The sequence below is a fragment of the Aedes aegypti genome, chromosome 2 (assembly GCF_002204515.2).
Source record: "Aedes aegypti strain LVP_AGWG chromosome 2, AaegL5.0 Primary Assembly, whole genome shotgun sequence".
In the NCBI taxonomy this organism is placed as follows: Eukaryota; Metazoa; Arthropoda; class Insecta; order Diptera; family Culicidae; genus Aedes; species Aedes aegypti.
The window spans coordinates 277,153,817-277,297,995 of NC_035108.1; the positions used below are offsets into that span (position 1 = coordinate 277,153,817).

Here is a 144,179-nt window from a genome sequence, read left to right on the forward strand (position 1 = left end):
AGCCATAATTGTTGCAACAAAGTCCACAGCTTATGCTTTATATCCGTGTGATGTAAATACTTCTCCATTGCCCAACTTGCTCGCGGCGTTTTCCATCTAGTGCAAATTTCGAACGGCATGGTTCAACAGTTTCCCCATATTGTTGCTACTCCGCTGAGTCAAGCTCTTAGCTGATTCTGCCTCAAAATGTAACAGACAGTGCCGTAGCGTGCGGTTGGCCAGGTTGGCCCCTGCCAAGGGCGCCAGCTGAGTGCCGCACTTTGAAAAAAAAAAAAAAAAAAAATGAAATAGACATAGCTTGTGAGGGCGCCTTATCACAGATCCATAGGTATTCGTAGATATAATTGTATATATTTGAAATAGTTCCTGAACCGCTTTCAACAATTTATGCTGAAAGTGTTTCTGCAGATCGCTGTGATAATAATTTGAGGATTCCTAAGAGAAATTCTTGGAGTTATCATTAAAAAAATATTTAACATTTTCTTATATAATTGTTTATAGCATTGATAAGAAAATCAGTTTACAGTAGCAGCGGTAATTTTTTTCAAACTTTCTTCTTCTTTGTTTTCTCTGCCAAAACGTCTGAAACTTTCCACAAAGAAGCACTTTAGTACGACGCATATTGTGGCCAAATATGAGCCCGACAGCTTTGAAAAAAAAAAAACTGCTGAAGTGAATCAAAAGTACTATGAATTGGTTCCGGCTCCCAAATTGAATACCAGATTAAATTCTAACAAAATCCTGATAAATATTTTCATACATTCCTGAGTGATAATTACTAAGTTAGCAGTACTCTAACATAATCCTTACCAAGAATAGGATTCTCAAAAAATCTTGGGCATTATTATTGCAGGAATTTTGACAGAATTACACAGAACTACAAATAGCATTCTCATAAAATATGGGCACTGAATATCTGGAACAGGATTTTTCCATGTTCATTAATTTCATTGTGACAGAAAGCTAGAAATAACGTTGAGTAGGATTCTTTGAAAATTCGGTTGGCATGCTCATATACTCTGATACAGAATTTTCAAACTATTTTAACCAAGATTCTGGTTGAATCCTATATACAGTTCTCAAGAAATATCGATCAGGGTTCTTAAATAATTTTGTAAATATAATTTTCTTAAACTTTGTTTAAAGAATGTTTTACAGTAACAAACCCTTCTTTCTTCATCTCTGAAAATTTTAATACATTTATATACCTCCAGTTAGCTACTTTGATAAATTACCTTGTGTTGTATTAATATGTTTTTTTTTAATAAAAAAATTATTTTGGAAAAAAAATGAAACTTTTAAGGCGTCTGTCTATTTTATGAACTTTTCTTTGTGTTTGGTTTGTATTGGTATTATTTTCCAATATTAGATGTATAATATTATAAAATTTCGCAAAAATAAACAATTAAGGTACCGCAGGGTAAGTGGGTAAATGGGGTAAGTGAAAACAATTGATATATTTTACTGAATATGTGAATTAACGTTTTAAACTCATGCGTAAACCTTTGAGGCCATTCAGAACATTACGATAGGTAAGAGATTTCTGAGATTTTTCAGCCATTTTTGCATAATAGAGCGAAAAATTGTTAACCTGTCAACTGTTACTACGTAACAAGTTGGCGGCGTACAATCTTATTTTAATATTTTCAGTGGAAAAAAGTTGCGGAAAACAATTTCCTGTACCATTTCTTAGTTGTCCTCTGTGACAGTTTCAAACCGCAATAAAAAAAGTTTTAGAATTAATTCGACGTAGACCTAAAAATAACTAAATTTAAACACCGTCAATTTTCTTATCAGGTGGGGCAAGTGAAAAGTTTATCATTAAAGATTGAATTTGAGTTTTCGTACTTGAGTAGCCATAAGTAAACATGGTTCGCAATTATCATAGAAAAACATAACGTGCTGATAATTCAAGAAACACTATACTCAAGCATTAAAAGCTATTAGAAATCATGGAAGTTCTCTAAAAGATATTGCCAAACATTACAATATTAATATGTCTACTTCGGGCAGCCAATTAAAAGGAAGCCAGATCGTTCCGCTTGGAAAATTTTTTGGATACAATCAACAGCGTACACAAGGATATCAAGTTCACCCACGAGGAGGAGAAGGATGGAAAACTACCATTTTTGGATTTACTTGTCACCAAGGAAGAAAGTTCAACTTACAACTTCGAAATCTACAGGAAGCCTACAAACACCCAGCGAGTTATCCCTTACACATCGAATCATTCATTCCAGCATAAGATGGCAGCGTTTCACCACATGATCCACAGGATGCAGACTCTACCCCTCAGCGAAGACGGAAAGACCAAGGAACTGGAATATATCTACGAGACGGCAAGGATCAACGGATACAAGGAAAGGACGATAAAAGCCATCATCGACAAAAAGGAAAGACAGCAAATTCGGAATGCTTTGACGACACTAACCCCTATCACCGAACCCATGAAGAGATACACATCAGCAAACAGCTCCGCCCAAAGCTAAGGAATTTCGGAATCGATTTGGTATTTTCCAGCAGAGACAACCAACTTAGAACATCGTTAGGCTCTACCAAGGATCCGGTAAACACACTAAACAAGGCTGGTGTTTACAAAATCAGCTGTTCCCACTGCAGCAAGGTCTACGTTGGTCAAACAAAACGGTCTCTCGAGGTTAGATTCAAGGAACACTTAGCGGAAATAGGAAAAGCTCAGAAGACGATAGACAAGGGGATGACATACGATTTCAAATCTAAGGTGGCAGAACATATCTTTTCAGAAGGACATACAATTACGACGGCCGATATCAAAATTTTGAAAAATGTTTCTTTTTTTTTAATAGAATACTTATAGGTATTCTATTAAACAGCTCGAAGATTTATTATCATGTTACTTGTGTTATTGTTCATTGGGAAGCCTTAACAAATGTTGAAGCTAATAGAAATCGTGAATATAACTGTTCGTTTTTTGAAATTATTGTTCAAAACGGTAAACTTTTCACTTGCCCCACTTTTGGGGGGGATAATTCATCTGCTTTAAATTGTTGTTTTAATGAGAGTGCTTGAATCGAATCCAGTAGATTGTCAATGGATTTTTTAGGATTTTTAACCGGACGGCTTGCAGCGTCAAAAATAAAAGCATGAAACGAGCTCACCATTTGATCCTCCATCCTTGACTTAACAGCCACAAACCACGTTTAGCTTCACTTGACGCATACAGACTAATCGAGAAAAAAATCACTCTGGAAACGGATAACGGATGGAGAAACATATTATGAGATTTTATGAACAAGTTCTTAGAAGAATTTTAAGGAAAGTATCTAAAGAATTGCTTGGAAGTATTAGTGGAAGAATTTCTGTGGAGCTTAGCTTCTTGGAAGAATACCAATACCACCATTCATGTATCAACGAAAATCTTACGTGAAAGCCTAAAACTGGAAAACAAGGACTTGTTGTTTTCAAAACTCATGTCTCCAAATTGAGGAGCGCCAGATTTGCTATATGTTAGGACACAACATCGAGAACAGGGCAGCTTCCGGCGAAATTAATTACTTTCAAATGTTTATCAAACCGGTCACACCTCGTCAAACAACGACATTTTGGTCTGAAACCGCAGGGAGCTTGCTCCTCTCGTAAGCAAAAAGGAAAAACCATAGAGAATTAATTCCTCATTAAGCACTGGAAGCTTCAGAAACCATTATTGCCTGTGCTTTTTTGCATGCCTTCCAACTGCTCAATTTTCGCACTCGTATGGAACAATGTAAATTTCACACATGGGTGGTATTGCTAAATGGGCTAGGCCGTTCCTTCCCAGATGGGTTTACTAATATGTGTACACAGAAACCGCCTATCTAGAGAGCAGCTATCAATCATATTCAAAATAAAATGGAACGTGATGTCATATTGTCCCGTCGACAAAGAATTACAAAAGTTACCCGGAACGATGAACTTTTCAAGATAGATACCGGTTTAATTCTATGAATTAGTTAGAAGATCTTATCGTACATCAATTTCCAACCACGAGACTATAGAGGAGAAGATAAATTGATTAGCTGAAATTTTAAACGGAGTGCTCTCTGCCATGACGCGAATCCCAAGTCGTAGACTTTTAACCCGATACTATTCAATTAAGAAAATGGAAGGATTACCTACATTTTCAATAGAAAACCTAAGCGGAAGCAATCTAAACCGGGACAACCATCGTCGTCATCCTCGGCTTCGTCGCTATTATCGTTCGCAGCCGGGGAGTTACCGGAAGCCAGTGAGCGCAAAATACAGTAAACGCCAAAATAAAGTGCCCAATAGCTTGTTAAGCTAAGTATGCTGTTCAGCTCAAGAAAAGTAAAAATTTCTGTGCAAGAAATGGTCAAGAAATCTTCTACAGTGAGCTCCATTTGAATTGACATTTCTTTTCAACTGCGTACTGCGATCAAAGAAAAATGCTTTTCTTGAGGATTTCTTGCAAGAAATTTCCCACGCATCGAGATAGGCGATTACTTTTCTGTTGAAGTGCATACTTCCCATTACAGTCAACTCAATATTCCGCATCTCGATATCAAGTTAGAGAACCATAGTAAAAGTTGATTTTCATGGCTAACTCGATGGTCCTTTGGATCGCAGTTGCACTGGTTTTGTGTTCTGTTACTCAATACTTCCCCAACTCGATAGTCCCTTCAATTTCGAGTTACAGAGAGTTGGCTGTATTATGCAAAATGTCGAAAATCGTATGTCTCATACATCGATGGGCAAATGCAAACATTTCAAACATTTCAAGCTGCATTAATAGGGTAACGACTGTTTACATCGGTCCTCAATACTAACAGTTGGCTCCAGCAGCAAAAAGTACAGACAACAACCGTTTCTCTGACTGGCAGCCGAGCGGCGACACTGGTGTTAGCATTCCACTCACTGATCGCGCTACGCTCGTTTCTAAATCCAACACAAACGCATGGAAGAATAGGCCTATTCACATGACGTCTCAAATCAGCTGATCGGGAAGCACTTTGACAGTTCTTCTATGAAAATGACAGGCCCGCGTTAGCACCGGTCCTCCACCGATGTAAACAAATGCATAGACGGATCTGTCACATGAAAAGGCCTATGGTAGTCAAGAACTGTCAAAACGTAATGAAAATAATAAAAAAAACGTAAATTACTTGCAATTAAGAAGTAGTGATTAAAAATTAAGCGTAATGTGAATAGATAACTATATGTTTAGTTCATCTTCCGTAGTGCTTTCTTTGCTTCAGGATTTCGTTTTTACTACCACTGAAAAATAGCCATCTATTGCCTTTTCAGTTTTGAATATCGCCCTATTGACTAAAGCCTTAAATATTAGTGTTTGAAAGTTTTACATTATTTTGTAGTTTATTCACTTTATGTTGTCGACTGCACCGCAGTCGGTAGGATGAAAATCAAGGTGAAGATGTATCGAAGCCAAACCTCGAATTTTGCAGAGCACAAATCTACACACTTAGATTATTTTACGGATTTAAATTTTAAAATTTCACCGTAATTTCAACAGCTGAAAAATTATATATAAAAAATCATAAAAAAATCATGAAAACAGTCCGTCTGGAAATCGAACTCCCGATAAACCGACCGGGAAGCAGTCTTGCTACCACTACGTCAGCGACTGACTATGTGGGCTTCGTGGCCTTGCGGTTAACGGCGTCAGTCGTCTAGGCGTATTGTGCCACGGGGTGTGGGTTCGATTCCCACTCCAGTAGGTGAAAATTTTTGTCAAATGAAAAATTCATCGCTGGGCTACTGGGTGTTTCGTGTTGTCCGTTGCCTAATGTTAGTGATCGTTCAGTCTGTGCAGCCTATGTGCTGAAGACGGTGTAAATTGTCTTAATTACTGCATGTTAAGTGTAAGCAAAAACTGAAACAAAAGGAGTCCACGCCTACCAGAGCGGTTGTCAAACGATTTCACAGAAGTTATGTGGAAATAATGTCGTTAGAATATTGCGATTTTTCTAAGTGTGTAGACAGTAGAAAACCAGACAATCGTGCTGAAAATTTGATCGATTATTCGAATAGTGTCCAATCGATCAAATTTTCAGCCCGAACAATTGTCTGGTTCTCTTGATTTATGCTCTGGAAAATTTGAGGTTTGGCTGTGATGTATCTCCACCGCAATGAATCTTTATGTAATCCATGCAGAAAATATATTCATTGCAGTTTTATACATTTGTGATTGCAAAAAAATCAAGCAAACGTAGATATTTATTCACCTAAACAATGCAAAAATCTCCAAAAACTTATATTGGCCGTATTTAGATTTATTCTATATGTCAAGACTGATTCAAACAGTTTTATTTACTCATCAAGCCAGTATAATCGGTTGAAATACATTTACGTCATAAAACAGCACAACTGGTACCGGTATTCACCAATAACTTGAGCTTGATTGGTCATTACACAACCAGAAGACTGCTTGCAACTAACAGGTATCCTTAGTGTGAGTTAATGGTGAGCTTATATTTTCAGACAACAATTGCGCCTTACATAGAATATCCAATGTTGAAACATTGGAACAAATGTCAAATAAAATAATTAATAATTTCAGGCAAAAATCGTTACAATCTTCTATTGCCACGATTAATGCGTTATTTAGGTTAAGTTATGTTAAGTAAATTGAAAACGTGTTTTTTTGTCTTATAAGCAGGTGAAATCAAATAACCTGTAAAAAATCTGAACTGCTACGGCAAATGAAATGTAATATGTTGTTAACAAAATGTTATTAAAATGTTAAATTTACCAAATTAGTATGATAGTGTTGTCTAATAACACAGAACACCTAGATATAAGAAATTAATGTAATTGTGGAGTTCTGTATCGAAGTGAGCAAACGGGAGCCCACGAAGAACTTGACATTTCACTCTGATGTTACTATAGGAGTGAGTCGTCGAAGTTGTTCCATGCCTACTAGATCGTTTGATGTGCGATTCAATGCTACATTATTCTTATAGGCTTTTGATTGTCGCCCATCAAGCCAAGATCCATAACAATGTTTATTCAGTGCCACACATCCTCCCTCTTCTCCGGAATGAAAATGTTTGAAGTGATTGAAGATTCAACATTTTGTTTAATCCCACATGTTTAATGAAACTTGGTCTGGGATCTTAAAACATCTCTATTCTATAATTCATGACATCTCTATTGAATAATTGCATGAAAATCGTCATTACTTTAAAAAAGGTATTCAAGAATCAAATGTCCTACGTCATCGCGAATGCTTCTAAGAGTTTAGGATATATCTTCCACATAGCTAAGAACTTCACCTTCATATATTGTCTCAAGTCTTTCAATTGTTTACTTGTGCATGCGACTTCGGAATATTTTTCCGCTGTATGGTACACATTCAATCAGAAAGGCGTTCAAAATATTGATTGGCTGAATGTCTTTTCCATTCATTAGATCCGGCAAGCTAATTCTACGCTACAACAGTATGTAAGACGAACTAATTTTGGACAAAATATTGCTATTAATGGACTGCAATGCATCTCAATAGCATCTGCGTTTGACTTTCATCTTGCTAAACATACAATCCGCAGGGTGGCCAGTGAAAAGTCAATTTCGAATTCCCGGTTTTCTCCCGGTTTTTTCCCGGAATTTCAAAAACATTCCCGGTTTCATTATAAGCAAAAAAAAAGTTAATTTCGAGAATTTGTACCATTCCAAACGACTTCAAGTACGAGTTTATTTGGCCATACACCAAAGCATTACTATTAGAGTAAATAAAAAAACGGAAATCAGATTTGTTGCCGCGATTTTTAAATTTCTTTTCAGAAATGCCCAAAACATTTTTTTATTCATTGCAGGTGAAATTTTATTTAGAACTGAGCTTGCAGTAGAAAATTTCTTGGTCAATTCTGTCGCAGATTTTTTTACTTTTCTTGATGGGAACGGCAAATTTAACTTAAGCGTGGAATTTATTATTTTTATGTAAATGTTTAGTTTCACTAAAAGTTTGACCACTGCTTACATGATATCTAGCCATTTGAAGAATAAACCATAGTTTTAATTCAAAACAGCCACACAGCCTTGGTAGACTTCAAAAAGAGTTTATAAATTGTCGAAAATTTTGTTCATCATCATGGGAATTCGGTCAGAAATAAAGCATTCGAAACTAATTCATATATTATATGCCCCAAAAACATAGAAAGTTTTTCTCAATGCAATTATTTCTGACAAAATAACACAGATAGTTATAAATCTGGAATGGATTAAAGTTTGAAAACATTTTGTTTTATATTATAAAGCAAGAAGCGAATATCAAATCTTTCATTTAATTTTCACTTATTGGCTAATTAATTACTAAATTAACACAAGCCTTCGTTTAGACTATTATGCGGAGAATTAAGTATACCGCCGAGACAGACGAACGGTCGGCGGATTTTTTTCTGAAGATGACCGACATAAAGTAGGTCACCGAAAAATACCAATAAAGTGGAAACGATAAGTACTAGTATGCAACATTTTCCCGGCGTTAATTGATATTCCCGTATATTTCCCGGTTTTCTCCCGGTGATTTGTGATTCCCGGCTTTTTCCCGGTTTTCCCGATTTCCCGGTGCGCTGGTCACCCTGAATCCGCAATACTCACTCAAAAATGTGTTTGACTTTACTTGTTTAGTATATACCTTGTTCTATTTTATTCTATACTAGTGGTCCCGGCAAACTTTTGTCTTGCCATCAAGTAGGCTGTAGTAAAACACCATGCCATCCCCTATACAAAATGACACATTAGTCTTATCCCGATTTCCTGATTTTTCCGGAGACTTTCTCTAACTTTCTCTTCGCATGAACATGTCGCATCCCTTGTCGAATTCAACAGTAAAAAAGCACGTCAATTCGTGATCTGTTCTCAAGTTATTTCATGACATATAAAAACCACTCTATTTTTATTCATATAGATGTAAGATACCATACATCATTGGGCTTACATTTTTTTTTATCCTTACATTAACGACCGCCAGTCGCGCACGCATGTGAGTATCGCTTTTGCTAGGAACAAATATGCGACCACCAGTCGCACTAGCAACATCAATAACACTTGCTAGAAACAAATTTGCGACCACCAGTCGTGATAGCAAGTGAATACCACCATTGCTTATAACACATATGCGACCACCAGTCGTGTTAGCAACACCAATAACATTTGCTAGAAACAAATTTGCGACCGCCAGTCGTGATAGCAAGTAAACACCACCATTGCTTAGACAAATATGTGACCACCAGTCACGCTAGCAGCATCAATAAAACTTGCTAAGAACAAATTTGCGGCCACCAGCCACTTATTTTTGTTGCAACCACCAGTCGGGTTAAGGGCATATTTTTTTTTATTGCAACCACCAGTCACATTAAGGAAATTTTTTTTATCGCAACCATCAGTCGCGTTAAGAACATTTTTTTCATAGCAACCTCCAAACTTAATTTATTTTTTAATAAAATTACTATTTTTTTTGTTTGTGGATTATTACATTTCAACAGCCACTGTTAAGTAGTATTATTAGTAGGAAAGTCTTTTATTTGTCTCAAAACAATAGTCATGTGATACATGGTGCAAATGAAAAAAGGACATTAGGTAATAATCAGCTCGATCTTACCAATTATCGATGAAACTTTTTTTTTCACCGAATCAGTCAGCTTTATATTCAAGCTGTTAGGTGAGACATTACTGTATACGCAATGTACTGAAGCAAGGGTTAAAGACAACAATCTTTCAGACTCACCAACATTCAATTTTCATTCGATTTATTTCAATTCTATAGAAATATAACCACAAAAAGTAAACAAATAATTTCTTTCGAAATACTAAATACGAAGGGATTTGTAATTGTACGGACCTTTTGGACATATTCCGTCCTGCGGTAGCCGCATTGATCTATCGCAGGCTTGAGAATCTTTCCATAATTAAATCATTCAATCACAACAAAGTAGAATAACAAGATGCGCATAAAACAGCAAAAAACAACAGTCATCGGTGTGGTTTCCAAAGTATTCTTGCATTCGATTGATGATGCTACGTGAAATCAATAATATGACAGCTGCGGTAGCTTTCTGTTCAACCATAAAACGGAAAGTTATCTCTAAAATAGCCATTAAAATGAATATACTACGACAAAATCGACGATAAAAACAGCACACATGCTAGAAAAGAATTTCAAAATGCTACGAAACATATCAAATTCATTTTACAAATTTTGCTCTAGAATTCTCTTTCCATTAAGCTTACATTTTTTTTTCAATAAACTAATGCTATAAAATAAGTTCCCGTTTTTGGCAGAATGTTTACTTTGTATCTGAGGTGAATTTGCCCTAGGGTTTTTAAAATGAATATTATTTTTAATTGATTAAATTGTACTGAAATAGTTTATGTACTTTTGTCAAACATGTATATTCGACTATTTCTATCAAATCAATCTGTTTGATTTTTTTTCAAGCACAACAAAAGAAAACCCTTCAAAAGCACTCTTGCGCAACTGAAACTGTTGAGAAGATGCTGGTTTAGAGCAAGAAATACTGGCTCAACGTGTAGTGCAGCGGTTAAATAATTTTCTCACCTTGTCTCCTCAGTCAGCCGTAGTATTTTTTAACTGTTCTCAGAAAACAATATTTTTCCCTACTTACAGAAATCCTTCTTTTTTCAAATTTTTCTCAGGCTGAAAATTCACTCCACAATCACTCCACAACCACTGACTTTCACTAACGGTGTCTGAACAAACACATTTTCCTGTGGACACTCCCGTTTGCTAACAAATCCAGGCTCTCGAGGAACACGAAAATTAGTTTTAAACTCCTGGCAGGATCGCCAAATGTGGAGTTCTGTATCGAAGTGAGCAAACGGGAGCCCCACGAAGAATTTGACATTTCACTCTGATGTTACTATAGGAGTGAGTCGTCGAAGTTGTTCTATGCCTACTAGATCGTTTGATGTGCGATTCAATGCTACATTATTCTTATAGGCTTTTGATTGTCGCCCATCAAGCCAAGATCCATAACAATGTTTATTCAGTGCCACACAGTAATGTTTGGGACGATACTAATGAAGAAATTAAAAAAAAAGAAAAGAAAAAGACAACAATTCTGGACAAACATTTGAAAAGGGCCCAAGAGGTCTTGAGCCTTTTCTCAGAAACGTTGCTGTTGAGCCCTTTTTAGCCCGCCCATGCAAACTAACACCACTATCAGAAAGATTGGTGTTAGCTGATTCCTGATAGTGGTATTGGTGAGCGTGATCGAGTTGAATTGGGCACATCAGCGGCATGCAAAGTCAATGTTTACCAATGTCGATGTGCCCTTTTGAAATGTTTGTCCAAAATTGCGCCTGCCACATCAGAACGCAGACCAATGAGCGAAAGGGGAAGGAATTCATGTTGCATTTAAAACTGGCCCACAGTAGACCGAATATACCACTGCATCTGCGCATCACCATAAAAGTATCATGAATGGCTACCAAACGACTCCCAAAGGTCTTAAACAATATGTTTCTGACAAAAAAACTTTAGCCAAATGAAAGTAAAATGTTGCTAAGTGAAAGAACTACCAGCAGGGTTAAAATTAATATTATTTTGTATACACATGTTTTGTTTTTGTGAAAATCAAAAATTAGTTCTAAAACAAAAACTTTCTTTGCTATGAATCAATAAGACAACGTTGAAGTACCATCAGTGCACCAGTATCCGCTCATGCCCCTATTTCCGCTCACTAGTGTAAAAATTGATTTTTCGTTTCAAAAACCAACATTTTTCGCACGGATATATTCTAGCAATATTAAAAACTTTCAAATGAAGTCCGCTTACATTATTTTCGTTTGATAAAATAATTCTTTGTATTGAAAACACAAGGCCTCGTGAGCGGTTATTGGGTCACTAGGTATTTTTGTGTGTTCCAATAACCGCTCATGCAAAAAATTAAACAAAATTTTAAAGAAATGTCGATTTTAGTATACAGCCTTCTTTATTGCAGTAGTAGCTATGGTTTGACCACAAAAAATATCAGGATAAATAACGAAATTCGAAATAATGCATTTTTTAGTAAGTTCGTCACGAAATCTGTTTACCGTGAGCGGAAATAGGAACACTCAGTTGCAGTAACAAATGCAATTAAATATTTTTTTATGAAAGTTTTTCAAATTGTGACATAAAAATAGTATTGATCGACACAATAGTTATTTTATAATAAACATTTAACCACATAACTTCCCTTAAATGACGGAATCTGGTGCACTGATGGTACATAAATTTTATCTAAAGAATTTTTCGTTTTGCATACGATTTCCACCCATTTGCGTGGTAACACACAAGTGGGCCCTTTATTGCGATGGTGACTGTATATCTAATTGCAACGAAGAAGCGGAAGACCGTGGTGCGGGGTTAGTGTTTCCCCGTGCAAACACACACACTTAGTGGCTGCATTTTATCGTTCCAATAGGCATATTGCGTTCCTTTCCGTACCCTGTTAGATTAGTAGCAGGCCCCAGTGGGGTTGAGTTTTCAGCAGCGCTCGGCGAGATTAATTTATCGTTCGATGTGCTGAATTGTGCCAATAGCCTCCAACGTCGGCAATCTGGTCGTAGAGTATTGAACCTATTTCAATCAAAGGATTGGTTCTTTTTTATTAATGTGGATGTACGAAAGATGAAATTTAGTGCTTCTGACTTCCATTCATGTCCCTTCGAATGTAGTTTTCTAGCAGACGCTAAAAAATCTTAAGGGTCCATCAAGTAAGTAAGGCAATTTACGAGATTTTTCAAACCCCGTACAGTAAATTTTACATTCAATATAAATTACCAAAAACTGAAGCCGTAAATTACCCTACATCCGAATTTTACGGCACGATCCCGTTTTAGTAATGTAATCACCAAATCTACTCACCTCATTAATATGTGGGTCGTCCAGAAGCAAATCGATGCGTGTGTCATTGGTGTGCTGCAAGCGTGGTCGATTATCGTTCCGATCCAGCACGTTGATGTCGACGGTTTTGTCAAACTGCACAGGAACATCGTTTCCGCTGAATCGGACCGTGCAGCGAACGTTGGCTTTCAATAGAGCACCCGGATGAGCGGAATCGTAATCCAGCTTGATGAGACTGGACAGGGATCCGTTGGATGCCAGCAGATAATTGGTTGCGTTGTTGAGCTGATAGCTGACGGAATGTGTCCGACACAGCTTCTGATACAGGTCGGTTCCGAGGGGCCCAATCGCGAAGCCAGGTGATTCGTTTTCCTGAATTTTGTAAATAGCCCGGTCCCAGAAGCAAATTTTGTCAGTGTGCTCCTCACAAAAGCGCGAAAGAGAAATGTTTCCCGCCGGAATGGGAGTGATGGTCAAGCTGAGTCGTCGTAGAGCTGCACCTCCTTGTTTGGTGTGGGCCGTGATGATAAATTCCGTCGGGGACCGCAGGTCGAGAAAATGTGAAGCTAGCCAAATATCGCCAGAGGTGTCATTCACTTTCAGGTACGGCTCAGTGGGACTTTCGATACTGTAGCAAAATTGTTCTGTGGAGTTTTCTCTCCTGGGCAACGTCACACTTAGGAGGGGGTGATCTCTCAGTATGATGTACGCTTCTTTGGAGGTAGGAATGCTCAGATGAAGTCGCGCGATGGAGTAATATGTGTCCAGGGCTGCAAAACGACAAAACAGAAATAAAATTATTGATTTTATTTAGTGATTCATATTTGGATATTATTTGATTTTAATATCTCCAGTTGTAATCGTTGTACAAAATCCAGAAATAGTCTCTTGCGGAATTTTTGGGTTAATTTTGGAAGAATCCAGAGAAATCCAGGCACGAATATTAATAACAAGTTCTCCAGGGAATAAAAATTATCAAAGAAATAGCTGAATGGTTTTTTTTTTGATAAATATTACAAAAGGAAGGAGGAATTTCTGGAAGAATGCATAGGGGGAGATCCCCCAGTACCGGACACTTAAGTCACTAAATTTATAATTCGAAAAATATTGGTTGCATGTGCTCGTGTTACCCATTTATGATAAATATTATCATTTTTATAGTGTACAAAAATAGATTTGATAATATAAATATGAATTTTGACATTGCATTTTGATGATGTATTTTAGAACCAAACTGATCGATCTTGAAAGGTAGCACCCAATGCAGGACACGATCCGGAAATCAATTTTAGTACAAAATACATTCATACTATCAAATAAGGATAAGGTTCGAACATGCTTGCGTGATTCAAATTATTTTTTCATATCTTAAATAATTACTAAATAGGCTCAACATTAAGGCAAAACGTCAAATTTTTCAAAATTTTCAAACTTTTTAACTTTTTTAAAAAGGCATGCATATTTCAAGTATGTGTTATTCTACGCAAACATTAATCTTCATAATAGCTTCCTTTTCTACTAATACACCATCTTAATTGTACCATGATTTCTCAATTTTTCGACTTTGTCCGGTATTGGGTGCTGTCCGGCACTGGGGGACCTCCCCCTACTTGAAACATTTGATGAAATTTGTGATGGAAACTATGAAGAAATTTAGGAAGAACAAAGATAAATTCTAGTAGGAATACATGGAGAAATCATCTTAATGCTCTCTGGAAAATCCTTGAAAGAGTCCCTGGAGTAATTCCAGGAAAAAAACCTATGGAATACTCTTGTGAGCATTACTGAAGGATTTTGGTGATGAATCCTAAGAGCATATAAAAGACAAAAAGCTGATACCTAGCGACTGAGGTCTGAGTGTATTAAAAACAGTAACTTTAGAGACTTCATGCCTAAAAAAAGAGACTATCAAGAATCAAGAAATAACCACAAAATAGAAAACTTAAAATGAGGTTTCAAAGAATCCTTTTACATATTTCGCGACGTACATTACTAAACTTTTTTTTTAAGTTACGGCATGTACTACCGTTTATATGTAAGCTAATTCCAAGCCCCATTCACTAAATCTCTGTGCAACTTCAATTGCTCTGGTCAATCACGGAGTAGCTACTACGAATTGTACGGTCATCTATGCTCATGCTCATGTATTACCGTTCGTATGTATGCATTTCTCCAGAAATTCCATCAGAAACATATTAAGATATTTGCCCAATGTTTCCTTCAGGCATTACATAAAAGATTTCTTCAGAACTTCATTTAGTGATATAGCAATTTCTTCAAGAATTTAATTCATGACTTCAACTAGTAATGAAAAAATGCAGCGATTCGTTAGTAGTGTTTGATCCTTTGAACTTGTCACTTGCTCCCGTGGGAGAGAAGAAAAGAAAAAGAAAAAGAAACTAAAAGTAAGAGGTTGTTTCCGAGATACGACCGCCAAGTTGACGTTGGATAACGTTAGCTTAAAGTGACCAGACGTCCCGGATTATCCGGGACAGAGCAATTTTTACCTTGACAGTACAGTGTAAATACTTTTTATTTCAATTAATTATATGGTGTAATTAAATATATGTATATGTATAAATATGTAGTACATGTCTTAGATTGAATATGAATGTAAATTATACGTCAAACATAGGCTGCGCTTAATTGGGGATGGGATCTGACAAGCGTCCCGGATTTTTTCCGAGACACATCTGGTCACATTACGTTAGCTTCTTCTATTTCCTGATTTAGGACCGTCACGAACTTATGAAAGATTTCTAGGTGCTGACAAAAAATCTAATCAATTTTCAAATTATTTGTTGCATGTCAATTCATGATCCACTAAGATTGGTTGCTTTAGTGGATTCCGAAGCCAGTTTGAGGTTGACGCTCTTGTCCATGAAGTCCGCTAACTCTGTGTTCTCCTCTTTGCTCAAATCGATGTTGAAATTACCTGTCACGATGATTGGCATGGTCTCCTTTTGATACTCGAAGAAGTTCCGCGCCATAAAGAACTTCTTCTGCTTCATTGTGGTATCCGGAGAAATGTAGAAGCAAACCAGTAGAGCCCGACAATTCATTATAGTGATCTCGGCAGCGCAAATATCACCATAATCATCTGACAAGCCCAGCTCCACATCATAACAGGTGCAGAGTTTGCGAATCTTGTGCGCCACAGCAATCGTTGTTGCTGGCGGTGAAATCGATCAGGACTTCTTGATTAAGGCCACGGGACGGTGTTTTAATCACCCTCTCCATTTGAAAAGTTAATCTCAAGTACCACTCAATATATCGATGCGAAAAATGTATCACTAGCATTATATATATGTAGTGCACAACCCATTAAATTTTCAGTTTAATCGGTTCACTAAAACTAGAGATTTGCTTCTGCAAAGTTTTGATGATAATTGTTAGAGTGAGACAAAAGATAGGGAAAATAACATGGTCTCCCGTGTCACCTTAAGACCGATCTGCGATTCCAGAGGTTTGTTTGAGGATACCAACCTGTACGCGATCCACGCCAAGCGTGTCACCATTATGCCGAAGTACATCCAGCTGGCTCGTCGTATCCGTGGCGAAGGCGCTTAGATTGCATTGAAGCACAATTTCAAACAACAACCCTTTACAGGGCCACTATTGAATAATTAATATTTAGTTATCAATTGTAATTTCGAATGATAAGTTTTCAACGGAGATAAATGGCAAACAAAGTTTTATCTAGGTTCCCGTTGCTCGGGTCGGGCGGCTATAGCATTTTTGCTGTCTTCTCTGTGTGTGTATTTCGATTCGATCGACAATTTCTTACCAAATCAAAACGTCAACAAAGCTGTTGCTGATAAGTTTTGGCTCTCTGTTCGCCAAGTTGATACTGATCGCTCTAGCATGCGACGACGACAACGGCATCATTAAATCATCACTAATTGCGAGGCAAACCGTGATGGATTCTTAATTCAAGTGCCGTTCGCGATTTACCTGACCGCGCGCACAATGGGAATTTTATTTCTTGACACTGTGATTCTCGAGAAGCATTATTTAGCCGTGATAAATGATTGCATGCAAATTACTGACCAAAATCCGAATCAATCACATCCAATCACCAGTAATGTCACTCTTCACGGTAGAAAATTCTCACCACTCTTTCAAAATGAAATGATCGTCCTGAAAAGGACGGTTGGGGCTAGTCACCGTCGATCGAACTGGGTTGTCAATCCATTGTTAGACAGAAACACAGCAAAAGATTACCGAAGACGATTAAATCGAAATGCGGTCGGTAATTTTGTGCTTCGTTGTTTTCGTTGGTTTGCTCACTCCTCCGACGACAATTTTCAAGGTTTCTAGACGAGTTCTCCACGAATTTGATGGTCTAGCTGGATGCCCATGGCCATGATGAGCGATTTCGCGGAACCCGCAGCATTTAGCTTGGGTTGGGAATAAACAAGAGCAGAAGCAGCGGCAGCGACGAATGTGTCAAATTTATTACGATAGGAGTCCTCCTCCGGTTGCTGGTCGACGATTGACTGATGTGCGCGGGGCTCATTGAAGCTTGGTTGGCTTCGACTGAACACGATAGAATAAAGAGGAGTAAGAAGAAGGCCGAAAGGGGCGTTTCCCTTTGCATGACGAAAGTGGCTAAGATATCGAGCAATGATGTCTGTGCTAGGAATACACAAGAAAAATGTGCTTTTCTATGGAAAATAAGACATGCCTTGATATTTATCGATTTTTCAATAGTTTATTCATGAAAATCAATAGTTTTAATTATTGGAGTCGATTCGTAGAAAAAAATTCTAATATTCAATGGTTAGCTATTGATAATCAATAGTTTTCTTTTGTATGAAGGAAAATTTCTGATCCAAGGGTGCCAAAATGATGAAAATTGTTCAATGAGAATTTCTTTTCAGAAGCATTCTAAATATGTCGCAATTTTGTTACATATGTTCTCATAAAATATGGCAAGACTAAGAAGTTGTTGGAAATGCCACTCTATTTTACAATCGTTGTGAAATGTTGTGACGGCACTGCAGCAGCGTCCACGAATACAGTATCAAATTGTCGTGCCATCAATTATTCCTGACAAATTAAATTTTGTATGAATCTGTGAGATTGATTGAGAAATATAAGATGTAATAAGGTCGAAAATATTATTCTTTCAACTCTTTTCAACACATTTGATGGCCCTGAAAAGCGCCGATTTGCTTATACGACGAACCAGCTAAATGACGTGACGTGGATGGCGCACAAGAGCAACGGATTGTTGATTACCGGGCATAAGTCGAAATCTGCTCACTTTTAAAATCTTGAACGATTTCACAAGTCCGACGCTCGATTAGAAGCAGCTCCTCGGATCACCCAGCAAACCGATGATCATATAAGGATCTTAATTTAAAATTGTATAAATATTCAATTAACGTTGTAATCGGATACGATGCAAAACTGAGTTGATTGAAATTGTTTATGGAGCCAGTAATTTAATCTGATTTGAAAATGCATCTTATAAAATTCAAATTTCAATTGACAAAATATATAACTTCAAGTTGTCATTCCCTTACGATTTCTACTTTGCTTGACTTGACCATATTATAATCTTCAATAAGAGATTGAATATAAGTTCATCTGATGTATGTGTAAAATCATACAGGGGAAGATTACATTTCGCCGGATGATTCGCTAAACCAGGCAAAAATCGAAACAAGAGTCATTCATGAACAAATTAAAAAATTGGATAAGTTCACTTCAAAGATTCGCCGAAACACAATGAAATCACTTTGCATACGAATTTCAATTCAATTTGTTTACTAACTTTACTAAATGATAATCACTTCACTTTGAACTGGACGTGCTGGGGGAGCGACTCAGGTCACATATCGGACCGTATTTGTTCCTCAGTCTTACAATGTTCTGTTACAGCTGCATAAATTTATTCGATTAATATGTTAAACTACACAGAAAGTTCCATCAGCGTTTCACTTGCTTCTTATAGCCAGCTATTCTAGTTGTAATAACTCAATAACTGATAATCAGAAATTTGCGACTTGTCTAACTTTATTTTCTTCATTTGTACACGTTGGTTGCAGTAAACGCCAAATCAACTTGTCTGGAGTTGTATTGACCATGATGAATTATTTATAATGTATGTATGTGTTCCAAACAATTTTATTCTACCGAGTGAGCGTTCACTTTATTAAGTTTTAATATCAATTTGTAAACATAATTTTAGGCTGAGCAATAATTATAATTGCTATCATTGTCAAATGAGGAACAAACAGATAATGATGTGTTAATGAAATGAGCCAACGACAAATTCTCTTGAAGGTGGGTGGCACTGCCACCGTTGCAGTATGGATGGGTAGAAGTACATGCAGATGTTGGATTTATATTTGCCAAATTTCCGTGTCATTCAAGAGCGACCGAACAGCACAGTGGTAGCCTATATGATTAGCGATCTGAAGATCATTGCATGGAGGCTAATTCCTTCTTGTTTTACATTTATTATTTTACGTTTGTTTGTTTAAACGAAGTCATATAAAATGCAAAACATCATTATACACGAAATCATAGAAAGCACCAAACGAACTCCTCTGAAGTTGTATTTACCACACTGATTTTTCTGGAATATACGTATATGGCCTCCACTTTTGTGCACATAGAGGGAATCTATGCATTTTAAACAATCTTCTATTTCCGAATATGCGTTCACTTTACTGCATTGAATCTCAGTTATGTGAACAAATTTGTTGGCTGGGCAGCAACTCAGAGGGCCTGTGGTATTTCGTTCCTAGCGGGCTTGCTTCTTGACCACCGATGCTGAATTCAAAGTCGAAATCTGCAAGCGCGGATAAATTTGCGGCGGCGATGACGACGGCTTGGACGTTTTTCCGAGCGGCAGTAGTTCGCTGCTCGGAGAAGCGCCCAAGCCATCGTCATCGCCGCCGCAAATCAACCTTGCGTCTTCCTCTTCCGACGACACAAATTGAACTGTGACGGCGGGAGCAAACACAAAGCGAAAATGACTCGCCCGACCGTGTGAACAGTCCGACCGCAAAAAGAAGACTGAGGGAAGAAGCAGGACCGGTGCGCTTTTATAGTGGGAAGCGGAACCCAAAAATGTGCTTGAACGTGATTGGTTAGATAAGAAAGGGGTCAACATTTTACGATTTTTCAATAGTTTGTTGCCAATAATCAATAGTGTCCTCGATTTGAATCGACGCGTAGATAAATTTCCGATCGATTGATGTATAAATATTGAAAATCTATCGACAAATGGCTGAGTTATTAGCGGTCAAAACCTGACCATTTTTCGTTACATGCTCAATTTTTCGTTTTTTTGAAATTGTACCCCCATATGTTGCCGAAGGACGTTATCCAACGTCAAAAAGAATCCTGCTCATGATTTTGAAAAGAATCCTGCTCATGATTTTGAAAAGAATCCTGCTCAGGATTCTGAAGAAAATCTTGCTCAGGATTCTGAAGAGAATCCTTCTCAGCATTCTGAAGAGAATCCTACTCAGGATTCTGAATATAATCCTACTCAGGATTCTGAAGAGAATCCCACTCAGGATTCTGAAGAGAATTCTGCTCAGTACTCTGAACATATTCCTTCTCAAGATTCTGAACAGAATCCTTCTCTGTATTCTGAACAGAATCCTTCTCAGGATTCTGAACAGATCAGGATTCTGTGGAGAATTCAGCTCCGGTTTCTGATGAGAATGCTGCTCCGGATTCTGAAGAGAATTCTGTTCAGGATTCTGAAGATAATACTTTTTAGAATTCTGAAGATCTGCTAATCTGCTAATATCAACGCACCCCCTAGCCATGGCCAATCTGCGTTGTTTACACAAACATCCCTATAAACCCCACGCTGGGAAATACGTTTACCGAAAAAGGCGTTATGAGGTTCTGCACTGCATTAATGGCATTGTTGTTAGCAATTCACAAAAAGTGAAAGAAAACATGATTTGTGCAGGCAGAGCCCCATAGGCTATGCTATACCAGTTAGCACGCCCGACGCACACCGATGACAGAGTGGGTAGGCTCGCACCATCGTCCCGCCCTTCTACCTATTTTTGAGATAGGCAGTTCTGTCAGGGTGTAAATAGTTATTATTATCCATGTAATCAAAATGTAATCAAAAAACAAAATGTTCTCCACAATGGTTTGGAGGTTTCCTTCTTCATTTCGGTTGTTCTGGAAAGATAAGAAAACAAGGAAAGGGAGGGGCCACACCACTCCACAGAATGGCGGCCCATCTGATATTAGTTTTGTGTTAAATAATTATTGTTGTGAGTAGAGATCCTGAAAGGGAGAAATGCGAGTAGGCGGTAAGCCGCCAATCGAACCGTCAAAATCCCCATTAGCTTTCGCCATCGCTGTGTAGATGTTGTATTTGAAAGCGGTGTTAGCGACGGGGTCTACCGCTCTGAATTCACGTTCTCTAGATCTTAGCCAACGCACTTCCTGAATAGCAGCCACGCACACGCCAACTTTTCGCAATTCACGAGCCAAAAGGCTCACTCGTCCAGGTTTATTTAAGGTCCTGACGTTCCAGGTACCGAGTTTCCAATCATAGTCCTTATTTCGTTGCCAGGTCGGTTGCCGAAAATAACGTTCGTTTCTTCTTCTTTCTCCATTTTTCGTGGTGGATAATGAATTCGGTATGTTACCTTACCGGGGTCGCGCTACCTACATCACGTTGATGGGACTGCCATCTTAGGTGTAGCTGACGTGATACAGCGTTTCGTACTCAGCCGCTGGATACCAGAACAGACGCTATTTGAGCCGCACCTCCTGGTGTACAGACGCTCAGAACGCACCTCCTCACTCTAGCTGATGTCAGAAGGACAACAGTGTCCAGGCTGCACTACCAGCTAAGTACGCAACCCTTAGCTGGCGGTCTTTGTCATCATTTGACCCGTGGAAGCGCGAGGTAGGAACTTGTGAGGACCAGAGCTGTGTTGGACGCTCCTTCCTGATTGTCGACTCACCATTTTGCGGCCCAATACTTTTTAGAATTCTGAAGATAATACTTTTTAGAATTCTGAAGACATTCCGTTTCACGAGCCTGTTCAGGATTCTTAAACGAATCCTGCTTAGGATTCTGAAGATAATCCGGCTCCCCTGACCGTTATTATCAGAAAAAAATCTCCATCAAATCTGTGCTCACCAGTCGATTTCTATAGCTAAGCTGCATGTCTGGGTGAAATTTTAAAAAAATCGTAGGGCCTGTTTTGAAGTAACGCCTTTTCGAATGTGTAAGTCCACTAATTCTAAGGAAATCTGAGATATTTGAACGAGTTTCCATTGGCCGTGATTATCAGAATAGATATTATAATATATCTTCGAGCCGTTTAATAGAATACCTATAAGTAGATGAAAAAACCGAATTTAGTACTATACCATTTAATTCCACTAGAGTTTGTATCCTTTGACAGATACGCGTATCTGTCAAAGGATACAAACTCTAGTGGAATTAAATGGTAGAATAGATATAATATTAAAAATTGAATCAAAGTTGGTTTAGATAGTTATTTGTAACTTCTAGGAGGAGTTTTGAATGAAAAGATAGACAAAATTTGGAGTTACGTCCTTTTGGAAGTGTAACCATTGAAAACACTAATTTCCAATAGATTAATTAGGCATTCTTACACTGAAAACATCTCTTCGTATTTTATCCAAAATGCATTTCGTAAAACAAAATTTCGTACATATAACGCTATTTTCATTCATTGTACGAATTATTTGTACTTGACAGAATTTCGCGATTCAGTGACTTTACGAAATAATCGTAAGATGTACGATATACAATTCGTAGATGTGCGTTATCGTGTTGTTCGTATTACGAATTGTTTAGTATTACGAAACTGATGGTTTAATCTACGAAATCATTCGTTGTTTTCTGCAACGAAAGGTTTCGTAGACACATTTCGTAAAATACAAAATGACACGACCGCAGCCGAGGAAGGTAAGCAGAAGCGTGTAAAAATGTTCGTTCTGAATACGAAACAAACGAATTTCGATTACGAAATGTTTAGTACATTATAACAATCATTGTTTGTTTTGATTTCGAGCTTGATTCATATTACAAAACTGGTTGCATACATTTTACGAAATTGTTTCGTTGCAGAAAACAACGAATAATTTCGTAGTTCAAACGAACGATTTCGTAATATAAAAAAATATATATTTTCAGTGTATACCTTTGAGCTTATTCAAATGTTTTCAATGGCACATTGCACTTATATGCCGCCAAAGTATTTCACAATTAACTGATTTTTCATAGGCTCAAGTGTTTTAAGGCATTACGGAGCTAATTTCATCATGTAACCAAATTAGTTATTGTAGCACAATATTCAGGCTAGCTTGGTGAACCCATGTACTCACGATTCAGTTTATTTAACATGCAATTGATTGTTACCTGTTGTACATCGAAGCGAAGTATATGCCAAGGAATACTTTACGAGTTAAGTTTTCGGTTATGGATAGCAGTGTATGGAATAAAATAAAATTAACAACGTAGAAAGCAGCGATACAGAATGGAAGAAAACAATGCAAAGTTTAGAACATTCGTTGTTATTTTGTTTAATGGAGTTCAAAATTGTAGCATTTACAGAGCTTAATTTTAAATGTTTGTCTTTGTCAATTTGGAAAACTTTGTGAGGCTCCCAAATTATGATTTTTTTTTCGTTTGTGATGAGTCATAGCAGCTGGTGAGTCTTTACTTCAAAAGCACAGTCTGCGATCGAAAACAAATAAAAGTTTACATGGAAATCTTCCGATTGTGTAGGATTAAAACCATATTTTGGTATGCAAACCAGCAGGTTATCAACAGGGCCACAGAACAATTTATGATTTTCCTGTAACCAAAACTAGAATTTACGTAGAATCCATGAACAACTCTGTTTTAACCATATTTTATATATATTTTCAAAATTATACCCCTTGACTTTGAATTCCATTACCCCGAATACCCGAAGACCATCTCCGCAAGTTCCAGTTTCTAGCATGGCATTACTCGAATTCCATTATCACGGGACAATGTTATACAAGGTAATTATATATTCGGGACAATAGCATTCAGTGTAATAGTGCGTTCAGGGTGATGACACTCGGATTAATGAAATTCGGAGTTAAGGTATAGAATCTTCTCAAGAGAGTTTGATTTTCAAGGGAGACATGTAACATAAAGCTATGGAAGTGTTAAATTGAATGAAACCAAATAATAACGAATGTTTCTTCCAAAATGTCCTCTAAATCGAGGTATCGATTTTGTCAGCCCCCGATTTTGTCAGTCTATTTAGAATATAAAATTGTTCATCATGGTTTACCCTCATGTTACACGGATAAAAATCTGATCCCCAAACCATGATTTACAAATCATGAAATTCATAAATTGGTTAAGTCATAATATCAGGATCACAAATCATGGTTCCTGGAGTCATAATTATGATTCCTCATATGCGTAACATCCAGTATGAAAACACTGGACGAAGCGGATGAGTGGTAGAGTGCGTGGTTTACAATCGGAAGCTTCTTGGCTCGAATCTCAATGTATGCTATTTTTACCTTTTTTTTATTTTGTCGATTATAAACGGATGCGCGACTCAGCATTTTTGGCATTTGAATCATGATTCCGAGCAATCAGCAACATAAACCTAACGCGTGTGTTGCGTTACGGCAATCCTACTCATGATATCATTAGTCCAAATCATGGTGTATTTTCATAAGATGAAAACACACTAGAATCATGATATCATGAGTCATAATCTTGTTTTTGGATTCTGATTTCTACCCGTGTAGAACATAGAAACATTACGTTTTGATCAAGGTTAATACTATTGAGGCGCCGTCCACAAATTACGTAACGCTTGAAGGGGAGAGGAGGTAATCTCAAGCATTACGATTCATGCAAGATTTTTCAAAATTTTCTTACATAAAGCGTTACGAAGGCGGGAGGAGGGGTAGAAACATTCCAATTCCAACATAATAAATGGATGCTGGGTGATATGAATTTGAATACCAAAATGAGGTATCAGTTGTGGCTCAATTTTGTTGTCTAGTTTAGACACTGTAGTAACAATTTCTTAGCTCGAAACCAGTGAAACTAACTCAGATGCCTTCGTTGGGAAATCATACATTTGACTACTAATTATTCTTCTTCTTCTTTCTGGTTCTACGTTCCAAGGGTTACAAAGCCTGTTTCTCAGCTTTTTGTACTTTTGAGGACTCTCACAGCCGGAATGTCAAAAAAATGAGCGATGTTTGATGTTTAAAGCGAAAACTTTTTTCAATCTCATGGAAAAAAACATTGAAAATGTCAACCCTCTAATACCCAACCTCTTTGGACTAGGTACACTTTGGAATTTTGGGTATCTTTTCGTAGCTCGGAAATCAAAATGATTCAATTTTTGGCTTGAACCTTGACTCATAACACGCATATAAGAAAAGTTTTTTATGACTTCTGAAACTTTTTTGTATTTTTGAAAATTGTTTGAAAAATTGTATTCTTATATAACCTACAAATGCCTGGGGTTTACTTAACGTGTAATATAAATATCGTAAATTTTATATTTTTCTACTATTAACCTATAACAGAAGAAGAGCTTGGTGGTATTAAAATAATTTCAAACCTGTTTTTCCGTTAGTTACACGGAAAATAAAAATATTTTCAAAAAATATTTAAAATTTATTATTTTTAAAAGTACCGAAAAAAATTTTTTTTTATTGCCAAAAATCAGTAACTAGAAGAGGCTTCAAGAAAAAATGAAAAAGGATAGGGATGTTAAAAAATAAAAATTATAAAAATCAAAAACCAAAATTCATAGATTTGCGAATAAAAATAAATCATTGCCCAACACGTGTTTAGAACGATTTTAGATAACTAAAAATGATATTAAGATCGAAAATAAAAACTTGGGTATTAGAGGGTTAAATTATTATTTTTATCAGTGAACTCATTAGTTTACAGTAAAATAAGCAATGAAATTGACAATTCGGCAAACATTAGCTGATTCATGTCTATTAGATGCACCTATGTCACTATTAGCCCGTTCAAAATATTAGTCAATATAACATTGAAAAAATGCGTATGAACCATTCGACGATTTTGAGAAACTCGTCTTTGATTCACTATGTTTATGTCTCTCAGTCCATTTTTGTAGATTAGAACTATGGATGGATGGATCCCTGGAAATTAACTCGAGAAATCCCTGGCGGTACAATCAACGATCATAAAAATATTGTACATTGGTATTTTGCTTAGCTTAGCTTAGCTTATACTGACTACACATATCAATGGTTGCTATTCCGTGATTGATCGAAGTCAGTGAAAATGGACAAGGAATCAACTAGAAGATCGGCTGGGATTGGCCATAATCTTCTTCAGTGTGCATAATTCAGTGCCTCTATTTATACATGGTCAATAACGGCGCCGGCAACACCCACCCACCCCCTCATAACGCATTTTGTAAGAATATTTTCCGAATTTTGTATGACCTGTAACATCTTGAAGACACCCACCCACCCCCTTCAGCGTTATGAAATATGTGAATGAGCCCTAAGTGTGTACGTCTCACCATTGTAACGATTAAAGGTGCAGTCATACATATTTTAAAGATTAGAATAGTAGCATGAAACGAGCTCACCAATTGATTCGTCATCCTTGAGCAGCAACAATCCACTTTCAGCTTCACTCGTTTGCTCGGCTATATAAAAGCACTCAGAGAAAATAGGCGCGCGACCCGAGAGGGAAAACAACTGACGACTGCTCGGGCTTTCTTGACGCACTGCCCAGGAGCAAGCGTCAACGTCGAAAGATCAAAAAGAACTAATCGAACGCGGCACTTTTTCACTTTACTCGACCGATGCGCGACATGTTTGATCCTGCCCTCATCGCCGGCCCCCACAGGAGCAAGCGTCAAGGTCGGAGGATCAAACACAACTCTATAGTACATTGGTATTTTGAAATAATAAAAAGTGTAATGGTGCCCGAACGGCTTTAGGACATTTGGTCGAAAGTGTGTTTTTCGTTTTCAGTATCATAAGGGCGTAACTGCAGTGATCGTCTTCTCTTCATTGATTTTCTCTTTAGCTAATTACTAACCCGGATGACTGTTTTCAACTGCTATTTTTGATTCAGTGGTAAGTAATCGTCGTCCTTCGTCATGGTGCATCGCGATATGTTACGAAAATCGATTGAGTTTCGTATACTGATGCAAAGATAAGAGAAATCGATCACAAGCACAAGATTTGGTCAAGGGACATTTGGTTGAATGGCTATAGAACATTTGATCTTAAGTTAATTATGGTCAAACATACTTTTCATCTGAAGTCAATAACGAATCTATATACATTATAATTATTATCTATGCTATAACAGATCATTATGTTTCCAACATTGAGCGAAAAAAAGAGTACTATTTCAGAGAAAATTCGAAATAATTAAATTTACGTTAAAAGGGGAAAATTATTCTACAGCATTTGCCATAATTACCTTTTAACTTCTAAAAAATTGAGTGAAATAAAACATCCCGTCTTTCAAACTAAAAACGGCTGAAGAATAAGAACATTGACAAGAATAATTTAACGTATTTAGACACTGTCGCATTCCTTGCGCTTGCCCGCCATATTTTCTACCGTTGAAGAAAAACTCAAAAGCGTGTTACTTTCACGAAATTAACCAACAGAATGAGGCAAAATCCCGAGCGATCACTTCGCCCAAGTTGCATCGATTCGATGTCTCCTTCTCACGCTATCGCTCTGTATCTCTCTCTCACTCACATACGCACACGCTCTCGTGGCTCATCTCGATAGCCGAAGGATTATCGTAGGTCTTCGTGCCAAAATCTGAATCGCTTTCCTTTCCTTCTTTGTCTCTCCTTTTCTCCTTCACACGACAGCATTGGTCGTGATCTAAACATCGCACGACTCGAAGACTATTCGGGTTTCCGTGTTAGATTAATTTCCATTTAAATTCGGGTCGTTTCGATGATTTTTATCCGCTCTAAATACACGCTGATTTTATCGTACACATGCTTGCTAGTACTAACCCTATTCTCTACAGACACCAATACTTGAACTAACCACGATATTAGTTTATGACATTGACAGCTCGTCATGATTCATCTGACTCACAATATAATCCTGAATAAAAAGTAAGAGGTTGTTTCCGAGATACGACCGCCAAGTTGACGTTGGATAACGTTAGCTTAAAGTGACCAGACGTCCCGGATTATCCGGGACAGAGCAATTTTTACCTTGACAGTACAGTGTAAATACTTTTTATTTCAATTAATTATATGGTGTAATTAAATATATGTATATGTATAAATATGTAGTACATGTCTTAGATTGAATATGAATGTAAATTATACGTCAAACATAGGCTGCGCTTAATTGGGGATGGGATCTGACAAGCGTCCCGGATTTTTTCCGAGACACATCTGGTCACATTACGTTAGCTTCTTCTATTTCCTGATTTAGGACCGTCACGAACTTATGAAAGATTTCTAGGTGCTGACAAAAAATCTAATCAATTTTCAAATTATTTGTTGCATGTCAATTCATGATCCACTAAGATTGGTTGCTTTAGTGGATTCCGAAGCCAGTTTGAGGTTGACGCTCTTGTCCATGAAGTCCGCTAACTCTGTGTTCTCCTCTTTGCTCAAATCGATGTTGAAATTACCTGTCACGATGATTGGCATGGTCTCCTTTTGATACTCGAAGAAGTTCCGCGCCATAAAGAACTTCTTCTGCTTCATTGTGGTATCCGGAGAAATGTAGAAGCAAACCAGTAGAGCCCGACAATTCATTATAGTGATCTCGGCAGCGCAAATATCACCATAATCATCTGACAAGCCCAGCTCCACATCATAACAGGTGCAGAGTTTGCGAATCTTGTGCGCCACAGCAATCGTTGTTGCTGGCGGTGAAATCGATCAGGACTTCTTGATTAAGGCCACGGGACGGTGTTTTAATCACCCTCTCCATTTGAAAAGTTAATCTCAAGTACCACTCAATATATCGATGCGAAAAATGTATCACTAGCATTATATATATGTAGTGCACAACCCATTAAATTTTCAGTTTAATCGGTTCACTAAAACTAGAGATTTGCTTCTGCAAAGTTTTGATGATAATTGTTAGAGTGAGACAAAAGATAGGGAAAATAACATGGTCTCCCGTGTCACCTTAAGACCGATCTGCGATTCCAGAGGTTTGTTTGAGGATACCAACCTGTACGCGATCCACGCCAAGCGTGTCACCATTATGCCGAAGTACATCCAGCTGGCTCGTCGTATCCGTGGCGAAGGCGCTTAGATTGCATTGAAGCACAATTTCAAACAACAACCCTTTACAGGGCCACTATTGAATAATTAATATTTAGTTATCAATTGTAATTTCGAATGATAAGTTTTCAACGGAGATAAATGGCAAACAAAGTTTTATCTAGGTTCCCGTTGCTCGGGTCGGGCGGCTATAGCATTTTTGCTGTCTTCTCTGTGTGTGTATTTCGATTCGATCGACAATTTCTTACCAAATCAAAACGTCAACAAAGCTGTTGCTGATAAGTTTTGGCTCTCTGTTCGCCAAGTTGATACTGATCGCTCTAGCATGCGACGACGACAACGGCATCATTAAATCATCACTAATTGCGAGGCAAACCGTGATGGATTCTTAATTCAAGTGCCGTTCGCGATTTACCTGACCGCGCGCACAATGGGAATTTTATTTCTTGACACTGTGATTCTCGAGAAGCATTATTTAGCCGTGATAAATGATTGCATGCAAATTACTGACCAAAATCCGAATCAATCACATCCAATCACCAGTAATGTCACTCTTCACGGTAGAAAATTCTCACGACTCTTTCAAAATGAAATGATCGTCCTGAAAAGGACGGTTGGGGCTAGTCACCGTCGATCGAACTGGGTTGTCAATCCATTGTTAGACAGAAACACAGCAAAAGATTACCGAAGACGATTAAATCGAAATGCGGTCGGTAATTTTGTGCTTCGTTGTTTTCGTTGGTTTGGTCACTCCTCCGACGACAATTTTCAAGGTTTCTAGACGAGTTCTCCACGAATTTGATGGTCTAGCTGGATGCCCATGGCCATGATGAGCGATTTCGCGGAACCCGCAGCATTTAGCTTGGGTTGGGAATAAACAAGAGCAGAAGCAGCGGCAGCGACGAATGTGTCAAATTTATTACGATAGGAGTCCTCCTCCGGTTGCTGGTCGACGATTGACTGATGTGCGCGGGGCTCATTGAAGCTTGGTTGGCTTCGACTGAACACGATAGAATAAAGAGGAGTAAGAAGAAGGCCGAAAGGGGCGTTTCCCTTTGCAGGGCTGGTAGCAGTTGGACAGCAAAATAATAGTGACTTTAGTGACCAAAATGATCAAAATAGTGACCAAAAAGTGACCAAATAGTGGCCAAATAGTGACCAAAAAGTGACTTCAAAACTACAAGTATTGGTCATAAAAATGGCTAGAAATAAAATACGTTCTATGTGTATATAAACCAATCTACTGCCCATAACTGCATATTTATCATATTCGTCATTTTTGACAATTGGGTTGACAAAAATCACAGTTTTTTGTAGCTTGATCGAAAGAGCACATTTTTCTAAGTATGACACAATTTTATTGCACTTCTGAAAGGTATATGATAAAATTGTGAAACTTTTAACGTAGATTCAGAATATGTTAGAAACTGGATACCCCTTTCGTGTTAATACCGTGGAGAGTAGAGTGTTCATACCGGGACAAAAAATTCAGGGCTTTAACAAATTTCGGGATTTTCCGTTTCCCGGGATAGTAGTTCTGACACCCCGAGAATCTCGGGTTTCCCGAAATGTATGTAGAATTTGATGAATACCACTTAACTTCAATAAAAAACAATGACATTTTTCTTATTAGATAAAATAGAAAACCATAATTGAAAAGAGTAATTATTTTCAAGATAAGACCAATGTACCAAGTAAGAAACACATATTTTTAGTTGTCTAGTTGCAAAGTTTTAAGGCAAAGGAGACCGTCATTGAAATTTGTACTGGGCATCGATGATTGTGGCTAATACATCTCACGATTGCGAAACAAAGAAAACCGCTTGGTTTTGCACTGAGATAACTGAAAAAGTATCAGCATACTTTCTGCATGTAAGCAGGTCCGTCACACTCGGGCTCAGATTATGTACCACTTCTAGTACTGCATTTGGTCCCTCGGTAGTACAAAAGGTACCCAAGTTTGACAGATTGCAGTACACTTTTCACGGCATTCTAGATTACCTTATGAGCCATAAAATTTTGGGCAACTGCAAGGGACATCGAGGTCTTTAATTTGTCTTTGATGTAAGCGCAAGTAGTGATACTTTTTCGAATCAATATTACTTATGTTGACTGAGTTTTATCACTTTGAAATTGCGAGCTGCAAAATCAACATGGCATGCAGAATCAACGAATGACGGGCTACTTAGCTTCAATGCTTTTCTCTTCAACATTTGCCATTTTTGTAAGCAAATATTGAGAAAGCTAATTTGAAAGTACATCTAAACTTCGATCAATAATTTTCAGTTATTAACTTTTAGCATGATATTCTACAATAACTTCAATTATCTTTAATTGTTTCTTTTGTTCTAAAGTTTTGATGAGTTTTAAAATGTCTGAAGCAAATTGCTTAAATATTATGACTTAATTTTTCACCATACTTCTATTGTCCCATGTGGAATCCAAGCAAACAAGATACTGACATGTGTTTATGGGCAGTATAGAGAATTTGAAAAAATCACTAGCAAACCCATGATTAGTCAAGCTAAGTTTTGATTTTTATTAAGTTACATCAACATAATGCGAAACCATATATGATATATGATTTGTTATAGTTATTGGAAAGCTACATTAGCTTTTCATTTCATTTGAATGAGTATTGTATTGTTAATTGTATTGTTGTATTGTATAATAATGTATGTATGTATTTATGTTATGTTGTTATTATTAAATAAATAAATAATGTATTATTGTTGTATTGTATTACACTTTGTATTGTTGGATTTGTAATTCAATTTCTATCAAAATACTTTATTTTTATTGAACATTTTATAAATCCCGGGTCCCGGCACTTCCCGAGACAAGATTTTTGTCCCGAATCCCGGGACGAACAAAATGGCCGGGAAATGAACACTCTAGTGGAGAGTCATCAAATGATAAACAGTTTCATTCAACTTATTGTTATCTGTAAGTATGTTCTAGAAAATTTAAAAGTTGTTTTGTCACATTCAGCCATTCCATGAAAAACCGATCTAGTGGGTCTCCGAATTCCGTGAAAATTTGCTATTTTGTTCCCTATCCGAAATAAGGATACACGTATTTTTGGATTTTTTGATTAGTGTGACCATTTCCGAAATAGGGTGACCAGAAAAATCGCGATTTTGCAAAATTTTTATTTTTAAAAAAATTTATAACTTTTGAACCGTTCGACCGATTTTCGATCTTTTTGGACGAAATGAAGGCTAAAGATTTTAACTTTTCAGGAAAAATATAAAATTTCACAAAAATTGTGTTTTCTACATAAAAGAAACCCAATAGTTTCCGTTTTTTCGTGTTTTGAAGGCCTCGGGACCAAAGGGGCTATCGCTGTTCTCATTTTTTCTTGAAAGTTCAGAAAATTTTACGTATACTGTCAAATTTTCAGCGATGTATGTTTTTTAGTTTTTGAGATATATTTTTTTGAAAATAAAAAATCAGTCATTTTTTATCGTCACACACTGTAGGTCTCAGCGCATTAGATTTTTAATGTTTAAAAAAAATTATAACTTTTGAACAGCTTAACCGATTTCCAATCTTTTTGTGTTTTGCGCTGAGATCTAAAAAAAACTAAAAATAAAAGACAACATTTTGGCGACAATCGTGAATGAATTTCAAACAAGTCTGAAAAAAATCCTGATAAAATTCAAAGTTCAAAAGCTAAATTCGTGGCAGAATGTCTGTAAAATTAAACCATTTCTTCCAAATAAACAACAGTAAAGGCCCAAACGCAATGATAGCGGAACGGCAACGGAAAGCGGAACCGGTTCGCCAGCATGGATCCACCATCTCGACTGAGTTGTCAACGAATGAAAGTGAACTGACACTGAGCCGACAAGCATGTTATAGTTCATGATAAGAATGTATAGTTTATTTGTTGGAATTTCAAATACAAATTCCTAAATTATTAATAGTACTCGCTTTAGAAGTTCTGTACGAGTTTTTGAGAAACTCTTTGAATTTTTTGATTGTTATTTCTAACCATCTTATTTTTCGGAGGATTTTTAATGATGTTTGGAAAGGTAACCTGCCTTTAATTTCATACTCATCAGATCACGAAAAAAGTGACTTTAGTGACTTTTTGTAGAAAATAGTGACTTTTTAGTGACCAGGTCGAAAAAAGTGACCAAGTCACTAAAAAGTGACTTGCTACCAGCCCTGCCTTTGCATGACGAAAGTGGCTAAGATATCGAGCAATGATGTCTGTGCTAGGAATACACAAGAAAAATGTGCTTTTCTATGGAAAATAAGACATGCCTTGATATTTATCGATTTTTCAATAGTTTATTCATGAAAATCAATAGTTTTAATTATTGGAGTCGATTCGTAGAAAAAATTCTAATATTCAATGGTTAGCTATTGATAATCAATAGTTTTCTTTTGTATGAAGGAAAATTTCTGATCCAAGGGTGCCAAAATGATGAAAATTGTTCAATGAGAATTTCTTTTCAGAAGCATTCTAAATATGTCGCAATTTTGTTACATATGTTCTCATAAAATATGGCAAGACTAAGAAGTTGTTGGAAATGCCACTCTATTTTACAATCGTTGTGAAATGTTGTGACGGCACTGCAGCAGCGTCCACGAATACAGTATCAAATTGTCGTGCCATCAATTATTCCTGACAAATTAAATTTTGTATGAATCTGTTAGATTGATTGAGAAATATAAGATGTAATAAGGTCGAAAATATTATTCTTTCAACTCTTTTCAACACATTTGATGGCCCTGAAAAGCGCCGATTTGCTTATACGACGAACCAGCTAAATGACGTGACGTGGATGGCGCACAAGAGCAACGGATTGTTGATTACCGGGCATAAGTCGAAATCTGCTCACTTTTAAAATCTTGAACGATTTCACAAGTCCGACGCTCGATTAGAAGCAGCTCCTCGGATCACCCAGCAAACCGATGATCATATAAGGATCTTAATTTAAAATTGTATAAATATTCAATTAACGTTGTAATCGGATACGATGTAAAACTGAGTTGATTGAAATTGTTTATGGAGCCAGTAATTTAATCTGATTTGAAAATGCATCTTATAAAATTCAAATTTCAATTGACAAAATATATAACTTCAAGTTGTCATTCCCTTACGATTTCTACTTTGCTTGACTTGACCATATTATATTCTTCAATAAGAGATTGAATATAAGTTCATCTGATGTATGTGTAAAATCATACAGGGGAAGATTACATTTCGCCGGATGATTCGCTAAACCAGGCAAAAATCGAAACAAGAGTCATTCATGAACAAATTAAAAAATTGGATAAGTTCACTTCAAAGATTCGCCGAAACACAATGAAATCACTTTGCATACGAATTTCAATTCAATTTGTTTACTAACTTTACTAAATGATAATCACTTCACTTTGAACTGGACGTACTGGGGGAGCGACTCAGGTCACATATCGGACCGTATTTGTTCCTCAGTCTTACAATGTTCTGTTACAGCTGCATAAATTTATTCGATTAATATGTTAAACTACACAGAAAGTTCCATCAGCGTTTCACTTGCTTCTTATAGCCAGCTATTCTAGTTGTAATAACTCAATAACTGATAATCAGAAATTTGCGGCTTGTCTAACTTTATTTTCTTCATTTGTACACGTTGGTTGCAGTAAACGCCAAATCAACTTGTCTGGAGTTGTATTGACCATGATGAATTATTTATAATGTATGTATGTGTTCCAAACAATTTTATTCTACCGAGTGAGCGTTCACTTTATTAAGTTTTAATATCAATTTGTAAACATAATTTTAGGCTGAGTAATAATTATAATTGCTATCATTGTCAAATGAGGAACAAACAGATAATGATGTGTTAATGAAATGAGCCAACGACAAATTCTCTTGAAGGTGGGTGGCACTGCCACCGTTGCAGTATGGATGGGTAGAAGTACATGCAGATGTTGGATTTATATTTGCCAAATTTCCGTGTCATTCAAGAGCGACCGAACAGCACAGTGGTAGCCTATATGATTAGCGATCTGAAGATCATTGCATGGAGGCTAATTCCTTCTTGTTTTACATTTATTATTTTACGTTTGTTTGTTTAAACGAAGTCATATAAAATGCAAAACATCATTATACACGAAATCATAGAAAGCACCAAACGAACTCCTCTGAAGTTGTATTTACCACACTGATTTTTCTGGAATATACGTATATGGCCTCCACTTTTGTGCACATAGAGGGAATCTATGCATTTTAAACAATCTTCTATTTCCGAATATGCGTTCACTTTACTGCATTGAATCTCAGTTATGTGAACAAATTTGTTGGCTGGGCAGCAACTCAGAGGGCCTGTGGTATTTCGTTCCTAGCGGGCTTGCTTCTTGACCACCGATGCTGAATTCAAAGTCGAAATCTGCAAGCGCGGATAAATTTGCGGCGGCGATGACGACGGCTTGGACGTTTTTCCGAGCGGCAGTAGTTCGCTGCTCGGAGAAGCGCCCACGCCATCGTCATCGCCGCCGCAAATCAACCTTGCGTCTTCCTCTTCCGACGACACAAATTGAACTGTGACGGCGGGAGCAAACACAAAGCGAAAATGACTCGCCCGACCGTATGAACAGTCCGACCGCAAAAAGAAGACTGAGGGAAGAAGCAGGACCGGTGCGCTTTTATAGTGGGAAGCGGAACCCAAAAATGTGCTTGAACGTGATTGGTTAGATAAGAAAGGGGTCAACATTTTACGATTTTTCAATAGTTTGTTGCCAATAATCAATAGTGTCCTCGATTTGAATCGACGCGTAGATAAATTTCCGATCGATTGATGTATAAATATTGAAAATCTATCGACAAATGGCTGAGTTATTAGCGGTCAAAACCTGACCATTTTTCGTTACATGCTCAATTTTTCGTTTTTTGAAATTGTACCCCCATATGTTGCCGAAGGACGTTATCCAACGTCAAAAAATAACATCAAGTAGGTAACGACAACAATGCGAGGGGTCAATCGACTATGTAAGGGAGTCTGGGTTATCAACTGAAATCCCAAAATATCACTCGTCGCATATTGAAAACTTGAATTCTTTTTTAGAAATACCAGTACACCAATGCAGATTTCTTGCACACTATCATGTTGTTGTAGCATGTGTCACCTCCAGTAATTGCCCGTACCATATACACACTTAGATCAAATCACCGAAGTCGGTAATTTATTTACCGAAATCTCAACAGCTGAACGTTCGGTAATCAGTTCAGTAAACGAATAGATTACCGAAATTTCGGTAATTTGAATGTTTGTGCGCAGCTGTCAAAACTACCGATCTTTCGGTAATCTATTACCGAAAATATGTAACCGAATCGTATTATCAGATGACGGTAGCGGCTGAGTGCTTTGGAAACGGGAGCTTTGGAGTCCTCGCAAACTTTTTGGGTGAACCCCCAAAAGAACTCCTTGAAAAATCTATAGGGTAATACGTTAAGAAAACAATATACGAATTTTAGTAATAATCTATGATGTTTTTTCCTAAAGAGTTCTTCGTGGAACCGCTCAAAAAATCTGGAAAGATTCTCCCAGAAATTTCCAAAAAATCTTCAAATTGTTTGGCAACAGCATTCCAGGAATTGAACTGTTTTGAACATCCAACGGAAATTGGCAAATCGGAGATTTTCAGAAATCGATACACGATCGCAGTGTCTCTTGGTTGTAAAAATTCTTTGACCTCAATGGATCGGCTAACCCTTTCACAGGTGTATCATGATATTAAATTTGAATTGTCATTTGTCAATTTCCAGTGCCCGCAAATAAAGCATAAAAAAATCAACCAGGACGGCTGTATAAAATCTGAAATATCCACGTATAAATCAGTACTGTCTTTCTTTACACTTTTGGTATCGTCGTTGTTGTTGTTGTTCGAGGGGGACTTTAACCCGAAGGTCATTCGTCCCTAGGATATCGGCGTGGGGTGAGTTTGGGCCACTGTTTATACAGCAAAATAATATAGAATTATAACGATGCATGAAGCTTCAATAAGACGGATGAATTAGCTACTGGATGGTCATAAATTAGTTTTCTATTAGTCATTATACAATATTTTCCATTAAATTCAGCCAAACCAAGTAGAATTGAATTAAACGAAGCGGTTAATTTTAGAGGTTTAAGGCCGAAAATTTCTTTTCAAGGCGAAATGCTAGCCTTTCAGTACGACTAGTTATGTACGCGAAAGGATACAAAACAGTGACATTCACACTATCAGCTCCTGGCTATCGTCCTGTCTGCCAAGCTCGACTGCTGCCAGAAAAATTGCCATTCTAACGGATTCCAGTCACGACATTCGAGGGTGTGCCACAGTCAGAGCGCTTGACAAAAATATATATGCTCAGTATGTAGCATTTTTTTTTTCGTGTATGTCGCACATTGTTATCGCTCTGTTGATTCCGATAGATTTTGTTTTTGCGTCCATTGACGCCCGAGACATTCATTCACAGAGAAAAGCATCGTCTACTAATTGAAATATTGGAACGCGATTTGATTGAATCTCCCTCCCAATGATTGCTCTGTCTATAAATACGACAAGAAAATCAGAGCAAACAAAACTTCCACGCAGGAAACGTTGAGGATTCTATTCACCCTAAACTGACTTTGAAAACAGATTTGTGGGAGAACAGCAATTCTCTAATAGCAAATTATTCAACCTTAAAGAGACCACATCTTGTAAATTAATTAATTTGCCCTCTCTAGTTCTCTCTCCATAAAGCAATAAATTGGGTTTATTTTACCTAGAATAGGAGAAGCCAAACAGAGCAGTGGATCACAGTTTTCTGCTGGATTCACCGGAGTCTCGAATGACTGCCAACCCTTTGGCAAAACCTCAGACTCACGCCGTTTCACCAGGTATTTACCACACGGCATCAACCTACGTACCAAATGGGTGGGCTAGGGTGTTCCAGAAAGAAAAAAAAATCAATGCTCGAAAAATCGTGCTATGTTTGATTTTGAAAATATTTAATTTTCTTTGTGGGTTCGATTCCCGCTCCAGTCGATGGAAACTTTTCGTCAAACGGAAAATTCATCACTGGGCTACTGGGTGTTCCGTGTTGTCCGTTGCCTAATGTTAGTGATCGTTCAGTCTGTGCAGCCTATGGCTGAAGACGGTGTAAATTCTAAGTACAAAACTTTTTAAAATCTATACAAAATATTTATTTCTGTTTTTTATACGTTGGGCTTAAACTAGAAGTACGATTTTGTTTTCCACAATATGAAACTTCTATCAGATAGCACTATTTATATCAACTATTTCTGTAAATGAAACATCGCACATCATAGACTGACTGTACATATCAATGGTGGGAACCACGTGATTGATTGGAACTGGTAAGAATTGCACTTCGATCTAAATGAATCGGGGATGGGACTTTCCGTTTACTCTCAAAAGTGTACATTTTAGTAACTCACATATTACACTGCGGAACACGCCAAAATACCGCTATTCACTTAATTAAGGGTTGCTGAATCCATTGCCGTTTTCAGAAATATCATAGCACGTCTAGTTATTGAGATATTGGCTGTTGAAAAAGCAAAAAATGACTATTTCAGCCAACTTGCATGCAAGTTTGCCAGCTTGTAAGGCAATTTATTTTCTTAATTTGGCACAGAATTCAAACTTTATGTGTATAACAATACTTACCATCCTAGTTTGTAATACTTTCGATGCGGAAAAGTTATTTTTCGATGGTTTAGAGAATTGTTGTATTTTGCCATATAGAAGAAACGAAGAAAATCGTATGGAGACTGCAAGCATGTTAAAAAAATCGGTTTAATCGAAATTTAATCGTGCAATTTCAATCAAATTATATCTGAAATGAAAGTTAAAGTTCTATTTTGCATGTTTGGTGGATTAGATTACAAAAAAGTTTGATAAATTGTACTTTCAATTTTATGTAAACATCAACAAAACCAGTGTTTTATACAACTTTGGCGACCTGTAGCTAAAAATTGTGACGTGCTGGAACATTTCTGAGAATGGCATCAGATTCAGCAACCCAAAATCTACTAAAGACACATAATTTGATCCTTGAGACACGCAAAAATGTCATTTTTGTTACGCTGTGTTATTGATCAATGACGATGCCGGCCATGTGTCAGTTGGGATGGGAAAGGAATGTTAGTGTGTGATTGTGATCGTTGCTTCTAGAGATCGAGACACCTGCATCTCCACAATCACCACGGGAAGGGTGTTGATTAGTTAGGGAGGAGAAAGATCTTGACTCTTGACCTTTGGTTGGTGAAGCTATCTATGGATAAGGAAAAATACGACTCTAGTTTTGCATTGTTGTCTCGCGGTGGAAAGACAAAAAATGACCTTATTTTGTAATGTTTAAAACAGAATATTTCAAAAATTGAATGTTTTCAAAACCTTACACCGCGCAAATGCTCAAACATAAAAATTAAAAGGAAATGCTAGAAAAAGAGTAGAAAAATTATGACAAAACGTCAAAATATGATAATTTTTGTCAAGAATGATCAATGATTCATCAAGAATCAACTTGACAATTTTTAAATTAAATTTGTTCTAAAAAACGCTATAAATAAGCAAATTTTTCCTTCTTAGGTTGAGAACCATGGATTTTCAAACATTGCTTTTTTATCTGAGACACCCTAGTTGACATGCAAGGTGTTCTTCTTTTGTCGTTGCCCTGGGAGCAAACCCACATAAAACTTCTTTAATGGCTTATTGACACCTATCGGTGTCATTAAGGGTACAGGAGATGACAGCAGAAAATGGCTCCATTTGTTTCGAAAACGCAAACACATGTCAGCACACGAATGACATCCCTTCTATGTGGTTTGACAAGGTTTCGACGGTCGCTCCGCCGTAGACGCTTATGTTGGCTGGAACGGCTGAGATTTTCCCAGAAATGGAATGTTTTATCCTTGAATGGAGTGGAAACAAAGCCAAGTGGAAACGCAACAGATGCTTTCCAGTTAAAGAAACATTCGCACGAAAGAAAATAATATGCGAGACATTGTTGACTTTGGTTGACTGATAGCTGAAAGAATTACAAGATTGATGAACAATAGGCATTCGGCCCACGATTGCATTTTGTGCAGTTCCAATATTTGAGATAAGAGCTTAGAAAGACTGATTTTCAGATTTCTTCTACATGTAAGGTACCGTGGGGTAAGTGGATACAGAAAAATCAATAGTCAACTTCATTGTTATGTACAGCTAACGTTAATAAGATAATTCAAACTTTTTTTCTGTGGATGACAAATGAGGGACTAATATACTTCACATCATCAATCATTTTGATTTTTCTGATTGTTATGTATTGAGTATGAGGGACTTGAAAATTTGCGCCAAATGATCCACTTGCCCCACCATGGTGGGGTGAGTGGATCACCAATAGAAAAATCTATTCTCAAAACAATTGAGATGTAATTATGCATAGTAAAAATGATATAACTCTAGTTCTTGTTATTAGTGCTAGTTATGTTACATTTTGATACGTTTGAAATTAAAACGTATCTTGATTTTATCAAAATATTATGAAAAATATTTATACATTATTTCACACAAAAAATATTGTAACTAGAATAATTTGAAAAAAAAAATCATCTATTTTATTCTCATAAGTTATACAGACGTATTGTAGGATTAGCCCTTATGATGTTTTCTGAAAAAAATAAACTTAGTGTACATGTATTACCATTTTTGCAATAGTATTTGTATGGACGTAAGAATATAACCTAAAACGAAGCAATGGTGCGAAAACATTCAACATATTCAAGTACTTATACCTCATACGTACAAATGATCCACTTCCCCCACTGTACCTTATATCTAGTTTAAAACTTGAAGTTCATAAGAGTAAGTAATGATCTTGAGTGATTCCAAGCAACAGCACCAAAATTTGGTAAATTTTTTAATTCATTTTTTTTCTATTGAGCTGAAACTTTGCATAGTTTTCCAGTTCCATCTAAATCGTCATTTTCCGATATCAAATCTTCAAGTTGAGTGACGACTAACTTTTCAAAAGGGTGTATGTGAAAATGGTTCAAAAATATTCAAAAAGCTGCACAGCAAAAACGGTTCGTTCGATTGTTAGACAACTAAAGAAACAAAGTTAGACAACTAAATAAAGATTCCAAAAAAAATACACACAGTAAAAACAATTTTTTTTTGCATTAAAAAACATAATTTTTGACACAAAAACTCAAATATCTCAAAACCCTATCGGAATACCAACGTAATTTGAGGGAAAACGGTCCATTATATTAGCTGTCTACCATAAAAATTTGGTGATGGTAAACCAATAAACAAAAAAGTTATGACATTTCAAACATGTCACAATTTTCACATTTAGTAGAAAAAAATTTTTTTTTTCGGTGTAAATTATTACGGGAACCGCAGTTTGTTGCTGATTTTATTGTTAAGGGCCTTGCGTGAATTAAACAAGTCGTTTTCATGTATTCATTAGTATTATGTATATTATATGTATAAATATTATGTATATGTATAAATATTATATGTATATGTATATATGTATAAATTAAAATGAATTAACAGATTACACGAAAATAATTTTTTTTTTACCAGGATATTTTTTTTAGAGTATGATCGATGAGTTTCTAAATGTTATATATAAACTTTAAAAGTTTTGGATTTGGGTATGCGTTATGAGATCATGAAAACATTTTATTAATACTTATTTATTTATTTATTGTTATTCATTTTTTTTTACAATATCGAACACTTTTGCATCATTATCAGTACAGTTCGAGTATAGTTTTGCTTTAATTTTATTTTCTGACAATGGAATGAAACAGTGAAATTTTTGGGTTCCTTGGATCGTTTTCGCGTTATTATATTGCTCGCTGAGCTCTGATGCCGTTAATTCGTACTCTTCAGTAGTAGTAAAACAAAATGATAATTTTGTTAAATCTTCTTCTTTTCTGCGATTCGCCCAATCAAATAGTTCTTTTGCAGTTTTAATTGGATGCTCACGTTCTTTGGCTAAACTTGCTCTTGTGGCCATGCGCTTTATGGTTCCTCCAATAGCATCACAAGGACCTTTGCCATGTGACGTAGCAAAGAAATGCCATTCTGCATCAATTCCGTACTTTGATTTAAATTGACATAGGCTCGAAAAATTCTTACGGTTTTTGTACTGCGATGCTGCTCCATCAGACATGAAATATATCTTTCTGATTTCTTTATCCTTATCAACGCGTAAAAAGTTAATCATTTTGGAAATGAACAAATTTACAGATACTGAGTCGTGTCTTAAATCTTCGGAAATTACAATAAAACTAAAATGTTCAATTTGCGTACTTCCATTGAAATAAATAACGAATGGATGAATTGTAGCTTGTTGTACGTTCCAGTGATGGGACTGCACTTCATCTTGCAATACAAAGCTATAGTTTTCAGAAAAATCATGAATGACTAAAAATTCACCATCTTGTAATGTATTTTTCGTATTTTTTAAAAAGCGGGATTGCTCTGTTTTAATAAAGTCGTGAGGAATTAAACTTTCTAATTTCAAGCAAAAAAATGACACAAACTCATCTACAGGTTTGACAATAGTTTCTAGGTCACACCTATCCGTGGTCACCCATTGCTCAAATGATAACTGATCAATATAATTTTCTTCAAACTCAGCGAATAAAGTATTTTCCAATGATGAAGAATCTGGACAATCCGAACAAGATCGTAGATAGCAATTTGATGTTGTATTTTCACACAAAAGACTACCAGTTAACATTTTAATATCCTTTGATAAATTGATTCTTTTCAAACTATGTAAGATTAGGTTAATATTTTCGTGTGTTGTGCACACACAAACATTATGTGTTCCTGAATTGGATAGAAGCTTGCATTGCCTTGGACGAAGGCTTGCAAATGAGGAAAAACCCACCTTAATATTTTCGTTAATTTCCTTGAAGCGTGTATACGCTTCTTTCAAAGTAGTCATCATTAATCGTTTTTGGATTGCTTGACGCTTTCCATCTTTTTTTACAGATACATAATCTTTTTGGCCAGGCATAGCTCTACTTACTTCATCGTCTTCAAAATATTGAATTATTTTTTCTTTTGTCTCATCTGTTAATGTACTCGACCTAGCATTTTTGGTTGCAAGACAGTTATTTTTGAATTGTTTTGCCTCTTTTGCTGTATTTCTATTGGTTTTGAACTCATCAATGGCGTCTTGAATAGACCACGAGCTTGGCAGCATCGACAAAATCAATAATTTTTCTTTCCTTGTCGTGGCTAGATTCGAGAACCTTTCCTTCATGTTCATAATTACCTCATCGTAGTCTGTATTTTCCACATCCTCAGGTCCTAATTTGAAGAGGTTTCTTCGTACAGCTTCGTTGATTTCACGGTATTTTTTCTCGGGATAATTGACTGGGTTACGTCAATTATCCCGAGAAAAAATACCGTGAAATCAACGAAGCTGTACGAAGAAACCTTCGTCCATTTAATCGGAGTCACTTTTATTCCAGCTATCCCTTCGTTGAAACGTTCGATGTTGACCTTCTGGATGCACTCATCTTCTGATTGATTTGTTGAAACAGATGTCGCTGATGGTACCGTGGCAAGACTATCTGCACTTGGTACTTCTGGTAACTCCTCAGTTGTTGTCGGTGCATCTAGTAATTCCTCAGTTGTTGTTGTTTTCGAACTTCCTGCAACCTGATCCACCGATGATGTACAGATTGCCCGTTTGTCAACGTTTAAACGGCAGGACGTACAAATGCGTAAATTTGTATTCAATGTAGACATTGGAGCATAACCAGCCGCTTTCAGTTTATCTATGGTGCTTTCGGTGAGATTTCGTAGCTCTTTCGAACACTTTTTTTCTGCAAACGGCCTGCAACAGTTGAGAAAGCGACTACTCATGTTGCTCGTTAGATTTTAATAAACAAAATCACTTTTAAGTTTTTACTGACTAGTTTGGTGTCGTTTGCTTGACTGAAGAAAAATTTTACAATTAAATCTTTTATAACCATAGTGGTAGTATATTTTTAGCTTTTTCGTGAGTATGTTCATGGTATGTACCTATCATGTTTTTGATGTTGTTGAAGTTACTCGCTTTCTCCCAAATATGATTAACAAAGTCTATTCTCTACCAAGGCGGGTCTATACCCAGGTGTAATCAGATTTTAACTTTGTGGAGAAAACCAGCGCCGAGAAAACCGACCTGCTTTACGTATACTAGATCACCTGGGTATAGACCCGCCTTGTTCTCTACGATGTAAACTTTTTGCAGGTAAACTAGTCGTATACCTGTATAGAAAATTTTTTTTGTAGCTTTTGTCTTCAATATTAGATTTCTTATAGGTTTCTTTTATCAAAAGGTTTCAACACTATTGAGAGAATTTTTCTTCAGTTACGTACAATAAAAAATATGACACTATCAAGACTTTAGATCACAACACTGGATCGCGTCTAACTTTCTAATAGATGCTATAATAGTTATGAATAATTAAATAAAATATCATGAAAACAACTTGTTAACCTCATGTGGTACCCTTAACAAAAAATTCAGCAACAACCTGCGGTCCTAAAAAAAATTAACAATGAAAAAAAAAAATTCACTAGGTGTCAAACTTGTGAAATATTTGAAATGTCATAACTTTTTTGTTTATTGGCTTACCATCACCAAATTTTTATGGTAGATAGCTAATATAATGGACCGTTTTCCCTCAAAAAATTGGTATTCCGATAGGGTTTTGATATATTTGAGTTTTTGTGACAAAAATGATGTTTTTTAATGCAAAAAAATTTTTTTTTATTGTGTGTATTTTTTTTGGAATCTTTATTTAGTTGTCTAACTTTGTTTCTTTAGTTGTCTAACAATCGAACGAACCGTTTTTGCTGTGCAGCTTTTTGAATATTTTTGAACCATTTTCACATACACCCTTTTGAAAAGTTAGTCGTGACTCAACTTGAAGATTTGATATCGGAAAATGAAACAAAGTTTCAGATATTTTTGAAATGGTCGATCAGAATCGACTTGCATGCCTCCGTGGAATCCGTGGATTATAAACCAAATTATTGTACAATTTATCTCCCATGACTTTCCTCACTGTTTGGCAAACAAATTCTATCAATTTGGAACAAATTTTATTGCTAAGGCCAAATGGCAAACCATTATTATTATTTTTTAGGTTCTACATCAACTATCTTGATAAAACCTCGTCAAAATATTTCGCGAAATTATGCATTCCAGGTTTTGGTAGTTAGTCTATATGTGCACCTAGCTCTATGCGCCCGCCAACTTGTTCCGACCAGATATGAAGTGAAAATCGTCTTTTCAGAGCTGAACCATGCCCTGCTCAGCGTATCCTTCCAGGTTTTGCCACCTTCATGATATTGCACGAAGAAATAAATGTCTTAATTTTGAGTGTATAAAACCGTAAATCATAATCTATAGGTCCTTCTTCTACAAGTCTCATGACTATAAATGATCACCGGTCTGAACCTTTCTCGACGGCAGTTTTTTCTGAAGTCCATCATAAGCCCGACTTTCACAGATGATGCGCCATCGTGTATTTCGTTTAACGTTGTTGTCAGCAAGCATGGGAAACACTCAGTTTTTGTGTTTCTCTCACTCGCTTCCACGCACAGTCGGGAGCGAGAAAGCCGTTTCTCTAACCAAGTCGAACGTTTCAATTTCCAGTGCCCATTCTGCTCCTTCGGCGAGCGCCAAGCGAAACAAAAAACGGCAACTGATTGAGTCGCTACCGATTCTAAAAGCCGAAGGCAACCGAATGCATACCGAATGATTGTTTACTTTCTGATTCCGTTGGAGTGGCATTCGGATTTGAGTGCTGATGAGTGTTCACTGACTGGCAATCCACACCACGGAATGGTTCAGTGAGTGGGAATCCGCTCACTCAGTTCAATGCATTCGGTGAATGGATGCTTAATGCTTTCACTCGAGCCTCGCACATACAAGTGTATTGGTATTCACTTCTCTTCGTGTTCCTTCCGATTCTTGCTTTTACACAATCGGTTGTGACGCTTTCATGCTACACTCGACCCAGTACGATTCAGCTATCACTGAATGTTCGGTAGCAGCAGATTTTTTGCTATTTTTTATCGGTGGCGTTCGGGTGAGTGAGTGAATTTTCCCATGCTTGGTTGTCAGCCGTCAGCAAGGATCCGAACTAGACGAACTCATCCTCCATTTCGAAAGTATTCCTGTCTATCGTGACAATGCTTCCTAGACGGGCCATGTCGCGTTTAGTTCGGACAGCAACTACTTCATTATCGACGCATTCAAACAAACTGACTGGACGCGAAGCAAACAAACTGATCGGATTTCGTGAAAATCGTACCACGACTTTTGAGCCCGGCTCTCCGCATGACAGTTTCAAACGCAATTTTGAACAACAGGCACGAAAACCCACTGTACTTTCGTATTACTCTGTGAGATTCGAACAAACTGGAATGTTCAACCGAGATCTTCGCAAAGTTTTGTACACTGTTCAACGTTGCTCTTATCAATCATGTGAGCTTCCCGTGAAACCTTTCTAGGGCTGATTGCGACTGAGTATCTCAAAAAATAGGAACTTTAGTGACCTCATTTTCGAAAAAAGAGACCACACAGAAACCAAATAGATACATAAGAGGAACGAGAAGATCAGAGTTTTAATTTTTATTTCAGACAATATGGCCTGACCTGACATTTCTCTATGAATATTTCTTATTTTTTTCATTGTATTGTCAAGTATTACTGTACTCCGGAACGCGATATGATTAAGTTCAATCTTCTTCAAAATCCCCCTGATATCGCAAAAAGACTTGCTTGACCTCTTCAAAGACACAATATTGTTCCACCTGAATGTAGACAGGTCAAAGTAATTGCTATTCAAAGGCCTGGGAAACCAGCGTCTGATGACAATTCATACCACCGGATTGCTATGTTATCATGTTTAAGGAAATTGTTAGAAAAATATATCCTTTCGCGACTCGACCACTGGGTCGAATCAAACAATATGCTTTCCACTACTCAATTTCGCTTTCGCAAGAGTAATGGAACAAATGATTGTCTAGAGTTGCTTCCATCAGATATTCAACTATCCATTTGGACTAGAAATATAGGGATTGAGTTTGCATCGCAAAAAACTCAACTGGTTGTGTTTTCTAAGAAGTGGAATCCAGCCTTACTAAAGCTTAAGCTTCTGGGAACAGACATCGACCAGTCTTTGACTTCAAAATATTTTGGGGTCTGGTTTGATTCAAAATGCACTTGGCGAATTCATACTAAGTATTTGGTAGAAAAATGCCAACAAAGGATCATTTTTTAACGAACAATTATTAGAACATAGTGTGGTACTCACCTGGAAGATCTCATAAATATTTACAAAACAACCATTATCTCTGTTCTAGAGTATCACTGTTTCTATTTTCTCCCAGCAGCAAACTGCTACCTTATTAAATTGGAACAAATTCAACTTAGGGTGTATGTACTCAACACTAGGGACGTTCCGATATTGCGAAGTATCGATATTTGATTCGATACGATTATTGAATCGAAGTATCGATACCACCGATATATTGAATCAAAATACCGATGTATCGCAAGATCATTTGATATATTCGAAGACCGTAAAATTCTTATATCGCTTAGTTGACTGACGTTGAGTTTCCTACGATTCGCAAACAATTCTTTGAACCCTCAATATTATCGGAATTTTGATCGATATGGACATAAATATCTTCTTTTACGATACATCATATAACAATTGGTATGTGAATATTTAAAAATCAATTGTTTTACGAGAAAACCCTACAATTGTTATCCAAATATTGGTTTACGATATATCGGAAAAAAATATCGATACCACCGATATTGAATAGGAAACATCGATACAAAAAAATCGGATATCGAAAGCAAAATATCGATATTCCGATGTATCGGAAGTATCGGAACGTCTCTACTCGACACATAATACGAGCCTAGAGGTTTTGTAGGTGTTTTGCCGCTGCAGAACCGAATCTGGGAACTCTCACTTAAAATACTGATTAAATGTGCAACGAGCAACACACTCGTTATCTAAAACTTCGAAGAAGTCAATACAGTCAACATTTATTAAAGTTTATCTCTAATACATGTCATATGACATAAGTCTTCCATGTTACAACCCTCCATGTGTACGCTTCAGCAGTGACAGTTCTTCTATTGAATACGATCTGTTCATGAAACAAGCTATTCATGGAATTTCAGATCAACTTCGATGCATAATTATTCCACCTATTTTCAACTGTGTTTATTCTACGAGTGGCGTGAGGTGACAATTGTCTGTGTCGTATAGCGAGAAATTTAACTAAACTTTAGAAAGAGTATCTGTTAATTCCGATACTCTTGACATGTAGACAGTGACGTAGTTAGTTTTGGGGGCCCCTCAAACAAAGGTTTCCAAAATATTCTTTTTATTATCGAACTCACACGAAACTTCAATTTTTGACGTAGAAGTACGTCTTTCTTCTCTATACAGGAGTGAAATTGGAATTTCAAAACCGAGAGCGTTACGCTGGCATGAAATATTTTAAACGTTTATAACTTTTCGCTGGCTTAACGAAATTTCTTGATTAGCACCTCAATCGAAAGATAAGACATCAAAGCTTCATGTCGTTTACTTACTGAATCCCACATACCTGTCCAAATAGTTTAATAACTGTTTTAAAATAGAACGTTGATTTCAAGCAAATCTATAAATAGGGGTGGCTAGAGAAAATTTGACGTCATTTGCTTTTCACTCTCCGATTGGCTCGCATCTCAGCAGGCGACAGATCGGCTTGCTCTGACCGGGCGTGCTTCTCAGGCACAGACATCGATAGCGAAGGACGCCCCCGTTTGTCTTGCTTCGCTCAAATCAAACTGTCGAGCGAGCGAGAGAAGATGCCGTCCGAAGCTAAAGCCATCACCGCTGCCGTCGCCTAGAAGAAGAAGAGGAAGCAGTCCACAGGTGAATTTGCGGTCGAACTGTGAACACGGTCGGGCGAGTCATTCTCGCTTTATGGTTCACCGCTTGTTTGCGTTCACCCAGCCATCGTCGTCGCCGCCGCAAATTTCATCGGCCGAGGAGCTGTTGACCCGCGCTTCAAAATTTCGACTCGTGATGAAATCATCATTGGTGGTCGAGAAGCAATCCCGTTAGGGGCAAATACCAGAAGTCCCCTGAGTTTTGCTGGTCCGAGCAGTGTTATTTATCCGTAACAACATCGAAGCTTACAAAGCCATCGGTTCTTTTCAGAGCCATCAAATTTGTGGAAAAGAGTTAAAAGAGAAATATTTCCGACTTTATTTATAACTTCTAATATTCCTAAATCAATATCACACGGCTTCCTACAAAATTTCATTTGTCTTGAATAATTTATGACTCAACCATTTGAGATTGTACTCGCGGACGCTGCTGCAGTGCCGTCGGGGTGAGTGCTCAACGATTGTAAAATAGAGTGGCTTTTCCAACAGCGCCTTTTATGTTCACTTTGATTAGCAAAATTATCACATGTAACAAAATTGCGACATATTAAGAATGCTTTTGAAAAGACATTCTCATTGAACAATTGTAATAATTTTGGCTGGCACCCATGGATCAGAAATTTACCGTCATAATAAAGAAAACTATTAATTATCAATAGCTCGTATTGAATATTTAGGGAATGCCAATCATTCCAACAATTCATGTTCGACCAATTTCTCACGTATTAGTATTCTCCGCAATTTTCAAGTAATTCCAAGCCCAACACATTATTGGCACATACCCATTTCCCAGATTGGTCGATCAGAAAGCGAAGAGCACAAAAGGGAGGAGCATCATCTGCTATTCCAAGGTTATAAAACATGCTGCCTTCGTTGGATTCAGTTTCATTCCATTTCCACTTTCGAGCTGGTAAGAGCTCCTCCGAACTTGCTCAGCGAGAAGTACCTCGCTGCTAGAAGCCTGCTGAGCTGTTAATCCAGAATCCGGTTTGTGAAATCGCTCACTATTGAGCTACGTTTCCAGATTTCAACTAAATCCCTGTGATCCGCTACCCTGTTGCTGTTGTGCACCCATGAAATATTTAGCTGGTTTGTCGAATAAACTGAGAAATTATTCACATCTTCTTATTCTTCTTCTTCTTTTTCTTCTTGGCATTAACGTCCTCACTGGGACAGAGCCTGCTTCTCAGCTTAGTGTTCTTATGATACTTCCACAGTTATTAACTGAGAGCTTTCTTTGCCGAAGTTTCCATTTTTGCAATCGTATATCGTGTGGCAGGTACGATTATACTCTATGCCCAGGGAATTCAAGAAAATTTCCATTACGAAAAGATCCTGAACCGACCGGGAATCGAACCCAGACACCTTCAGCATGGCTTTGCTTTGTAGCCGCGGACTCTAATCAAACCACTCGGCTAAGGAAAGCCCCAACTTATTCACATGCATTTGCAACTTTTTCGATTTTCCATACAAAATGACCAACTTTGGTAAGTTAGATCTCAGTTATTTATGGAAATATTGTCGAATGAAACATTCACAGAACATCAGATGTAACTTGAGTTTAAACATATATTTTTGAATAATTTTTCCAATCACAAGTTTTTAAGTAATAACGGTTTGACTAAACTGTAATTTTCGACGAAAAATTCAAAAATTTTTAACTTAAATTCTGATGCCTTACACAAAAAATGTCTTCAGCAAACTTATTCATCTCGTCAAAATCTACAACTTTGCTGTTTAGTTATGTCAATTATAAAAAATCGTCAAAAAATTCACTTCAGTCAAACCGTTACTGCTTTTCAACGTGTGATTGGAAAAATCACTCAAAAATATATGTTAAAATTTAAGTTATGTCTGATATTCTGTGAAAATTTCATTCAAATCGGTTCATAAATAACTGAGATATGGTTTATCAAAGTTGGTTATTTTGCATGAAAAATCAAAAGAGTTGCAGTTTTTTTTTCTCAGCGAAGAATCATCAACGAAAATAGTGCGAAAGCAATAACCAATCGCGTGCGAGTAGCGAACAGAGTGACGAAACAACCAAGCGAGAACCCCACCACTCGCCATCGGTGAACGGAGCTCGAGCAAATAAAACCAATGGTTGTTCTGCTCCCAGCTCATTCACAAATCGAACGGCATAACGAACGGATCAAGCAGCGGAGCAGCAAAGAAGAGCGCGTGAAAGCCACAGCAGTGTGCGAGTAACGAACAGAATCAGAGAGCAACGAAGCGAAAGCAACAACTGAAAATCATTCAGTGGACGGATTAGTAGTCAGCGCCAACCGGCGACCTGTTGGAAAGTAACGCCAGCGAAATATACACCATCTGCCTCTCCTTACCACTCATATTCTTGTAGTTGATGAATTCAATGAAATGGTTTGGTTTGGCGATGGAGCAAGGATGATTTTACATAACAAAGAGTTGTTGAAAAATATTCCAATCAAGAGTTGTTTTGGAAAAGTTCACTTTTAGCAGAATTTTCCTCGGAAAATTTCTGCTTTACCAAAGAGTTGTTAATGAAATTCCTGCAGCAAAGGGTCGAGTTTCTCCCCACGAATATTTCCAGCCAGGACCAGTCATGGCCCCCGCTTCCAAAAATCTCGAGTACGGAAATTGGAAAATGTATTAAAATTGCGACAAATTTTAAATACTATTCAATAAACTGTTTCTTGATCAATTGTAATGAGCAACTATTGATCTGAATTGATTTTTTCTACATGTTGTCTATTGCGTTAATCTGAGAAATAGGCTATATGAAATTGATGTCTTGGCAAGGGACGTATAAGATGAGCATTATGCTGTTATTGCATCCCGACGGGACTGCAGCAGCGTTCTCGGACCATCCTCAAATTGTCGTATTGTCGATTAATCAGATATTGTATGATGCTACGAGATAAATCAGATATTGTATGATGCTACGAGATGCATTAAGAGATTATAGCAAGTATGTGATAAGCACATTAAGAAATATAAACTAGCTATACTGTGTTTATCACGAGAAGTTCTTACTAGCTCGAAAGTGTAAATGAAAAGAACCGAATCCTGTTGTTGTTACAGAGGGATTTTAATCCGAAGGTCATTCGTCCTTTAAATGAACCGAATCTGTCGAAGATAGTATGTTTTACATAATTTGAATTGCAGACGATGCTCCTCCCTTTCGTATTCTTCGCCTTCTTCTGATTGACCAATCTAGGATAAGATACATGAAGTTGATGTCTTGGTTAGGGATTTACATATCTTGGAAAATTCACATGCGCGTTCGTATGGACAGTAAAAATATCAACATTATTTTAATAGCTTACAATTAATTAAAATCACGCATGTTTTGGTTTCGTGCAAATTTTAAATATTTCTGATCAATGTTCAATGTGTTCTGATTTATATACTATGACATTTGCAATAGACTAACATGTAGAAAAATTTCAGATCAATAGTTGCTCATTACAATGGGTCAGGAAACAGTTTGTTGAACAGTATTTAAAATCTGTCGCAATTTTAATACATTTTCCAATTTCCATACTCGAGAATTTAGGAAGTGTTCCCCCATTATATAATAAATCAAGGATGCTGTTAGAAATACCATACAATGCTGAGTAGTATGATGTTATTACGGTCCGACGGCGCTGCAGCGGTAAATTCTCAAATTCATGTAATTATGTGGGGTAAATTATGTGAACCAAATTTTAGTATACCGCGATATTTAGATCATTATAGATAAATCAGTAAATATCATCCAATAAACCCTTTTATGGACGTATGTTGGCCCTGAAATGGGCCGATTGAGCTTGGATGCTGTGACCACGAGTTAACCACGAGTCGAAATCTAGAAACGCGGATCGGCCAATCTAGAAATCTTGAGCGATTCCACAAACCAGATGCTGGATTGGCAGCTTGAAGATTAACAGCTCAGCAGATTTCTAGCATCGAGGTACTTCTCGCTGAGCAAGTTCGGAGGAGCTCTTACCAGCTCGAAAGCGGAATTGGAATGAAACTGGATCCGACGAAGGCAGCATGTTTTATAACTTCAGAATAGCAGATGATGCTCCTCCCTTTTGTGCTCTTCGCTTTCTGATCGACCAATCTGGGAAATGGGTATGTGCCAATAATGTGTTGGGCTTGGAATTACTTGAAAATTGCGGAGAATGCTAATGCGTGAGAAATTGGTCGAACATGAATTGCTGGAAAGGTTGACATTAACTATATATTCAATACGAGCTATTGATAATCAATAGTTTTCTTTATTATGACGGTAAATTTCTGATCCATGGGTGCCAAAATTATTACAATTGTTCAATGAGAATGTCTTTTCAAAAGCATTCTTAATATGTCGCAATTTTGTTACATGTGATAATTTTGCTAATCAAAGTGTTCCCATAAAATATGGAACATAAAAGACGCTGTTGGAAATGGCACTCTATTTTACAATCGTTGTGGAATGTTGAGCACTCACCCCGACGGCACTGCAGCAGCGTCCGCGAGTACAATCTCAAATGGTTGAGTCATAAATTATTCATGACAAATGAAATTTTGTATGTAGCTGTGAAATTGATTTAGGAATATAAGAAGTCATATATAAAGTCGGAAATATTTCTCTTTTAACTCTTTTCCACTAATTTGATGGCCCTGAAAAGGGCCGATGGCTTTGTTAGCTTTGATGCTCTTACAGATAAATAACACTGCGGGATGTTATCAGTTGATTGCCATGGTCAAACGGGGAATCCTCAACTCAAATGTATAAATTTGAGCATATTTGCTTATACGACGAACCGAAAGTTTCGTGGCGTGGATGGCGCACAACAGTAACAGGTAGTGGATCACCGGGCTTAAGTCGAAATCTGATGATGGCGGCGATGACGATGGCTGGGTGAACGCAAACAAGCGGTGAAGCACAAAGCGAGAATGACTTGCCCGACCGTGTTCACAGTTCGACCACAAATTTTCCTGTGGACTGCTTCCTCTTCTTCTTCTTCTTCTTCTTGGCGGCGGCAGCGGTGATGACTTTGGCTTCGGACGGCATCTTCTCTCGCTCGCTCGACTGTTTGATTTGAGCGAAGCAAGACAAACGGGGAGGTCCTTCGCTATTGATGTCTGTGCCTGAGAAGCACGCCCGTTCAGAGCAAGCCGATCTGTCGCCTGCTGAGATGCGATCCAAGCGGAGAATGGAAAGCAAATGACGTCAAATTTTCTCTAGCACCCCTATATATAAATTTGCTTGAAATCAACGTTCTATTTTAAAACAGTAATTAAACTATTTGGACAGGTATGTGGGATTCAGTAAGTAAACGACATGACCCTTTGATGTCTTGTCTGTCAATTGAGGTGCCATACAAGGAATTTCGTTAAACCAGAAAACAGTAATAAGAGTTCAAAATATTTCATGCCAACGTAAGGCTCTTGGTTTTGAAATTCCAATTTCACTCCTGTATAGAGAATTTTTAATTTACTTTCAAACTGTGCGGCATAATCAACTGCAAACGCATTCAGTTCCCGATGGTTAGTGCCTGTGCTTTTACTGTTCATAAGTCGCAAGGTGGAACTTTCCCCGAAGTCGTGTACGACTATGACAAAAGTCAGGATCAGCAATTGGTATATGTTTGTTTGTCGCGGGTTACTTCACTGCAAGGACTATTTTTGACAAACTCTTAAAATATTTTTAAGTTCCATCATGCCAAAGGCAGCAATTCTCCCAAGAGGGTTGACTTGAGGAATGAGCTGCAGCGCTTAGGCAATCATCGATTAGTGACGCTTTGAAACGAACTGCGTGAAATACTGGATCATAGCGGCCAAGCCTGCATATTGATGAGTATCAATGTACAGAGCCTAAATGCTCATGCAATGGATATTGCTACAAACCAAAGCACTGGACCGGTTCTATCGATTCTAACGATCGAAGCATCCGAGCTATCAAACATCTAATCTACTGGAGGAGTTTGGCGAACTACAGCTGCAGCCAGAAACCGATCACCCAACCAAGCAACACAAGGAAGCAACGACCAAACAAACAAATTCAATCATTTGGCATTATTCCTGGAACACTAAACACTGGTTCTCGGAACCACAGAACGACAAATGGTTCTTTTCAGGACTACCAAAATGAGTCCAAAAAGAGTTAACTTCTGAAAACTTCATCCGATCAATAACAACACAAAACTAGTACACTTACAAATTCATACACATGACAAATCAAATTATTAATCATCGTAGTTCTACGTCAACCCCGCGGTAATGTAAAAGACATTACCCACCCCAAATTTTTTTCGAAAACGTTTACCATTTGGAAGAAAGTTTCGTGATTTAAGGTTTCAACAATATTCTGCCGATAAAAATCCACCCAAACGAGGGCGTAACCAGAACTTTCGCGATAGTTATTCAATAAATAAATCGTACATATACCTTTTTGACCCATTCTCACCCCCAACGACGGTACCCTAAATATTTTTCTTCGCCTTGAGGCTCCCAAGTGGAATCGCACATAAAAGGACATAAAAGAAAACTAATATTTGCATCAGTTTGAATAGTAGATAAATAATCAAAATCTTTAGATTAATCATTCTACAAAATTTATGATTATGAATATATCTCAACCGTTGTAATCTAACGAAAATGTACACCTTTGGTCTTTAACTCACGTATATTCTATTGAGAAGGTCTCTGTATCATTTCTAATGGCAATGAGAATGGTTCAAATAGTAAGAAAATGTGTACAAGGAAAAAACTCATTAATGCTTCGGATTTTTGGTGCCTACAAACTTGAAATCAGAAATCATGAAGTATTTATAAATATTAATATTTATGAATTCTACATCCATTCTCAATCATCAACATTTTCAAAATAGGTGTCTGAGCCTACTGAAGTATCTACATCTGGGCCGCGTTTAGCTATTAGAAGGCTCAGTTCTCTCATGCGTGCAATCGTTTGAACAACAAAGAGGACATTAACTTACAAAACAAATATTTGTGAAGGCCCCTGAAATGTGGGGGCTCAAAGCCACGGTTCACTCGGGGCCCTCGGCTCACTCTAAATAAGGGTCAGTCAAGAACTTATCCAAAACATATGCTTGCCATTCTCATTTTCTTTTTGGAGTCTTACAAATTGTCAATTTCCTACAAGCTATGTCGATCTTTTAAAGCTATGAAAAATCCGCACTGCGATTTTGGGGCCCCTAGGAGCTCGGAGCCTGGTGCGGACCGCATCCACTGCACCCCCCTAGCTACGCTACTGCATGTAAAAGAGTGACTATTCAAGAAATGGTATATTTTTTATTGTGTAAGATTGTATGTATTTCTGAACTTTCTCCCCTCTACTTTTCCAGAGCCCTTCTGGGTTCAGACGGTAAAGACGGATTCCATGTCAAATCGGTCAGTCACAGAACTTGACCATCTTCGATTTGGATTAAATTTTGCACATGTTCTTGGTATGGTAGAATAAGTGTTTTCCATAGGAAAATTGGTCATTTTGATTCAAGTATAACTTTTAAAAATGGCCTATAAATTATTGCATGCAACTTATTTGAAAAATTCTAACTCCGAATCTGTTGATTTTAGAGAAAAATGTTCTATGAAGAAGTTGTAGTGCACCGTTTGGACTATAAGAAAAAAATATACACTGAAAAAATATTTTATTTATTTTCATAGAAAAATCAATAATAAAACTTAAAATTTAAATTACACAAATACTCCATAATTAATATTTTTTAAATTTTCACCATAGAATCTTGATAGTAAAAAAATGTTTAGGACAAAGTTTCATGATGGAGAAATATTTAATGAAAAAGTTTTTTCTAAGAACAACTTTTGGTTGATTTTCAAAATTTTGATTTTTTGTCAACATTAATACGTTCTGATGATACAGTAAGTATCTTGAAATGATTCTAAGCCATAATGATTATATGAATAATTTCTCTAGAAGTAGCCATTTTCGAAAAATTTCGAGTTTAATGCAAAAAATATTGTTTGAATATCAAAATAGGCCATTTTTATAAGTCATTAACGTTTCTCCATTAATAATAATACGTTTTCGAGAGTAAAGACCATATTTCTTTCCACTTACATTTTCCTTGATGGAGAATCACGAATAACTAATGAAAATGGCCTATTTCAATATTTAAACAATATTTTTTGCATTAAACTCGATATAATTCTAAAACGGCTACTTCTAGAGAAACTATTCATAATTTCATATAATCATTATGGCTTAGAATCATTTCAGAATTGCTTACTGTATCATCAGAACGTATTTGTTTTGACAAAAATTCAAAATTTTGAAAATCGATCAAAAGTTGTTCTTAGAAAAACTTTTTTATTAAAAATTTCTCCATCATGAAGCTTTGTCCCAAACATCTGTTTACTATCATGATTCTATGGTGAAAATTTAAAAAAATATTAAAAATGGGGTAGAGTAAAGTGGGCAAAAGTTCGAGTGGGGTAAGAGTTTCTTTTTAAGATTTCTAGCTCAATTCAAAACAAATCTTATAAATGTCATGGTGGTTTGAATGCTATTCAAGTAAGAGACTTTCAATCCAAATATCATAAAAATCGATTGAGATTTGGAAAAGTTATGGCTATTTGTTGTTCTTCGACGTGAATATTGTAATTTTTGGTCAAACTTTCGTTGCAAGGAACCAATTGAAGATAAAATCTTTTTCAATATTTTATGTAAGGGCGTTTCTAGGCATATCATAAGGTTGCTTTGAGGTGTACTAGTTTTTGCATAAATGCTTGAAAACAATTTTTGTCCCATAGTGGGGTAAAAGTTCGACCCATGTATAAAATCACGGAAAAATTTGCAAATTGCCTAAAATCCACATATTATCTTCAAATTTAGTTAAATTTGTCTGATCGTGTGAAGACTGTCACCAAAATTTTACATTTCCACTTAGTTTTGCGAAAAACTGCTATTTTTGAGTATATTACAATCAACCCGGTTTTGGGCAATTTTTTGATGAAAATTTAGTGTGTTTTTTTCGTCAAACTTTAGTTTACGCTGGTGTAAAGGATAATATTTTGTGTTTTAGCCAGCGAACTTTTGCCCCACACTTGATTCGAACTCTTGCCCCACCGGTGGGGCAAAAGTTCGAATAAGACAATCAATTTTGAAACTGTTTAAACTAAAAATGGGTAAATATTTTGACACAAGTTAGTTCAGCAAAATTATAGCCAATATGTTGAAGGTTCACTGTATGGTATTTGTTTTGTTTTAACTGCTATTGTTTTCCTAGAAACCTTGATTATACCACTAAGGTCGAACTTTTGCCTCAGCTTACTCTATTTGTGTAATTTAAAATTTAAGTTTTACTTTTGAATTTTTTATGAAAATTAATAAAATATTTTTTCAGTGTATATTTTTTTCTTATAGTCCAAACATTTTTCTCTAAAATCAACAGTTTCGGAGTTAGAATTTTTCAAATAAGTAGAATGCAAAAAATATAGGCCATTTTCAAAAGTTACATGATTAATTTTTCTATGGAAAACACTTACTCTACCATACCACAAACATGTGCAAAATTTATTCCAAATCGAAGACTATCGAGCACGATTTTTATTTTTTTCGACTCATTCTGGATGGAATTCGTCTAAACCAGAACCCTTAGAAGGGAGTCTCGCATTCTACTTACAAAAGAATATTGAAAAACACTTCCAAGCATAAGTATGAACAAACATGTATAGCATCTTCTTGCTAGTCAAACGGCATAAAAAATAAAAATGGTCAATTGACTAAGAAATCTCTACGATAATAACTGTGGACATGATTATAGAATACTGAGATGAGAAGCAGGCACTGTTCCAGTTGGGGCGTGATCCTAGAATGCAAGAAGGAAGAAGATCTTTATCATTCAATTCTTCAAAACCATTTAGTTTGAGCAACAATTGATCATAAAACAACGAGCTGAAAAGAAATCGAAACTGATTGCATTACAATCATTCATTTCCCCAACAAGTTGCACGCTTTACTATTGCTTTATTCTTGCAAAGCTGTAGCATTCCGAAATATTTTCGGCTGCATTCTTTCGCTCTTAAATCTGGTAGATTTTCAATTCAAATGCCGTTTTGCGATGGTATGAAGTATGTGCAATAGCACTAAACCGAAGCATATCTGTTGAGCAGCGGCAAATCGTAAAGCTTGCCAAAAAGAAAAATCCTGAAGCAACGCTTTAAAATGTATCTCTTGAAGATAGGAGGAAGAAGGGTAAAATCTCAGGAGACGAATGGCCAAATTTACTGGCATTCGAGTGGGTGGATGTTTCCTTTGACTTTGATTTCCGTTTTCAAGTATAGAATCGTACAACATCCGGATAGGAGAAGGCGGACAGAAGCTCTGAAGAGTACGTGCACAAAGTTATTTTCATTTTTACGGGGAGATTGATGTAGAAAAATGTAATTAAGAATAGCTCTATGGGAACATCTGAAGGCCAACTCCAATAATGATTCAAGCGATTGCTTAAGAAGCGGAAGTTATGCTTCTTGGAAGTTGTGTTTGTAGATAATTTTCGCGGAGCTTTTCAAAAGGACCTATCTAACAATTTAGAGGTTCTCTTTGCTTACGTTCTCTGTCCGGTACAGGGGGTTCTCACACCATATGACTTTTATCGATTCATCGCGAAAAATTTGCCTCTCCATCTTTTTACTACAAACCATATTGCTGAAGCGTAGATTTGCAAGAGTGAACAATAACGTGTTCGATTTTTTTTGGGCTGTTTACTAAACACTCTACTGACAGAAAAATCACACATTTCCACGCTCAATGCATGGTTGAAAAACTGCCACTCACAGCAAGGATGGAAAGTCGCAAAACTCGATCAACCGTTTCAGCGATATTTATTCGGGACTGGTTGTGTTTTTATTTGTTGCTTTTCTTGTGTAAACAAGTGGTGCTGAAAAGCATTCGGTTCGACTAACTGTTTGTTTGTATATATTTGGGATGGTTAGCGTTTTGAAAATTTATCCTTAATGGTTCCATTTTTTGTTAGACTAGTATAAGCTATTACCAAATATTCTTAAAAATTAAACAATTTCAATCAGAGGGTTCTATAGTTCTCATTCGATTAGCCACATTGTCAGTTATGAGACCGTATTGGAAGCGATTTGAAACGTTGAACCTCTTATAATGAATAAGGGACAAGAGGTCGAAAGGGGGCTTTCCTTAGCCGAGTGGTTACAGTCTGCGGCTACAATGCAAAGCCATGCTGAAGGTGTCTGGGTTCGATTACCGGTCGGTCCAGGATCTTTTCGTAATGGAAATTTCCCTGACTTCCCTGGGCATAGAGTATAATCGTACCTGCCGCACGATATACAAATGCGAAAATGGAAACTTTGACATAGAAAGCTCTCAGTTAATAACTGTGGAAGTGCTTATAAGAACACTAAGCTGCGAAGCAGGCTCTGTCCCAGTGAGGACGTTAAGAAGAAGAAAAAGGAGGTCAAAAGACAAAAGGTCAACAGAACACAAGGGCGAAATACAAAAGGTCAAAAATAATTTATTTAATGAAAAAAAAAATATTTCTTTGGAAAAAGATTTTCGACGTTTTGTCATAGTTTCTCTATACGACAAAAATAATATAACAGCGGCGGTTATCATTGTTAATTACAAAAATCTTTAGGTGAATTGGTCAGAATTCATCCCGCTGTTATTGCTGGGACTTATCGCCCAAGCTTTCGGTACGTAAATATAAACAATTTTGTTGGTTGTGCCATGGTAGGACCCATATTCGTCGTTCGCCAATCGATGCCTTCCTGGAATACACATTAGTGAAGGACCAACGCATCGACCAACTAGTACACCACCAAGGGAGCGAGTTGCGAATTTGCAGTTTTGCCAATCGATCTGTGTGGTTGGCTCCCCTCCCCATACAGGTCAGGTCCGTTGTTTGTTGTTTATGATAAATTTGATTATCGGATTTTTGCAATCAAAATAAACAACACCGGGTGGCACGCGACCTCATCGGGCGGTCGCAGGCAATATCGTTTCAAGTGAACGGCTAATCCTATCATCGCTGCCCTTGCTATTGTTGGGGCTGATGGTAGATTTTTGTTGTTTCGTAAACTTTTGCTCTTGGAATCAGAATTTATACAATCGGGTTGTTCTTAGAATTTTAGAGCATTTCGTAAACGCTATGTGAAACCTGGAAATAAACAACACAAATAACTGAGTGAGTGGCAGAAAATATTATTCTAAATAACTTTATCTTCAAAACACCTACCAAATAGAAGCTACACTTTTGCTTTTATTTGTATTTTAATTCAAGTGGTACTACTTATACAAATGTTGTTGCTGCTAGTACACATAATTTCCAACTTCCTCTCTTTAACAACGGAAAATCCCTGAAATGTACAAATTTTAGGAAACATTTCTGCTTATGATTTTGATTTTTATCAGAACAATTGCAACAAATGATTGATGTAATATTCAAATAGCAAACTATAGTTGAATCAGTACAACTTGGGATAAAATGTGCACTACCAACATGTGTAGTAGTATTCGACTCTGTTATTATCAGAGGGATGACGTCCTATTTTTTCACTATGGAATTTGACAGCTTGAGCTGTGCCTTCTTATCGGGAGCATAATTTATACTCCAGAGTCAAATTTCACGCACACGCCTATATTTTTCGGATGTTTACCTTTTCCTACGAGAGAAAACAGTACAAAACGCATGAAACGCAACGAAATCTGCTAAAGCTGATGATGGTAAAGAGATGCAGAAAAGCAAATGTTTCTTCGGATAATCGAACTTTAGAAAACAGACAAAAAAAAGAAGGTTGAATCAATTTCTTTATAATAAAACGCAAGTAATGCGTTGAATTTGTGTGCCGTGATTCATTTCCCCACATTCGCATCAGCTACTTTGTTGATGTGCACATTCGTATGGGTGAGCTTCGATATCGTTTTATAAGAAGCAACAGAAAAAGATCCTCTTAGCAATCGCTTGGTTATTATAGTCGACATTCGGTACCGACGCCCGCCACGGTACAATCTGGAACGACTCAAGCTACCCAAAGTTGCAACTTATTACGCGCAAAGCCTTGAAGCAGCGTTACCGAATGAGGGAGAGCTCACGTAAGCCCCTCTAGAGGACTGCTGATGTAGTGTCAAAGCAGCCATTAACAACGCAGCGGAAGGTGCCATTGGGTTCGTGGAAGGAAATCGACGGGACGGTTGGGTCGACGAAGAGAGTCAGACGGCTTTTGGCGATTATGCAGGCACCCGCCAAAACGTGGAACGAAACAAACAGAAGCGAAGACAGCAAACCCATCTATTCCGGGATAAAAAGCGCCACCTGGAAGAGTTAGAGTTAGAATGTGAGAACTATCGAGCGATCACCATTCTTAACGCAGCCCATAATACGCTTTCCCAGATTATCTTCTGGTGTCTATCGCCGCTGGCAAGCAAATTTGTGGGAAGTTATCAAGCCGGTTTAGTGGACGGTGATTGACAGCAGACCAAATCTTAATGTTACGGCAGATCCTCCAAAAGTGTTGCAAATATCAAGTCCCTACGCACTACCTACTTCAAAGCGGCCTATGATACTATCAACCGCGAAGAGCTATGGAAGATTATGGACGAGAATGGTTTTCCCGGGAAACTGACCACAGTCTATAGACTGATCAAGGCAACGATGTATAGTGTACAGTGCTGTGTGAAGATATCGGGTTTACTATCGGACCCGTTTGAAACACGCAAAGGACTTCGACAAATCGATGTTCTTTCCTGCCTCCTGTTCAATATTGCACTAGAAGGTGTTATTTAATAAGCGGGCTTCAAAAGTGGGGCACGATTTTCAATAAATCCAGCCAGTTCATCTGTTTCGCTGACGAAGTGGACATTGTCGGAAGAACGTTCCAGCTGGTTGCTGAATAGTATAGTAGGCTGAAACGTGAAGCAGGTTGGATTGAAGGTAAATACGTCGAAGACGAAATATCTGCTGGCTGGAGGAACCGAGCGCGACAGAGCTCGAATTGGCAGACGCGTGATGATCGACGGCGATGAGTTCGAGATGGTGGACGTATTTGTCTACTTCGGATCATTGGTAAAGTCGGGTAACAACTGCAACAGAGAAAATCGAAGTGATACGTCGCCGGAAGTCGTGCTTAGTACGGACTCCACAAGATCTTGCGGTCTGGTAAACTTCACTTCCGTACTAAGTGTACCATGTACATGACGCTGATAAGACCGGTAGTCCTCTACGGACATGATAAGTGGACAACGCTCGAAGATGACCTGCAAGTGCTAGGAGTTTTTAACGACGTGTGCTTAGGACGATCTTTGGCGGAGTATGTGAGAACGGCGTATGGAGGAAAAGAATGAACCAAGAGCTTGTGCCACTCTACGATTGAATCCGACCGGTACAAGACGAAGAGGAGCGCAACAAGCTAGGTGATTTGACCATGGATCGAGTTAGTTGGCGTAACATTGTGGCGCAGGTCATGTCTTGAAGGACGTAGCGCCATTAAAAGTAAAGTAAAAAGTATTATAGACATTCTTAATCTCTTGATCCGTCTTAACCCGTTTAGGCCTAAGTGAAAGCAAACATACTAAAACTCTCACCGTTAAGCAAATAGGGGAAAGTGGGGCAGTTTGGCCACCTTAAGGAAAAGTCGATAAAAGTGCTGAAAATATTATGAACTTTTCGAATATTTGTATGATTTCCAACAATTTTTAGATGAATACATTAGATCCGCATGATTTCCTTTGTCTTATAAAGTTCACGGACGAATGATTGATTTTTCAAAATTTGTCATTTTTCGAGTCGATTTTTTACTGATGGGGTGATATGAGCACCCCATTTTTGATTGCAAAATAATCTCATATAATCTAAAAATTCAATTATGTTGTTACTACACTTTAAAGTTATAAGTATTTATAAACACTCCGTGCAAGAAGATAGAATTTTTAAGCACATTCTAACAGTCAACCATCATCATTCTGAATTGATGAGTTTTAAAAGAGCCATTCGGGGCAATATGGGCAGTTTTATCGAACATCATTTATTTAATTTTCTTTGAGTTTTGAACACTGACTTATAACATGCCTAATGCTTCATTTCCTCATCAGCTTTGCGATTGCATGTTATTTCAGATGAAATTTCAAGAATCTATGTAGTTTTCAAGGGGTGCTCATTCCACCCCATTGGCCAAACCGCCCCGAATACCCCTACTTCCCCTGTTTATTGTCAGTATACTCGTACAACCCCTCCCCTCATAGCCCCTTACGTAAATAATGGACGACCCCTATAATAAAAAAATCTGGAAATGATATCTAAAATTCACTCCTGGAATAATATTAGCATATCTTACTTAGCTTTTGTAAGATCTTACCAATAGCTGCGAGCTATTCATTAGATCTGCAAACCAGAGTGTCGTATTTCTCATGTATGTATACCTAAATGAGCTAGTGTGCCATGCGATATTTCATATCGCAGCTCACAGATTATGTGAGACACGTGATACAGATACGTTCAAAATATATTTTAGTGAGTGAGTCTCATGAGACATCTCATGAGACTCGTCACATGCGCTGACTAGAAGTACTTTTATGCAGTTATGTTTGCCTAGTACAAGAACCCCACGAAAGCAAACAGCTGCGATCTATGCCTATGCTTTTTCGTCAGCCGGCACAAGTTTTACAATTCAAATGTTGGAATCTCAACCGCGTTGAACCACGTCAGTCCTTTCAAACTGCCTACGGGCAGTTTAATCCTTATTCCTTGCTTCTGAAACCTGCGCCTGTGAGTCTCAAATGCACTGTCACATTGAGATTTTCTCATGAGACGGCGCATGAGCCAGTGCAAATGTGATCGTTTGAGCTAGTACAATGCTACATGAGATCTAAAAAAACGTGTCTCACGATAGCACTTGCTCAAGCGCGCGATTATTTTTGTGCGCTCATAGTAAGCTGATCTCAAGCTCTTGATAGGAAGCGCGTATACATTAGACCATTTCACAAAAAAAAAATCGAAAAGTCTGGGATTCAACCAGTCACCCCCTAGTCCTAATTGCAATACTAAAACAAACTACCAGACAAATTTTCATCCAATTTGGAGAAGATTAGGAGGTGCCTCAAGTCAAATTTGTGTTTTTTGGATATTTTTTACCTTCAAAAAATCCTAACGAGAATTTGGAAAACCGAAAATTAAAATAAATACGTATCTATATGCGATATAGCCATGATGTCTAGCATCTCGACTTCCGATCTGAAGGATCGGAGTTCGATTACAGGACTCCCAAGCAGCCATCTGGTTGGTTCCTTATGTAAGTTCAGCTGATCTGGCGATACTGGAGTATCAACCACGTGCGGTCAATCGAGCTCAAGCTCAAAAACTCGACGCCTCAGCAGAGAAAATGCTGCATTCTTTTGGTAGGCTTAAAGTCCCGGCAAGACCAATATTATAGAACGCGGCACAGTGCGTTGGATGTATGGAGATACGGGACAAAAATCAAAACTGGAAGATCAAGCCATTTAAGCACCTTTGTATGAAAGGAAAAGTTTTTTTTTGGTGAAAAGAGCTGCAATTTGCATAAATGACATATAGTATACGCATAATCGCAAAACTGTCCTAAGCGCCAAATCCATTATTTTCCAAGAAAAACCTTGTAATTTGTACTATTATTGCCTATAATGATGTAAGAGTTAATTTGCAAATATGTCTCTTCACACTCGTAGCTGCAAAAGTGACTTATACGCCATTATGCAAAAATATCGCATATTTTTAAAATTTTCTAGTTCTTAACATAAAATTTGAATAAAATCTTGGAAACTTCATTTAAAATATATTATTTTAAACATAAACTTGCTCTGGTGTAATGTCTGGTTCAGCTTTGACCACATAGCGTTGCGAGATTTTCGGTTTTCTTATCACAAACAACTCATTTTCATACTTCAGCTGGTTAAGGAGTATACCGAAAAATAGTTGAAAATCTCGAAGAGTTGCAGGAAGTTGCAGCTGTATCTTTCAGACCTCTTAGAGGACACTCTGAGAAACATGTCTGTGAGTGATTTAGGGTGGAACTCGGTGGAACTTTTTTTGAATCGATTACCAAAGTTACATGTTAGTATTTCATAAGTTTGATTTCATAGCCAACTCATCGTGCCTATTTCTCATATTCAAAGTTAAAATTGGTGTGCTTATCCCATAAAATATACTTTTTTAACCTTCGAACATGTTCTCTTTCAAATTTTGATTGAATGGATTGGTTTCAACATCCTCCGTACTAGTTGAAAGTAATGTTGAAAACATGCGACAATACCGTTTTGATTCATATTACGGACAGCTTCAAATTCCGGACACTATCGTTTGTATGGGAAACATTTCACACGAAATGTTTCAGTTTTCGCCATCCAAAAGTTCTCATTTTCGAGGCTCGTTTTATTAGGTTTTTTCCATAGATATCATTGCAAATTTATAATGCCCAACTACCTTAGACGTCTTTTAAGTGGTTGAACGATTTCAATTGATGATTTGACTGTTCCATTAATGATTATCATGAGCTGTCTGTAATTCGAATCAAAGCGTCCGGAATATGAAGCAAAAGTGAGGGAGCGTCCGGAATAAGAATCATGAAAAGGCCACACGTTTTGATTAATTTGAAATTATTCAAGTTGCGGACGCGTATTCTTTGCCCACCATCCGAAAGTTAAGGGCTTCCGACGCTCGATAACGCTAAAAAATCATACAGAATGGTTTATTTTGTATGGTCCAAGCTGGGTTATACTTCACTGAGGCCTTAAGTGTCCGTAATATGAATCAAAACGGTATTAAGTTTTTGTGCTACTCCGACATCTGTCACTTTCAACGCTTATTGTAGTCGTTTTAGTGCTTTATAAATCTTATGAATACACGTTTCAATAGCCGATGTTATCTATAAACACTTGTGGATACTTATTATCGCCGAATAAAATAACTTGAAATTTGATTTTTGTCTATGGAGCAACGCACTGTGCGCGGCCCCTACCGTGTTATCGCGCTTCGAACCGTCAGTGTAGTCGACAATAGTTGCTGGACGAGTGGGCGAGCTATCTCCAGTGGAGATGGAAGGAGATCGTTTCACTAGTTGACCGTATGTGAGGAGTGCAGTGTCGGTGATTTCCTCCCAGAGCACACTGTAGCCGTTGCTGAAAAAACGTGATCGAAATTGTTTTGACCTTGAAAACATGATTTTTGTACTATAGTGTCTTCGAGAAAGTTTTTCCATAAAATAATCGCTATTTGATGAAAGTGTCAATTTTATGATTAATCCACCTAAAAGTGAGAACGAAATTTTATTTTTCGTATTTATGAATTTAAAAATAAAGTTTTTTCGGGGAAGTTGTAGGTAATATTGGAAGAAACAACTTTGCTGAAGACACCATACGCATATCTTTTGATTTTCATGTACATTTGTGGAGTTTTTCGTGGTACGCCCCTGAAAATCACTTTTTTTTCATAACTTGGCTGGATGATTTTGTACAATTTTCAATTGTTCTAGTGTTATTTGTTACTTGCAAAAACGCATAATTTTCTTGAAAAGAGCATATTTTTATCTCTCATACTTTTTGAGTTATTGAAGGTTTTATATAAAATGTTGCTCCTTTTTGACACTAAAAATCTTTAGGTTGCGCACATTTCCGCAGCATGAAACATCCAATGGTTTGAAACTCTTTTCGAGAAAGTTCGAGTAATTTTGCAGAAAGGGAAGATTTCTTCTAATGCCTAATGCCTTCTAATACCAAAATCTCTTCATTTGAAATCCAGGGCTCATGCTAGATTTTTTTAATTGATTGACTCTTTATTATGGGGAACTTCAGCCCGAGGCTGGTTCATCCCCGATTTTTTTCGGGCATGAAGTTCCTCATAATAAAGAGTCAATCAATAAAAAAAAAAACTTTCAAAAATTACATTGAGGTTGAATACCCTCAAATGTAACAACTACATAAAATGTCTGTAACAGAAAATCTAAACTTTGGAATAATGCTCTGTAGATGATTCGAAAATGATTTTGAAGCTACTGGTATACTGCCGTGAATCGCAAGTCAGTTCCATCTGCATTTTCGTCAAAATTGAGTTAAGTTCAGTTTTCAACATCTCTTTCAATGCTTTTTCAGCTGCACTAAGGCGGCGTCCATAAATTACGTAACGCTCTAGGGGAGGGGGGGGGGTTGGCTTAAGCGTTACGGCTCATACAAATATTTGAAATTTTTCATACAAAAAGCGTTACGGACGGGAGGGAGGGGGTCCAAAAATTGCCAATTTTAGCGTTACGTAATAAATGGACGCTGCCTAATGAGATAATAAGATTTGTTCGGAAAAATTAGGAAAAAACAGCAAGTCAAATTGTCCCATAATGAAAAGTAACCGCATATCAGTCCCACTACAGACTTCCGCACCGTGGAACACAAAAATGTAACTAGTTTAAATCATTTTTATATTTTTCTCGGAAAGAATTCGTAATTAAAAGCAAATTGTGAAAGTTTCATAAAGATCAAAACATGTTCCAATTCCCTGGAATTGTTTGAATATTCGTATGGAAAACGAGTTTGAAAACTTCACAGCCCATTTTCTCAATGCCTACTTTTTACAAATGGGACTGACTTGCGATTCACGGCAGTATAGTACTAATGAGTTACATAGAATATCCAATATTGAAACATTGCAATGAATGTCGAATAACATATAATAATAATCTTAGACAAAAATCGTTGCTATTGTCTATTGCCATGTAGGTTAAGTTTATTTAAAAGCGATTTTTTCTTCTCGTTCTTTTGTCTGAAATGTTACGGCAAAAGAAATGTAACGTTTTGTTAACAAAATGTAGATCATAGCCTGATTTAGTTTTACCAAATTAGAATAGGAGTGTTATCTAACACACAACACCTGGATATGAGAAATGAACGTATTATTTAAATTTATACTAATAAAGGAATTAAAAATAAAATAAATTAAAAAAAATAGTCAAGCAAATTGCCATTACAAAAAGATCTTGGATTGACCGAGAATAGAAGAATGTCACCTTGACTTTGTTTGCAGCCGCGAAGGTTACCACTGAGCTGAGGAAGGTTCCTCTATTGCCACGATAAGTGTTTATATGTTTGGGTGATATGTGATAAGTGTTTTATATATTTGGATTAAAGTTTATTAAAATGCTTTTTTTACCTTATAAGTAGGTACGCAAGTGAGTTCAATCCACCTGCAAAACAAGCTTGAAAATTTCAAAGCTGTCAAATGACCGTAAAAGTGCCCATGAACAACAAAACTGAGGCTCTAGACGTTGTCTCATTGGGGATGTAATTCCAAATAGAACAATAAGATTGTAGATATTAATCTTTTCTACTGACGGGTAGGTCCATAAATCTGAAAATGATTCATGATGCTGATGCGGATCCCCGCTTGAAAGAAACGCACAAAATATCACGAAAACATTCCACGTCAGTCGGTGATGTTGCTATTCGGGATTTCCCCAATTGCACATAGCCACACAGATATGGGTTATATGTTTTTATCATCTCCTTTTCAACTCATTGCCATTCGCAACAGAAGCAACCGAGAAAACCCCGAAAACAGCCTTGAAATCGTTGTTTGCTCTGACAAGGACTTCCACAACACTCACCACAAAGCCACCGACGGGCTGACAAGAGATTTTCACCCCATTTTCATTCGAATTTGGCACAGTCGTCGGTCCGTTTACTTATGCTGCTACTAGGTTCTGCTGCCGCCCCTGAACGCACCGCGTGTCCCCCGTCTGACATAAATCTGGCGCGGAGTTTACTCACAAATTTTCATTCATACAGTGGGACACGCTGTTACCCTTACAAGAAATGCGTGCGATCATATCAAGAAGGCACAAGACGAAGACATCGATGGCGATGGAGATGCTGATGATGATGGAGCTAGGGTAAGATGATTCAAAATGCTAGATTAAACTTAATCTCATTTTACCGATAATTACCAAAGGTTTTACCAGAAGCTTTCAACTTTTCACAGTAGTTAACAATATTTCATATTTCTAAGAGGAGATCATAATAGGAATGGAGAAAAAGGGTTTACAATAGAATTTCTTCTTTCTGACGTTTCGTTCCAACTGGGACAAAACCTGCTATTCAGCTAGACTAAGCTGAGGGTTCGAATCTCACCGGTCAAGGATCTTTTCGTAATTTTCTCGACTTCCCATGGCATAAAATAGCTTAGTCAATTGCCAATAAAAGCTCTCAATTAATAACTGTGAAAGTGCTCACAACCACAATAAGCTGAGAAGCAGGCTCTGTCCCAGCTGGGACCTAACATCACAAAGAAGAAGAAGCTCTGTACTACCAATGAATTGATTGCGAGTAAACCTTACCTGGTAAGTACTGTAAAAATAATAATTATGGGGTCATATTACACTTTACTCTATGAGTCCATTTCAATCATTCTTCCCTACTCTGACTCTCGTCGGCGCGATGGAGGAATGAATCACTTATGCCGATTGCCGGAGAAGGTAGTAACATCTTGAAAAAGAAGAGAGGGCTATTTGCCTGTGTTGTCCAGAGTAGAGGAAAATTATGTTGCTATCAGCAAAATTTAAGGGTGCTCTCGCTGCTTGATGATTCACTTTGACCATCTTACAAGAAAAATTGCGGCGGCATAACATTACTGTGAATAATAAATCTGAAGAGTACTTTTCGGCTCAAACAGGTGGAACGACAGAATGGTTTCGTTGGATTTTTTTTTTGCGAGAATTAAATATGACTGGCAATGTGCTTTGATGATTTGTTCATTCTTTTGGTGATATTCGCTCGAAATTAGGCTTGAAAAATTAATAAGGCAATTTGGATCTTACTTTTATTTAACAGAAAAAATGTGCCTTCTTGTATATCTGATAATGTGATTAGATTGATCGGAATGTTCGAAATAAATGAGGAAAATGTAAAGACAACCGGTGGGTAGATATATGGAATAATATCTCTATAGTTCAGGGCTAATAGCTTAATTTTGAGGAATCTTTATAGAAATGTATTGAACAAAAAAAAAAACTGAAAAATCAGAGTAGAAATTTCTGAAGAAATTTCTACTTCTTGAATGATCGGAACTGGTAAGAATTATACTTCGATCCAAATGAATAAGGGATGGGACTTTTCACCAACTCTCGAAGTGCACATTTTAGCAGCTCTCATACATAACATGAATAACGGCGCCGGCCATGTCCTTAAGCCAGTTGGGATGGAGAAGGAATGTTAGTGTGTCATGATTGTTGTTTCTAGAGACCAAGAATACCCCTGCATCTCTATAATTACCACGGGATGGATGTTTATTAGTAAGGAGGAAATAAATCCATGGATAAGGAGGAAAAATACGACTCTTACTAAAACTAGTTTTTCATTTTTGTTAGAAAAGTTAGTCGACATTCATAACGTCGAACTTTTCGAAAGTGTTTTTCAGTAATGGCGAATAAAGAAAGGTATTTTTGTATTAAAATCGTTTGAAACAGGAATAAGGGCTCATGTCTACACTTGCAGTGACGAACCATCGATAGTTTGTTTGCCACGTTGAAAATATGTTATCATAAGCATGAAACGTAGGGGCCTTCCTTAGCCGAGTGGTTAGAGTCTGCGGCTACAAAGCAAAGCCATGCTGAAGGTGTCTGGGTTCGATTCCCGGTCGGTCCAGGATCTTTTCGTAATGGAAATTTCCTTTACTTCCCTGGGCATAGAGTGTAATCGTACCTGCCACACGATATACGAATGCGAAATGGCAACTTTGGCAAAGAAAGCTCTCAGTTAATAACTGTGGAAGTGCTCATAAGAACACTAAGCCGAGAAGCAGGCTCTGTCCCAGTGAGGACGTAATGCCAAGAAGAAGAAGAAACATGAGACGTGCTCACCAGTTAGCAATCCATCCTCGACTTAACAAGAATATAAGCAATTTTTAATTATCCTGACAAAGATTTTATGAAGCCTAGAATAGTTATGAATTCGTGTCCAAAATATTTTATTTATAAATAATCAAATTGAAAATTTAGTAAGTTAAGTTGAAATAAATGCTCTATCGACTTGAAAAATATTGTTTTCCATTTATAACCATGACATGGAATCAACCTTTTTAGTTAAATTCATATTTTCTGTTGGAGCTTTATTTCCTCAAAAGAATATAATATGCTTATTTGAGCAAATATTAACGTTAATTTAGTAAAACAATATAGTTATTCAGTGCGTTCAATATTGTAGGAGATCTTCACTCAGCCAACTCAACGATTTGTTTTGATATATCAATGCTCTTTATAGAACAGCCTGGATAATAATGAGGACATCAAATTCAGGTGTTATCCTTTTTTTGTTAATTGTCCTATCTTTTAGTTTTCTAAATTTCTCGGTAATTCAATAAAAGAGCATTTTTATATTTCATTGTTAAGAGTTGTGTAAGAATATTTAAGTATGGGTGACGATGATGAAGTTTAGTTGAAATATTAATAATAAAGATGATTATATAAAAATAACATTGGAACATTCCAAATATTACAATTGTTATTTTTTTCTCTATCTTACCACTGTTTGCTGAATGGATTTGAATGTAGAGAATAATGACAAGATTTTTATCTTTTTTTTCTACATTTTCAGCTGTGAACTTGTTTTAGGTTTTAACAATAGTTAAAGTACTACAAATCAAATTTTACCCGCATTTAAACAAAACAAATTTAAACTAGGAACCAAAATTACATAAGTATAATAGGAAATAAGTTAGTTTAAACTACTTGTTTTTAATTATGAATCGTGGTTTTACGGCTAACCAACCAAGTGGAAGTTTAACAACTACCGAAAGCTAAACATTACATATACAGGGTGGCCACCCAATTTCGATTTAAAAATTCCCGCTTTTTTTCCCGGTATATTTTACAAAATTTTCCCGGTTTTTGATCCATTCTTTCCAACGACTTTAATTAACTTTTCCTAGATCGTTTCTATGAAAAACACTTCAATTTTTTTAATCGTTTTAAATTTGTTTAGTTGTGTTTCCATAGTAATTTGAATGTTTATCAATACTTTCACTATTGGAACAATAAGTTGACTATTATATCGTTCTAATCTATATCCCTTTCGGGACGGACTATATTTAAGTGATTATTTCAAAATTTACCTCATACTCTCATCATCTCGTAGAACAAAACATTCTTTATTTTGGCTATTCTATCACTCCATGAACTTTTTAGGGTCAAATTCAGACCAGCACAATTGTGCTGGTCCGTCCCCAAGGCGGTCGATGTTCGAAAAAAAAAAAATATTTTTTTTTTTTTAGAAAATTGTTCCAGTCATGCCTTTTTAAAAAATTTTGGACCCGTATTTTTTATTTCGTCATTAGGGTGCTCTTTCGTGGGATAGGGTGCCCCAAAAATTCAGAAATTATTTTTTTAAATGTACATTAAAATTTGTAAAAAATATATACTTTAATTTATATGATCTTTTTATAAATGGAACGAAAACAATGTACGACAGATAAAAATACTTCATGTTCTCTCATGTTAGATTCAAATCATAACGTGACGATGTCGTTTATCGAGATGATTCAAGAACTAGTCCACGTCATATAACAATGGGTAAATATACATGTGTGAAATTATATGGGATTTTTTTCTCAAAAATTATATGGGATTTTTTCTTAAAAATAATTATGGAACAACAATCAAAATTGAAAATAATTATAAACCACTAATTAATAAATGAATGAAAACCGAATTTAGTACTGTACCATTTAATTCCACTAGAGTTTGTATCCTTTGACAGATACGCATAATTCGACCTCCACTGTAAAGCCATTATCAGAGTCGTGTACTGGTTTCGAAAATTAAGTTATTTTTTAGAGACCCCCTCCAACCTCTTTCACTCACTTTACCAATCACTTTTGAAATCATATAGCCCTCCTTCAAATGGTGCTTAAACGATGTTTTTGTAAAGGTTGGTAACATGGAACTGATTTATCTTAAATAACTGGAATCATTCATTTTATTCCTAGAACTTAAATGGAAACGTTAAAATTTTCAGTCTGCGTAAGCAGCTTCCCTAAAACTTCATGTAAATTTACGTCGTATGTGCCCGACAGCTTGGACGTTAATTAACAAGAATGACGCATTTTTAAGTGCAAATAATTACCATCAAATTTCTTCTTATTTTTTCTGACGTTACAGAAGCCTGCTTCTTTACTTCTCATGAGCACTGCCACAGTTATAAACTGACAGCTCTCTTTGTCAATCGACCAATAGCTCGACCATACTTGTAAGTTTTGGTTTCCTTTTCGTTTCGGTTGCATGGACACTTTTAGCTGTCAATCCCTCCGTGGAAAATTGCTTGGAAAGCATTATGTACGATTATGGCCTTTAAAGGGTGCATCACACGAATCAACGGACTAGCATGCAACGTAAAATGGTATAATCGTAATACGTTTCTGACGAAAAAATATTGCAGCGGGAGTTGAACCTAAACTTCTTTGATCGATACAGCTAGTTACTCTGCAACACTATACGCACGGCAATGAAGTCCAGATTTTAATTTTTAATACATCAGCTTATCTAAGTCTCAAAATTCAAGATTTGGACAATATACTTTTTAAGGCGAATAATCTAGACTCTAGAGCAGCATTTCTCAACCGGTGGTCCGCGGACCCCTAGGGGGGCGTGAGGAGCTTTCAGGGGATCCGCGAAGCCATAAGCTATAATTACTATAATCAAATTATATCCAGTGAGATCTTGAAAAGTAAAAACAATGAATTCAATAGGAAATTTCTGAAATATTTGTGGCATAATTCTTGGTAGATTATGCCAGCTCACTGACGAGATCCAAGGTTTTCGGAGATTCCCTGACATTTTTTTTTTGTTAATTCTCCCAACGGCAGATAGTTGGCTTCTAAGCAACCAACAAAATCTGTAGTTAACTCCTGGGAATTGTTTTGACGAGTTATTAGCGGAATTAGAAATGTTTGCATGTGATGTATTTAATTCTTTGCACCTCTGATTCACTGCGAGGTTTCTTTTTGGTCACAAAATTTGATGTTTTCAAGTGCTTCTTATTGCCAAGTTTCACACGATTCGGCCGAGAAAATTCCTCCTGTCAAAGTAGATTCGGAAAATACCAAAGTTCTTTACTTTATTCTGCACCGTACATAAATGCGGCTTTCTGTTGTTCCTACTTGCCTTGTATGAATTGTTGAATTTTGTCAAGAACCTTTATGGAAGATCGTTGTCGTATTATTGGAAAAATACTAGGTAGATTCCTGACTCAATTCAAAATGGACTCCTCCGAAGGAACAGTAGGATTCTTGCATTGACGATTTCTTAAGATCTGTTGTGGATTACAGGCATGATTTGTAGGAGTGCCTGCTCAGTACATCAGATAACACTTCAATATTCGTATCAGGTACGAAAATACTCAATCTACCCTCGCCTACATTGATACTTGCTGGGTAGAATCTTCGTTGATTTTTATTTGTTTTTATCCTCGCCTTGACAACACAACAAAGATTGGCAAAGCGCTTGCCGCAAGATTGTCAGTTTCCTTTTACCCTGCTGATACTCAACCGCATTATGATCATCGGAAGCAAAAAATGATACTCATTCTGGACAGCTTGACTTTTTTACATTCCGCTTCGGGAATTTGTAATTTTTGCACAAAGCACAGTAAAGACGCGTCAACATCATCGATTCCGTGCATCGGATCGTTCATTACCCGTAAAGCAGCATATTTTTTAATTAGTATGAACCTCAATGATAATCAATTTTCTAAAACTGACACTCTTCTGCTTCTGATAATCAAAAACACCAGCGACGTACGGGCATCGTTGTTTGTTTTATCATCTACTTTTGTGCCATCTTCATTGGTGCAATCATATTGGTGGTGGTGCGATTACTTTGATGGTGGCATAAATGTCAGTGAATTGAGTATAGTGAGCATGATTTTTTTCGTCCCTGATTCGTATTGTGTATTTTGTAAAACACAGTTGAAAAAACCTCTCTTTTTCGTTCTCAGCAATAACGTGGTGCTTCTGGCGATGGTCAACCGCGTGACGACCGGAAAGATAAATCATTTTGAGAGATTTGGTTTTTCCATAAACATTGGTTTTAAGAACATCAATTTCTAGGGGTCCTCTAGATGTTTGTAAAGGTTCAAGGGGGTCGCGGTTCTGAAAAGGTTGAGAACCACTGCTCTAGAGCATCATACATTACTTGATAGTTTAGTAGAGTATTTCACAGTACTGCAAAAGTTTAAAGTTTCCCAGTTTAAAGCGCATTTCATACATCAACATCTTAAACAACATTTTTGCGAGTAATACCAGCAGGGGCCTTCCTTAGCCGAGTGGTTAGAGTCCGCGGGTACAAAGCAAATGCATACTGAAGGTGTCTGGGTTCGATTCCCGGTCGGTCCAGGATCTTTTCGTAATGGAAATTTTCTTATCTTCCCTGGGAATAGAGTATCATCGTACTTGCCATATAATATACGAATGTAAAAATGGCAACTCTGGCAGTGAAAGCTCTCAAGTAATAACTATGGAAGGGCTCATTGAACACTAAGCTGAGAAGCAGGCTTTGTCCCAGTGAGGACGTAATGCCAAGAAGAAGAAGACTAGCATGGGCTGCTTATATCAATAGTATGCCATTTAAAAGACTCTGCAGTTCAGAAGCAAATATAAGTATAGGTTTTCAGCTCCAGTTGTCCAACTTCATACATATTATAGCAAAAATTGAATGCTGGTTGTAGAACAACAAAATGGATTTTCGCGTCAACATGGTATTGACAAATTATCAAAGCAAGGGGACATTCAAATATTACGTCCATTTATTTTAAGTCTATCTAAATCCTTTCTTTGCTCACTATCACGCTTTTAACCAAACCCTTAGTGCATGCACTGTCACACTTTCGTACACCTCCACTCCCCTAAATGATTGACGTAATTTTTAAACGTTCCCCAAAAATTATACAGCTAATGCTCGATAACTGGGTGCTATTTAACTGGGCTGCTTTTTAACTGGGTGCTCGCTAACTGGGCTGTAGCCCAGTTAAAAAACAGTTAAACGTCAAAAACTTTCACCATCCCGTAACTGACGAGGGGCGTGCATTATTTTTTTAATTGTAAATTTGTCTTTTTTCGTTTAGATTTTAATTTTTTTTTTCAATTCAATGTGCAATATGTCGAAATGAGAAATAAATCACAAATAGTTATTATTGCTTTGTTCTTAACTGGTTTATTGATATTCATACACAATTCATGTGTGTACTTTAGAAAATTCATTTAAAAAAAATCGCTGCACTGGATCTACAAAGCTCGCTTGCGCCATTCGTTTTCGATCAGCTTTGTTCTCAATGACCTCAAGCGGCTTACATCGGCAGCATCATTTTGCACGAAGTGAAGTAAGTAGTCCAACGAATGAATAGCTTTCGTGAATTCCGATTCCTGTTGATGATCTCCCCCACTTACGGATGATGCATCAAGTGAAGTATTTTCCATTGATTCATCCGGGAAAGAGTCTTCTGTAGGTGGTGCTTTCTCGCTCAACACTGAATCAATAATCTCCTCATCGGTGAACACCACACTTGTGAGCCAAGCTGGGTTATTGTCGTCATCGTGGGATGTCCATTGCAGGAACGAAAACTGTTTAATTCACCTCAAAATTTACAAGACGGTACGATTAAAACGCGAATTCAATGACGGAATGACACGAACACGACGCGATTCAAAAACCGAATGACGCCAACCAAAACTTTGCATTTAAGTCCCCCTCGATTTTTATTTGAATGTGTGTGTGCGTTGGAATGGCAGTCCAGTTATCGAGCACTGCTCGCTAACTGGAAGGTTCTCTCAGCCCAGTTATCGAGCATAAGCTGTACTGTTTCTTTAACTTTGTTATAGGAGATTTAAAACATTAAATGTGATTCCCAATCTTTTTCAAATACGGACGTATGAAAAATAAAAGGTTTTAAACCAATACTATGAGTTTCTGTTACATAGTTTTTGTACGGTACATCATTTTAATGATTCGTATGTAATCACTCATTCATGTTATAATACAATATTATGCACTTTTGTGTTCATTAGAACCAGATACAGCCACTAAACTTGATCAAAATACTGAAAATGAAAATTGGTAGTCCACAACGAACATCGACCGGGTAAGTGCCGGCACCAGCACAATTGTGCTGGTCCCACTTTGTCCCTCCAGAAATCTTTGCTGTGTGAATCAATTCTCATTCGGTCTTCACCATTTCAAAGAATGACTCTTTCACTCTCGATTCATACCTGTGCATACCTAACAAAAATGAATAGTTGAAAAGTTGCGATAGATAAAACTTTTTCAATTCTTACGGTGTTTGTTTACATTTTGTTTACCCCGAGCTGGTGTTTTCTAAACTCGGTGTAAACAAAAGATTTTGTGCTTAATTACAAGTATCAATGATAATTCATCAATCAAAATCAAAAAAGTTTAGTAAAACAATGATTTATTGGCTAAAAGAATCATTCAATGTCATGGGTGCCGAACAGCACAATTGTGCTAGTTCGTCCCGAAAGGGATATAGAATATTGTTCTGAAAACTATGGCATAGTATAGCATTCATCTGAATCGATTTGTCTCGCGTTCGTCGAAGATCAATGGAGCTCTGGAGTTATATATCATAGGGAAGAGATTGCTAATTGTACCAATAAAACAGATCCTACTCTTGACACGACAGGGGTTTAATTTGAATGCTATTTGAACCATATTTACCAACAATATAACCTTTAAGCCAAACTTAGAATTTTCATGTTCAAGTGTCAAGATCTAGAGAGCCTGACAACCGTACGCTTTGAATTTGATGCATTCTGGTGATCAGAAAATGAACAAGATTTCAGCACTACACATTTTATATGAGTTGTAACAGCTTGATCGTTATTAAAATCGTAAATGAGCCCTTATACAAAATTTTGTCGATTAGATTACTAGTGACATATTGAAAGATTTTATAAATAAAGACTTGTTTTAAAGTTGTGGTATTCAGCAATTACAGAAGAGTGCAAAACCAATCTGCAATAAGTAATTAAACTTTGATTCAAAAAGTCGAGTACAAAAAGTTGCCCTGACAGCGCGAGAACAAAAATTCAAAAAAATATTTCGAAACATTGCTAATAATGAAACATTTTGTAAGAAATATGGTGTAGCATAGTAGAAATTAAATCATTAATGTTTGAAAGATATTTGTTCAAAATTTGGATGGCTCATGGCAATATAATTACACATAACTACTTTCTATAACTTATTTTGGAAGATGGTGTGTAGATTACAGCTTGAAGATGCTCGTTCAAAACGATTTTCCCGGTGATCTTCTCAAATTCCCGGTTTTTCCCGTCTTTTTCCCGGTGGATTCAAATTCCCGTCTTTTTCCCGCTTTTCCCGTTTTTCCCGGTTCGGTGGCCACCCTGCATATATTTTGCAATTGGATTAAATGGACAAATTGATGTGAAGTTTTGCGAAAAAGTTACACGTCTTCTCAGTGAGAATCGAACTCACGACTCCCTGATCTCTAGTTAGGGCGCGTTACCCCTACGCCACGAGAGGACTCATGAACGCAGAAGTTAACCTGAATTCGATTTCAGCTCAATAATTCTTCCGAAAGAGGTGCATTTTGCGAATAAAGGACCACTGATATGCTACGTATTTTCCAAGGGGGGGTATCAGCATTTGTGACTAAATGCTACAAGGTGGGAGGGGGTGTAAAAAATCAGTGAAAAAATGCTACGATATTTATGGACGGTTCCTAATCAATCTTGTGAGTTTTCCAGGAAAGCTGTTCTCGTCCATGATCTTCCATAGCTCTACACGGTCAATACAGCCGAATGCCGCCTTGAAATCAATAAACAGGTAATGAGTAGTGACCTGATACTCACGGCATTTCTGGAGAATTCGCCGCACGGAAAAGATCTGGTCCTTTGTCGGTGTATGGTTCAAATTTCATAATTTTTCATTCCGATCCACACTACAGGTTACGCCTTTGGTTTCCATCATATGGGCTAATGGATTATGCCCTCCCATCGCGGCAAGGTCGCATAACCAAGGGGAGGGAAATAGACACCATGCCAAATATCAAACATAAAATTCTGCTTCTTGTTGTTGCATTACATTCCAACCGGGACAGAGCCTGCTTCTCAGATTAGTGTTCTTATGACACTTTTCTTCAGTTATTAACTCTGTCTTTCTTTGTCTATTGACAATTTTTGCATGACGTATAGAGTAAAGTGGGGCAAAAGTTCGAGTGGGGCAAGAGTTTCTTTTTAAGATTTCTAGCTCAAATCAAATCAAAACTTAGAAATGTCATGGTGGTTCAAATGCTATTCAAATAAGAGACTTTCACTCCAAAAATCATAAAAATCGATTGAGTATTGGGAAAGTTATGGCTATGTGTTGTTTTTCGACGTAAATATTGTAATATTTGGTCAAACTTTCGATGCATGGAACCAAATGAAGGTAAAATATTTTTCAATATTTTATGTAAGGGCGTTTCTAGGCCTATCATAAGGATGCTTTGACGTGTATTAGTTCTTCCATAAATAGTTGGAATCAATTTTTGGCCCATAGCGGGGCAAAAGTTCGAATCTGCGGGGCAAAAGTTCGACCCATGTATAAAACCACCAGAGGCGTCGCGTCCGCATGTGCAACATGTGCACTGCACAGGTGGCAACTTGTTCATCCTAACCACCTACAATATGTCCTACTTTTGAAGTACAATTCAATAATTCTCTTAATAATATTAAATTTAGCCCATTTCATTATCTCTATTATTGATAGCTTGTAACGCAATTTTCATCTGACAAAATAGGTTGGTTTGACTTTATTAACGAGATTTTTAGCCCTGGGCTAGTTCATCTCGGGACCAACGGCTTTACTTCCCTTCCGAAGGAAGTCGTCACTATAACTTTTTACGTCATAAGTGACTATGTCGGGGATGGGATTCGATCCCAGGTCCTCGGCGTGAGAGGCGAGTGTTCTAACCACTACACCAGGTCCGTCCCCGTCTGACAAAATATCTGTTGGTAAATTTTTGCTATGCAAATTAAATACAAGACCAACGCGTGCACTCTCATCGGTAAACGCGCTGCCTTGTATCGTACACGCGATTCTGTATATGTGGTAGAAAGCTTTTTGAGCTACAAATGCGAGTGTAAGTTGCCAAAGCGTCAACTCTGGCCGGTGCACAGTTTTGCTACATTACCAATTTGATCGGTGCTAGCGTGCGAATGGGAGAGATAAGAGAGAAATCAGTCTACTGGAGAGATTTATTTTGCTTGTTCTCTTTTGACCTTGGCGCCTACAGCATCACCAAGCTTGTGGTGTGAAGTCAGGTGGCGGAATGACTCCTCTCATCAAAAGAACGGATTAAAAATTATTGATGAAATATTTACAAATCATGAGTAATGCTTCTCTTTCTTATATTCATGACCTAATAAAAGTTAATGTTTTTGCGAAAATTGAGTTTACTTTAATTTTTATCTTGTCAACTTTTTGAAATAATGATTTTATTGTTAAGGATGACACTACCAAAGATCCATGTCTCACACAAGTTCTACAAACGATATAAGCAAGGAAAATAAGATTCTTACTAAAAATGGCATCGCCGAGAACGATTATGTTGTCAAATCTTTTATAAGTATGCTCATTTAGGCAATATTACCGAATTACTGTTAAGAATGTAAAATTCCCTTAGGAAATTGCCTACCTTTAGGCGTATTCCGTGGTTCGAGGTGCTTTTAATTTTAAAATAACTCAAAAAGTAAATGACTTGTAAGCGTTTGGCCTTCATATTCGGATTCAGCGGCCATGATTTAAGTAAGTAACGACATATTCAGTATTACCGAACGTTGTTTACATAGGTGATCAATGTTACCCCATATCAGCTTAATAAAAATATCGCCTAAAACGTGTTTTTTAACGTGCTTAAATCTTTCAATAAACAAAATACAGTATATAGTCTCGAGCTAGGGGTGGCAGTACTTGTTTTAAAAATATAAACTTTGCAAAATTTGGATTTTCAAATGAAATGTTAAAGAAACATTCAGAAAAATGATCAATGTTACCCCGGATTACGGTACTTGCAATGATCAGTTAGATGAAAAACAGAAAATAAACTCAAGAGGGGTGTATTTTAAAAGCGAGCATTTTTCAAAAGGTGTGCACTACACGATGCAACCGATCTTGAATTAATTATATGTAAAGATATATAAGCTATGATTGTAGTGTTGCAATATTAGCTGTAATTCAGTGTTTTATAAATCGTCAAACTAAACAACCCGATTAGCACATAAAATCTTAAATATTTTGAATCAACTGAGAGATCGGAAGAAAATTATATTTTAAAATGATTATTATTACACATTTTTATTAACTTAAAAAAAAATGGTTTGAATCCAATAATGCAAAAATAATATGACACTAAATTTGAAGTGCACAGGTTGATAATTAGACCACGCGACGCCTCTGAAAACCACGGAAAAATTTTCAAATTTCCTGAAATCTACATATTATCTTCAAATTTAGCGAAATTCGCCTGATCGTGCGAAAAATGTCACAAAAATTTTACATTTTCACTTAGTTTTGCGAAAAATTGCTATTTTTTGGGTGTATTACAATTAACCCTGTTTTGGGCATTTTTTGATGAAAATTTAGTGTGTATTTTTCGGCAAACATAAGTTTACGGCTGGTATAAAGTATGCCTGGCATAAAAGCATTGATATTTTGTGTTTTAGCCAACGAACTTTTGCCCCTCACTAGATTCGAACTCTTGCCCCACCGGTGGGGCAAAAGTTCGTTTAAGACAATCAATTTTGAAACTGTTATAACTAAAAATGAGTAAATATTTTGACACAAGTTTGTTCAGCAAAGTTATAGCCAATATGTTGAAGGTTCGCTGTATGGTATTTGTTTTGTTTCATCTGCTATTATTTTCCTGGAAACTTTGATTATACCACTAAGGTCGAACTTTTGCCCCACCTTACTCTATTGTGTGGCAGGTAAGACGATCCCTGACCTGTAGAATTCGATCCCATGCCTCTCAACTTGGTCTTGCTGAAAAGCTACGCGTGCACCGTTACGCCTATTTGGGCCTCCCATATATAAAATCATCATATCCAAATACGCGGAACGTTTTTCTTATTGGGGTTTTGTGTCACGCTCTAAAAATGATGCCACAACTGTAGTAACAAAGCATAAAGTTACAAACCAACGAACTCAACAGATAGTTGCGCCCGGGTTTAATTAGAAACAATGATAATCCAGCGCCACTTCAACCCGAACCCCGTAATAATCGATTTTCAATCCCTCGGGGGCTTAGGTTTGAGGCAAAACGCAACACTATCCTTAGTGGAGTGCCAACCGTCGTCGTCGCACACGCAAATACAGATATGAAAAGTCGTATAAAAGTACGCGGGAAAAAAGCGATAAAATGCCAACTTCAAATTACTTACCATTGCACTGAGTCACGGCGAGAGACGTGCTCAGGACCAGAGTCGGGATCACTAGCATCCACAGGCATCTCCCGGTCGTCATCGTCCGTTGCCGTCGTCGTCTGTTGGTAGGCTCCACCGGGAAACTCATCGTGGTTGCAGTCGTAGAGAGTGACGCAGCACCACTACGACCCCGCCAAGCTCTGGATGACGACACCGGGGGGATGCTGCGACTGCAACACCAGTTCTCTTTCCTTTGTCTTTTCGACCCCCTTGGCGGTGATGACGGTGCTTGCAGATTTGGTTCTGTCGGTTGCATGAGCTATTTTTCGAGGAAAGCCAGTGTGTTTCCCCCACAATTTTGAACTTTTTTTCCCGAGCCGAGCGATAACTGATTACTCTTCAACGCCAACAGCACTCACGAGAGCTTCCTTGAACCGCCGGTCGGCTTGTCGGTAGGATAATTTTCTTCCGTTCCTAACGTTTTCTATGATTTTCCACCGGGACGCGAACGCGGACACACGGAGGCACAATTAGTCACATCCCAACAAATGGGATTTATGCCGACGATGATGGCGGGAATATAAGTCGTGTCACACGCACCCAACTTCACTTCACGAAGGCGCAACCGAGTTCTAGCCAATTCTATTCAATTTAAATCGAGTTAAACTGAAAGATGCACCGCTCGTGGTCTGTTCTCTTCGACTGAGGACGCTATTATTGCACACGTCGTCCTGGTGGGTTTAATGACTGAAGGCAGCAGCAACTGAAAAACGACACAGAGAGATAAGAAAGATGAAATCTCATTACTTAAGAGAAAGACTGTGTGGTCGATTTGTGCCCACCCTCGCCCGCTTGAAAGTGAGCTTCAGCATGATATGGACTATTTGAACAGTGATTTGTGAAGCTAATAAAACGCTTGATCGATGATGTGCCAGGTTGTGGTTGGGGCGGCCAGACTATTCATCTGAGACGTTTATTCGGTGGATTAGAGCTAAGTGGCGAGGGACTACCGGACACCAGTGATGGAAAGTGGCGAACAGTTCTGCTGAACTGGAACAAAACAAAACCAAACGCTCCCGAGCGTCAGAGTGCTGGTTTACTCGCATCTGTAGTGCTCCCGAGTAACCGAAGCTAAAAGTGATTCGCGAACGAGTTCAGAGCTGCTCAGAGTCATATTGTGCTTTTAGAAAAAAAAAAGCTGCTTCCCCTCCGAGATTTATGGTTTCCAAGGGTTTTTGACTACAAACTATTTGGTTGGTTGGTTTGACTTTATTAACGAGATTTTTAGCCCTGGGCTAGTTCATCTCGGGACCAACGGCTTTACTTCCCTTCCGAAGGAAGTCGTCACTATAACTTTTTACGTCAAAAGTGACTATGTCGGGGATGGGATTCGATCCCAGGTCCTCGGCGTGAGAGGCGAGTGTTCTAACCACAACACCAGGTCCGACCCCGACAAACTAATTGTTTACTGTCGATTTGACGGTTATACAATTAATTTATCTGTCAAAACCATAATTAATCACACTTTGCTCGGTTACTCGCGAGTAAACGATCCCGAGTTTGTTGCTACTTCTTACAACATGTTCTCCCGAGCAGACGGGTGCGGACTTACTCACACCTAGCCAGTTCGCGAGTCGGTGATGTTTGTTACGCGTTGGTATACACTCGTGAGCTGCTTCGTGATGCGAACTTTTCCACCACTGCCGGACACTACTGCGGTGGTGCCCGGTCAGGTCATTGAGACCGATAAATCTGGGGAAGAATAATAGTTCGCAGGGAATCTCTTGTGTGATACTCCAGCTCATCATATTCTTCATCACTGTAACATGTGTTGCACTATATATCTTCTTCTTTTCTACTATTGATCCCTTTACGATCCTTGTTTGGACCCGTGCCTTCGATTTTTCGTTGGACCCATTGGCGAAAGCTAGCGGTGGTAATCCTTCTTGAACTTCTCGAAGGTCACGTCTTCTTATTCACTAAACATGGTTGCAACAACAAATAAAAGGAAGGGTGAATCTCTGAATTCACAACTTTTTTCCAAAAAAGTGGGATTTAAAACTGTCACTAAACGTGGCAAGAATGGAAGAAAGGACGTATCCCCGGAATGCGAACTTTCTTCCAAGGGTAAAATGAATAATTGTATCGAAATGAGCAATCAGTTCGATGCTCTAGACAAATTTTCCGAACGCCAAATCGAAGCAGCCTCTAGCCCAGGCTCTTTGATTCAAGTGAGGAAGCAAAGAGTGCCACCTATCGTGGTCAGTTGTTCCGAATTTGCGATTTAGGCAGGAGATCTTGAACTCCATTAGGGGAATCAAGGTTTCCTTCCAAATCGCAAAGAAAGGAGACTGCCGCGTTTTGCCGGAAACTCTTAAAGATCGCGAACTTCTTCTCAAACATCTTGAAGAGAAGAAGCACATTTTTTTACTTATGACGACAAAACTGAACGTTTGTTCAAAGTTGTCTTGAAAGGTCTCTCAAGTGACTATAAGTCACCTGAAGAGATCAAAAATGGAATAAATGATTTACTTGGATTTTCCCCAGTCCAAGTAATAATTATGAAAAAGAGAACCCAATCTGGCATTGTTTGGAAAGGGCTTTCTCAAGAATTTTATTTAGTTCACTTTAACAAAAAAAAACTAAATAATATCAAAGCTTTAGAAAAAGCAAAACTTATGTTCGATGTCCGTGTGACATGGGAACATTTCCAGAAACCTGGAGGAAATTACCAGAACCCCACTCAGTGCCGTCGGTGCCAAAAGTGGGGTCATGGTACAAAAAATTGTCGCATGGACGTCTGTCCAGTGAAAGCAGATAACACCAAGTTCATATGCTCTAATTGCGGGGCTAATCATAAGCCCAATTTTTGGTATTGTCCTTCACGCAAAAGAGTCAGGATATTTCTCAATTCAATACCCTGATAGCCCTACATGTTTTTCCTCATCTAGAAATCCTTCTACGATTGATTTGGTCTTAACCGACTCTAGTCATCTTTGTAGCCAATTAGTTACTCATGCTGATTTTGATTCTGATCATGTCCCTGTTACATTTCAAATACCCCATGAAGCAATTCTCAATCCTATCAGCTCCACTTTCAATTATTTTCGAGCCGACTGGAATATATATTAAACATTTATTGACTCTAATCTTGATGTTAATATTCCCTTACAAACAAAACTTGATATTGACAATGCTCTTGAAACATCAACAAATTCCATTGTTGAAGCCAGGAGCATTGCAATTCCAAAATGTGAAGTAAAATTTGAATCCGTGATTATAGACGATGATCTTAAACTTTTGATCCGTCTTGAAAACGTCAGGAGAAGGCAGTTTCAACGCACTCGCGATCCTGCTTTGAAAATTATATGGCAGAATTTGCAGAAAGAAATCAAGAAACGTTTTTCAGAATTAAGAAACAAAAATTTTGAAAATAAGATTTCTCAATTGGACCCTGGCTCTAAGCCCTTTTGGAAATTAATTACTAGAACTCCAGGTCTGAAAGACTTCCTGTAAAAGCTGGTGTTCCCCAAGGCAGCATTTTGGGACCAATATTATACAATATTTTCACATCTGACTTACCTGAGTAACCTCAGGGATGTCAAAAATCCCTGTTTGCGGATGACACAGGCCTCTCCGCCAAAGGACGAAGCTTGCGTGTCATCTGTAGTCGATTGCAAAAAAGTTTTGATATTTTTTCTTCATACTTGCAGAAATGGAAGATTTCTCCTAAGTGATTTGAAGATTACCTTTCTATGAAAACTATCTTCACAGAATCTTTTAGTGGTTCCCTCTAGTTATTCTACTTTGAAGTTTTTTCTAGGAATTTATGGGTTATACTAGGGATTCCACCAGAAATTCTTCCTGGGATTGTACCAGGCATTTTATCAATAATTCCTCTAGAAATTTATCTACACATTCAACCATCTCTGCAGAGATTCCTTCATAGTTTCCTTTACAAATTATTCAGGATTTTCTCCTTCAAATATCAATCCAAAAAAATCTTCAAGTAATTTCTTCAGTAATTCTTCAGGGTTTACTCCAAGACTGCCTCCAAGAATTGCTATGACAATTTCTTCAGAGATTCCTTCAGGAATTCTTATAGAAGCTAGTTCCAAGGATTCCACCACGCATTATCCAGGAACCACACCACGAACTCTTACAAATACTTCTCAAGGGATTCCTCAAGAAATACATCACCAGAAATTGCCCCACACCAGGATTTCACCAGGACTTTTTTCAGGGCTTCCTCCTTAAATTCCACAAGAAGTTGCTTCAGAAATTCCACCCGGAATTTCTTCAGCAATTCTTTCTAGTAATATTTCTACAGATTCATCCAGAGATTTATACAAAAAAACTTTCCGAGGATTTTTTTCAGTAAATCATCCAATGCTTCCTTCAAGAATTCCAGCAGAAAATCCTTCAAAGATTTATTTAGGAATTCCTCCAGCGAAACTTCAGGAGTTTCTAAACAGATTCTATCAGGATTTTTTTTCAAGCGATACCCCCAGAAATTCTTAAAGATATTGCTAAAGAAAACCCCTTCCAAGAAATTAAAACAGGAATTGCATCAAAAACTCCACCAGGAATTGCTCCTATAAAAAATCTGCAAGTGATTTCCCTAGTTCCCGCTCCACAGGTTCCTCCAGAAAATTCTTCATCGATTTTGTATAGAAATTCTTTCAAAAATTCAACCAAGTAGAGATTTACTCCAGGAACTCTTACAATGATTCTACCCAAAATTTCTCCAACCTAGAACCAGAATAACCCTAGAGGGACTCATGAAGAAATCTTTAGAAGAATTCTTGATAGAATCCCTGACAAAACTTCTACTGGAATCGCAGAAGGTTTTCATGATGGAATCCCAGGAGGATTTTATTATGAAACTAGTGGTCCCGGCAAACTTCGTCTTGCCATCAAGTAGGCTGTTGAAAAACGCTGAGGTTCACGCCGTACAAAATGACAATTCAGTTCACTCTCGTTTTTCCTACTTTTCCGGTGAATATCCTGGTATTTTTATTCCCACAAACACGTCGGAACCCGTGACGAACAAAATGGAGAAAGCAACATTCATATTCGTTGACCCGTTCGTAAGCCATTTCGTGACATACAAACACCATTCCATTTTTATTTATATAGATAGATAGATATAGATGAAATCATAGAAGTTTTCTAATAGAATCTATAGAAGAACTTCTGATTGAATCCCTGCATAAACTCCCGATGAAATCTATTGAAGAACTCTTGATGAAACTTCTGATGCAATCCTTGGAAGAACTTCTGATGTAATCGCTGGAGGTATTCCTGATTGAACCATTAGAGAAACTCTTTATAGAATTCCTGTAGGAATTTCAGGTAGAATCACTGAAGGAACTCCCAATGGAGACCCTGGAGAACTTCCGGTAAAATCCCTAGAAGAACTCCTGATGGAATCTCTGGAGGAACTCCTGCTGTAATCTCTAGAAGATCGTCTGATGTAGGCACGTGGCTGGGCATACCATTGGTAACTCGCGTACCTGCAGGAAAAAAATAGACCCCTTTGTGTGGTCCTTAGCCTCTTGCCCAGCAACTCCTATCCCTACATACTCGTGTACTGGCCGGGTACGAATAAACTTGGGGAAGATCGGGTAACCAACCCCGGTGGGATCTTTGGTCGTATGCTGACAGGGAAGGGGGGGTTTGCTTTTGAATCTGCAAACCTGGAGCGTCTGTACTCCATGTTAGGAGCGGCTCAAAACAGCGTCTGTTCCCCATGCCAGGGGCGGCTGATCATCGTCCGAGTGCCAGAGAAGGACACTAAGCTAAACTGCGCACTATGGTCCTCCGAACATTTAGGGGGAATGGTCCTTCGGAAATCTATGTTGGTGTAGGCCCTGCAAGCCAACCGTTAAAAAAAAACAACGAGAGAATACGGACCGGAACAATCGGCAAGAACCACAGCGACGGAAATGGACTAGCGATTGGAAACTCGGTACGTGGAATTGCAAATCTCTCAACTTCATCGGAAGCACTCGCATACTCCCCGATGTACTGAAGATCCGCGATTTCGACATCGTAGCGCTGCAGGAGGTGTGCTGGACAGGAGCAATGGTGCGAACGTTTATAATTTTCTCATACCATCTACCAGAGCTGCGGCAACACACGTGAGCTGGGAATAGCTTTTATAGCGATGGGTGATCTGCAAAGGCGCGTGATCAAGTGGTGGCCGATCAATGAACGAATGTGCAAGTTAAGAATCAAAGGCCGATTTTTTAACTTCAGCATAATCAACGTGCATAGTCCACACTCCGGAAGCACTGATGATAACTAGGCCGCATTTTATGCGCAGCTCGAACGCAAGTACGACCGCTGCCCAAGCCACGACGTCAAGACCATCATAGGAGATTTCAACGCTCAGATTGGCCAGGAGGTGGAGTTCAGACCGACGATTGGAAAGTTCAGCGCCCACCGGCTGACGAACGAGAACGGCCTACGACTGATAGTTTTTGCCGGCTCTAAGAATATGGAATATGGCGTAGCACCTATTTCCAGCACAGCCTCCCGTATCGGTACACCTGGAGATCACCTCAGAAGACAGAATCGCAAATCGACCACGTTTTGATCGATGGATGGCACTTCTCTCCGACATAACCGCTCACATTGACTCCGACCTTTACCTGGTGATGGTGAAAATGCGCTCAAAACTATCCGCCATCAACGATGTACGGTACCGACGCCCGCCTCGGTACAAACTAGCGCGACAGAAACAACCGGATGTCGCCAATGCGTACGCGCAGCATCTTGAGACAGCGTTGCCCGATGAGGGTGAGCTCGATAGGGCCTCTTTCGAGGACTGCTGTAGGATAGTCAAAGTAACTATCAACAACGCTGCCGAAAGCATTGTCGGATATGTGACCCGGAGATCAAGAAACGATTGGTTCGAAGACGAGTTCCGCGGCAAAACGTGGAACGATACAGACAATTGGAAACAGCAAACCCGCTTATTCCGGTACAAACAGATATAGAGGCTGAATAATCTTAATGTTTTCTGTTAGTGAATACACAGAAGAAAATCGTTCTCGTTTCCGTGAACAGAAGTTATGAACTCGTCAACAAGCAAAAATACGCCGTGAACTAGATCATGTTTATCATGTATTTGCCCCCTTGGCACCCCTCTAAATCCGGGCCTGCTCAGGATGAGATTTCTTTATAATTTGCATTGATGTGACACAAAAATATTAATTCTTAACCCACCGTCGGTCGCCCTAGTGTACTGAGTACACGCACTTTGCGAAAAGTCGAAAAAACACGTTGAAAATCCCTTCAAATTGATCCGGGTGTTGGTCCTATTCCAAGATCTACTCTTCTTCTTGCTTGTAGAGAAGAAATTTTTCGAAAAAATCAACGAAAAGTATTCGAAAACATCGTGTTTTTAACCTAAGTTTTTAGACGTGTACTCAGTACACCAGTGCGACCGCTCGTGTAACTTTTTTTATAGGGCCCGTCACACGAGCGGTCGCATCGTGTACTGAGTACACGCGGAGCAATTTTGATTGTACATCCAAAGCTAGGCAAGATAGAATATGGATGTCTTCGGTAAATTTCTTCAGTCCAACAGTACCAATTGGTAAGTGGACAAAAAACACTTTGGAAAAATCCTCAACTTCCTGTGGCCATCGGATTGTGCCCCGGGGGAACCGATGTAGTGGACATTTCGCAATGCAACATCTCGAACACAAATATCTCAGGATCTAGATTTTTTAGCAAGATGGTATCTTCGGCAAAGTTGTTCAGTAGGTCAAGGGCTAACATGTGATAGGCTGCTTGTTTCGAAATTCTGCCACCAGATGGTGCTAGTGAGCATTTAATTTTTCAAACACCGATATCTCAAGATCCTGATTACCTAGAAAGATGATGTCTTCAACAAAGTTGTTTAGTAGGTTAAGGACTAACATATGATAAGCTACCTAACAAGAAAAAACTGTCACGAGATGGCGCTAGTGATCATGCAATATTTTGATCGCGAATATCTCAGGATAACGATATATTAGCAAGATGGTGTTTTCGGCAAAGGTGTTTAGTAGATTAAAGACTTAACATGTGATGCGCCGTTTGATTCGGATTTCTTCCACAAAACGACACTTGTCGAACTCAGATATTTTTGGATTCTGATCGCTTAGCAAAAAGATCCTGAGATATTTTCATTACTAAGAAATATTACCCCTTCGGCAAGGTTGTTCATAAGATGAAAGCCTTAATGCAAGGAACCTCAAATTTTAAAATTCTTTCAACTGGTGGCGCTAGTGAGCATGCATATTTTGATTGCTAATATCTGAGGATCCCGATTACATCCAAATATAAACTTCTTGGCTCAGTAAGTCAAGTATAAACTTGTGATAGGCCACACTTGTTTGGGAATTCTTCCACTAGATGGTGCTACTGAGTATGCTATATTTTCAACCCAAATATCTAGGATCGTAATTGCTTAATTATGAAAATGACGTCTTCAACTAAGTTGTTTATTCTGTCCAAGACTGAAGCATGTTTAACATGTAATAAACCGTTTGATTCGAAAGCGGTGCTCTTCAGCATGAAAATCACATCAGAATGTACTTCAGAATTTCAAGTACAGTCAATTTTCCAGTCGATACTCAAAAGATCATCGACTCATGGAACAGATATTCTTTAGAAAGCTGATAAAAGAGAGCATTATAGTAAGTATGATTTTTTGTTTTAAGTATGGTTTCACGAGTCGATATCGAACTATGGAACTTCGACTAATACAGGTTTGACTATATTTGAAAATATGACGATCAAAATGATTCTATGACACTACCCCGAACGCCACTACCCCGAATGTCACTACCCCGAACGCCACTACCCCGAAAGCCATTACCCCGAATGGGTCACTACCCCGAACGCCACTACCCCGAATGGGTCACTACCCCGAACGCCATTACCCCGAATGGATAACATTTTGAGGCATATTCTAGTTAGAGAGTGGGGAGATAATTGTACGATTCCTTTTAAGTATTTCACGAGTTTGGCTCAAAAATGTATTTTTCAAATATTAGAAGATAAAAAAGCAGCTAGTTGTTCAGTAAATAATTTTTACACACTAAGTTTTGTCCTCTAATTTTGGGAAGATTCACACAGCCACATTGCCATGCTCTGATGAACAGCCTATTTCGAAAAGAAGGGTGAATTTATTATGAGAAGGATAGTTATAATATGTACAAAATTAGGATGTAGTAAAGTCTCTTATTGGACGTCGGTAGCCACTTCCTTTACTCATTTTATAGGTGTCGGGCATTAAGATTAAGATCTTCTTAAAGATTTTGTTTCGTAAACGATAGTAATGGAAGTTCACCCTGAGATAGTCGCTGCAAGTGTTGTTCTATGGAACCCGCTTAAAAACCAACCTAATAGACGACCGTTCCGCTATCGCACTTGTACACTTGTACGTGTTAGAAAAATCGGCGGCCTCTGATTGACGCTACAGTAAGAACTTTTGTTGATTTTTGGGATCATTAATTTAAATTTCTGTGAGATAACCACAAAATAAAATATTTTATTGGTGTTAAATCCATAAGAGACCTGTCTGTTTTAATACAAGAAGATAAAATAAAGGAAAAATTTCCTATTAGAATTATAGCAGGAATCACTTTAGTGAATGCCTTCAAGATATATTCCTTTATAAAAAGCTGTTCTATATGGAAATATTAGTGACTAGCTTATCCAACAAAAACGTGAAAGAACAGCCTATTTAATAAAGAAGGGCAAATTTCTGGTGAAATGTTTGCAACTATGACGTGAATGATCACTGTAACAACGTGATGCTATGACACAACCTGTATTCATAAGAAAGAAAAATATTTGTTCAAAAACAAAATTGAAATATGAACACCACCAACAAGTCCAAATACCGGTGATTACGCATCTGTTAAGCAACACCATATTGAGGGTTATGGATTCGAATTCCTTTCAGTCAATAAAAGGCTTATTTTATTAAAGCCCATTCACAAATTTCGTTACGCTGAAGGGAGCAAAAAGTTTGTGGGTGGTTGTCCTCAAAATGTTACAGCCCATTCACAATATGTAGAATTTCCATACAAAAAAGTACGAGGGGTGGGTAGGTGTTAAAAATGGCAATTGTTGGCGAAATGAAATTTGTGAATGAACCCTTGAATTGCGAAGGTGCCCTCTGAGCAGATGAACAGGCACTGTCTCAGAAAGAATGAGAAGAATATAGTTGCCATCAAGATATTTCGAAAGAATAAATATATGATGAACATTTTACCGACGAATTTTACGTGCCATTGATTACCAGCCTTCATTAGAGACGCATTTTTGCACGCAAAACAAGATACTGTACTGTATCTCATACTTTTCGGGGTAATGGCTCATTCGGGGTAGTGGCGTTCGGGGTAATGACCCATTCGGGGTAATGGCTTTCGGGGTAGTGACCCATTCGGGGTAGTGGCGTTCGGGGTAGTGGCGTTCGGGGTAATGGCATTCGGGGTAATGGGATGGAGCCATCAAAATCATTGCCGCGAAAACGTGGAAGCCCAATGCTAAAATGACTTTGTTTGGCCGATGGGCCAATAGGTGGCGGTAGTGTGTAAACGTCAAACACGAATGAAAACGACGCGAGCGATGCAGCCTGCAGTTGGTCGCATATATACGAATCGGTCGTTAAAAAAATGATCGATGGACACCGATGAGAGTGTGACGCCTTTTTGTTTGTGCTGAGATCAAAGAACTGTCAATAGTGGTTACAATAAAGCAATAGGCCTTTTCACGAGACAGCTGATTCGGAAGGTCTTTGACAGTTCTTCTATGCAAATGCCGAACGTGTCGGTGGTTCTAAAAGGTAAACAATAATATAAAATAACGATCAAATAATGATGAAGGCGTAATCGGTTTTCTAAATAACATCTTTTCTGTGAATTCAACTGATTTTCTGATAAAATTGTCAATGGCATACTGCAGTAGCACGTAGTATTTTTCTGCTTTCAAAGAGTATGTTTCAAGCACAATGATTGGTTTAAATAATGCAAATAATAGCCTTAAAACTGGTGCTAGACTTAGTACACGCGGCTTTAAAATTTTACTTCCATTTGACAGTCGCTCTTCACCCTTGGTAATCACCGGTCCTTCACCGATAGAAACAAATGCAACATGGACCTGTCCCATGAAAAGGCCTTTCTAATATCTAATGAGCCTATGCATGCTATAAAACGTTTGACTTTTACTATGCGCGCTGTTTTCAAGTTGCCCGTGAGAGAGAGCGAGACAGCACAACACACGGCGCACAGTAAAAGTCAAAAGAACAAAACAATTTATGGCACGTACAGAGGCTCATGGGCGGCAGAAAGCTGTTAAACAAAAACGAAGATGGATGTGAGTTAGTGCAAAGTCATATGAGAAACTCGGTCTCTCATGGCGACTCACGGGATGACACGCACACTACAACATTTTTCGAATCACCTCGAAAGTGATAGTCATTGCCTGTGTTGTTTACAAATCAATTCAAAGTGCTCAGTGCGCATCGTACCTTCGTGCTGTGCGTACACGAATTCTCTCTGCTCTTGGAAGTTTTCTTAAAAACTACCTAAAGCAATAAAACAGTACTTTTCAGTGCTACAAAAACAGTACTTTTCAGTGCTAAAATTAAAAACGGTACTTTTCAGTGCTACTAAAACAGTACTTTTCAGTACTATTTTTTCTACTATTGCCTTTACGATCCTTGTTTGGACCCGTGCCTTCGATTTTTCGTTGGACCCGTTGGCGAAAGCTAGCGGTGGTAATCCTTCTTGGACACCGTCTTGGGAAAAAACCTTTCGAAGGTCACGTCTTCTTTCGTTTATTAATTAAACATGGTATCAACAACAAACAAAAGGAAGGGTGAATCTCTGAATTCACTACTTCCTTCCAAAAAAGTGGGTTTTTAAAACTGTCACTACACGTGGCAAGAATGGAAGAAAGGACGCTTCCCCGGAATGCGAACTTTCTTCCAAGGGTGAAATGAATAATTGTATCGAAATGAGCAATCAGTTCGATGCTCTAGACAAATTTTCCGAACACCAAATCGAAGCAGCCTCTAGCCCAGGCTCTTTGATTCAAGTGAGGAAGCAAAGAGTGCCGCCTATCGTGGTCAGTTGTTCCGAATTTGGGGGATTTAGGCAGGAGATCTTGAACTCCATTAGGGGAATCAAGGTTTCCTTCCAAATCGCAAAGAAAGGAGACTGTCGCGTTTTGCCGGAAACTCTTAAAGATCGTGAGCTTCTTCTCAAACATCTTGAAGAGAAGAAGCACAATTTTTTTACTTATGACGACAAAACTGAACGTTTGTTCAAAGTTGTCTTGAAAGGTCTCTCAAGTGACTATAAATCACCTGAAGAGATCAAAAAATGGAATAAATGATTTACTTGGATTTTCCCCAGTCCAAGTAATCATTATGAAAAAGAGAACCCAATCTGGCATTGTTCGGAAAGGGCTTTCTCAAGAATTTTATTTAGTTCACTTTAACAAAAAAGAACTAAATAATATTAAAGCTTTAGAAAAAGCAAAACTTTTGTTTGATGTCCGTGTGACATGGGAACATTTCCAGAAACCTGGAGGAAATTACCAGAACCCCACTCAGTGCCGTCGGTGCCAAAAGTGGGGTCATGGTACAAAAAATTGTCGCATGGATGCTAAATGCATGATTTGCGGAGGTTCTTCTCACGCCAAAGACGTCTGTCCAGTGAAGGAAGATACCACCAAATTCATATGTTGTAATTGCGGGGCTAACCATAAGTCCAATTTTTGGAATTGTCCTTCACGCAAAAAGGTCATTGAGGCTCGTGCCAGGCAGATGAAAGATAATATCCGTTACGATAACGGTCGTTTCCGGAATTTGCCTGGTAGAGTATCGAACAATGCTCATTTTTCAGTTAACGATCGCTTGATCATGAATCATACCCATCAGGAAGATCATAATCATGCTCATTCACCAACTAATTTTAGTCCGTCGGGTAGCCGTTCGAATCTTTCTATTTCGAATGTATCTACCCACGGTAAATCCTTTGCCGATATCGTAGCAGGAAATTCGAACTCCTCCCCTGTTCGATCCATGGGTACCCATTCTACTTGTTTCAAATCAAATGGAAAAAACCCTACCGCCACAGGTAACTCCGCTTCTTCGTCTACCGGAAATTCCAATGGGAAATCACATGACATGTCTGCCTCTGATTTTAATTTTCTAACTGAACAATTGAATCTAATGATTGATGCAATGTTCAAAGCCACCACTATGACTGAAGCAGTCCAAGTAGGTGTAAAATTTACAAATCAAATTGTTATTGGATTACGTTTTTCTAATGGATCCAAATAATAATTTAAATATTTTAAATTGGAATGCTCGTTCTCTGAATGGTAAAGAGGACGAGCTGTTTAATTTTCTTACGGTTAATAACGTGCATATAGCAGTTATTACCGAAACGTATTTAAAACCTGGATCTAAACTCAAAAGAGATCCTAACTTTTTTGTTTATCGTAATGATCGACTTGATGGGGCATGTGGGGGAGTTGCAATCATCTTCATAGGCGTATAAAACATCAACTGTTTTCATCATTTGAAACTAAAGTTTTTGAAACTTTAGGTGTTTCTGTTGAAACACAGTGTGGTAAATATACTTTCATAGCTGCCTATTTGCCTTTTCAATGCTCTGGGCAGCAAGTTAATTTGCTCCAAACTGACTTGCGTAAATTGACTCGCAATAAGTCAAAAATTTTTGTCATTGGTGACTTTAATGCCAAACATCGGTCATGGAATAATTCTCAAAGTAATTCCAACGGCAGAATTTTATTTGATGAGTGCTCTTCAGGATATTTCTCAATTCAATACCCTGATAGCCCCACATGTTTTTCCTCTTCTAGAAATCCATCTACGATTGATTTGGTCTTAACCGACTCTAGTCATCTTTGTAGCCAACTGATTACTCATGCTGATTTTGATTCTGATCATGTCCCTGTTACATTTCAAATATCCCAAGAAGCGATTCTCAATCCTATCAGCTCCACTTTCAATTATTTACGAGCCGACTGGAATATATATAAAACGTATGTTGACTCCAATCTTGATGTTAACATTTCTTTAGAAACTAAACTTGATATTGACAATGCTCTTGAAACTTTAACAAATTCCATTGTTGAAGCCTGGCGATGATGGAATTTTCTACATCCTCATCAAGAAACTTCCAGAAAGTAGCTTATCATTTTTAGTTGATATATTTAACAAATGTTTTCAATTAGCATATTTTCCTGACAAATGGAAAAATGCTAAGGTTGTTCCAATTTTAAAACCAGACAAAAATCCTGCAGAAGCTTCTAGCTATCGTCCAATCAGTTTGCTTTCCTCCATCAGTAAACTTTTTGAAAAGGTTATTTTGAACAGAATGATGGCCCACATCAACGAAAATTCAATTTTTGCCAATGAACAGTTCGGATTCCGCCATGGACATTCGACCACTCATCAACTTTTACGTGTAACAAATTTGATCCGTTCCAACAAATCTGAAGGCTATTCTACTGGTCTTGCTCTTCTAGACATAGAAAAAGCATTCGACAGTGTTTGGCATGAAGGTTTGATTGTAAAATTAAAAAACTTTAATTTTCCAACATACATTGTTAGAATAATTCAAAGTTATCTGTCAAATCGTACACTTCAGGTTAATTATCAGAACTCCAGATCTGAAAGACTTCCTGTAAGAGCTGGTGTTCCTCAAGGCAGCATTTTGGGACCAATATTATACAATATTTTCACATCTGACTTACCTGAGCTACCTCAGGGATGTCAAAAATCTTTGTTTGCGGATGACACAGGCCTCTCCGCCAAAGGACGAAGCCTGCGTGTCATCTGTAGTCGATTGCAAAAAAGTTTGGATATTTTTTCTTCATACTTGCAAAAATGGAAGATTTCTCCTAATGCTTCCAAAACTCAACTAATAATATTCCCACATAAACCAAAAGCTCTTTATTTGAAACCTTCAAGTAGACATGTTGTCACGATGAGAGGGGTTCCAATAAATTGGTCAGATGAAGTTAAGTATCTAGGGCTCATGCTAGATAAGAATTTAACTTTCCAAAATCACATTGAGGGCATTCAAGCCAAATGTAACAAATATGTAAAATGTCTCTATCCCCTTATTAATAGAAAATCAAAACTTTGTCTTAAGAACAAGCTGTTGATATTCAAACAAATTTTCAGGCCAGCCATGTTGTATGCTGTACCAATATGGACTAGCTGTTGTAATACCAGGAAGAAAGCTCTGCAGAGAATTCAAAATAAAATTTTGAAAATGATTCTGAGGCTTCCTCCCTGGTATAGTACCAATGAGTTACATAGAATATCCAATGTTGAAACATTGGAACAAATGTCAAATACAATCATTAATAATTTCAGGCAAAAATCGTTACAATCTTCTATTGCCACGATTAATGCGTTATATGTTTAGGTTAAGTTAGGTTAAGTATATTAAAAACGTTTTTTTTTTCTCTTATAAGCAGGTGAAATCAACTCACCTGTAAAAAAACTGAACTGCTACGGCAAATGAAATGTAATATGTTGTTAACAAAATGTTAATTAAATCTTAAATTTGTTTTACCAAATTAGGATGATAGTGTTGTCAAATAACACAGAACACCTAGATATAAGAAATGAATGTAATGTTTGGAATGATACTAATAAAGAAAAAAAAAAAAAAAAAAAAAAAACAAATATATATGGCGCGTATAACCGATTACGAATTCAAAGTGCTCTTTGTACTAGTATAACCATATTATGATTATGATTATACTAGCTCAAAGAGCACTTTGAATTTATTTGTAAACAACCAGGGAGTGAAATGATCGGTCACGGTGATAATCATAAGCCTATCGCTCAAGTTGATTTTCCCGAGGAAAAAGACGTGCCATAATATCAAACCCGACCAGTACTGCGAGAGTGTGCTCTCACGAGATGTGCAGCAACAAATTTAGATTATCATCAGCAACGAGAAGTTTGCGTCCTACTTTTCAACTAAATATAAAAATAATATTGTTCAATTTGAACCTAGAATTTGAAGTAGAATGAACCCTATATGTTTAATTTTATTTTGTGCTTATCTATTAATTTACTGGTAACGAAATGTTTTAACATTTGACAAAACGTGTAGAGTAAAGTGGGGCAAAAGTTCGAGTGGGGCAAGAGTTTCTTTTTAAGATTTCTAGCTCAAATCAAATCAAAAACTTAGAAATGTCATGGTGGTTCGAATGCTATTCAAGTAAGAGACTTCCACTCCAAATATCATAAAAATCAATTGAGATTTGGAAAAGTTATGGCTGTTTGTTGTTTTTCGACGTAAATATTGTAATATTTGGTCAAACTTTCGATGTATGGAACCAAATAAAGATAAAATATTTTTCAATATTTTATGTAAGGGCGTTTCTAGGCCTATCATAAGGATGCTTTGACGTGTATTAGTTTTTCCATAAATAGTTGGAATCAATTTTTGGCCCATAGCGGGGCAAAAGTTCGAATCTGCGGGGCAAAAGTTCGACCCATGTATAAACTCACGGAAAAATTTTCGAATTGCCTGAAATCCACATATTATCTTCAAATTTAGTGAAATTCGCCTGATCATGCGAAAAATGTCACAAAAATTTTACATTTTCACTTAGTTTTGCAAAAAACTGCTATTTTTTGGGTGTATTACAATTAACCCTGTTTTAGGCATTTTTTGATGAAAATTTAGTGTGTATTTTTCGGCAAACATAAGTTTACGGCTGGTATAAAGTATGTCTGGCATAAAAGTATTGATATTTTGTGTTTTAGCCAACGAACTTTTGCCCCACACTAGATTCGAACTTTTGCCCCACCGGTGGGGCAAAAGTTCGAATAAGACAATCGATTTTGAAACTGTTATAACTAAAAATGGGTAAATATTTTGACACAAGTTTGTTCAGCAAAGTTATAACCAATATGTTGAAGGTTCGCTGTATGGTATTTGTTTTGTTTCATCTGCCATTATTTTCCTGGAAATTTTGATTATACCACTAAGGTCGAACTTTTGCCCCACCTTACTCTATTGATGAGCCCAAATGATCAGTATCATAAGATGTTCAGAAAATTAAATGCCCACTGGCGCAGGGTTACATAATTCCAAGTATAATTGCCAATAACATGTGAGCACTTTCCTTACCCAATAATTTTGATGAAGACGTCAAGTTTTAAAATAATCGGGAACTTGAGATTCTGTATTTGAAAAAATAAATAAACCAGGAGCTCTTTCTCTAGCCTGATGGAAGTATTTGAAATCTAGCAGCCCATTGCATTTTGAATTGAATGTGGAAGATTTTTGAGTAGGTAGAGTAAAGTGGGGCAAAAGTTCGAGTGGGGCAAGAGTTTCTTTTTGAGATTTCTAGCTCAAATCAAATCAAAACTTAGAAATGTCATGGTGGTTCGAATGCTATTCAAGTAAGAGACTTTCACTCCAAATATCATAAAAATCGATTGAGATTTGGAAAAGTTATGGCGATTTGTTGTTTTTCGACGTAAATATTGTAATACTAGTGGTCCCGGCAAACTTCGTCTTGCCATCAAGTAGGCTGTAGGAAAACGCTGTGGTTTGTCCCATAGAAAATGACAGTTACGTTCACTCTCGTTTTTTCGGCTTTCCCGGTGAATATCCTGGCATTTTTATACACACAAACACGTCGGAACCCGTGACAAACAAAACGGAGAAAGAATCATTAAGATCCGCTGATCCGTTCGTAAGTCATTTCGTGATATACAAACACCATTCCATTTTTATTTATATAGATTTGGTCAAACTTTCGATGCATCGAACCAAATGAAGATAAAATATTTTTCAATATTTTATGTAAGGGCGTTTCTAGGCCTATCATAAGGATGCTTTGACGTGGATTAGTTTTTCCATAAATAGTTGGAATCAATTTTTGGCCCGTAGCGGAGCAAAAGTTCGAATCTGCGGGGCAAAAGTTCGACCCATGTATAAACCCACGGAAATTTTTTCAAATTTCCTGAAATCTACATATTATCTTCAAATTTAGCGAAATTTGCCTGATCGTGCGAAAAATGTCACAAAAATTTTACATTTCCCTTAGTTTTTGCGAAAAACGGCTATTTTTTGGGTGTATTACAATTAACCCTGTTTTGGGCATTTTTTTGATGAAAATTTAGTGTGTATTTTTCGGCAAACATAAGTTTACGGCTGGTAGAAAGTATGCCTGGCATAAAAGTATTGATATTTTGTGTTTTAGCCAACGAACTATTGCCCCACACTAGATTCGAACTTTTGCCCCACCGGTGGGGCAAAAGTTCGAATAAGACAATCAATTTTGAAACTGTTATAACTAAAAATGGGTAAATATTTTGACACAAGTTTGTTCAGCAAAGTTATAGCCAATATGATGAAGGTTCCCTGTATGGTATTTGTTTTGTTTCATCTGCTATTATTTTCCTGGAAACTTTGATTATACCACTAAGGTCGAACTTTTGCCCCACCTTACTCTACATTTTACACTTGACACGTTGGCCAGTGATATACAGAACAACTTCATCAAAGACACTATCTTTGTAATCTAATTTAATTTTCCTAACCAGGATCCTGGAATACTTGCATTCGAAAATTTCGTTTTGTGGAAGAATTCCGAATCAAACTGCATATACCATGTTTAGTCCGTAGTCCGGCCCAGATAGCCGTAGCGGTAAACGCACAGCTATTCAGCATGACCAAGCTGAGGGTCGTGGGTTCGAATCCCGCCGGTCGAGGATCTTTTCGGGTTGGAAATTTTCTCGACTTCCTAGGGCATAGAGTATCTTCGTACCTGCCACACGATATACGCATGCAAAATGGTCATTGGCATTGTAAGCTCTCAGTGAATAACTGTGGAAGTGGTCATAAGAACACTAAGCTGAGAAGCAGGCTCTGTCCTAATGGGGACGTAACGCCAGAGAGAAGAAGATGTTTAGTCCTTGATCTACTAAACATCTTTGCCGAAAACACCATCTTGCCATATCATTATCTTAAGATATTCGCGATCAAACCTTGACCTATTCAACACTTTTGTCGAAGACGTCAACTTTATAGGTAACCAGGATCCTGAGATATCTGTGTTCGAAAAATATCAGGCTCACTAGCGCCATCTATTGAAAGAATTCTGAATCAAAAAGATCATCACATGGTAGCCCTTGAACTACTGAACAACTTTGCCGAAAACACGTTTTTTCTAAAAAATCGGGATCCTGAGATATTTGTGATTAAAATATTGCATGATCACTAGCGCCATCTCGTGGCAGTTTTTCTTGTTAGGTGGCTTATCATATGTTAGTCCTTGACCTACTAAACAACTTTGTCGAAGACATCATCTTTCTAGGTAATCAGGATCTTGAGATATCGGTGTTTGAAAAATTAAATGCTCACTAGCACCATCTGGTGGCAGAATTTCGAAACAAGCAGCCTATCACATGTTAGCCCTTGACCTACTGAACAACTTTGCCGAAGATACCATCTTGCTAAAAAATCTAGATCCTGAGATATTTGTGTTCGAGATGTTGCATTGCGAAATGTCCACTACATCGGTTCCCCCGGGGCACAATCCGATGGCCACAGGAAGTTGAGGATTTTTCCAAAGTGTTTTTTGTCCACTGACCAATTGGTACTGTTGGACTGAAGAAATTTACCGAAGACATCCATATTCTATCTTGCCTAGCTTTGGATGTACAATCAAAATTGCTCCGCGTGTACTCAGTACACGATGCGACCGCTGGTGTAACTTTTTTTTGAGCGACTGACGGAAGGTTAAACATGAATTTAAATTTAAGAATCAAATACAGGAGCTCTGAATTAAAACCTTTAATACAACCGGAATGTTCTAACTTTTCCTCCAAAAATTTCAATTTGCTGAAACAGTATTGTTTGCTCTCTCAGGACACCGGTGAAGCGAAGTTGTCGGTGGTTGACTGACAGATAGGAAAACGTTGTTAGAATTAGAAGAGAAGCAAAAGTGAATTGTAATGGCTAACACGCCGTTTAAGTGAATTCGATATTCTATGATTAATTATTGCCTAGAATAGTTAACGCCTCAATATTATCCTACAATCCTAGTGAGTTCTGCTTAATCCTAAGATTGCCGGTAATTTTTCTTGTGACCATAGCTGTTAAACATAAATTAACTAGAAAAATGTATAGTTTAGGTATAGGCTATAGGTTAGCGTGGAAGAGAGCTGATCGCACATGCAGTAATTCTGTTGAACAAGTATTTTTGAGCCTTAAGGTAATTTACGCTGAAGTTATACAACAATTAAAAATCGAAATGCTAATAATCGCCTTTGAAACATCAGAAAATTATCCTCTTAAATTGGCATCGTTCGTAATCGAAGGAAACTTACAAACGTATGTAGGAAGATCGTATAACCTGTATGATACTAAACAAAATATTAATTATAGGAAATTTTTGATCGCGGCGCTTGCCGCTGAGCCAATAAACACGGTTAAAATTACGTAAAAATCTGTTTTCTTCGTTGCATTCGCAAGACTTGGCCTTTTCAAACTGTACCTAAAATGGACACATGTAATGAAAATCACCAGATTAGCATTCAATGCACACTGGTCCCCCATATGTGATAAATCTAAAAATTCGGCTTCATCGATATTAATCGTGATATTTTTTTTAATGATATCAATTTAAAATCTTATAAAACAAGGTACCATAATTGTTTTAAATGAATTGTTGCTTTTACGTTTCGATACGGGTTATATTGAGGTGAGATGAGTTAAGTGAAGATATTTTTGGCATTTTTATTACCCTATCAGAAATAGGGCTGTGCACAATATGATTTTTTTCGGTATCGGCGATATCATTTTGATTCAATATCGATATTGAACCGATATCCGATAATTTTAAAAAGATGAGTGTAAAAGCAAAATAGATAATTTTCCACATCAACTTTTGCATTATGTAGTGCGTTTCTTGAATTTTGTGATTACGACATGCAATTCTCAGAGGACATCTAGAATTTCATTGAATCAGTTTCATTTCTTCAATATAATTAATGAAAATAGTTCTGATTATCGGACCGGCAATTGTTTTATCGATATCGGAAAATATCGGGTCATAAGATATCGGATATCGAATCGATAATATAGGCCCGATAAAATCGATATTATCGATAATATCGATATTTGCACAGCCCTAATCAGAAATATTAACGATATATACTTTAAAATACGTTGTCAATGGCACAGGTTTCTAATGAGCAATTCTCGCTGAAACCAGGCCGCCATCGTTAGAATTCCAATTTTATGTCACTGATCGCTAGTTTTCGATAAAACTTAAGGGTGGTCCTTTCGGTTTCTCAAATTGGTGGACCCCTCGTCTGGCGTAAGCCAAACAGTTTGCAAAATAGCCCATTTTTTGATAAATATAAGGTATTTCTTCACGTGATATGTCTTATATTTCGCTTGAAACACATAGCAAACTTAGTGGCATCGTATAGAGAAAAAATATAGATTTCATTTGAAGTTAAAAAAAATTTGGCCGCCATTTTGAATTTGGCCGTAATTTTGAATTTTGTTAGAAAAATCGACTTTTCACCATTAGCGCACATGGTATTTACCCTATGAAATGAACGATTTTCTAAATCATGTTCTACGATTTTGACGTATATGGCGAGTGAAATCAATGCAAACATTATTTTTATACAACAAAGAAACAAGTTTTCAATCATTGGTGTTTTATCCGATTCATATGAAAAAAGGAGTATTATTTTGAGTGAAAAAATCTGGCGGCCATCTTTGATGTTGACGCCATTTTGGTTTTAGGTAGTAGAATGAGTTTTCACCTTGCTAGCACTCAACATGTTGCTTCCACTTCCACTATTAAGAGCAGTTGTACTTGTTGTAATGTTACAAGTAATACCCAAAAACATTCTTTAAAAAAAATGAATAGTCATATTCTCTGTAAATTCTTTTAAAACTGTTGTATCCTGGTTTCTGTTTGTTAATTTATTGCTTTCTTAATTCCTGTTTGGTTTTTTTTTATATATTTTTTATTAGTATCATTCCAAACATTACATTCATTTCTTATATCTAGGTGTTCTGTGTTATTAGACAACACTATCATCCTAATTTGGTAAAATAAATTTAAGATTTAATTAACATTTTGTTAACAACATATAACATTTCATTTGCCGTAGCAGTTCAGTTTTTTTACAGGTGAGTTGATTTCACCTGCTTATAGGAGAAAAAAAAAAGTTTTTAATATACTTAACCTAAATTAACCTAAACATATAACTCATTAATCGTGTCAATAGAAGATTGTAACGATTTTTGCCTGAAATTATTAATGATTGTACCGTTAAGTCACCAGTTACCGTGCGGCCTCCATTCACCGTGCACATATACAAATTCCTACAGAATTTTCATACAATTTTCACAAATTATTCTTTTGTCAGCAAAATAAGATAAAACTGATGAAATGAAGTAGTTTTTGTCAAAAAGCATTTTGAAAAACCTAGTTTATGTAGTCTAAAACCTGTGAATTCTGTTTGATAATGAGATTTTCCAACACTCTTAGTAGAAACGCCAAAAATTCACATATTTCATTTTAACGATAGAGTATGAAATTTAACAAAATTTAAACAAGTTTTCACTATGGATACTATTAGTAAGATGTATTCCATCGTATGAGCAATGATATTTTATGCAAATTAGAATTTTTCATTGTGTTTTAGTCGAAACCCAAATGCACGGTGAATGGATCCTTCTCAATATATATGGTTCCTAGTACCGTGCATTAGTTTAAAAGGCATGAAATTATTCGATAATATTAGATTTATTGTTAAGTCGTCATTTCACTACTTCATATTTAGTTTTTGAATGAATATGGAATTGTTTGGACAATACAGTCAAATCTTCTATAACGATTTTAATGAAAAAATAATTATTTAGCCAATTTTTAAACTTTTTATGGGTTTTATTGTAAATGGAGATTTGAATACTCTTAAAAATGAGTGCGCACACTACTAGCAACATAGTTGCTCCATCAACAACGTTACTTCTAGATACAAAATTAAGTCATGACGAAAACTATACACACGGTGAATGGTGCACTAGTGTGCACGGTAAATGGTGACATAGAACGGTACGAGGCGACCTTAACATAACATTTTCAAACTAAATTTTTGAGTATTTTTTGTTATGCATCACTGGTTTTAGATTTTTCCCTGAATTATTATATGATTGGTCGCTACGTAGTGGTATTCTAGTACGGTTCAAATTATTTGGAAAAGTTATATAATTTTTTGAAGTGCATTTTTTTCTTAAATGCACGGTGAATGGTAGCTTGACGGTATTTGACATTTGTTCCAATGTTTCAACATTGGATATTCTATGTAACTCATTGGTACTATACCAGGGAGGAAGCCTCAGAATCATTTTCAAAATTTTATTTTGAATTCTCTGCAGAGCTTTCTTCCTGGTATTACAACAGCTTGTCCATATTGGTACAGCATACAACATGGCTGGCCTGAAAATTTGTTTGAATATCAAAAGCTTGTTCTTAAGACAAAGTTTTGATTTTCTATTAATAAGGGGATACAGACATTTTACATATTTATTACATTTGGCTTGAATGCCCTCAATGTGATTTTTGAAAGTTAAATTCTTATCTAGCATGAGCCCTAGATACTTAACTTCGTCTGACCAATTTATTGGAACCCCTCTCATCGAGACAACATGTCTACTTGAAGGTTTCAAATAAAGAGCTTTTGGTTTATGTGGGAATATTATTAGTTGAGTTTTGGAAGCATTAGGAGAAATCTTCCATTTTTGCAAGTATGAAGAAAAAATATCCAAACTTTTTTGCAATCGACTACAGATGACACGCAGGCTTCGTCCTTTGGCGGAGAGGCCTGTGTCATCCGCAAACAAAGATTTTTGACATCCCTGAGGTAGCTCAGGTAAATCAGATGTGAAAATATTGTATAATATTGGTCCCAAAATGCTGCCTTGAGGAACACCAGCTCTTACAGGAAGTCTTTCAGATCTGGAGTTCTGATAATTAACCTGAAGTGTACGATTTGACAGATAACTTTGAATTATTCTAACAATGTATGTTGGAAAATTAAAGTTTTTTAATTTTACAATCAAACCTTCATGCCAAACACTGTCGAATGCTTTTTCTATGTCTAGAAGAGCAAGACCAGTAGAATAGCCTTCAGATTTGTTGGAACGGATCAAATTTGTTACACGTAAAAGTTGATGAGTGGTCGAATGTCCATGGCGGAATCCGAACTGTTCATTGGCAAAAATTGAATTTTCGTTGATGTGGGCCATCATTCTGCTCAAAATAACCTTTTCAAAAAGTTTACTGATGGAGGAAAGCAAACTGATGGGACGATAGCTAGAAGCTTCTGCAGGATTTTTGTCTGGTTTTAAAATTGGAACAACCTTAGCATTTTTCCATTTGTCAGGAAAATATGCTAATTGAAAACATTTATTAAATATATCAACTAAAAATGATAAGCTACTTTCTGGAAGTTTCTTGATGAGGATGTAGAAAATTCCATCATCGCCAGGAGCTTTCATGTTTTTGAATTTTTTAATAATAGTTCTCACTTCTTCCAAATCAGTCTCCCAGGCATTTTCGAAAACGTTCTCTTGATTGAGAATATTTTCGAACTCCTGAGTAACTTCATTTTCAATTGGACTAGTAAGTACTAAATTAAAATTGTGCGCACTTTCAAACTGCATAGCAAGTTTTTGAGCTTTTTCGCTATTAGTTAGTAATAATTTGTTTTCCTCTTTCAATGCCGGTATTGGTTTCTGAGGTTTTTTCAAGATTTTAGATAATTTCCAAAAGGGCTTAGAGCCAGGGTCCAATTGAGAAATTTTATTTTCAAAATTTTTGTTTCTTAATTGAGCAAAACGTTTCTTGATTTCTTTCTGCAAATCCTGCCATATAATTTTCATAGCAGGATCGCGAGTGCGTTGAAATTGCCTTCTCCTCACGTTTTTAAGACGGGTCAAGAGTTTAAGATCATCGTCTATAATCACGGATTCAAATTTTACTTCACATTTTGGAATTGCAATGCTCCGGGCTTCATCAATGGAATTTGTTAAAGTTTCAAGAGCATTGTCAATATCAAGTTTAATTTCTAAAGAAATGTTAACATCAAGATTAGAGTCAACATACGTTTTATATATATTCCAGTCGGCACGTAAATAATTGAAAGTGGAGCTGATAGGATTGAGAATCGCTTCTTGGGATATTTGAAATGTAACAGGGACATGATCAGAATCAAAATCAGCATGAGTAATCAGTTGGCTACAAAGATGACTAGAGTCGGTTAAGACCAAATCAATCGTAGATGGATTTCTAGAAGAGGAAAAACATGTAGGGCTATCAGGGTATTGAATTGAGAAATATCCTGAAGAGCACTCATCAAATAAAATTCTGCCGTTGGAATTACTTTGAGAATTATTCCATGACCGATGTTTGGCATTAAAGTCACCAATGACAAAAATTTTTGACTTATTGCGAGTCAATTTACGCAAGTCAGTTTGGAGCAAATTAACTTGCTGCCCAGTGCATTGAAAAGGTAAATAGGCAGCTATGAAAGTATATTTACCAAACTGTGTTTCAACAGAAACACCTAAAGTTTCAAAAACTTTAGTTTCAAATGATGAAAACAGTTGATGTTTTATACGCCTATGAATGATGATTGCAACTCCCCCACATGCCCCATCAATTCGATCATTACGATAAACAAAAAAGTTAGGATCTCTTTTGAGTTTAGATCCAGGTTTTAAATACGTTTCGGTAATAACTGCTATATGCACGTTATTAACCGTAAGAAAATTAAACAGCTCGTCCTCTTTACCATTCAGAGAACGAGCATTCCAATTTAAAATATTTAAATTATTATTTGGATCCATTAGAAAAACGTAATCCAATAACAATTTGATTTGTAAATTTTACACCTACTTGGACTGCTTCAGTCATAGTGGTGGCTTTGAACATTGCATCAATCATTAGATTCAATTGTTCAGTTAGAAAATTAAAATCAGAGGCAGACATGTCATGTGATTTCCCATTGGAATTTCCGGTAGACGAAGAAGCGGAGTTACCTGTGGCGGTAGGGTTTTTTCCATTTGATTTGAAACAAGTAGAATGGGTACCCATGGATCGAACAGGGGAGGAGTTCGAATTTCCTGCTACGATATCGGCAAAGGATTTACCGAAATAGAAAGATTCGAACGGCTACCCGACGGACTAAAATTAGTTGGTGAATGAGCATGATTATGATCTTCCTGATGGGTATGATTCATGATCAAGCGATCGTTAACTGAAAAATGAGCATTGTTCGATACTCTACCAGGCAAATTCCGGAAACGACCGTTATCGTAACGGATATTATCTTTCATCTGCCTGGCACGAGCCTCAATGACCTTTTTGCGTGAAGGACAATTCCAAAAATTGGACTTATGGTTAGCCCCGCAATTACAACATATGAATTTGGTGGTATCTTCCTTCACTGGACAGACGTCTTTGGCGTGAGAAGAACCTCCGCAAATCATGCATTTAGCATCCATGCGACAATTTTTTGTACCATGACCCCACTTTTGGCACCGACGGCACTGAGTGGGGTTCTGGTAATTTCCTCCAGGTTTCTGGAAAATGCTCCCATGTCACACGGACATCAAACAAAAGTTTTGCTTTTTCTAAAGCTTTAATATTATTTAGTTCTTGTTTGTTAAAGTGAACTAAATAAAATTATTGAGAAAGCCTTTTCCGAACAAGGCCAGATTGGGTTCTCTTTTTCATAATGATTACTTGAACAGGGGAAAATCCATGTAAATCATTTATTCCATTTTTGATCTCTTCAGGTGATTTATAGTCACTTGAGAGACCTTTCAAGACAACTTTGAACAAACGTTCAGTTTTGTCGTCATAAGTAAAAAAATTGTGCTTCTTCTCTTCAAGATGTTTGAGAAGAAGCTCACGATCTTTAAGAGTTTCCGGCAAAACGCGACAGTCTCCTTTCTTTGCGATTTTGAAGGAAACCTTGATTCCCCTAATGGAGTTCAAGATCTCCTGCCTAAATCCCCCAAATTCGGAACAACTGACCACGATAGGCGGCACTCTTTGCTTCCTCACTTGAATCAAAGAGCCTGGGCTAGAGGCCGCTTCGATTTGGTGTTCGGAAAATATGTCTAGAGCATCGAACTGATTGCTCATTTCGATACAATTATTCATTTCACCCTTGGAAGAAAGTTCGCATTCCGGGGAAACGTCCTTTCTTCCATTCTTGCCACGTGTAGTGACAGTTTTAAAACCCACTTTTTTGGAAGGAAGTAGTGAATTCAGAGATTCACCTTTCCTTTTGTTTGTTGTTGATACCATGTTTAATTAATAAACGAAAGAAGACGTGACCTTCGAGACGGGTGACCTTCGCCAACGGGTCCAACGAAAAATCGAAGGCACGGGTCCAAACAAGGATCGTAAAGGGATCAATAGTAGAAAAAATAGTACTGAAAAGTACTGTTTTAGTAGCATTGAAAAGTACCGTTTTTAATTTTAGCACTAAAAAGTACTGTTTTTGTAGCACTGAAAAGTACTGTTTTATTGCTTTAGGTAGTTTTTAAGAAAACTTCCAAGAGAGAATTCGTGTACGTACGTGAAGGTACGATGCGCACTGAATTCCTGTTTGGTTATTTTTCCTATTCTTCTAGCTGTTCTCTATTGTATTTCTCGAGTAAATTCTTCTGATGCTTGGTGAAATTTGTCCATGTATTCATGTGAAGATTGCTCCTGATTCTTCCATGATTTTTATGGGCAGTATTTCTAGACCGTCCAGCCATTATTAAATATTCTATGAAACTTTCCCGAGAATTACTCTTGAAAGGATCCTTGACAGATAATTTATATTGATTCCGTGTAAGTAGCTTTGTAGAATTTTGGTGGCGAGATATGGAGCAAATTTTAAGGAAATCTAATGGAATCTTATTGGGATGAAACTAAGATTGCTGACAAAATTCTTAAAGAGCAGGGCCTTCAAATGTCAGTGAATTTAAATTCAAATAACATTTGAAAATTTCGAAGTCCTTATGGCAATATTGTATGTGGGTTCCTGAAAAGCTTTACATTGATTTTTCGGACATCCGCAAAGAATTGTGAGATGTTCGAAAAAAAATTCTTCGACGTTGATTTTTCTATAATTTCTAAATCAAAATATAATTAAAAATATTTTAACAAATGTTTCAAATACTGATGTCAAATTTTAAAGGTCTATTCTTCTTAGATGTAGAAAATTACCAACAAAAATAGATCGTAGACACCAGAAGAACTTAAATTAATGTATCAGGTTCAACTACTTTTTCTTTGATTATTTTAAATATTCGCTGTATTATTATGAAAACTCTCCTCAGCTTATTAGCACGTGCCGAATACGAATCGATTCATGTATCATCCATTAGAAACAGACAAGTTCTTTCCAATCCTGTTCGTCTGTCTGATGACACATCGAGATAATAAGCTTAACGTTGTCTATGGTCCAAAGTTTACCAAAAAAACCTCCAAAGTAATCGTATAGATCTTCTTCATTTGTACATTGCTTAAGCCAAAAGCATTTTACAGGTCTCGTGTCTTATCAGGCACCCGTGACAAATGAATTGGCAACGTTTTTATACACTGTTTACCTGCACCATGGAGGCACTTTTCGTCTGCCGACGGTGTTTTTTTTTTGTGTCCTGTTCTGCTCAAAGTCCCTTCTTATCAGCCTTCGGTTCTCATTATAATAGCTTTATTGCGTTACCTACGCTGCGTAGTCATCGCAGACAAGATATACACTGTATCACACTAATCAAGAGCTCGTAGGACGCCGCGAAGCGCAATAAATTAACGAACATCACCCAACGTTATCTGGAACGGAGCACAAAATCTACTCGGATAACCCAATTTTGGAGACAGATTGTTATGTTTTGATGGATTGCACTGGAAGGGTGGATTAGTTATACTGCGAAGGAACGGTTTCATCAAAAGAAGGTATTATCATTTAGTTGATTTAATAACGGAATCCTTACTTGTTAAACGTTAGTTGAGAACCGATAGGTTAATTGTAGTGTCCTAACAAAGGAACTAGTTAAATTGTAGAGTAGTGTCCGAGCAATAGGAACTTTAGGAGCCTTTAGAAAAAAAAACAGGACACAACAGGAATTAAGAAAGCACACAATAAACAAACAGAAACCAGGACATTAGAGTTTCACAAGAACAGAGAATCCGACTAGATATTTTTCTAAGAATATTTTTGGGTATTACTCGTAATATTACAAGTAATACTGCTCATAACAGCGATAGATTTTTTCATGATTTTCTGCAGAAATTTCATCAAAAGATTATTCAGGAATTTGCACAAAGTTTCCTACAGGTATGTATAACTCCGAAGATTTCTTAAGGAGTTTATTTAGTGATGCTTTTACGGACTTTCTAGGAAATCCCTCCGAATTCAAGGATAACTCCAGAAATGACTTCAATTTCTCAATGAAGTCCTAAGTTCTTCAAGAATTCATTCCATCGATTTCTCTTTAATTTCGTCCAAGTTTTGTTTAGGACATCTTTAACCAGTATTGTCTGATTTCTACGCTGGTTTTTTAGGATTTCCTCCAAAATTGCTGTTTCTTTAAGGATTTCTTAAAGATTTCAAGCACGAATTTCTCTAAACATACCTTCCTCTTAAGAGATTCCTTCTAAGTCCTTCAGAATATTTGTTTCGAAATTTTCGAAGGAAGTCTTTAAATAATATCTTCAAAACGTTTTTCAAGGATGTCTCAAGGGAATCGACAAAGATTTTTTTTTTATTATTGAACACTTTAACTTAACCTAAATATATAACGCATTAATCGTGGCAATAGAAGATTGTAATGAATTTTGCATGAAATTATTAATTATTTTATTTGGCATTTGTTTCATTGTTTCAACATTGGATATACTATGAAACTCATTGATACTATACGAGGGAGGAAGCTTCAGAATCATTTTCAAATTTTTTTTTTTGAATTCCCTGCAGAGCTTTCTTCCTGGTATTACAACAACTAGTCCATATTGCTACAGCATACATCATGGCTAGCCTAAACTTAACTTCATCTGACCAATTTATTGGAACCCCTCTCATCGTGACAACATGTCTAGTTAAAGGTTTCAAATAAAGAGCTTTTGGTTTATGTGGGAATATTAGTTGAAGCATTAGGAGAAATCTTCCATTTTTGCAAGTATGAAGAAAAAATATCCAAACTTTTTTGCAATCGACTACAGATGACACGCAGACTTTGTCCTTTGGCAGAGAGGCCTGTGTCATCCGCAAACTAGGATTTTTGACATCCCTGAGGTAACTCAGGTAAGTCAGATGTGAAAATATTGTATAATATTGGTCCCAAAATGCTGCCTTGAGGAACACCAGCTCTTACAGGAAGTCTTTCAGATCTGGAGTTCTGATAATTAACCTGAAGTGAACGATTTGACAGATAACTTTGAATTATGCTAACAATGTATGTTGGAAAATTAAAGAAATTTTACGATCAAGCCTTCATGCCAAACACTGTCGAATGCTTTTTCTATGTCTAGAAGAGCAAGACCAGTAGAACAGCCTTCAGATTTGTTGGAACGAATCAAATTTGTTACAAGTAAAAGTTGATGAGTGGTCGATTGTCCATGTCGGAATCCAAACTGTTCATTGGCAAAAAATGAATTTTCGTTGATGTGGACCATCATTCTGTTCAAAATGAGGTTTTATTTAAAAATTTTAAATAATTTTCCAAAGGGCCTACAGCCAGGGCCCAATTGAGAAATTTTATTTTCAAATTTTTGTTTATTCATTGTAAAAAAAGGTTTTTTGATTTCTTTCTGCAAATTCTGCCATATAATTTTCATAGCAGGATCGCGATTGCATTGAAATTGCCTTCTCACGTTTTTAAGACGTAAGTTTAAGATCATCGCACGGTATGTCTGAGCCAGCGGATTATAAAAAACGAAAAACGAATACATCGGATTTTTTGTCGCTAAAGATCAGTATTCGGTCCATATTTTCATAGTCGAAAGGTTTCAAAATATTCTATCGGTGAAATTTTTTCCATACATTTTGTAAGGGCAGATTTGGGTCACAAAATAGGATTTCTATAGATTTTAGTATGAAAAATAGCTTTAAAGTGGAAAAAATCAAAATTTCACCGATAAAATATTTTAAAACCTTCTGATTATGAAAACCTAGACCAGATACTAATCTGCAAAAATGGTCAATTGGCATAGAAAGCTCTCAGTTAATAACTGTGGAAGTGCTCATAAGAACACTAAGCTGAGAAGCAGGCTTTGTCCCATAGGGTGCGGCTTATTTTTCAAAAGTTCTCAAAACCAAAAATTCGTGTGTTCTACTGAATTTAAATCACATTAAAAGAGAAACCTCAAAATCTGAGCCAAAAATATTAACATTTAGGGGTGGCGCAAGCGTCTTGAAGGTGAATTTTCAAGTTATAAAAAATAACCTTCAGTGAAGTAAACATAACTTTGTTAGTTTTCGAGCGATTTTAAAACTTTTAGCATCAATACCTTTAAAATTAAATTTACAAAAACTTTGTGGAACATCAAATTTGTGTAAAATCAAAACTAGTCTTAGTTCAAAATACTTTTATACACATTTTTCCTCATTTTACTAAAAAAATCAACTTAGTTGGACCATAACTTCTTGAATACTCAATAGATTCCGAATCTTTTTACATGTTTTTGAAGCAAATTTAGTTGCTTTCAAACTGTTCATACAACACATTTTTCTAAAAAATGGTTTTGACTAAGTTTTTTTTACCAAAAACTATCCAAAAACATGATTTTTTAATGAAAAAATCAAATTTCTTTTCATTATTTAAGTTTTTTCGCCGGAAATTGCATTTTTTCTATAAAACTTTAATTTATAAAGCATCTTGCCTTTATTACGAGTTGAATAGTGCATATATTTTTCAACATATGCAAACATATTTTTGTTTCAAAATTATTTGAAAATTGTTGCAAAGTCCTTTTCAAAGAATTATCAAATGAGAAAAACCAGTTTCAGCTTTAGAGATAATATTTAACTTGCAAAAGTTTGAAAAAAACTGGCATTTTTTGTTAAAAATTCATGTTTTTGTGCAGTTTTTGCTGAATAACGTGGTCAAGACATTCTTTTAGTGAAATGTGTTGTATGAACAGTTTGAGAACAATAAAAACAGCTTCAAAAACATGTAAAAATATTTGGAATCGGTTGAGTAATCATGAAGTTATGGTCAAACAAAGTTGAAATTTTTGGTAAAATGAGGAAAAATTTGGAATAAATTACTTTTAACTTAAAGTTGTTTTGATTTTAGACAAATTTGATGTTCTACAAAGTTTTTGTAAATTTAATTTTGAAGGTATTGATGCTAAAAGTTTTAAAATCGCTTGAAAACTAACAAAGTTATGTTTACTTCACTGAAGGTTATTTTTTAGAACTTGAAAATTCACCTTCAAGACGCTTGCGCCACCCCTGAACGTTAATATTTTTGGCTCAGATTTTGAGGTTTCTCTTTTAATGTAATTTAAATTCAGTAGAGCACACGAATTTTCGGTTTTGAGCACTTTTGAAAAATAAGCCGCACCCTATTGTCCCAGTTGGGACGTACCGCCAGAAAGAAGAAGATATATTCCAGTCGGCTCGAGAATAATTGAAAGTGGAGCTGATAGGATTGAGAATCGCTTCATGGGATATTTGAAATGTAACAGGGACATGATCTGAATTAAAATCAGCATGAGTAACTAATTGGCTTCAAAGATGACAAGACCGGTTAAGACCGAATCAATCGTAGAAGGATTTCTAGAAGAGGAAAAACATGTAGGGCTATCAGGGTATTGAATCATCCTGAAATATCCTGAAGAGCCCCTCATTATGCTCATGCTGCTCGTTTACCGCTATGACTATCTAGACCCCATTATTTTGTTTTGTTTTTAGAGGCGCCCTTATTAAATCTTCTAGAATTTTCTAGCCAATGTCACGCATTTTGGCGCCCCTTAAAGGCTGGCGCTCTTTATTTTAAAAGACGATCCAACATTCTATAGCAGTGGTGCTCAGGTACGTGCCATATCAAGATCAAAGATACTGACCTTATAAAATACTCAAAATGCTCCGTCCGAGATCCTGGTGGTCCTTAGCTGGGTCTAGGAGTTTTCAAACTGTATTTTGGAGACCTTTGAAAAATCGCAGGTTTGTCTAGTGGTTTTCTGCGAATTTCTAGCAAATTCTTTAGGATACTGACAGGATTCCGGATAATATTAGCGGATATTAAAGGTTTTCTAGGGGATCCTGAGAATTATAATGGTTTACAATCGTACAATCTTCCGATTCGAAGTAAACTCCTAAGATTTATTGGGTGTCCTATGGATTCATAGTGGAATATTGTGGATTTTAGCGATATTTTGAGTATTTCTAACTAAATCCTGATGATTTGTAATAGGCTACCAGCTACATTTTGAGATAGCTAAAAGTAACTTGGAAAATTCTAAATCAATATCGCAGTGGAAAATTTAAATGCTATGTGATAACATCAAAATTTCTAGAGCTCTTTGCTGTGGATTCCTAGCGAGATGCTTCGGATGCCAACGAGCACCTCAAGCCTCCTATCGGGCTCTTTGGGTTTTATTGCGGGATTAAACTCAATAAAATCAATAATTTAATTATCGTGTACAGCAATGATTTCAGCCGGAGTCAATCATTCGATATTATATGATTCTGCCAAAGAAACATGATTTTGAAGACCAATTTCAACTCACCGAGTTTTGTTAAATTTGACTAGTAGATAAACTATGTTGTATGTTCGATTAATTGAAAATATTTATTTTTGAAAATACGTTTAAGTTAAATGTATTGTATTTCTATTTTATTGTACAGTCAATTTTGAGTAAATGTTGCCTGACTAAAAGTCAATTATTCGATTATATAAATAGTAAAGTGGGGCAAGTGTTTTTTTTTAGATTTCTAGCTCAATTCTAAGCAAATATAATAAATGTAATAATGGTTCGAATGCTATTCAAGTGAGACATTTTCAGTCCAAATATTATCGAAACCGATTGAGATTTGGAAAAGTTATGGATGATGCAACAACATCCTAATGATATTTTTGAAGACTAAACTAAAAAAATTAATCAGAAAAAATGGTTCCGGTTTTGGAAACTGAAAATTTTGACTTCGTTGCCAAAAACGGAATCCTACTGTTCTTCATTTTAATGTAAAAACATGGTTTAATTTTGAGCAAACAGTCAACTTTTTTGCACTAAATGTTATCGAAAATTCGTAACAAACAATCATTAGACAAAATATGGTACCTATTTTCGAGCAAAACATATTTGAAGCTTAAAACTAAACGTAATATTTATCCGTATTCAACATTTTCCACGCCAAATTAAAATTTTTAGCTGGAAAACTGCTGAGAGATATAAGATGTTTTAAATACAAAAAAAAAATTGTGATTTAATCATTAATAACCTTGTAATCCATATAGTTTTTGGTAGAATACTATTATTCAGCAATCCAACAATTGAGAAAAAAAAAATGAGTGAGGTGATCTTAAGGTTTTGTCCCGCACTGTATGCAAACACAGTGCTAACCACGGATGGTTCCATTAATAGCGCTTAAATCCTATTTAAACAAAATAGCTAAGCTTTGCAAATAAAGATATCTTAAGAAAAAAAAATGTTGTATGAACTCCTTATGTATTTGGTATTGTAGGGGTGCACGACGTTAGGCATAAATACGTTAGGCATAAGGACGTTAGGCATAAGTACGATAGGCATAAATACGGTAGGCATAATGGACGTTTGGCATAATGGATGTTTGGCATAATAGACGATAGGCATAATTCCCATAATAAAAAAATGAAATTTTTGTGTGAAAAGTGAGCTGAATGTTTTTGGTAATTGTGAAGGGCTTCAAAGATCAAAAGTGTGCCGTTTGAAATACGATTGCCTTGCAGTCGTCCCATAGTTGTGAATCCCTTGAGGTCGATTTCTAGAACAAAACTTGATTAAATGATTAGCATGAAAATGCGGACAATTGCCTCCATTAGCTTTGTGGTAAATTTGTGACAATAGAGCAAAGCCATTCTGAAGGTATTTTCGGTTCGGTTTCAAGTCGATCGAGAATCTTAGGCCATGAAGTATAAACGTACTCGTGTATCGTTCACAAATTGGAATGCAAAATGGCCACTTTGGCATAGCAAATATTTGAGTAATAATGGTGGAAGTGCTCCTAGAACACTAATCTAAGAGCTTGGGTTGGGGCGTAATGCCAAGAATATGAACGACGCTGTAACTGCTGCTCATATTTTGAGTTTGGTAGTACACATTGGCAATTTTTTCATCAGAGATTATCCCTTCTTTAAATTGAAGGCTGTTCTTTATAGTTATACTGTCGACAAAATTGTTTGAGTTTTGTGCTGCTATTGTTTTATCAGAAAAATTTTCATTTATAATTAAACTGTTCTTTCGAGACATTCTTATTCAAAAATGTATGTCACTATTTCTCTTAGAACTTTCATCATACATTTACCTTCTTTAAATCGTAGGCTATTCTTTATACTTATATACGGTCAATCTAATAACTGTAAGAAAGGGACCTTCTTTCAATAATATGCTGTTTTGTGGATTCTTGCTGTTCTAATAGTCATTGGAATTGTAGATGTAAATATTTCCATAAAAATGCACGCCATGCTAAATGCTGAATACTTTGATATGTTAAATTGTAGATTGACTGTTTGACGAATTTCAAATATTTTAAGGTGCTTTAGGCATAGTGGCTGATCAAAATTGTTTGAAAATCATCGGAAATTGTTGAAAGAAGAGGCAAAGGAACTATTTTCATCACATTAAATTGATGAGCAGATTAGAAGTGGGAATGCAACGCTTTTATTGGCGTCCCACTACCATAGTATTATTGTTGAAGATAATGTCACCTATCATAACATGCATTTTTGACTTGACTTTAGATTGATGTCTTCAAGTTAATCATTTGCATTATAAGTACTTATAATTACATGGAAGATTTCTCTTCTTTAGAATTAACGCAATTATGTAAGAAAAATATAACAAAAAATGTCATATACTCACCAAACTAAACTCGCTCATCGCAAATATAAACTAAACTAAACTTTGCTCATCGCAAATATAAATGGGTACATAGAAAAATGGATTAAACTGAACTTACGAACGATAACAATGTCCATGATAACAATCTTCTTCCATATATTCAGATAATGAAATTGTTGTCAAATTTCATAACACCGGAAATAGTAATTTATAACCAATCAATTAATTCACCCCCTTGTAACGCTTTCTATATGAATTCTCCATTATTTTTTATGAGCTGTTACATCTTAAGGTGAAGATGCATCGAAGCCAAACATCAAATTTTTCTGGAGAACTAAACAGCCGTTCAAACTGAAAACTTTATCGATTGGTCACCACCACCGTGAGACCAATCGTTAAGTTTTCAGCTCAAACCTTTGTCTAGTTCTCTAGATTTGTGCCCTTGAATATTTGAGATTTGGCTTCTTCACCTTAAGGACACCTACCCACATCCATCAACGTATGGAATTTGTAAATGGACCCGAACAATTTTCGATATGAGAAGAGTTTTGAATGACACATACGCAAATTATTTTATGCCAAACGTCCATTATGCCTAACGTATTTTATGCCTAACATCCATTATGCCTAATGTCTTTATGCCTGTCGTCCATTATGCCTAACATACTTATGCCTAACGTCCTTATGCCTAACGTCTTTATGCCTAATGGGGTATACTCTATTGTAGTAATGAGTCGCGTAATGAGGTTGGAACTCCAGTTTAGTAAAATGTTAACAATTTACGTTGATATTTATCTCACACTCAGTCTTCTACAAATTTATCAAAAAGAAACCCTTTCAAAACTACAGCGAACGAACAAAGCAATGAATTAAAAATTCTATCATAGGTATAATCCCTTTTTCCATATGAATGAGTTCCGACGAGAGCTCTATCCATCAAACAAAAGATTATTTTTTTCATTGTAAAAAAAAAAGAGAATGAAAACCGTTACTCACCTGTGTCGTGCTGATTTTTCATTCATAAAATCCGAACATTTACGAATGCCTTCTGGAGCCAGCCACCGACACACAAAATCGCCGAGATTCCTATTGGAATCAAGCGCCTTTCTGTTCTTCCGACTACGAAATCCAATCCCGAAAACAAAAGCCACTCCGTTTAAATCTCCACTCTGACCGCGCGTGAGACAATAAAATTTGACACTCGTTGTTCACCCCTAAGAATAATGAGCTCCTTTTTACTTTCAAATCCACCACTCACTACCGCACAAATTCTGATTCAAAATCACAAACCGGCAAACACTTTCAGAAAGACACAATCCGAAGGGATTTTTCACACACAGTAGATATTCCAGATCGACCGTTAGAATCTTTTTGTTCGACCGAACGCGACAAGTGATAAAAGTGCACTGATGATGCTTTCGCGACCTCCGATTCTGTTATCCAGTTTCGGTTTTCGTCTGCCGACCGACGACCGGCTGACTGGAAAAAATGATAGTGCGTGCTCTTCTCTCCCATTCTGAGCTCCACTGACTTGACTGTCGCAAAAAAAAGAAAGGAGGCAAACAAAACACCCGACGATGGGATGGCTGCGTTCTTGTTCTCTGTTGTCTGCGAAAACAGCGGAAATGCTCTCCTCTCGCAACTCGTTTGACGAATTTGCGCGCGCTTTTCTCCACGCTTAAAATGGTTCACAGGAAAATGCGCGTGGGTGAAAGTCGAATGCCAGACATTCCGGGCTTGTAGCAGTGTCCCTTTGACGATGAATATACATTGCGACGACGACGACGAAAGACGTTCGTTCATTAAAATGTGAACATGTTGCATTGATCGAATGGTTACTGTAGTTATATTCTTGATCAGATTCTGATTGTCCTCTTAACATGTGAATTCGTTGGGACGAAAAAACTGTTTGAATGAATGTCTCAGTGAGCATATTCATTGAACTATCTAAATTTTACATGTCATGAGGGACGAATATTGAAGCAAAAAACATAATAATATAGGGGTTCATTCAAATATTACGTAACGCAAAGTTTATTAATTTTAGACCCCCTCCCACCCCCACGTAATAGCTTTTGTATGGAAAATTTTAATTTTTTGAACACTATGATAATAAATCTTCGAGCTGTTTAGTAGAATACCTATAAGTAGATGAAAAAAAAACCGAATTTAGTACTATATCATTTAATTCCACTAGAGTTTGTATCCTTTGACAGATACGCGTATTTCGACCTCAACTGTAAGGCCGTCTTCAGTGTCGTGTACTAGACTCGAAGTCGTTGTTGAGGTTGAGGTCGAAATACGTGTATCTGTCAAAGGATACAAACTCTAGTGGAATTAAATGGTATAGTACTAAATTCGGTTTTTTCATCTACGTAACACTATGTTAGACTCCCTCCTTCCCCCTGTTGCGTTACGTAATATTTGAACGGACCCTAGGGGTTTCTCCATATGAGCAAAAATAAAAATCAAACACATTTCAATTATCGCCTCAATTTATCACAAATTATGCCACGTGTCATCTATCAACAACATATTTTTCCTTACCATACTCCACCCCCTTAAATATAACAGACACCAACGGACGCAGGTAATTGATTGCTGCAATGATGGTTGTTCAGAATAAGAAGATCCTTTCACCATGAGGGTGGATGCCGAAAACAAACATTCTTAACGAAAGGGAGCGAAAGTATCGAATAGCAGTGATTCTTCCGATACATAGGAACGAAGGGAAAAATGCATTAATCCCTGAAATGGCAAGTCAATCACGTTCGAATGATTACTTGACACCATTCTATCCACTATCAAGGTCCAGCGTGTGATTCATGGTTGCAATTCGTTGCCGTTCTGACTACTGCCTGTTGATAGCTTATTTACTGGTTCTAGCTTTTTCCATGCTATAAGAAGGCATGACAAGATAAATCCTTGAACAAGATGTGCCAACACTGGCCTACAGGTAGTAATCAATAGATGAAATGAAGCTAGATTAAATACATTATTGAAAATAAAAGTCTAATTTCACACCATTTTAACGTTGGGCAAGTGTGCAAACATCAATACGTACAAGTAAATACAGTTAACGGCGAGCTCCAATAGCCGTAATGCTATCAAACATTAACTCAGCAAGAATACGCTGAGTGGCACGGGTTCGAATCCCGCATCTATAAGGGACCAACGGATTTCGGAAATGCTCCGGTGGGTCACTGGATTAGGTCGGGTAAAAAGGGCGCCGTGATTTTGTGCCCCTTGGAGCAAATTTTAAGTCACAGGTAGGTTCCGAAATCGGTTTTAATGTGACCACTATATCGAAGAATTAAACAAAAAAAAAAAAAAAAAACGCGTGGGGAACACAGAGGTTAACACTTTAGCCGAAATTGTTACAGCAGCTCGCAAACTCCTAATTGTGGGTGCGAATCAGCTTTTAGCTGAAATAGTATTTTTGATTAATTTCAAGATGTTGTGTACACACAAATTACTTACGGTTTAGGGTATTTTAGAAGTTCATTTTGTCTACCTCACTGTTCCTGCTCTTCGTGTATCTATGTTATTATTATAGGTTAGACATATTGATACAATAGTTCTAGATAAATTCATAAGATATAAGTTTTAATTAGATAATTCAATACTTCACACAGTTTTCTGTAAATAAACCTTGAACGTTCTAGATCTTACGATATTCAATTGAAAAGTTACAATAATTTGTTCTGCTTGTTGTTGTACGGGGCTATCGGTGACATTTGTCATTGAAGGTATTACAGACGAGAAAGGTCACATGACAAATCCTGACAAATCGACAACTAGACAGTGTTGGCCGCAACACCAATCTTTTGTCTCACTCTAACAATAATCATCAAAACTTTGCAGAAGCAAATCTCGAGTTTTAGTGAACCGATGAAGCTGAAAATTTAATGGGTTGTACACTGCATCTATAGAATATAGTGATAATTTTTTCGCACTGATATATGGAGTAGTACTTGAGATTTGCTTCTTCAAATGGATTGGGTGATTATAATGACGTCCCGTGCGGTCTCAAGCAACGATTGATTTGGATAACCATATAGGTACGCAGATAAATTCAGATAACTTTGAATGTTCAAAAAAACAAAATCCTAAATAAGTCACTAACTCCGACCACAGGAATAGTACTGAATTTCTTTAATCATTTTAGAGACTAGATATGTGTACGAGTATGCTGACAACAAAAAACATCTGACGTTTTCCCGCACTTTATGTTACGATTCCGCACTTAGAGCGGTATTGGAGGAAACTTAAATTAAAAAAAAATACCAGGAATTCAAAAGTGCTTATTTGAGGCTGATATTTTGTACAACTCATTTCGCATACTAGGTGAATACTTAGACAGAAAATAATTCTGATAGAAATTACATTGCTATTACATTAAGAGGCTCATTTACAATCTCAATGTGACTGTTATGCGGTTACAATTGCCAATGTGACAAAACAACTTGGTATTTTTTTCGAATTTTCTAGAACAATCTCACAGATTTCAATTCGTTTATCGAAAGTATTTATCATTTCATGACTCTCAATGGTATTAACTCCAGTTTGTCAAAAATGTCGAATGTGACTGTTATGCAGTTATGAGCAGTGTAGTCGGTATTGAAAAAAAAAACGTGGCAGAGGGGAGGGAAATCCCTAAAATATGAACGTCATATTTGAATCCTCCTTCATATGAGGGTCCAGTTAGCAATGCTATGTATTATATGAAACATAGTTTTAGAAAACCTCCTTTCATTAAAAAGAAGACTTTATCAGATTTGCATTAAAATAGCGTTAGCTTTAGCGTAGTTACGGTATACTTCGTATATTGGATACTAACAACTTTTCTGTCTCTTTTGATAATCTCACAGAGACTGCTTTCAGGAACAAGGCTGGGGAGTAAACCTTGAACCAATCATAAACAAGACTACCAAAAGCATAAAAATCGCTATTCCTGGCCACGTCCATTTTTACCGTTACTTGGGTATTGGGGAAGGAAATGTTGATGTAACACTTACTAAACGAGAGGCCCCCGACTCAGCGACACCCTCATAAGTGCTGCGGAGTTGGATGTTGGGAATGGTAGTTGGTCAGGATTTACTTGGGAAGCTGGCAATGGACCCAAGGCATTTGTTGTTCACGTGTTTTTAATTTAATTTCTGGAATGCCGGCAATCAAGAGAAACACATTTGATTTATTCACAGTATGGATCATTATGCTTCGAGTAATTTACATTACATTTACTTAATTTACAACGATTTAGACCGGATTTTTTGCGAGAAAAAATAAAAAACAAAAATAAAACAGACCGGATCATTTCAAGGTCATCGGGTTATTCCGAAAATGTAAAAAAAAACAAAAAATAATGACACGAAAAAAGCAAAGAATACAACGCACAGTGGTTTCATTTGTTCTACGAAGCGGTCATAAATCATTTTACTCAATATTCGATGGACAAATAGTATTAGAAATCGCCAAATTAATTATTTCTGACTGTTAAAACACAGTTCAGGTTGTTTTAGTCATTGATATCACTTCAAAAGTTCTAATTAAGGATTAGGATGCAGAAACCATATTGCAATGATGCTACTATTTAAATTTATATATTATAGATTATATATGCATATAGCGAATTTGCAATTACATATCAATCTATCTGTATCCGAAATTCACTAAAATATTCAATATGTTATTAAAAAGGACCAGGGAATGTATACATTGGAAGCAATATATCAGGATTACAATATTCCAATTTAAGAAGATTCCTTGCTCAGAGTTGCTTCACATGCTCATAATCGTACATTTTCTATGTGTCGAAGGTGTTCATACCTAATAAATACTTGTAACTCTTACTAATTGATGATGACCATTTCAAATCAAATTTCAGCAAAATCGAGTAACAAACATGTCACCTAATTTAATTGACCTTATGTTTTAAATACTTTCAACATAGAAATAGTTAATGGATTATTTTTGAATATTTTGTTGATTATTAATATGTTTTATTTATTTTTTTTATGGCTGAGTCTATAGATACTGGAATGTTGTTGAAAACATTGTTTGGATTCTAATAATAATAATAAAAAAAAAAATTTTCATGTCGTTCCTCCAACACTTGGGGAAGTCATGTTGTGCTGTTGTACAAATAACAATACACATAGGTATGTGATAAATTCTATGAATATTTTCATCATTACCTTTTTTGGTAAAAACTTACAACTTTGAAGGCATGCTATTAACTTATTTTCAAATATTTGCATCTATAACCTTCACAGGTTCAATTTCCTACTCAAACATGATCATTTGTTGGGAGAAGTTTGATTAAATGTGATTATCATTATCATTCCTCATATCAATACTGACTCTTAGATGTCACATTACACTCTGAAATGTATCGGAAGTACTAAGGTTCAATAACCTAAACTGATTGAAAAATTGATTGATTCAGGTTTACGAAGACAATAAACAACATGCAGAAATCGATCAATTTTTAATGTATTTTTGAAACATGAAAAATATACTCCATATTTCATGGCCTTGCTATGAATAATATTTAAAAGGTCTGTAATATTTATGTTTTTACATTCTTGAGATCATAATTGATCCACGAAAAGGTAAGAGAGTGAAAAACAAGACAATTCATTTTTAGATTTTTGACCTATGGGCGGTACCACTGTGCAACGTTCCGGGAGAGGAACAACAACCAACTGCCAGATTTTTACCAACCGGCCGGCCGAAACGCGTAAACAGAATAAAAAGGACGCGCTCATGGTTCCCCAGACAAAACAAACAAAAAAGGAAAAAAAAAAACTTCCCGATCGGTAGAACTACAACGCAATATCTCTTTTTTACTTCCTACTATGCAATTTAATTCCGTAAACGAAAACGTGAAAAACCGATCCGCGCAACTTTTGTCGTAGTATAATGGAACAAACTCACCAAATTTCTGCATGTAACATACGCAAAATTCCTTTTGAATACACATATCATCCGAACCAGGTCAAATCCCGCTGAAGGCACCTACTCGATTTGATGCAATCGTGCAATTTTATTGGCGTATATCTGCACTTGTAAAAAAATTAGAGATGATACAGTGCCGATGGAAATAAAAGCTACAAGATAACGTTTTTTCATTATCCAGAAATCAGTACAATCTATAATAACATAAGTGATCATATTCCTGTCTTAACTCAAATAGAATTGAAAACAAATACACATCGTATCATTTTAGAGAAGAATATTTTAAATAGGCCTTTTTTCCATAGAAATTATTCGCAGGTTTAAAATGATTTAAACCCAAATGATACTCTTGTATCTTTAATCGACAAAAATAACGAGCTGAAAGTAAAGCATACTAAATTATTTGAAATCGGAGGTAAAATTAAAGATAAAGCGTGTCCGATAGACTTCGATGTGTGGAAACTTATGCAGATGAAAAACAAATTATTGAGGAAACATAAACGCAGCCCCAATGACACTCGAACATTAGAACTACATTAAAAAAAAACTGAATATCGCGAAACAGATTGCTGAAACAAATTTTTACAGAACACTTTATAGTGGCGGAAATACCAAAAAAAAAGTGGCACAATATCAATAAATTACTAGGGAAGCACCAGAATCAAAAACGCAATTTTTCTATCGAAGTAAATGATCATAGCATTATTGATCCTTCAAGCATAGCATGCCAGTTCAACCAGTATTTTACATCAATTGGCTTAGATCTAGCTAGCCAATTAAACAGCAACAAAGATTATAATAAGTATAGAACAATAAACTCAGTTGAACACACTTTATTTTTGAATCCGGTGTCAGAGGTTGAAGTCTTCTTCTTCTTCTCCTTGGCATTACGTCCTCACTGGGACAGAGCCTTCTTCTCAGCTTAGTGTTCTTATGAGCACTTCCACAGTTATTAACTGAGAGTTTTCATTGCCAATGTTGCCATTTTCGCATTCGTATACCGTGTGGCAGGTACGACTATACTCTCTATGCCCAGGGAAGCCAAGGAAATTTCCATTACGAAAAGATCCTGGACCGACCGGGAATCAAACCCAGACACCTTCAGCATGGCTTTGCTTTGTAGCCACGGACTCTAACCACTCGGCTAAGGAAGGCTAAGGTTGAAGTCAGCAATATTATTAATGAATTGTCACCCAACAAAAGTCCAGGTCCCGATAAAATATCGACTCAAGATGTGCAGAAAAACAGATAAATCTTTCCAAAAATTTTGTCCAGAATTTTCAATACATGCATGGCAGAAGGCGAGTTTCCCAATTGTTTGAAACTAAGCAGAGTTATTCCTATTTTCAAAGGTGGTTACCCGGAAGACATTGGCAATTATAAACCTATTTCTATAATCTCTATTTTCAGTAAAATCTTTGAAAAAATATTAGCCAAACGAATAATGTCTTTTCTGAAACGCCATAAAATTCTCTACAAAAATCAGTTTGGGTTTAGAGACTAGCACGGAAACTACCTGCATGGATTCTGTTGATGAAATTCTTGCTTTTGATTCGAAAAAAAATGTTGGTGGATTATTTATCAATTTACGAAAAGCCTTTGATAGGATTGATCATGACATTTTAAAAACTAAACTTGAATTTATAGGTGTAAGAGGAATGGCAGGTAATGTTATAAATAGCTATTTAAATGGAAGATCGCAAATTGTTGAAATTAGTAATACTCGAAGTACGCTGAAACTTTTTTCTATAGCAGTACCGCAGGGCAGTAGTTTAGATCCATTACTGTTCCTATTATTTATAAATGACTTGGGAAGGCTTTCCCTCAAAGGAAAATTGAGATTGTTTGCAGATGATGCAGCTAGTTTTTACGTTGGAAACAATGTAGCAACTATTCAAGATAACATGCAATCGGATGTAGAGCTACTCAATGATTACTTTAATCAAAATATGTTGTTTATGAACGTAGCTAAAACTAAAACGATTATATTCAAATCCAAACGAAACCGTGAAAACATAAATCTTGAACTAACTCTAGGGAATATTTCAACTGTGCAAGTCACAGAAATTAAGTATTTAGGTTTGATTTTAGATGAAACTCTATCTTGGCGTTCTCACATTGACCATTTAGTTAGAAAACTGTCTCTGTTGCGATGGCAATGAATGAGCAGATCCAAATTCAATTAATTTATTGTCTCTGTGAAATAAATTATAAAATTCCTACAAATGGACTTTGTTAGCAATTTGTTTTTCAATCGAGTTTATTCACAACTTACTTTTAGTGATCTTGTTGCATTGAAGTCCGTTACAATTGTTACGGTAGGATTTGACTTGGGAACCACTGACACAATGTAGGCTTAATAAGCTGCTTGTTGATCATCGATTGGTTCGTGTACTCAAATTAAATCTTACCTTTGATCCAATCACTCAAGAATTAGGTTGATTGGGGAGTCAGAGTCCACGGTTCTCAACTAGTTCTACCTCCCTTTCGCCTAGTTCTGTGTGTAACATAAATTTTATATAGTTCTGTGAGCTAGTGTTATATATAGCCTATTTTCACCTTAGAACTACTATTATCTTTGATTCAAGATTGAGTCCAACACTACGTGCAGGAATATATGCTAATTCAGTTATTTGAAAATTCAATAGTTTATATTTATACAGTGGGGACTCGCTCGTTGGGGGTCCGCTACATGGAATGACTCGATGGTTGGATGTTCGCTGGTTGGAAAATATTCCAACTAAAAAGCACTCAAATGTCAACAAAAAATGTCAAACTGACTTTGACGTCTGAGTAATGTCGCATTGCATTCTCCATATATAGAACAAATGCGTATGTATATGTGCGTTTCGTGACGATTTGCTCTCCAGATGCGTTAGTGTGGAGCATTTTCACCAGCTGTCAGTTGTTCCAACTAACGGATCGGATTCGCTAGATGGAAGGCAGTCGTGTTCCAACCAGCGAATCCCCGCTGTAGTTATTATAAAATAATGATTTGGACGGCGATACTTTGATAGCTTTTCAACGATTCCTTCTATCATCTATGTTGATGTTTTCATCACCGATCACCGTCACCAATCCTCTTCACAGCGGCAGGCGTGGCTCACGGTGTAGGAACGACTGGGGGTCCGCAGAACTACTTTTGGATGTGGCGTAATTAACAGTCTCCATTATGCGGTTTGATCCGCAAACTATCATACTTTGTGCCTTCGAAAGTTCTACAAAAGATTTACCTTGCACATCTGCATTCCAAGCTTCAATACTTAACTAACATTTGGGGTCCTGTGCCAAAAACTGCTCTCCAAAAACTAAAATTTGTGCAAAACAAATCCTTGAGAGCTACTTTCAAGTTACCTTACACTTTTCCAAAGCTACAGCTTCATAGGGAAATAGTTAAAAACGTTTTACCAGTACAAGCTCTACATGACTATAGGAAGTTAATTTACATCTTTAAAATCACTACGTTAGAAAATACACACACGAATCATCAAATTTCAAGACGAAATCATACTCACTACACTAGGCGATCTAATAACTTTCAGTTACACAGAATCAGGACCGAATATGACAGAAGAAGGATGGAATTATTATGTACAATAACTTGCCAACAGAAATAAAAAACTTATCAAATTTAAATTCATTTACAAATAGACTCGATCATCATCTGCATGTTAGCTTAGAGCGATATTTTTAATTATTATTGTCAACTAAATTGTACCCTATATTCAATTTATCATAGCTTTCATTCTGAAGAATTTATCATATAAAATTTAATGAGAATTTTTTTAAGTAAAGATGCCAACAAATATATAGAACCATTAGCCAACTCTTCAAAGAACTAAGGTTCATTGGGTTAGCTAGTAGGATTACGAATCAATGTTACAAGTTGAAAAGAAAAGTGGTTTTTGTGCCTCTTGGAGAAGCTACTAAGAAATAAAAGTAGCAATCCCAGGGGCTTTTCCCTGCTTCAATAAATAAATAAAAAAATAAAAAAAAAATCATTCAGAAAATTTGGCGTCGCCTCGCTCTTTCTTAGCCATTGGCAAAATTTCACGAAGGAAACTAAATTTGTGTTTGATTTTCGCTAAGATTGTTTTCATGCTTATATAATCATTGCAGGCTGAACAATTTCTTGAAGAACTTTTGTACTTTGCCAAAAATTATTCAAAAACTTTATCAACAGTCCGTAATACATATTTAGAGTAACCAGTCAAACATCTATTGTGGAACTTCAAAGGTTCATGCCAAGGATCTGTCAAGCTATCTTAAAGCGAATTCATACAGGAATTCGAAGAAGAAAGAAATATGAATTTGATATTCCACACGAGTTTATCTTGAGATTCGTTTAGATATTAAGATATATACAAATCAATTTCATCTTAAGGAGATTTTCAACCCACGGACCATCAATAGTAACTCCAGGACTCGGCCAGGAGATAAAACCATATGCGTTAGAAATTATATAGGGAAAGTGTACCAGTTATGGCCATAGTGGTTCCTGTCGTAAATTCCGGTCTGAGCAGCACAAGAAAACACCGAAAACACATCCGTTCTCACGCAAGTTCAGTTCCCTATTTGGCAATATGTGAAATTTTGATAACTTTCACATTTTAAATCTTTTTGAATGTTTTAACATCAAGATATATCTTAAATCTAACTACTACAACACACAAAAGTTTTCAAAATTTAAAGACATTAAAGTAATCACTTATGGCGAAATAGGGAACCACTACGTCCATAACTGGTACACCTACCCTAGTACTAGTTGTCCCGGCATACTTCGTACTGCCAAGTAGGCTTTGGAGTAGGCCATGAAAGATCCTTATTCAAAATGTCAAAGTTAATTTCTTATTTCTCCCACTTCCTCGGTGAGTTTTTTTTGCTAATATTATTCCTTACAAACACGTCGCAACTCTTGAGGAACGCAACGGCAAAGGAATCACGCACATTGGTTGACCCGTTCTTGAGCCATTTCGTGACATGCAAACACCATTCCATTTTTATTTATATAGATTAGGAATCACGTTTGGAGTTTTTTTTATTCCTTGTAAAATTTTTATATTATAATAATAGATCTTTAGTTATTCATGTCTCTAGAAATTGCTCCAGGTAACCTTCATGAATAACTGCATAAACATGTGCAAGTGTCCCTTTAAAAGTCTCTTCTGCTGATATTTACAGAACGGAATGCCAACAATTTTTTTTTTTCAAAAATTTCATCTAGCAATTCTTTTTACAGTTCTTTTGAAAGTTCTCAGAATATTTTTTTAGATATTTCGAAAACTATCAAGAGTTCTCTCGAAAAAAATATTCCCGAATTTAATCAAAAATCGCATTGATAATCCTGTGTTTGCTTCAGAAACGAATATTTTTTCCGGATTCCTCCAAATATTAAAACAGGAATTCTTACAAAGATGCATTAGGAACCATTTCAGAGTTTGTTTGTTTGGGTTTTATCTTATGTTCCCTGCAGGTTTTACTATCAGTTAATTACGAATACCTTTCAAAACACCAAAAATCTATCTGCATAGTTTGAAGGAAACTTTTCAGAATAATGCTTCTTGTATTTCATAAGAAACTTCTGGGTAAATTACGAAGCATTAATAGATAATTAATTATAAATTGTCGCTTATGACTACCGTTTTGTATCAAATTCCGAACATGGCTCATTTTCCGAACACTCGGCTTTTTATAGCAATTTTTCAAGAAAACCACTGAAATGTCTTCTCGGGTTGTGCAATACTTCTATGATTAAAGTTCTCTAAATTTAAAAGTTTTGAAAATATCATTTCTTCTTCTTTTTCTTCTTCTTTAATTATTCTTAAAATTAGTACTGTTCGGAATACGAGTCATGTTCGGAATTTGAGACAAAACGGTATTTGCAAACATTACAGAATTCGTTCTTATTTGATTTAGAAGAAGGGTCAAAGCAAGCGAAGAAAAACTTACTATCTCTATGGACCGATGCACGAGTTCACTAATTTGACGTTTGAGCGGTGCCGAATTCACTAGTTTCCATGGTCACGTAAATAACACGGCACCGCTCAAACGTCAATGAGTGAACGCGTGCATTGGTCCATAGGACCATGATCGGCAGTGTTTTGCAAGTTGTAACAATCTTGTTCAATAAGAGCAGTGAATTAGAGCCCCAAAGAGAAAGCGATGTTAAAGTTGAATTTTTCTCGCTTGTTTACCATTGAAGGCAGATGTTTTATTTTACTGACACTTTAAACAATCTCCGAATATTCGACAGGAACATGTTTAGAAAACTTTTACCATGCACTGTTATCCATCCGATCTAATCAGAGCTGTAAATCATGATTGTTACAGAGAGGATTCAATGTCTGACTATTTGCGAACTGGGAGAAATTCTTAGATTATTAATGTTAAGTTTAGTAGAATCAAAGACAAATTAAAGACCTCGATGTTCCTTGCAGTTGCCCAAAATTTTATGGCTCATAAGCTAATCTAGAATGAGCCTCTGTACGTGCCAAAAATTCTTTTGTTCTCATGACTTTTACTGTGCGCCGTGTGTTGGTGCTGTCTCGTTCTCTCTCACGGGCAACTTGAAAGCAGGGCGCACAGTAAAAGTCAAACGTTTTATAGCATGAATAGGCTCATGCCGTGAAAAGTGTACTGCGATCTGTCAGACTTGGGTACCTTTTGTACTACCGAGGGACCAAATGCAGTACTAGAAGTGGTACACAAGCTGAGCTCGAGTTTGACGGACCTGGTAGAATCCTAGAAGGTAGGCGATAAAGAATTTCTGTATGATAAAAATAGACATGGCCATTTAACTGCACAAACTGTAACTTAACACTAGACAACGGACAAGCAAATCTTGAATTGATTGAAATACATTTAAAACATTCCTGAGCCAATCCTTAAATGAAACCAGTCTTCTAAGATCATCCTTTCACTCCCAGAGATTTAAACAAGCCATGCTTTGAGTCGATCTCAATATGTGGGATCGTTTTGAATTCTTTTATTTTTCAATCTCAGCGTGCGTGATTCGAGCAAGGATTCAATCCCAGGACTGAATCCCAGTCATGGAATCCCTCTTTATCTCGAATACGAATATTTGACGTTACGTGGGGATTAGGACAAACGAAACCGGAAGAATGGGAGGAATAAGTAGTAAGAAGGCAATGAAATTATACCCGTGGTATGAAACGCTTAATTATTGTATCAAAACACTTCAGCAGTCCAGTGCCAGTAGACTGCAAGTTGGTCCCACTATCAGTCAACATCATCCGTGTTGAAGTGAATTGAGTCAAAGATTTGACCGTGACAGTACTATTTTTTTATTACATCTCTCGGTAAATCATTTCAAAATTCCTAATTGCACCTTATGTATGCTCTGTTAAAGAGTAAGCAGTTCCATCGTCTCATATTATTGAGAAGTCATTACATGCCTGTCAAAATGCCAACAAAAATGGTTGCAAGGCTGATGACATGTCATCTTTTAGAAACGTTTCAAGTATCTTGTCAGATAGAAAGTTTCAACCAACTCTGAGGAAAATATCGATGCTAACTCGAGTATTTTTTCACTGCAAACAATCGATCAAGGATTGAATCCTGGGATTCAATCATCCCATACACGTGGCGTGATTCATTGCATGCCTGGATTAGAACAAAACATGCGCGCGAAACAAATCTTGCTTTGATGATTTTGAATCTCAGCAGCTCTTGGAGTGGGATTCTTTGAAGACTGAATGAAACTTGTATGCAAATCTTGAATGAATTGAAGAGGTATTATCTGCCGACATTTTTTGAAAAACTGTATGCGACATTAGATGAACTCCTAGAAAAATATTTAAAGGAATCCAAGAAAAATAGGAATCATAGGGTGGTAAATGACTGGACAATGCGTACCATTGGTACTTCGCGTACCTGCAGGTATAAAATAGACCCCATTTGTGGTCCTTAGCCTCTTGTCCAGTAACTCCTATCCCTACCTCCCCGTGGTGCCGCCTGGGATACGAGTAACCGTAGGGAAGATCGGGTAACCAACCCTGGTGGAACCTTGGTCGTATGCTGACAGGGAAGGGGGGCTCCTCTCTTCTGAGGGTGTAGCTTATCAGAGCGTCTGTTCTCCATGTTAGGGGCGGCTCAAAACAGCGTCTGTTCTCCATGTTAGGAGCGGCTGATCATCGTCCTAGTGCCAGCGTGGGACTCTAAACAGTGCTGTGCACGATGATCCTCCGGCGAGACAGGGGGTTGGTGCAGGCCTTACAAGCCAGCCGTAAAAATCATCAGTACAGGAAGCATACAATGTAAATTCGGACCGGAATAATCGGCATAGACCCAGGCATCGAAAACGGACTAACGATTGGAAACTCGGATCATGGAACTGTAAGTCTCTCAATTTCTTGGGAAGTACCCGCATTCTTTCCGAATTATTGAGGGTCCGCAAGTTCGACATCGTAGCGCTGCAGGAGGTTTGCTGGAAAGGGTCGACGGTACATACGTATAGGGATGGTTATACCATCTACCAGAGCTGCGGCAATAGACATGAGCTGGGCACAGCTTTTATCGTGATGGGCGAAATGCAGAGGCGCGTGATTGGGTGGTGGCCAATCGACAACAGAATGTGCAAGTTGAGGATCAAAGGCCGTTTCTTCAATATCAGCATAATCAACGTGCACAGCCCTCACCTAGCAAGTGACGATGACGATAAGGACGCTTTCTACGCGCAGCTGGAACGTGAATACGACGGCTGCCCAAGCCATGATGTCAAAATCGTTATCGGAGATCTCAACGCTCAGGTTGGCCAGGAGGAGGAATTTAGACCGATTATAGGGAAGTTCAGCGCTCACCAGCTTACGAACGAAAACGGCCTTAGACTGATTGATTTCGCCGCCTCCAAAAACATGGCCATACGTAGTACCTACTTCCAGCACAGCCTCCCGTATCGGTACACCTGGAGATCACCCCAACTGACTGAATCGCAAATCGACCACGTTTTGATTGATGGAAGGCACTTCTCGGACATTATCGACGTCAGAACCTATCGCGGCGCAAACATCGATTCGGACCACTACCTTGTGACGGTTAAAGTGCGCCAACGACTTTCCGTTGTGAACAACATTCGGTACCGACGCCCGCCCCGGTACAATCTGGAGCGACTTAAGCAACCCGAAGTCGCAACTGAATACGCGCAAAGCCTTGAGGCAGCGTTGCCGGAAGAGGGAGAGCTCACCGAAGCCCCTCTTGAGGACTGCTGGAGTAGTCTCAAAGCAGCCATAAACAACGCAGCGGAAGGTGCCATTGGGTTCGTGGAAGCAAATCGACGGAACGGTTGGTTCGACGAGGAGTGTCAGACGGTTTTGGACGAGAAGAATGCAGCTCGGGCGATGATGCTGCAGCAAGGCACCCGTCAAAACGTGGAACGATACAAACAGAAGCGAAGACAGCAAACCCATCTATTCCGGGATAAAAAGCGCCGCCTGGAAGAGTTGGAGTGCGAAGAGATGGAGCAGTTTTATCGTTCTCAAGAAACACGTAAGTTCTACAAGAAACTAAATGCATCCCGCAAAGGCTTTGTGCCGCGAGCCGAAATGTGCCGGGATAAGGATGGTGGTATCTTGACGGACGAACGTGAGGTGATTGAAAGGTGGAAGCAGCACTACGATGAACACCTAAACGGCGCAGAGGAGGAAGATCAAGACAGCAGGAGGAATGGCTTCATCAGTACGGCGGATGAGGAAGACGTGCCAACTCCCACAATAGGTGAAGTTAAGGATGCTATCAAACAGCTCAAGAACAACAAAGCAGCTGGAAAGGATGGTATTGGTGCGGAACTTATTAAAATGGGCCCGGACAGTTTGGCCACTTGTCTGCACCGATTGATAGCCAGGATCTGGGATACAGAACAGCTACCGGAGGAGTGGAAGGAGGGAATAATATACCCAATATACAAAAAGGGTGACAAGTTAGAATGTGAGAACTATCGAGCGATCACCATTCTTAATGCAGCCTATAAAGTGCTTTCCCAGATCATCTTCCGCCGTCTATCGCCACTGGCAAGCAGATTTGTTGGAAGTTATCAAGCCGGATTTGTGGACGGGCGATCGACGACAGACCAAATCTTCATGTTGCGGCAGATCCTTCAAAAGTGTCGCGAATATCAAGTCCCTACGCATCACCTATTCATCGATTTCAAAGCGGCCTATGATACCATCGACCGCGAAGAGCTATGGAAGATTATGGACGAGAACGGTTTTCCCGGGAAACTGACTAGACTGATCAAAGCTACGATGGATAGTGTACAGTGCTGTGTGAAGATATCGGGTGCTTTATCGGACCCGTTTGAAACACGCAAAGGACTTCGACAAGGCGATGGTCTTTCCTGCCTCCTGTTCAATATTGCGCTAGAAGGTGTTATGAAACGGGCGGGGTTCAACATGCGGGGCACGATCTTCAATAAATCCAGCCAGTTCATTTGTTTCGCTGACGACGTGGACATTGTCGGAAGAACGTTCCAGGTGGTTGCTGAACAGTATACCAGGCTGAAACGTGAAGCAGATCGGGTTGGATTGAAGGTAAATACGTCGAAGACGAAATATCTGCTGGCTGGAGGAACCGAGCGCGATAGCGCTCGCATAGGCAGACGCGTGACGATCGACGGGGATGAGTTCGAGGTGGTGGACGAATTCGTCTATCTCGGATTATTGATAACGTCGGATAACAACTGCAGCAGAGAAATTCGAAGACGTATCATCGCCGGAAGTCGTGCTTACTATGGACTCCACAAGACCTTGCGGTCTGGTAAACTTCACTTCCGTACTAAGTGTACCATGTACAAGACGCTAATAAGACCGGTAGTCCTCTACGGGCATGAGACGTGGACAATGCTTGAAGAGGACCTGCAAGCGCTAGGAGTTTTTGAACGACGTGTGCTTAGGACGATCTTCGGCGGAGTATGTGAGAACGGCGTATGGAGGAGAAGAATGAACCACGAGCTTGCGCAACTCTACGGTGAACCCAGTATCACGAAAGTCGCCAAAGCTGGAAGGGTACGATGGGCGGGACACGTTGTGAGAATGCCGGACAACAATCCCGCAAAAATGGTGTTCAACTCAAATCCGGCCGGTACAAGACGAAGGGGAGCGCAACGAGCTAGGTGGTTTGACCAAGTGGAGCAGGATCTTGGAAGTGTGGGGCGATCGAGGAATTGGAGGTTAGCAGCCATGGACCGAGTTAGTTGGCGTAACATTGTGGCGCAGGTCATGTCTTGAAGGACGTAGCGCCAGCAAAAGTAAAGTAAGTAAGGAGTAAATGCCTTGTACCTTTTAAGCAATCCAATCAATAGAATTTCCTGAGAAATTTCTGGAAGAGTGCCTTGAATAATGAAAATCATCTAAAGTCAAATTTAGGAGAAATCTTCACAGGAGTCCCTAGACTCCATGGGGGAATTGATGTCTTATTTATTGGAGGATATGAATCTTAAGGATCTGCCTACTTGAGTTATCCGGGAGCTATTTATTTCTGGAAGAAATAAAGATGGAATCTGTTTTAGGAAGTTCTTGGATGACCTGTATGAAATTCCTATATCCCGTTTCAATAAATGACTAGGCTGTCGGTCAAAGGGATTGACTGAAATTTATTACAAATAACTACAAATAATAATAAGTTTTGTCTGTAATGAATTCATTAAGTGAATTAAAATAATTCTTCAAAGAGTTCCAGACAAATGTTCAAAGACAAAACCAAGTAACAGAGAGATTTTTGTTATTTTATTCAAAAAACGGTAAGTTGTGGGTGGTTGGTTTGTCCGATAAAATTGTTCACTTGCAGAATTAATTTTAGAAATTTCGCGCAGCCCATCAACCACTCGATTACACACTTTTGTCTTTGAACAACCGTCTGAAACTCTTTGAAAAATCAGTGAAATGTAATGTGTTCACTATTGACAAAACTTCAGATTGTTTTTAGCTTCAAGTTTCAACCAATTCGTACTACCAGAAGCTGAAATAACGATCCTCAAACATGGGCTTTTGTACGGAAAAGCATCATTTGGTTAAAAACTTTCGTCGCTGACTGCAGCACTTAAATTGAGGTTTCATGTAGTGTGTGTATAGGCGATATGAGGATCAACAGAACTTTTAAAATGAGAACACTAGAATTGTTTACGGTCTGCAAAAGCGAGGTTTATTCAGTAGGGGAAAAGTAAAGTCCATCTTAGAACACATAAGGATAGGCACTGTAGGCAGCGGCGACTGGAGCAGCAGTATAGGCGGCAGCAGCGAAAGGAGAAGCAGCAGTGTAGGCAGCTGGAGCAAATGGAGAAGCAGCAGTGTAGGCAGCTGGAGCGAAAGGAGAGGTGTAGGCAGCAGCAGTATAAGCAGCGGCAACTGGAGCTGTGTAGGCAGCGGTGGCCACAGGGGCAGTGTAGGCAGCAGCGACCGGAGCAGTGTAAGCAGCAGCCAATGGCGCAGTGTAAGCCGCAGCGATTCCGTTATAGTTACGAGCAATGACTTGAGAGCTCTGGGCAGTCACTACAGCTGGAGCAGCGGCCACAACCGGAGCGGCGACCAGCGGCTTTCCGTTAGCGCAGGCAATGGCAACGGCAGCGAGGACAATCTGAAATTGTAGATACGGTATGAAGTCACTGTACTGTAGAACACTAAAAACTTTAAACCTTACCACTTTGGCGAACATTTTGAAGTTTTGGGGTTTGGTTTGAGGTGGCTTGCTGAAGCTAGAAGAGAACTTGTTGAACTGATGATGTTTTGACGGTGGCTTCCAATGATATTTATACCCACTTTAAATCGTCCGGTGCATCTTCGCGGTGCACCTGTTCCGAAGTCTGCGCTATCGCGTGGGAGGTGGAATCCGAAACGGTTCGGGTACTCAAATCACGTACAGCCGAAACGAAACCGAAAGTACAAGCCCAGGGGCTGAGACATTGTGGGACGCACGCGTCCACGCGCGCCGGTTTACTCAAATTGGTATCCATATCACGATTCGAATTCGCATTATAGCGGACCCGAAATCGCACAATTGCATCGTGTAAATCTATCAATCTGATGGCCTCCCCAGTCGTTCAAGCGGAGCAGTGCGTACAAATCTACGGCGCGACGACGTTTCTGATGAATCATCAGGACTGTCGGGGTAGAGTTAGCAGCAGAGGCAAATTGCATAAGTTCTGCGACGACCGGTGAGTGGAACGACTCTTGACCGCTTTTGGGACAAATCGGTGAATGTCATTGTCATGTATTGGCGTGTTCGTGGCATAATGCTCGGGCATAATTATGGGTCGGTGAACTTAGAAATATTATGAGAATCTTGCATACTTCCGTGTAATTTATAACGGAAGTTGAAGTTAGCATGCCGTTTGAATGCATTGTCTCGGTAATTACCTGCTAGATTACCGAGATTTGTAAATCAATCTACGGTATATCGGTATCGGTATATCGTCTCATTTTAACGAGTACGGTAATTTTATTCACAGAAAAAATCTGTAAAACGGATCCAATACCGAGTTCGGTGAAGTATTACTGAACTATCAGTAAATTTGAACTGTCAACTCCGGCCTCCATATGTTTTTCGACAGAAATTGTCGTAGTGCAACGCAATCCTCCTGAAAGGCGCATCGAAGGCGATGGGTTACGAAATTAGTGTATCAATTCATCAAAATCTATCAGAAACTGTTGGTAAGTATCCTTGGGTTACGTGATTAGCAAATGGAGACAGTTGTTTCTATAATTTCGTTGGTGTTTTCTTTCCAGAAGCAAACGTTCACTCCTCTTTCATGGAGGTCGGGATCGGAACGTACGGCGTTGGTGGAAATATTGTAGTAGTTGTCATGTGAAATGAATATAGGAATAAACGAATATTTTAATTCAAATTGCATCAAATGTTCAATCAAATGTTTTTTTGTTTTTGATGGATTCAATAGCTGGGGAACGAAGCGGAAAAAAAATAAATTACCGTATAGATCGGTAGGTAGACCTAAAATTTACCGAAGCGTTCAGCAATTTTCATGGCAAATCACAGTTTACCGACCATTCGGTACTTTTTTCGTTTACCGACTGTTCAGCTGTTGAGATTCCGGTAAATAAATTATCGACATCGGTGATTTATTCTAAGTGTGCATATCGATCCTATTTCTCTAATACCGGGTACCCCCGTTGGTTTGACCACGTTTAATCTGAACACTTTTTAATGTGTACCCCGCTAATTTGCACATCGTTTAGATTAAAAATGGTTCAAACGTCATTTAGCTTATGGAACGAGGTAAAGTGGAATGGAACGCTGTGGATCGGAACGCAGAATCAAAACAAAACAGTGAAAGAGGTGACCAGAAACACGTTTCTAGGGTGACTAGATGTTCAAATTGAAAATGAACCCCGATGGTTTGCATGAGGTACCGTTCAAATTAACGAGGGTACACGGTAATGCAATGCATACAAAAATGGAACAAACTCACCGGATTTGTTGAGATTATGTGCCGTCTGTGACTTCCGGAAGGGGTAGACAAAATGCAGCTGAAACCCGATACACAACACACAAGTAACTTTTTCACTTCTTCTCACTATAACTTATATGAACTGAATAGTATAAAAATATAGATAACTGAATAGTATATAATTATAGATAGACTTTTAGTACGGCACACATTGATCCATGGAAACGTTTAAAAACTACGTTGCGCTAGAACTGGGAAGAAAGTTGCGAAAATTAGGAAAAATTGAGTGAAAACTAGAACGAAAACAACCGATTTTTTAAAAATGGCTGTTTGAAAATATTCATTAACACGTAAAATGAAACCTCTTCACCGTTCTTCACTATGTACCCTGCTTTTTGTATGAGCCTCGAAAACAATCGAGAACCATATATAGGGTCATCCGTTAAGTACGTCATGAATAACATGAAATGAGGTAAGTGGCCTTCCTTAGCCGAGTGGTTAGATTCCACGGCTACAAAGCAAAGCCATGCTGAAGGTGCCTGGGTTCGATTCCCAGTCGGTCCAGGATCTTTTCGTAAAGGGAAATTTCCTTGACTTCCCTGGGCATATAGTATTATCGTACCTGCCATACGATATACGAATGCGAAAATGGCAAGATTGGTAAAGAAAGCATTCAGTTAATTACTGTGGAAGTGCTCATAAGAACTACTAAGCTGAGAAGCAGGCTCTGTTCCAGTGAGGACGTAATGCCAAGAAGCAGCAGAGGTAAGAGACAGGAGGTGTCAAGATGTTACGATTCATTCAAATTTTCTAAATGTGGCGTAGGGGGTATGGGCGGGGTTGTTGTAGAAAATGGTATGTTTTTGCGTCACGTACTTAATGGTCACCCCCTATTGTATAAATTTTACTAAACCAACCATTGAACCAACACCTTGCCTCCTGACGTGATTTATTGAAGCTTCCTTGAAGCTTTAGAAGACGTCCATAAATCGCACTAAATTTTACCATTTTCAACCCCTCTCCACCTTGGCCACATTTTTTATATGGAAAGTGCTAAAATTTCGAATGAATCATTGCGTTTCCCTGAAAACGTTACGTAATTTATGGATGGCATTTTACATATTAAATAATGCATTGGGTTGTCCTGCGGACGGATTTTTTTAATCCAAGCACCATAAATATTTCTTTTCTTATGTTCGACCCAACCTTTTGTTAAGCGAATAATAAGGAACATTGTGTGCCTAACTTGACGCACATAATTTTCATACAAAAATATGTCTTAACCCTTAAAAATAGAAAAATGTCGATGTCAATTCTTGAATAAAAGAGTATTAATGACTGTTTTTGATGATAGTGTTGTGAAACAGCACAATATTTTCAAGAGAATTGGTTAACAATATTTGGCACATTCACTAAGGAATGGAAAAAAATGACGCACTTGTCAGATTTTTTGTCTGCTATTAATCAAAAATAAAAAAAATATTTTAATTTGGAATCCTTCAATAACATGTAAATGAACATTAACCAATTAACTTTCGAGTGCTAGTCTGTACTAGAATTAATTTATGACAAAATTAATTAGAAAATGCGTCAAGTTTGGACCCCCGCCAAATATGGTACGTTCACTGTAGGTTCTTGAAGTGTTGCATCGTGTTTGTATGTACAAAAAGTCGAACAACTTCATAGAAAATGTGAGAAAAACAGGGAAAGAAAACTGACACTTTTAAGTCGAATTTCGTTTCACCTAATCAAACAGCCAACTGCGCGACAAGACGAGGTTTGGCAGATCAACTAGTTATACATAAAAATATAATTTTAAATAGAGTGTTCGTTAAAATTGAAACATTCAATGCTGAATATTATATACTTACAGCTTGCTCTAAGCTTTGTCTAAGTTTACACTGACTGAAGTCTGCCGTATTTATTTTGTTTTGTAATAGCTTTTTTGTACTTCTAATACTGCTCATGATGTATATGTCTAGCTTTCCACCGAGTATTGCCCTCATTACTTTACGTTCAAATATTTATATATTATATTTATTTATATTTCAAACGTTTATAGAGTGATGCTGTTGGATTAACAGTTCGGGGTATCCGGATGTGACCAGAACTTCATATTGGTCCACGGCATTAAAGCTATGATGTTCAGGATGAAAATTCATAAATTTTGAGCCGTCGCACGATATGAGTGAGTAGGATTACAAAACTGTCCCACTGAGGCCTTCCCGGAACCGATTCTGGGGTATCCGGATGTGGCCAGAACCTCATATTGTCTTTGGCATTATATCTATGATGTTCCGGGTAAAAAATCGTGAACTTTGACCCGTCGCACTGTAGTATTCTTTAATTTTCAGAAAATGTTCTCTTTGGGTACATTCAGGAACCGGTGCCAGGTGACCGGGTATCCGAAATGGCCAGAATCAATGAGAACCTATGTTATTCGACCTTCTGGCAGCTTTTTTCTCGTAGAAAGTACATAATGAATAATTTTCTTACCGTCAATCTTGAAAACCCTAAGTGAACTATCACTTCCGGAATGAATATACCCCATTTGAATCCGAAATAACTCTGGAACCAAGTGGCCAATCTCATTTCCTCTGAACAAATTTCATAACGCTAAAGAGGGTGGGTCGGTGTTCTCGTGATGTTACAGCTCATACGAAATTTAATAATTATTCATACAAAAAGCATTACGAGGGGGTGAGTGAGTGTCGAAAATGGCCATTTTTGGCGTTATGAAATTTGTAAATGAACCCCGACAACCTTCTGTGTTATGACATTTGATGATGAAAAAAAAAACCAAAATTAGTTTACTCAAAATTTAAATTTGTTGCCTGGAACGAAATCCCATTGTATTGTAATTTGTATGATAATCGCTTTTCGCACACAGCACCAGCGCGATAGCTCTTGCCAATCGCGCCACAACCGGAAGGTCAATCATTCGGGCTAGAAGATTCCATTCCACAAAAACTGCTCCATCCATCAAAGTACTAATTATTTTGAGAGAGCCCAGGTCCTCAAACATATTAGGTAAACCTTACGTTTTTCAGTATCGGGGCCTAAAACTGTGTGTGACATTCCTCCCTTGGAAGAGGGTTTCTGTCTGACTCCATGGAATGATTTAGTTTGATGACTTTATTTTTACGATGTTGACGACCACGCTGAG

General features: G+C 37.3%; 2 protein-coding genes across 2 annotated transcripts; both read right to left on the reverse strand.

The window, feature by feature from the left end:
- Nucleotides 1–12,805: 12,805 nt before the first annotated feature.
- LOC110675178 lies at nucleotides 12,806–121,166 on the reverse strand. Its single transcript, XM_021839573.1, has 3 exons — nucleotides 120,637–121,166; nucleotides 83,497–84,241; nucleotides 12,806–13,614 (listed from the first exon to the last, which is right to left on the reverse strand). The coding sequence occupies exons 2-3, from the start codon at nucleotides 83,792–83,794 to the stop codon at nucleotides 12,806–12,808; spliced, it is 1,107 nt and encodes a 368-aa protein (XP_021695265.1). The 5' UTR covers nucleotides 83,795–84,241; nucleotides 120,637–121,166.
- A 17,564-nt stretch (nucleotides 121,167–138,730) lies between these two features.
- Nucleotides 138,731–139,375, reverse strand: LOC110676609 (pupal cuticle protein C1B-like). The gene is made up of 2 exons (XM_021845155.1): nucleotides 139,249–139,375; nucleotides 138,731–139,185 (listed from the first exon to the last, which is right to left on the reverse strand). The coding sequence occupies exons 1-2, from the start codon at nucleotides 139,261–139,263 to the stop codon at nucleotides 138,784–138,786; spliced, it is 417 nt and encodes a 138-aa protein (XP_021700847.1). The 5' UTR covers nucleotides 139,264–139,375; the 3' UTR covers nucleotides 138,731–138,783.
- Nucleotides 139,376–144,179: the final 4,804 nt, after the last annotated feature.

What these genes read in the sequence shown, in the direction of transcription:
- LOC110675178 (XM_021839573.1), bottom strand. Translation starts at nt 83,794, where the DNA reads ATGCAACCGACAGAACCAAATCTGCAAGCACCGTCATCACCGCCAAGG. An exon ending in CGCCGTGACTCAGTGCAATG is followed by an intron (nt 13,615 to 83,496) that starts GTAAGTAATTTG and finishes GTCGTTTTGCAG; the next exon opens with CCCTGGACACATATTACTCC.